The 144,179-nt window shown below is 37.5% G+C and overlaps 1 protein-coding gene across 1 annotated transcript; it reads right to left on the bottom strand.

Annotated features, from left to right (window-relative positions):
• Positions 1-47,150: 47,150 nt before the first annotated feature.
• mindy4 (MINDY lysine 48 deubiquitinase 4) lies at positions 47,151-113,230 on the bottom strand. The gene is made up of 18 exons (XM_039753671.1): positions 113,040-113,230; positions 112,504-112,623; positions 107,191-107,420; positions 99,634-99,916; positions 98,121-98,425; positions 85,906-85,964; positions 78,788-78,894; positions 77,064-77,180; positions 76,171-76,259; positions 73,291-73,392; positions 72,946-73,009; positions 68,693-68,758; positions 66,504-66,571; positions 60,370-60,433; positions 59,703-59,864; positions 56,118-56,298; positions 50,622-50,694; positions 47,151-48,898 (listed from the first exon to the last, which is right to left on the bottom strand). Exons 1-18 carry the CDS (start codon positions 113,106-113,108, stop codon positions 48,850-48,852), a joined length of 2,208 nt encoding a protein of 735 aa, XP_039609605.1. The 5' UTR covers positions 113,109-113,230; the 3' UTR covers positions 47,151-48,849.
• Positions 113,231-144,179: the final 30,949 nt, after the last annotated feature.

Genomic DNA, 144,179 nt, shown 5'->3' with positions numbered 1-144,179 from the left:
GAACCATTTAATTGTGGTGTGTTGAAGGAATGCTTATTGCCTCCAGAATAATAATCAAAGGAAGTATAAAATTTGGAGAACTGCTTGTTCAAACTAGGTACATTCAATTCTACATTCAAAACATGACCACTAAACAGAGACAATTTGTCTGCTACTGCAATAAAAATGTATTGAAAAAGGAATAAAAGCAAATTTCCCTTCTGGAAAGCTGAAGCAGTTAATCTGCAGAATAGAAAAAAAGAAATGTCATCTTTGGACAATGAATTTCTTATTCTAACAACAAATTACTTTTTTGTTTTAGCATATGCACATGTAATATAATAATAATATATTTATATTAATAATAATAATTCTTTACATATATATAGTGCTTTTCTCACTACTCAAAGCATTTTACATAGTAAGTAGGGAGTTACTTCAACCACCTGATGATGTGATGATAGACATTATTAGCTGTTAGGTGGTGAAGAAGCGAGAGAAGATCCAGTTAGAAACAGGGGATGATAAAGGCCAGAATGACCATGCCATAGTTGTCAATTTAGCCAGGATATTGCAGTACACCATACTCTTAATGAAGGATGCCCAGGGATCTTGTTTGACTACTATAACAGAACCTTGATTTCAAAATCTCATCCAAATTATGGTACCATTTTAACAGCACAGTGTCTCAGTTACTGAACTGGGCATTTGAATCCACATTCATATAGTTGGATAAATGCCCCCTGCTGGCCTTGCCAACACATCATCCAGCACCAAACTAAACATTTCCTGGTTGGTCTTCCATCCAAGTACTGGTCGGGCCTGAATATGCTTAGCTTCAGGTGGATGACCTGTTCTGAAGTGCATGTGGTATGGCTGGTTGGCTTTATATGACAATAAAGGTGAACCTGGACAATCCACTACTTTGCCACTACTTGTATTATCCAGTATTCAGTGCCAGGCATGAATTGAGGTGTTATCTATATCTATATCTGTATCTATATATATAAAATCCAACGTCTGTCTGTCTGTATGTCTGGCCGCTTTTCACGAGAGAACTACTTAACGGATTTAGATTGGGTTTTTTACTATAATTTGCTTGAACATTCCAGTTGATTTTGCGACTTCTCCCATTGTGCTAAGTACCATAGTTCGCTTGTGGTACCGATTTTATTTGCATGAATGTGAGAGAGAAGTGGCGGGGAGGGGGCCGGGCCCTTCTCACTCATGTGCCAGCCTCCGTTTGAGTCGGTCTCCCTTACACCATGTGTTGCAGCTTACTTTGCCTCCATTTAGCTAGTGATACCTGTTTGTTCAGCAGACATTTTCATCTACAGATTGTTAAGGAATAACGTTTGACGTTATTGAGAGAGAGAGAGAGAGAGAGATCAGTGCTACGTGTGTTTTAGAGGGTAGCTGCAGATTGCCAGAAATATCATGGCCACCTGCTTTTGTACCCAACACACGAAAAGTTCTCCCGTCAGAGCTGAACATGATCAGATGCAGTGCCAACATTTGATGTTGGAGCGTACCTATCTTCCGCTTGACCAGAATTGCATTTTTTGTTTTTTATTGATCTTTAAAGTTTGTCCTGTTTCATTAATACGTGGGCGGAGCCTGGGGGACAACTAGTATTTATATTAATATGTCTTGATCCTGGAGTAAAGTATTCAAGTGCCTTTAAAAAGTACTCACCATTTTAGATGTTTTCACATTTTATTATTATACATTGAACCACAATGGATTTACTTTGATTTATTTTTTAAGATGGATTAACAGAAAAGGACTATTTAATGTCAAAGTTATAACATATCTCTGCAAAGTGGTCTAAATTAATTACAAATTTAAAACACAAAATAACTGATCACAGTATTTACCCCTTTTTATATGATATACCTAAATCATCACTGGTGCAGCTAATTGGTTTTAGAACTCACAGGATTAGCTAATTGGAGATCAAGTGTTTGTAGTCATGGAGTTTCAGGTGATTCCAGCATAAATGCTTCAGTGTCTGGAAGGTCCAATTTGTGCTGAGTCAGTATGGTGGCCTAACCTACACAATGAAGACAAAAAAAACACTCCATGAAAAGGTGACTGAAAAGCACAGGTAAGGGCATTAATGTCTGTATGCATTTTCTAGTGTACTTCACACTATTGAATTAAAACATGAAAGCTGTCAAAACAAAACAAAACAATGCAATTCCAAATACATCGATATGACTTATTAATTTGTCATTTTGTTCCATGTCACTGTTTCACTTTATTCACATGTCCAGTTGCATGTGTGATGTGTTTTTTAGTTAGTCAGATGACTGGCACTGCATGGAGTCAACAAGAGAGGCAGGTGTCTGGTGGAGTGGAGCCACTTAGGTTCACTCTTATGGAGTCATTTAAATGTTTGTCTGTCAGTCTTGTTCTGAACTTTGATTTCATGACATGGTATGGAGACCCAAACAAAGCAGACATTTTCAGAGCTGCTTGGTGAAGATTCTTATAGTTATCTGGCTCTACTAAGCTCCAGAAATGCTGAAAATGCTGTTGAGATTTTAACTGCACATTATTTTGAAAGTTTACCAATATATATATATATATATATATATATATATATATATATATATATATATATATATATATATATATATATAAAATCCAATGTCTCTCTGTCTGTCTGTATGTCTGTCCACTTTTCACGAGAGAAATACTTAACGGGTTTTTTTTCCTCACTCACCAGCTTCGGGGCATGTGCCTTAACTCCGCTTTGCTAGAGAACAAAAGAATAATTCAATTCAATTTTGTTTGATATTAAAATAAAGTGTTACTTAGGTCTTGACGTGTTTGAGTCTGGATATTCTCTTAAGTGTATGCCACATTAAAAATCTGCAATTCAGATTGTGGATCGTGATATTGTGTTAAAAGGATCGTGATATGATTTTTTGGAAAGATCTCCCACTCCTAATCTGACTAATCAAATTTCAAATTTATGTATGATTCATTAACCCTTTGATGAGCTACATGGAAAGGGGTTGCGAGCTACCGGTAGCTCACGAGCGACATGTTGGAGGCCCCTGACCTAGAGCAAGACATCCACAAAAACTGAAGAAAAAGAAGACAAGTGATGGAGGCCACCATGAGGCATATGATAACTCTGAATAAGTTACAAGTTACAGTGGCTGAGATTGGATACACTGCAGACATTAACTGTTGCCTGGGTGCATCACCACTCACATCTTTATGGGAAAGTGGCAAAGAGATATCCACTGTTAAAAAAAATAAAATACAAAAATACATTGCGTCTTGACTAGAGTTTACCAGAAGGCACATAAGAGAAAGTTCTATGGTCTGATCAGAACAAAATGAAGTTCTTTGGCTATCAGACTAAATTCCATGTTTGCACATTGTCAGAAACACACCATATTCACTATGAAACTTGGTGGTGGCATCATCACGCTGTTGGGAAGCTTCTCTGCTGCAGGCTAAGCCTAAAGCCAAAGCTACACAGATATACAGTAGCTTAAAAACAACAATGTTAATGTCCTGGAGAGGCTGAGGCAGAGTCCAGATCTCAGTCCAATTGAGAATTTGTGGGAGGTCTTGAAAAAGGCTGTTCACTCACATTCCCTGTGCAAATTGTCAGAGCTTGAACAGTTTTTTTAAATATGAATGGGTAAAAATGGCAGTGTCCATATGTGCAAAACTGATAGAGACCTGACCGCAAAACCTTAAGGCTGTCCTGACTGCCAAAAGTCCATTTACTAAGTACTGACTTGAATACTTATGCAATAAACTATATTGTGTTTTATATTTGTAGTTAATTTTACTCATTTTGCAAAGAGCTGCTTTAAGATTAAAAAATGTTTTTTTTTTGTTGGTCAACATCCAAAATCCAAAATAAAATTCAGTGTGATTCAATGTTGTGTATCAATAAAGCTTGAAAACTTCCAAGGAGTTGAATCCTTTTTACAGGCACTGAAATGTCTTCATCCAATTTTACTATTCAGTGGAGCCAAAACAAGAACAGAACACAGTAGAAGTGAAAAGCAACTATGGAGAACAGCCCAGACAAAGACAGGCAGACACCAATGTTTTATCACCCAACACACATTTATTATACATTTTATATTTACAGTGATTCACACAACCCAGTACTCCCATACTCATCACCCTTAAAGTCCTGGCCTCTTTCAACAATACCTCTTTTCACTGCCTCCACTCCTCTCCTCCGAGCTACGTCACCTTCCACCCGACTCCAGCCATCGAATGGAGGGAGGTGGCCCCTTTAAAACCCACCCAGACGAGCTACTGCCGACACTCCCTGGTGTGGCGGAAGTGCCGGCTGTGCATCCAGAAGCACTCCGGGTGTCCCTTGTCTTAATCCCCCCAGCACTTCCCTCCTCAGGCATCTGGGTGCCCCCTGGTGGTGACCACGGGCCCCTATCAGGTTGAGCTTCCATGCACCTTTCCCGCGGTCCTCATCGCCGCCAGGGCGGCTGCCCCGTTATGGTCCAGAGGAGGCGTAATCCCTCCTTCGGTCCTTCCGGGTGTTGTGCTTCCACACAACATAAAATTATATATTGAAACATGCTTAACCAAATTCAGGACTTCAGGGGTAGAGTATAAGCCAGCAGAACTGGGTGCAAGGCAGGGAAAATTCCTGGATTTGATGCCAGCCTGATTTGGAATTATCAAGTAATGCAACAAGCATGTTTTTGGAATGTAGGAGAAAAACTAGAGTTTTCTTCTTCTTCCACTTCATCTTTTCCCACTTTTATGTGGGGTTGAAGTGCTTGATCAGCTTCCTTCAAACAGCTCAGTCCTGCACCTTCCTGGACTATGAGGCAGCAACTCTAACCACTGTTCCAGTATGCTTCCCAGAAGTGAATAGCACATTAAACCACTTTTCCTGTGATTAAAAAAAGTCTTTCCAAGCCACTATTCCTAACCTTATAGCTATATAATAATCCAAATTCATTCTCATATAATCCGTTTGTCTGCCTGAGTGAGCTCAATTTAATAATAACAACAATAATGATATAATAATAATTCTTTACATTTATAAAGAGCTTTTGAACTACTCAAAGCGCTATCAAGGAAGGAGGACCCGGTACATGAACCCATAATATTTTTACTTTAATATATTTCTTTTAATTGAGCATGATCAGATTAAAAAAATGTCCAATGGATCTACCATCAGATTTATTATTATTCTGATGAAAAATATCTGCAACAGGTTAACAGGACATGATTCTGCTGTTTTTGTAAGCTTCTCTTCCTATACACCACTTGATTTTACAATTCATTTCACTACTAGCCTGTAGAATCATATAAAGAAATGGTGGCCAACTGCAAGACAGAGAACAACCATGATGTCAAAAGGTGAAAGCATTACTTCCGTATACATGTCTGAAATCTTGACTGTATATGACAGATGCTGCAATATCATTTCACCTTGTGAGCAATGAACATTTTTTTATTTTGATGATTAAGTAGGTTTGAAAATGTTATATTTTTTATTATCAGTAAAAATGAAACACACACTAAAGATGAGTCAAAATGAATTTAAAAAGTGGCTAAATTATAAAATGCCAGAAAATAAAGACAAACAGTACACTTTTTATGTTCAGGAAACTGGAAACTACATCTGGGCAAACGGATAAAACTGAGGAAGTACTTACTCAGGACACAGAAGTGTCAGACTGTTGTCATCCTCTGGAATTTACTACCATAGCAGTATCAAGGGAGTGGACAAGCTGTATCTTTTTTAAAAATAGAGCAGAGAGACCAAATGGTTTGTGTGCTTATGCTGTTATGCGATATGCACCACCCATCTGACTATAAATCTGACTTGCCGACTAAGACTTTTTAAATAATTTATAAATAGACAAAAAAAGGAAAACTCACAGCAACACAACATCCTGAAACATTAATAAATACATCTATTCCATTCACTAAAAATAATATAATTAAAGTTGAAATGCAGCTATTCACATGGCATACTCAAATAATTTGCAATATAATAATAACATGCCTTAGGCATGCAGAACAGGACCTGAATACCCAAAACCTGAAGAAACCTTAAGACATACTAAAACTAAGAATCAAACTCAGAATTTTGGAAATTATGTTTGTAATAAAGACATTATTTGCTATTTTGTACATGATGGATGAGAAATAGAAAACATAAATCTCATAACTTGTCAAAGTGTATGATCCTGGCTATTTTAAGTGTTGGCAAATTTAAGGTCCAGGACTAGATAACCCGTAACCTATAATACAGTGCCATTTTGGTGAAGGACATCTAGATTTGTTTAACGCATGTCTTAGTCCTTAGTAATCAAAACTGGTGCTTGGTACTTGACAGTTTACTTTACTGTTGAGAAAGTATCTGGAGCTTGAGCTTGTGCAGCGGCTTGAAAAGTACATGCTAGATAATTGGACTCATATCTATAAACAACATTGACACTGGAACTTGACTTCTTTAATGGGTCTGTTTTTCCTGTTCTTGATTCGTCCATGGAAGACCTCACAAGTCACTCACAAACACCTTGTTGGGAGCCATATAGCTGGAAATCATGTCCATGGAGAAAATAACTGCCTTAATTTCACTCTAGGATGTTGGCGAGAAAACCGTTATCTGTTTGCTGCGTGTACTGGGTGTATTTCATATGGTATAGGGTATTATGCCTTCTTAGAAACAGAAATTTTAATGGGCAACAAAGAAACACAAAACAGGGAGTAATTTCATAACAATAAAGGGACTTCTATGGTAAAATGTAATTATATTTCCATGCTAGTCTTGGATTGTCCATTATACTCACCATGTTCAAGTACAGGGAGATTCACTCGAAAGAGGCCCTGAATATTCTGTAATAACTCTCGCTAGGATGAAGCAATCTGAAAGAAATGATGTGCAATGTATATGGAGCTTCAAACAAAGCCAGGATGCACCTGTGTCAGAGCGTTGATGTAGGCGCCGGACAGCTATCGCTACGTTTAACCTCCGTTCGCAACTTCTGGGTGCATACCGCCCATACCCCTTCCCTCAAGTCACTCAACTTCTCATCAGGATGGTGGTGTACAGTATTAAGAAGCACATCTTCATGGTGCAAACCTATTGGGTCACCAATTTGTTTAAGCGATTACAGAATCAACTGGATGATTGTGAGTTAACGTAAGGTTACTTCCAGCAAGATGGAGGAACGTGTTACACATCGGCAAGGAGCACAGTAGGAATTGAGTCCCTCAGCAACCGGGTAATTTCAAAGGGGCTTTGGCCACCACAGTCGCCAGATCTGACACCACCAAACTTCTTCCTTTGGGGTATGCCCAAAGGAAAAGACTATTGGAACAAGCCTTGCACTGTGGAAGATTTGAAGGAAAACATCCAATGTGAAATCGATGCTGTTACCCCCGAGACACTTGCTGATATGTTCAGGAACATGGAGTGCCACGTCAAAACGTGTCCGGCAGAAAACGGAAACTACTTCCAGCATTGCATGTAATGCAATCAATTACACATACGTCAAGATATATAGCATATTGTTTGGATCAGATTGCTTCATCCTAGCGGTAGTTAAAACAGAATAAGCAGGGCCTCTTTCAAGTGAATCTCCCTGTACAAGGCTGCTTGTAAGTGTACTTAATACCTGAGGACATGGACCATAGGTCAGTAATCAACTGTAATTATATCATTTATCCTCAGGTATGTACCAAATAGCAAAGGAAACAGATATTCACTAATCCAGTAAGTTAGTAGACTTAGTCATCAAGACATCGACTGGAAAGGCCCAGAGAATGCAAAACAAATTAGCAACAATGTCCTGAATATGGCTAGAATGTGCATCTGTTTAGGCTGTTACTCTTTTCAAAGAAACTAATAAACATCAAGTCTAAATAAACCATGTCCAAGACATCCGTGGCAGAGGTGGCTGTTAAGAGTAGATCCTCATGTTTCCCCACATATAAAAATACAAAATGGTAAGTAAATGGTAATGTGACTGGATTGTCACAGTGACAGGATGAGTTGACAAAGAAACAGCATGCGATATAAGATTCCTTAAATTAAAATGGACCAAAATGGATGGCTTTATTGTAAAGCTGCACATATTTAACTTGCTAACCCTATCATAAGATTCATGAAAGTCATTCTAAAAAAGCACAAAATACACTACAATGTCATTAGAAGAACGAAAACTAATACTTGCCTCCAAAAAGTGAGAAATGTAACATGCCCAAAACTAATACTGTTAGTAATAACAAAAAATTGTCTAATAAATGTTCAAGGAACAAAAAGGTACTTGTACAGAACCTCTGATGTCATATGGCCATGCACGTGACCATATACTGCAAAGTATGCAGAAAGTTGTTTGTAAAAATGATTATTTGTTAGTATAGCCATTTTTAAAACTGAAGAGAACAGCTGATTGTCAACAATACAAATAGCCAAAGAAAAAAAATAGAGCTATAAGTGTGAAATAATCAGTATGAATATTTAACAGCTATACCTGGATAATGTAATCCTTTATTCCTCCTCTCAATGAAATTTCTAGTGTGCAGCAGAATTAATTAAGGCTAAATAAACTCTGGTGCCACCCATCTAAAAATGCTGTTCAGTAACACTAACCATGCTGTAGTCATGTGATGAGAGTGGTATGGGAAATAAATCAAAGAACACGACTGGACTTAGTAAGGATGACACATGCCTTCCCATGAAAGATATTGTATATCAGACATGATCAACAGAAGACTATGGACACTGAACATGCAGGAATAATTATATCTCTCACCTCTGGTGGATGTGCTAGGGAATTCTCCAAGAATAGTTGTAGGCTGTTGCAGATTGCAGGAACATCTGAATAACTTTAATCAGCCTGTTAAAATGAAGCCCCTTGCAAGGGCAAAGAAATGAAAATAAGACACTGCCAGAAGCCTGCAGTGTCTAAGTGTGTAATGGATTTTCTAGGAATCAAACCAAGATATAATAAATCAAACTAATTGCTGTAGGAGGACAGATGTTATTTTTCAAGCAATAAAGCTGAAAATAAAACTTGGATAACATGAGTTGATACTTTCATATCTTTTTTCTGACTGATTTTGTTATATTGGACAAAGTTTACAATTTTCTCTTTTATCTTGTATAATATTACTGTTTAACTGTTTTACATGGATGTACTACTTGTATTACTCTTTTTGTGTTACTTTTTGAGAATAAATATTACTGGAACAAAAGTTCCTTTCCTGCATTATGTAGAAAGGTAAACAGTATTGATAAAGACCTCGGCCATACGGCATTGAAACATTCTAGAAAATGGTAAAGGACTATCAATATTCGTACCAGTAAATTCAGGGACAGGTTTCATCCTGAGGTCATAAGGATACTTAACAGGTACTTGTACTGACTACTGCATGTGTCTTCTTATTTTTATTTTTAAATATGTATTGTCTGGTGTTATACTTATTGTTTGTTGCCTGTATCATACTACAAAAGCCCACTGACCATTTTGCCAAAAAAACCTGCACTGAACATTAGAACATTAGAAAAATTGTGACAAGAACAGACCATTCAGCCCAACAGCTCATCCATCCTATTCTCCTAGACTGTCCGAAACAACATCAACTCAAGATCTGAGGGTCCCTAAAGTCCTGGGGCCTCATGTATAAACGGTGTGTATGCACAAAAATGTTGCATACACCCGTTTCCACACTCACATCCCGATGTATAAAAATTAAACTTGACGTAAAGCCATGCACATTTTCACGCCAGCTCAATCCCTGGTGTACGCAAGTTCTCCACTCGGTTTTGCAAACTGCCAGCACCCTGCATCAAAGCAGTGCTTTTGTTCCAACGTGGTATCCCTTTCTTTTTTAGATCTACATCCGTGACACAGCTTTATCAAATACATTGAAATTAACCACATATTCTTTATTAGTTTAAGGCATCTGATTGTAATTAACCTGTAGCAATATAATGGTCCACGGAATGGCCAAACTTTTCCAAATACCATAGCTGTTATACTGTTGTTACTCTCAATGCACCGCTCAGAGTATTTATCCCACTGTATGAGTATGGAATCACAGCTCTACAGCAACTGATCGGAAAGAGAATTATCGTTATACAGGATCAAGCACACGCTGCCTCAGCCATGCGCACAGTCTATTTGAACTGCCTCGATACAGCAAATGCTTCAGAGCCTTTCCTGTACGGACCTTGTGGTTCAGAAACAGTTTCATCCCAAGAACTATAAACACACTCAATCAGTCCATTAAGTGCTCCTTGTAGAACTGTTTGTATTAATAAGTACAATTACCTCACTGTAAACTTGCAATACTGTTCTAATATTGCACAACCTGAGCCACTTTATGAAGTGCGTATTTACATATGATGACAATATCATATTTAAGATGAAATGCAGCAAAATATGTTTATTACATTACACAGATAAAATTTTAACATAATTTAAATAATCTAATAGTTAAAAGTTTAATATGTGAAGACAAGGTGTCACAGTGCTTGCGACAAGCTAGCGCTCTGTTCAGGAATTAATCTCAGTTTGATTATAATGAAAAGGTTTAGCTCCATCAATCTTTCCTTATAACATACACCTCTCTGTACAGGAATCTGCCTAGTTGCTCTTCACTGGACTTTTTCTGCTGCTTCTTTTTTGCAGTATTGAGACCAAAACTGAACATAGTATTCCATGTCAGGCTTCACTATTGCAATATATAACTTAAGCATAACCTCCCTTGACTTGTACTCTATACACTGTGATGTATATCCCACAACATCCTATTAGCTTGCTTGATTGCTTCTGTACACTGTCTGGATGTAGACAATTCCTACCGTGCTCCTTGCCGATGTGTCCACTATGACTCCTAGCTATTTTTCATGAGAGGCAGTTGCCAATTTTAGACATCCTATTGTTTATTTAAATTTATCATTTTACTTTCTAATTGTAATACCTTACATTAACTTACCTTAAATTTCATCTGCCACAAATCTGCCAAATCATGTCTACTATTCAAATCCCTCTGTAGCAATTTAGCTGATTTCACATTCTCTGCCCCTCCATCTAGTTTGGTATCATCTGCAAAATTAACTAGCTTATTAATTATATTCTTGTCCATGGTGATTATATATATTTATTCAAATAAAATTAAAATATTGTGGAAGTTGTTCACAACATGTGCTATACAGGTGCCTGTCATAAAATTAGAATATCATGACAAAGTTGATTTATTTCAGTAATTCCATTCAAAAAGTGAAACTTGTATATTAGATTCATTCATTACACACAGACTGATGTATTTCAAATGTTTATTTCTTTTAATTTTGATGATTATAACTGACAACTAATGAAAGTCCCAAATTCAGTATCTCGGAAAATTAGAATATTGTGAAAAGGTTCAATATTGAAGACACCTGGTGCCACACTCTAATCAGCTAATTAACTCAAAACACCTGCAAAAGCCTTTAAATGGTCTCTCAGTCTAGTTCTGTAGGCTACACAATCATGGGGAAGACTGCTGACTTGACAGTTGTCCAAAAGACGACCATTGACACCTTGCACAAGGAGGGCAAGACACAAAAGGTCATTGCTAAAGAGGCTGGCTGTTCACAGAGCTCTGTGTCCAAGCACATTAATAGAGAGGTGAAGGGAAGGACAAGATGTGGTAGAAAAAAGTGTACAAGCAATAGGGATAACCGCACCCTGGAGAGGATTGTGAAACAAAACCCATTCAAAACTGTGGGGGAGATTCACAAAGAGTGGACTGCAGCTGGAGTCAGTGCTTCAAGAACCACCACGCACAGACGTATGCAAGACATGGGTTTCAGCTGTCGCATTCCTTGTATCAAGCCACTCTTGAACAAGATACAGCGTCAGAAGCGTCTCGACTGACTGCTGCTGTGTGGTCCAAAGTTATGTTCTCTGATGAAAGTAAATTTTGCATTTCCTTTGGAAATCAAGGTCCCAGAGTCTGGAGGAAGAGAGGAGAGGCACAGAATCCACGTTGCTTGAGGTCCAGTGTAAAGTTTCCACAGTCAGTGATGGTTTGGGGTGCCATGTCATCTGCTGGTGTTGGTCCATTGTGTTTTCTGAGGTCCAAGGTCAACGCAGCCGTCTACCAGGAAGTTTTAGAGCACTTCATGCTTCCTGCTGCTGACGAACTTTATGGAGATGCAGATTTCATTTTCCAACAGGACCTGGCACCTGCACACAGTGCCAAAGCTACCAGTACCTGGTTTAAGGACCATGGTATCCCTGTTCTTGATTGGCCAGCAAACTCACCTGACCTTAACCCCATAGAAAATCTATGGGGTATTGTGAAGAGGAAGATGCAATACGCCAGACCCAACAATTCAGAAGAGCTGAAGGCCACTATCAGAGCAACATGGGCTCTCATAACACCTGAGCAGTGCCACAGACTGATCGACTCCATGCCACGCCGCATTGCTGCAGTAATCCAGGCCAAAGGAGCCCCAACTAAATATTGAGTGCTGTACATGCTCATACTTTTCATGTTCATACCTTTCAGTTGGCCAACATTTCTAAAAATCCTTTTTTTGCATTGGTCTTAATTGATATTCTAATTTTCAGAGATACTGAATTTGGGACTTTCATTAGTTGTCAGTTATAATCATCAAAATTAAAAGAAATAAACATTTGAAATACATCAGTCTGTGTGTAATGAATGAATCTAATATACAAGTTTCACTTTTTGAATGGAATTACTGAAATAAATCAACTTTGTCATGATATTCTAATTTTATGACCAGCACCTGTAGTAGGGCTGCTATAATACAGGAGTAAGAAATAAAGAAGTAAAGTAAGAAAGAGTTCTGAACCCTTCCTCACGCACATAAAAAGCAGCGGCATGTTTTCCCCTTTAGCTTTTCACTGATTTGAAAGACATTGGCTGTTAGAGATTACAGCTGTCTCTGAGCAACTGCCACCAAGTTTCTGTAAGTTTCAATCACTTGTAATGTCTACAGAGTGTTTCCAAGTACAGTAATCCTTTGCTATATTGCGCTTCAACTTTCGCGGCTTCACTCTGTCGCGGATTTTATATGTAAGCATATCTAAATATATAACGCAGATTTTTTGCTGCTTCACGGGTTTCTGCGGACAATGGGTCTTTTTACTTCTGATACATGCTTCCTCAGTTGGTTTGCCCAATTTATTTCATACAAGGGACGCTATTGGCGGATGGCTAAGAAGCTACCCAATCAGAGCATGCAGTTAAGTTCCTGTGTGCTGATTGGCTCAGTGACGGAGCGCCAAATTCAATTCTGCTGCGTTAACCAGGAAGTCTCATCTCGCTCATTCAGACACACTCAATGTGCTTCGCTGTGTAAAGAGTTAACTTTTCTGCTCTTTTTTATTTATCTTTGTGCACAGTCAAGCCGTTCGTTATGGCTCCAGAATGATCTGCTACTGCTACTGCTTCAGGGGCCGTGCATAAGTGCCAACGGAAGATGCTAACGATTGCCGAAAAGGTAAAAGTTTTGGATATGTTGAAGGAAGGGAACAGCTGCACCACTGCAGGATGCCATTACGGCATCAATAAGTCCACGATTCTTTTTATATAAAAGGAGGAAAAGAATTTAAGATCTACGGCCGCAGTGTCCTTTAACCAGGGAGCAAAACAAGTTATAAGTGGACGTAATAAGGCGGTAGTCCGGATGGAATCTGCTTTAGGGATTTGGATTGAAGACTGCCAGAAGAAGAACAATGGTGGTGCTACACAATTGCCTGAAGAGGCTCCTTTAGAAGAGCTGTAATGCTCTCTTTTGTTGTGCAGTCGTATCATTGTTGGTGAGTAACCATAATTAATTTTCTATGTACTGTACTTATTAGATGTACATAGTTTAGTGTCACTGCACCCAAATTTTACTGTATACAATTTTTCTTGCATTGTACGTATTTATTGCTGGTGGCCTGTCTATCGTAATGGCTATAACATATGTGATATCGGAGATGCTCGATATCTTTAAAATAATATTTAGGTTTTACTGTAAATAAACACTGTGTTTACATACATAATTTCAACAAATTGAACCTACTATCTAAGAGGATACAACTGTGATGATGAGGATAAGCTGTATAACTGTGCGGGGCATGTTTATAATAGTGTGGGAGAGTTTATAAGGGCTTAAAATATATAAAAATAACCATATGAACATATGGTTTTTACTTCACGGATTTTCACCTTTCGCGGGAGGTTCTGGAACGTAACCCCCGCGAACGAGGAGGGATTACTGTAAAACGTTTCAACATATATGAAGTAATTTACCACCTAGGTGAAACAGAAAATGTATTGGGTAAGTGCCTTCCTTTATGCTATGCGAAGAAACTTTCTTTCAGAGCTGACAAAATATTACATTCCTTGGCAATGCTCCAGTGACAATAGGAATTCAACAAACCCTACCTATCTGCTTCACTTTCTGTAACTCATCTGAAGGTTCCTGAAGTCAAGGAGGCTACTCTGAGTAACCTTTTATAGCACTTTCTTGCCAGGCCTGGATGAAATGTACCTCATTGAGAGCTGGCAAAGCAAAAATGGATGACATTGGGGTTCACAGATGAGCTTAACTGGCACTTCATTGGCATCTAGGCTTGAATCACATCAACAACAATTGTTCTAGAGTGTTGATCAGTCAAGACTAGAATTGCAGGATGAAAGTTTTAGTACAGGACAAATGGCACTGGGGGTTAGAGATAAATTAACTGGAGACTCCAAGAGCATTAGAAAGCAGTAAGTGGATTCTCTTCAGTATGCTTGAACTCCTACTCTATATTGTAGAAGACAGACTAATTGGAGATTACCTCCTCATTTCAATAAGAGCTGGAGATCATGATTTTATGAGTTATCTGTATTTCGCCTTTCATGTTCTATCCTGTATGTATTTTTCCACCAGCTCCCTTTTGTTCAAAGCATACATTTTTTTATGTTACATGGATTTTTTCCCATAATTTGTGTTTAGGACTTTAAGATGTAACCTAATTGCCACTTTCCTGTGCTAAAGTATTAGCTAGCTTGTTTTTTGTTGTTTAGCTCTCCGATTTTCCCTTTTTTTGCAAATTTCATTAATCTATAGAAGATTCTTATTGGATTTTCTAGTGTTGACTTTCCTTCTCTGGTTCTGGCTTTTGGCTTAATTTTGACTTGGTTTTATTGATTTTAGGTTTTTTGTTTTTTCTTTTCTTATTCTTGTATATTTAGTTTTTCATTGTGTATTTCACATTTTTGAAATGTACTTTTGTTACTTTTTTTCATGTTCTTTTGATTACTTTTGGATTTTTTTCTTTATTTAATAAATTGCAATATTCTAACTCGTTTACTTGGAGTTTTGGCAATTTCCTTTTCCCTTATTAAGATTTTAGGTCTGTATTGAAGTATTCAGGCCTTTTAACCTTTTAAAGTTCTTTACACTTGATTTAAAATTGAATTGTTATTTCAAAAGGTAGCTCTAGTAGGAAGCCTCCATACCACTTATTATCAAGTTCAGCTTGGAAGTAAAACCTGTTGGGGTTTAGAAACTCTTTCCTAACAGGTCAAAGATTAATTTAGAGGGGCACAGGGCTTGACTGGAGGGAGGAACAGAGTAAAGAATTTGCAGAGAAAGAGAAGGAGGGTAATATTGGGAGTCCTTCTTTTGGAATGGATTCTGGACAGCTGAGCTTACGTAGTGGAGTTTATATTGAGCATTTAAGTTAATAAATATTTTGTATATCTTTAATTATAAACTAGAGGAGCCGAATGTAATATTATTGTTTCAGGAGGTATGTTTTATTTTTCTGATACAGCGGTGCTTTCGTGTTTACCTAACCAACCCACCCCAAGTCTTTAGGACTGACTCAGAATGTTCAATTTATGGAAGGGACAGATAAAGCATTTGTCAAAAAGGCTTAGCAAAGGTGACTATGTTTGGATTTAGATGAACCTATAAGCCATCCCCCACAGGAAGGCCATCAATCCATTCATCCATCCATTATCCAACCCACTATATCCTAACTAAAGGGTCACGGGGGTCTGTTGGAGCCAATCCCTGCCAACACTGGGCGCAAGGCAGGAAAGAAACCCCGGGCAGGGCGCCAGCCAGGAAGGCCATAAACTGCCTAAAGAAAGCAACTGGGGGATGAGTTGTACTTGAGCGCTTTCATTGATAAATGGCCCAGGAAGACATCCATATATGCTTACATATAATTGAGGTCTTGAAACCCGAAAAATTTATCATAAAATCAGACCCCGACTTATACGGCCATTCAAAAATGCAACACTTAATTTTATTTTATTTTTTTATATATTCTTGCTTCCTTCAATCTCACATCAGTTTCTCAGATGCATCGGATTTTGTTGCAGCAGCACAATTACCAATTTCTTTCACTACTTCAACGACATATAATTTAAAACCAGCTTCATATTTTCTTCTGATTGAACGCTCCATCGCAGATAAGGAATGTTCTTACGATAAAGTTGTATGAGCGTGTGAGATACAAAAAACACAAATCAGAGCAAATGTTGTTTTGGAATAGTTTGGGTATTACTGTGCGGTCATGTAGGGACAATAAAGAGCAAGAGTGCGAACAAGAGAGCAAGCGAGAGAGAGAAAGGTTAGGAGAATGTACTGTACTGATACAGCACATTGCCACACCTACATAGAAAAAAAGGCAGTGTGCTCCATGGTTACTATCTCAGGTGGGTGTTAGCATATCGTAATGCCATGTACCAATAACGTCAGTTTTCTGCATTCCAATTATACGAGCGACATTTTAAATTAGCAGAAATTATACAGTAAAATCAACTCACGGCTTACCCGCAAGAGAACTTATCCGCAAGTATATACGTTATATACTATCTATTGGTCTGAAATGTGGCTGTTAATGATTGGTTTTGAATCACACACCATTCTGTACCACAGTGCTCCATTGTTTCATGATTTGTGATGAGAATGCTATAAATTGGTCCCCTTGCCTTCACCTGTCTCGCTATCTGGCCATGAAGAGAAGACCATGATGAATACAACTCTGTCTCAGCAGCCATAATGAGACAGGCATACAGCCTGTTTCAGTACTCCATTCAAAGGCCATGTGTTGGCAACCTAGACTGCCGAAAGCCACCTGTGGACACAAGATGCAGTGTTAAGTACTTAGACTATAATGGTATTGTTTTCCAACTCTGCTTCCTTAATATTTTTGGGCATATTATCAATAATAGGGCGGCACGGTGGTAGTGCTGCTGCCTCACAGTTAGGAGACTTGGGTTCGCTTCCCAAGTCCTACCTGCGTGGAGTTTGCATGTTCTCCCCGTGTCTGCGTGGGTTTCCTCCGGGTGCTCTGGTTTCCTCCCACAGTCCAAAGACATGCAGGTTAGGTGCATTGGCGATCCTAAATTGTGCTTGGTGTCTGTGTGCGCGCCCTGCAGAGGGCTAGTGCCCTGTCTAAGGTTTGTTTCCTGTGTTGGCTGGGATTGGCTCTAGCAGACCCCCGTGACCCTACAATTTAGATATAGTGGGTTGGATAATGGATGGATGGACTATTAATAATACATAATAAAATGTGTAACTTAACTGTCGTTTGCTCCTCTATTCTGTCGGAGGTTAGAGATGTATAGAGGGTTAGTACTAAAGTACCTGATCACAGGATCTTAAGTGTAAGAGACTTTAGACATTTTGTTAAGATCAACACAATAAAGAGTATAAAGGAGGAAAATAAGGTCCCTGTAAGACCTACAAGACAGAGCAGCTTAGAAGGCAGTATGTGCTTATTATCTTGATATAGTTTCACAGTATTGTATTTACTCCCCATTTTCTTTCCTTCTTTTTATTTTTTATTCAGGACAAAGTGGGTAGCGCTGCTGCCTTACAGTTAGGAGATCCGGGTTCACTTCCCGGGTCCTCCCTGCATGGAGTTTGCATGTTCTCCCCATGTCTGTGTGGAGTTTGCATGTTGTCTGCGTGTCTGCGTGGGTTTCCTCCCACAGTCCAAAGACATGCAGTTTAGGTGCATTGGCGATTCTAAATTGTCCCTAGGGTGGGCGCCCTGCAGTGGGCTGGCACCCCACCCGGGGTCTGTTTCCTGCCTTGCGCCCTGTGTTGGCTGGGATTGGCTCCAGCAGGACCCTGTAGCTAGGATATAGCGGGTTGGATAATGGATGGATTTTTAAGTTTATTAAATGTATTTTGCATTGTATTTTTGAGCCAATTTATGAATGCATTTTCAGATAAATAAATAGATAAATATTAATAACCAGCAACAACAAGCAGCAAAATTATTTAGTAAATGTTTTTTATCCAAGATCATTAACTGCCTTCATTATAATTTTCATTTCAAGCAAGCAAATTAATTTGCCAGTAAATGTCTGCGCACACAGTTACCAATGCTTTTATTGGAAACTGTTCACATTAGTGGAATTATTTTCATAATGACCAATGAAAATAAAGTAAATTGAACTCACTTCTCACAAGTTATGAAATTAAAAATAGGTATTTGGCATCTGGAAATGTCAGACTGAAGATTGTTTAGAAATGCAAGCTGAACAGGAATTTATGACTTTTTTTGCCTAACTGTTGTGCCTGTGCTGTTGGCTCTTCTCTCTTTCTCTCGGTGGGTGTTGAATTCAGTTTTGTTTCTTTCCTTTGTTTAGCTTTCTGATATATTTTTTCTTTTCATTTTTGTTTTTCTAGTTATAGCTTTCTTGTATTTGTGCCCTCACTATGAAATCATTTGTTATATCATTTGATTTGATTGTATGCAATGTTATTTTCTTCAAATAAAATAGAAAAAAAAGGAATTGATGATGTATGTGGTTCTGAATAGTCTGTTATTGTGTTATTGTAAAAGTTTGCCTTATGCTCACTTCTCCGTCTCCTTCATTATCCATACCCTCTACAAGAACACGCAAACTCAACAGACACAGACAATCAGCAGACAAGGATATGAATGCAGAGTTGTGGGGCAGCCGTAGCAGTAACCACTATGCCACCATGCTGCCTTCATGCAGCACTTTCTTATTCTTCAGGTTTCACTCATCACTCAAAACTGGCATTTAAGTCTCACACATTAGTGGCCTTAAAAGCTATGAGCTATGATGCAAGCATTAGAGTCCATTAATATGAGGCTGAAGAATGTGTCCACATCAGATAAATGCAAACTATCTGTATCTGCAGACAAAAGATAGATATTAATAAGAACTAGTAGCTCCCAGAAGTACTTCATTGTCATACTGTTAAAATGCATATCAGTATTTTTAGAAATACATTTGTTTTTGAATAGACTTCCTCTGGTCAGTTAAATTAATTAAAACGTATTATTTTGTCCCAAATTCAAAACAGGATATTTGGTGAGAGAAAATTAAATGTTTTGTCTATCTTTTCCTAGCCAGTTTTATTTCTTATCACATTTCCTCTACTTGTAATTAGATTGACTTTCCATAATCTGTCTCGTCAAGCCCTCTATTTTCTTAGTGATAGCGAGAAGTGGTGAAAATATGTCAGAAATATATTTTAACCCTTTTCTTCTGTTTGTGTGAAATGCAGTTTAAGCTCATGATTTATCCTCATGTCAATATCATTATGTATTTAATCACCAACGGTGTTTGTTCTTCAAGAGTTTTCATATCAAACAAACACCGTTGGTGGGTGACTGATAATCCTAAATAGTCCAGTCAGAGCAAGTGCAGAGACTTTTTTTTCCAGTAATGTATGCTGCTTGGATTCCTTGCTCACCTTCAGTGAACTAAGACACTTCAGAACATGAATGAATAATCCCTCCACTTCTTCAACAGTTTAATTCACTTCAGAGTCACGGAACAAAGAAACCTACAGGTGCCTGTCATAAAATTAGAATATCATGACAAAGTTGATTTATTTCAGTAATTCCATTCAAAAAGTGAAACTTGTATATTAGATTTATTCATTACACACAGACTGATGTATTTCAAATGTTTATTTCTTTTCATTTTGATGATTATAACTGACAACTAATGAAAGTCACAAATTCAGTATCTCGGAAAATTAGAATATCAATTAAGACCAATGCAAAAAACGGATTTTTAGAAATGTTGGCCAACTGAAAGGTATGAACATGAAAAGTATGAGCATGTACAGCACTCAATATTTAGTTGGGGCTCCTTTGGCCTGGATTACTGCAGCAATGCGGCATGGCATGGAGTCGATCAGTCTGTGGCACTGCTCAGGTGTTATGAGAGCCCATGTTGCTCTGATAGTGGCCTTCAGCTCTTCTGAATTGTTGGGTCTGGTGTATTTCATCTTCCTCTTCACAATACCCCATAGATTTTCTGGCCAGTCAAGAACAGGGATACCATGGTCCTTAAACCAGGTACTGGTAGCTTTAGCACTTTGTGCAGGTGCCAGGTCCTGTTGGAAAATGAAATCTGCATCTCCATAAAGTTTGTCAGCAGCAGGAAGCATGAAGTGCTCTAAAACTTCCTGGTAGACGGCTGCGTTGACCTTGGACCTCAGAAAACACAATGGACCAACACCAGCAGATGACATGGCACCCCAAACCATCACTGACTGTGGAAACTTTACACTGGACCTCAAGCAACGTGGATTCTGTGCCTCTTCTCTCTTCCTACAGACTCTGGGACCTTGATTTCCAAAGGAAATGCAAAATTTACTTTCATCAGAGAACATAACTTTGGACCACACAGCAGCAGTCCAGTCGAGCCGCCTTTGACGCTGTCTCTTGTTCAAGAGTGGCTTGACACAAGGAATGCGACAGCTGAAACCCATGTCTTGCATACGTCTGTGCGTGGTGGTTCTTGAAGCACTGACTCCAGCTGCAGTCCACCCCCACAGTTTTGAATGAGTTTGTTTCACAATCCTCTCCAGGGTGCGGTTATCCCTATTGCTTGTACACTTTTTTCTACCACATCTTGTCCTTCCCTTCGCCTCTCTATTAATGTGCTTGGACACAGAGCTCTGTGAACAGCCAGCCTCTTGAGCTTTTGTGTCTTGCCCTCCTTGTGCAAGGTGTCAATGGTCGTCTTTTGGACAACTGTCAAGTCAGCAGTCTTCCCCATGATTGTGTAGCCTACAGAACTAGACTGAGAGACCATTTAAAGGCTTTTGCAGGTGTTTTGAGTTAATTAGCTGATTAGAGTGTGGCACCAGGTGTCTTCAATATTGAACCTTTTCACAATATTCTAATTTTCCGAGATACTGAATTTGGGACTTTCATTAGTTGTCAGTTATAATCATCAAAATTAAAAGAAATAAACATTTGAAATACATCAGTCTGTGTGTAATGAATGAATCTAATATACAAGTTTCGCTTTTTGAATGGAATTACTGAAATAAATCAACTTTGTCATGATATTCTAATTTTATGACAGGCACCTGTAACTCTGCAGCTTCTGGTACAAAACATGAACCAACCTATTCACAATTTGCCGATAAAGAGTCAAAATATGCCTATACATCATTTCTGTAGGATGTAGTAAGAAAATCAGAATTCCCAGAGGAAAATCCATATAGATTCAATGTGAAGGTGGAAGCTGTGCTGCCTGGATTCGGTCAATGACTCTTTTGAACTACCTATTGTTATGATTGTTGCTTTTTCATTTCTTTTCTGTGAGATTTCCTAAAGTATTATGAGTACAGTATGCATATATATTGGGGCTTTATTACCTATAGAATTCATTTCTTGCCTTTGTTTTCATCTAGAAGGGTTCTTGAAGAGGTTTATTAGCTTTACCATTATGCTGTGAGGCCATTTTGTGTAGTCACAAGCACAGCAAGTGTTTTGCTTTACTGCTTGCTATGGCAATCTTCTCAGGATGTGACATCATTGGAGCACTGGTGTAAAGGGTGGTCCGTCCATTTTTGGGGCTTTACACTAGGGTTATCTCTGTTTCTGCTGAGACCCTGTCATCAAAAAGAGATAAATTAAAAACTCTTACTTACTATTAGAATGATTGTGAAGGTACTACTTCATACTGGAATGTTCCGGAAACTTCCACTTACTACTTGAATATTGTTGGGAACTCCACCATCATACTAGAATGTTCTCTGTTTCATTTTGTTTTTATTTTATTGATTACTAACCACTTAACCAAGAGTATGTACATAGTAACAATACAAATAAAATGTTTAAAATGGAGCAACCTCTAAATGGTTTACAGTTGGACTGAAATTTCAGAGGTTAGCAAGTTATCCCTAATGAACAAGAATTAGTTGATCGGGTGACTGGAGACCCCCGTGAAGCAATGGGCATTGAAACACAGTCAATGAGCTTTGTCCCCCAATAACACCTGCATTGCAATTCAAAAACAGTTGCATAGCACAGTTAGAATTGCGGTGCTACTGCCAGGACCACCAGCAGGAGAGAAGGGCTGAGAAAAAAGCATTCAATTCAGTCCCCTTGTCAGTCAGACCTCAAAATTAGTAACATTGCACAATCAGGGTTTGCACAGAAATCAATTTTAGACATCACCATTCTCTACGGATCATTGCAAGATCGAAATTCCATTCTCATAAAAAAAAAAAATAGCCTTTACGCATGCGCTGACTGTGAGAATGTACACGTCTGTGGCTCAATCACAGGTGACATAAAGCACGTGCAATGCTGCATTCTTAAGTCATAGATCAGGAGCACAAAGTAATAGATAACCTACAAATGACAGCACACTACAAAATTCCAATTGCAGCAAGATAAAGTTGGACAAAGCACCTCACTCAGTTTTGGTGAACTGCGACACAGCCCTCCTCTTTTGTTGTACCCCCTGAAATACCATCTTGCACCCCTTAGTTGGGAATCTTTCTCCTCATGGCACTCAAAGAAATGTCCACTAGAGCACATCTTCCTTTATTTTATATACATATAAAATGTATATGCAGTATTTATATATAGAAATAAATCCCAGTGCTAAATGAAACAGCTTTAAACAAGGTCATCTTAACATGTAAATAATGGGGATGCATGAAACAGGACAGAGAATAAAAAAGTTTATAACATGTATATTAAATACTTTTTTATTACATTAATTATAGACATTTTTATTGCTAATATTGATTTTTATTCATAAACCATTCATGAAAATCAAAAATATCTGAGTAAATACATCATTTATGATTGTGATGAGGATGGTTCTTCCTCATTTGACACTTTTTGTTTATTTGTGAAGAAGTCATCTAACGTTGTTTTGCCTTTTTTCTCTGTCATTCAGCAAGCAATTGTCGATAGCTAGACATCGCATCAATGACACTTCATCATGCCTTTGAACTTCTAGCAAATTTGGATAATTTTGTATAAACTGATCCATAATTTCTGTAATAGTGGCTAAACCTTTTTAAAAAAATCCATTGAAAGTTACTTTTGTTCCTCATCTTCAGAAATGCTAATTTCGCTAATTTGGCGTCCACCTGCATCTAATCGTCTGAGCACCGGCATTTTAGTTTCCAGCAAAATGCTTTTTCTTGTCACTTTACTTTCTTTTTCTTTGCAACCACTCATTTTAAAACTAAAAAGGGATACAGTAATCCCTCGCTATATCGCGCTTTGACTTTCGCGGTTTCGCTCTATCGCGGATTTTATATGAAAGCATAACTAAATATATAACGCGGATTTTTCACTGCTTTGCGGGTTCTGCAGACAATGTGTCTTTTTACTTCCTGTACATGCTTCCTCAGTTGGTTTTCCCAGTTGATTTCATACAAGGGACGCTATTGGCGGATGACTGAGAAGCTAACCAATCAGAGCACGCAGTTAAGTTCTCCTGACTGAGAAGCTAACCAATCAGAGCACGCAGTTAAGTTCCTGCGTGCTGAATGCAGTGTTAACCAGGAAGTCTCGTCTCGCTCATTCATCATCAACGTGTTTCGCTGTGTAAAGAGTTGTGCTCTTTTGTGTTTATCTTTGTGCATAGTCAAGCCCTTCATTATGGCTCCAAAACGATCTGTTACTGCTTCAGGGGCCGTGCCCAAGCGCAAACGGAAGATGTTAACGATTGCCAAAAAGGTAAACGTTTTGGATTTGTTGAAGGCTACGATTCTTTTTATTTAAAAAGTAGGAAAGGAATATAAGATCTACGGCCGCAGTGTCCTTTTAACCAGGGTGCAAAACAAGTTGTAAGTAGATGTAATAAGGCAGTAGTCTGGATGGAATCTGCTTTAGGGATTTGGATTGAAGACTGCCAGAAGAAGAACAACGGCAGTGCTACACAATTGCCTGAAGTGGCTCCTTTAAGGGCTGTAACGCTCTCCTTTGTTGTGCAGTAAAATTAAACTCATTGTTATCGGACAAGTCATCGTGTCATTGTTGGTGAGTAACCATAATTAATTTTCTACTTACAGTACTTAGTACATGTACGTACGTTTAGTGTCACTGTACACACACATTTACTGTATACTATTTTTGTTGCATTGTACGTATTTATTGCTGGTGGCATGTCTATCGTAATGGCTATAACATATGTGATATCGGAGACACTCAATATCTTTAAAATAATATTTAGGTTTTACTGTATATAAACAGTGTGTTTATATACATAATTTCAATGAATCTTACCTAATATCTAAGAGAATACAAAGGGATTATGCTGTATAACTCTGCGAGGAATATTTATAAACAGTGTGGGAGAGTTTATAAGGGCTTAAAATATATAAAAATAACCATAGAAACATATGGTTTCTACTTCGCGGATTTTCACCTATCGCGGGGGGGTCTGGAACGCAACCCCCGCGATCGAGGAGGGATTACTGTAATTGTTATTTATTACAGTAAAATAAAATGTTATGTTTATATCCTTACACAATAACATTGATGACCAATCATAAATGAACAGTAACGCAGCAGGCATACGTAATGTACTGTACTGCACTGATATCAAATGCTCTGGAAGACTGCATGCAAGTATCTAATCAAGTCACACAATTGTGGTGAAAACCAATATTATGTGACTACAAAGTGAATCAATAAAAAATTAGAATCTGAAAAAAAAGCGTAAAGCTGAAACAGCGTTAAATGGAGCAATGTTAAGCGGGGTCTTACTGTATATATATACTGTATATCCTCATAAAGGGAAGCAGAGGTGTGTATGCCTGATGAGCCCCTAATTAAGGTGAAACAAGTATTGCATAGTCTTTGAATTATTTGGCAGGTGCTGTATCATTCATATATATATATATATATATATATATATATATATATATATATATATATATATATATATATATATATATATACAGTATATATAATGATTCCGGGTCTCTCAAGTCTGTTTCAAAAAAAAGAGTAATTATTTATGTCATAGACATCATTAGACTTTTATAGTTGTGGGTGTTCATGATATAGCAGTCTTAAACTAAAAGTCAAGAAAGTCTTTGTTTCTTTTTTTTCTGAGAAAAAAAGGCCAAATGAGGAAGCAAAGAAGTGAGGTAGATGACTAGTCAGCATGAAAAATTTAATAAGCTGATTAAACACAATGGAAATTGGTTGACAAGCAAAAAGAAATATGGCCAGGAAGTCAAATAACAAATCAGGCAAACACAAGGGTTTAAGAGCTAAAAGAAAATAAATATCATTGTCCAAAAACCAAGATCATATACAGAAAATGAGAGACAGGAAAAGACAACAAACATTTGGAAGGTGTAAACAGCCTGCAAAAACTGCTAGAAGAAAACTCATTGAAGAATTAACCTTGGGTGACAACTGTGTAACTGATGTTGTCTGAAAATGGCAAACCGGAAACATAGAGATTTATGAACGTCAAGTGTTGAGTGTGGCTGAGCTTATGGAAGAGGAAGAGCGTGATACCATCAAAATTAGCAATTAAAAACAAATACTTGTTAGTTGACATACAAAAATATGAAGGAATAGAAATAGAAATTTTCTCTGTCTGTCTCCATTGTCTCTGCCTATATGTTCATTGCCAGGTTGCAGGAAAAAAAAGAAATGAAATAGGATTCAGTCCTGGGGGAATACCAGGGGATAAACAAAGTTGAAAGAAGCTCAGGTGGACCCTGGAAGAACATGAAAGCTGCATATACTATACTGTGGGGAACCTTCAAACTCACAATCTGTTTATCAACAATACTACCTGTTGCTCCAAGAATCATATTTTCTGAAGAGTTTTACATGTGCTAATTTTAAACTCTTAAGCTGGATCCAAGTGGAACCTGAGGGGACAATGAATACAGGCAGAAAACCTTCTCCAGAGTGCATGAGACCTTAGGCTTAGGTGACAGTACAACAATGACCTGCAGCATACTGCCAAGTCAATGCTGAGGTGGCTTTGGGACAAATGTGACTATCCTTGAGTAGCCCAGCCAAAGCCATTTAAACCCATAGAACATCTGTGGAGTGACCTGAAAATGGAAGTTTACAGATATTTCCAATCTAATCTAACGGAGCATGAGAGTTTCAACTGGGATGAATGGAATAAACTGCCCAAATTCAGGTGTGCAAACCTCATAGAGACATAACCAAGACGATCTAAAACTGTAATTTATTCCAAGAAGATTTCTATTAAGTCCAGAATCATGGTTCTGAATAAATACATGAATGAGAAACTTCAGTTGTTGGTTTTTAATAAACCTTTCAGAAAACATGTTTTCCCGTTGTCATTATGGGTTATTGAGTGTTGATTGATGGTCAAAAATGTCACATTTATCCAGTTGAAATAAAATTTACAATATAAAGTGTGCAAAAGGTGAAGTAGTCTGAATACTTTATGAATTCACTGTAGGTCAAAAAACATGTGACTGACAATGGGATTGTAGCTACAGACATAATGGTGATGCCTATGCACCAAATAACAAAATGGCAATGCCCAGGAAGGAAGCATAATACAAATGTCTGATGATAAAACAAGTGCAATGATAAATATAAATAGCACTAACACATGGAAATGATTTATGCAGACACCACACAAGTTCTCAAGACATAGCATCTCTCACGGGTTACTGTTGCTTGAAAACTTAACCCACAGCAGCTGCTTTGAACGGAGAAGAGAACATATATCCTTCCTTCAGGAAGGCTTGTGCCAAACATCTGTGTTAAAAGTTAATTACTTCCAAGTTTGTTTTGTTGTTATAAACATACATCTGAAACATGGAAGAATGTTTTCTGAAGCCGGAATGTTTACCTCTTAGCTAATGGATATACGCGGTAAGTCTTTTGTTTCATGTTTCATCTAATTCCCCATTAGCCATGATCATAAGCCTCTGCAGGTGATGCATTGTTTTAAACAACTGATAAATCTAATTAATTAATCTAACAACATTTCTGGAGCAAATTAATGTACAACATGATTGTCAGAAAAAAAAACACAAAAGCATGACTTGAATGGAAGCATCTCTTATATGGATACAGAAGCTTTTATTCTTGTGCTAAGTACACTTACTTGACAGTGACAAACTGAATTGCAATCTTCTATTAATAGATAATGCTGCTAACCTGTTATGGAATATGCCAATCCCTAATTAAATGCACATGCCAGAAGGAAAAATCATGAGTTATCTTATTAAATATGGATTAATTAAAAAGTTACAACTGCTGCTTCTCTAGAGTTAATTGTTTCTTCATTGTGAATAAAACCAATGGCAATACCTTCAAAACTCTGGGTGGGAATATGAATGAATGAATGAATGAATGAAAATCTTACGAAACCAAAAGTGCATTTGAAGAAGCTAGTAATGGCAAGAGAAATGACAACATTAGCTTCAGCTTCAGTTTGAAACCTTAGAGGAATAGCTACCTTATTTGGGGGGAATGTAGCTTTTTACAGAAAAAAAAATGTATATATATATATATATATACACATATATATATACTAGGGTGTTACGTCCTTCTCGCTTCACTGGCCAACCCCCCCTGGCTTGTGCTACTTGCCATCCACTTCGTGTCTCTGCCTCTCGCATTGTGAAGAGGGGGGCTAAACGCACCCCAAGGAGATGCAGTTGCTCCTCCGAAACCCCCTCTTAAATGGTGATACAATGGGAAACAAATACAGTTTTTTTTTTACCTCCTCTTTGCTCGATCAGCTGCTGGCTTCTCACATGACACTTCGAACATTTAAAAGTCTATACAGCAGCTGTCTTTGTCATCTACCCTTTGTCTTTTATTTCTCCAGATGTGGTTAAATGTTTTGGCACAAAGTCTCGTCTTGCAGGACGCGAGTTCTTGATATTTTATAATTTTAAAACGAAATAATAAATCTGAAAATCTAACAACATCACATTACAGTTTGATAAACTCTGAAAAGAATGTTACCAAACATATATATGTAGGTTTCAAAATAAACCCGATTTAAAGTGTGACAAAAAACATGACATAAAAACATCACATAAAATTGTTGCACAAAATCATTACACTTTTAGGCTTAGGATTTAATATACAGAGAGTAGATACTGTATCTGGTCATCTAAGGTAATGACGGCTTAATAACTACAGTAAATGTTGGGGCGACAACAAAGCTGTCCCCATTTACTTCAAAAATAAAAAGAAAACTGCACTCAATGGCATGATTACACACAGAAATGTTGCCCTCCAGCATTTTAACAGAAAATTGCTGCCTATCAAGCTATGGCTTGATCTCCGTCTCTCCAGCTGTCTCCTCAACAAGTTACATGTCTTTCTGGATGCACTTGGGTTTGTCCTCACTGGATTGTTTCTCAGTACTGTGGAGGCAAAGAAAGACAACACAGTTAGAGGCAGCGCCCCCTCTCAGCCCACGGTGGTATTACATACCTGGAAGAAACCTGACAGATAAACTTCTGACATGCTTGCGTGACAAAATGTTATAACAAGCAATGTAGTCGATTTCTTTGAAAAGCTTATCAGTACACAATAAAAGTGCAGGTTGTGATGATTAGAAATGATTAGTGATGACTGCAGAGATTTGTGCAAAATTTAATTTTCAGCAAAACCGACCAAAAACATTTGGAAAACAAGTTGTGTTTTTCCAGAAGTGAAATTGCTATGGAAGAATATATTATAGTGCAGAACACAGAAAGGGTGATGCAGCTAGAGGAGCACTTACCTGAAAGTACATCTCTGTTGATAAAATCCATTGGTCTGGGGATGTGGCTTCAAGTGAGATTCTGGAAGGCTCATGGCTTACTAACTTGGGGAAAGTGAGTTTAGATAGTGTTACTTGTGACTCCAGAACTGTTGTTTTGAAAGTGAAGGCAGGCAGTGCATGAGGCAGATAAGAGTGCACAGAGTCAATCTGGAAGGAGCAGTAGAAGATTAGTGTGGTGTTTACGGTCAGATGAGTAAAGAAACTGTGGTTCTGTCTGCAGAATAACCTTAAGAGAGCAATACTCACTGATTATAACCCCAGAATATGTTTTGGAATTTTTTAGGGGCAATTTTGTGAAACTGTACATGAAACAAAACACTGTCTTGCTCATTACTGGAAATGATTTACCACAGTTCTAAACTAACAGACTCTAATGAAATTGAGCTCTGCCCAGGTGAATATATTGGGTGCCGAACTTATTCAATGCAATAAAGTAAATTAGAAAGGTTAGGGTTAGGGATAAATCCAGCATTCCAGTGAATGCCCAGTTTTTTTTTTACTTGCACTAGATTATTTTCCCACCAAAAACTAAAAGCCTTCTTTGATAAGATGGAATAAGGTTAAATGATCAGTTCAGGGAATTGCTGCTTTTCATATTGTGATCTTTTGCATTGACTGTGTGTGCACGGCGTGTTAATCTGAGGCATTGAGGGCAGCATTGTATTGGAAGTCACTCAGGTGATTTTCAGGTTTTCTTAGTATTTTGTTTGTGCCCTTAAATTGTGTATAATTATTGCACTGTTCATAGTGTTTGGTCATAAGGTATTCTCATGTGTCTAAGCATAGGTTAATTTACGGAATTAAAGTGCTGTGGAGACCTGAACAAATCAGGAATTTGTAAAGACTTTACACTATTTGGGTTTTGGTGAGGTCTTACAGAGTGTGAAGAAAAGTCTTATTTCTCAAAGTCATTGCGCAGACATTTACTTTTTCTCCTGTTTCTTTAATTTATTGCGAACTTATAAACATATCTAATGACAGTTAAATTAGAAAAGCTATTCTGACATTTTTGCATGGGCTTATCTGTCACTTTGCACTTTTTATGCTTCACTTTTTAAAATTCTTTAGAACAAAAGATTACAAGTATGAGGATCTGTGGCACTACGTCTTGGGGTGACCTCATCATTATCACATCAGCTCAGTCTCATGAACAACTGGTCTTGCAAAGTAAACTTGGAAGAGAAACAAGCAGCAGGAATGAACCCTAACTTCCTTAAAGATTGTAAAAAACAACAAAAGAATAAGCAAAGGAAAAACCTACCCAGTTCCTGAAATCCCAAAGCAAAAATGAATGATGCTTCCGCCTCAGATCATGCTCCAACCAAGAGCAAATAACGGAAAACAATAAAGATCCCCCTATTGCCCTGTAAGCCTCGTCTTTGTCCAATGGTGGTATTTTAGAACACCTTTACATAAGCGGGTTTCTTGATTTCTTTTATTTAAGTTCAGCAGATGTGTTCTGAACAAAAAAATAGTTTACAACTTCCAACTGAAAGAAATTCCTTATTCCTTAATATCGTAGGTGGCAAGAACACCTGTTGAAATGCTAGTCTTAACTGTTCCTATGTAGTTATTTTTATAATGTGTGGAGTTGTGTGACTGGATTTTTTTTACTCTGATGACATTTAACATTGACCTTACATTTTCTGACTTTCCTAATCTAATCCTTGAGTCCATCTAGAGTTTGCAATGTTGGAAGCAAGGCAGGATCCAGCTCCTGGCCAGGGCATTAGTTCATCATAGATTTCATTGACTCACACAATATATAGTTTGCATTTAACCTAATGTGTCTTTGAGATGAATGAAGGGAACCAGAGTACCTGGAGAAAAAATTCATGTAGATATTTGGACAACATGCAAACTCCAACCTTGGATATCCAACCCAGTATGCTGGATTTGTGAGGCAGCAGTGGTAACAATTGTGTCGTGCTGCTGTCTTAATTACATTTTTTTCCATTATGTTATGACTCTTCAGAGACAAGATATCACAGTGAAGCTCAAATATTAGTAACAGGAATTAGATAATAAAAAGTGGCTGGAATGAAAACCTTCAGCCAGTATGGCCTTCCACAAACTGAGTCTGAAAACCCATATTTAAAGGCTAATGTAGTTAGTCAAAAATAGTTAAATGGAATAGTGTTTAGACTACTGAAAGTAATGGTTCACCCATCCACCCCTGAGCTATGCCCTAGCTAGAGTTTCATCCTGGTGGATCTCATGGAAATTGTACAATTATTTGTATTCTACTTTATTGCGACTTTGCTGTTATGCTATTTGATAAACTTTTTGTACTCTAGCTAAGAGTTGTGTTATCTTTTGCCAACTAATATTTAGTCAGTTAATGTACTTCTACTAAAGGTGTGTGGACAAATGACAGATGCAAAAGAGTCCAAAAGTAAGTTGGAGTTCCAGCCGGGCCAATGCAACATGAAAATAAACAAGCACGCAATTTCTGCCAAATCCATCTCAAAAACAAAGAACCCCGGTAGAGCTATTCTGGCTTTGGGAGAGCTCCGTCATACAATGGTTTTAAGTTTTAAATGTGACGCTTCCTTCTGGGGACCTCTGGTTTTATGCCATCCCAACTAGGATAGAGCTTCCCAGGATTAATTTGCCAAAAAGAGGCAATACCATTAACCATAGTGCCCCCTCTCATCGCAGGAGCCGATCCACATGCATGACAGGTATCTGCTAAATAAAGAATCATACAGTAATATAACATTCCTTTGTTGAGTCCTTCTCATTAACCAGAACAGAACACCCCAAAGATTGCAATTTTTAAGCAGATAGTACACATTAAGAGAAGAATAAATGTAACAATAAAAGAAAACGTGTACGTTTGCCACACAGGTCCAGCAGCTCATTGGCTATGTTAAGCATATATATTCTCCTCGGGCTTACAATGATGTGGTTCAGGTACATTGTGGAGTGTTTCATGAGTGTGCCCTACTGCAAACTGGTATCCTCTCCAAGGTTGGTTCTTATCTCATATACTGTATGATGCTGCTGGGATAGGCTTGAGTTTCCCATGACTTAAAATAAAGGTACTTTCAGAAAATGGATGGACTGATAATAATGAGAATACATGCCAGGAACTAGCCTTGGATGGATGCACACTCACATAATAATCAGACAAATTTAGTCTTTCTAATGCATGTGACAACTACTGTGTGCACTGTGGAAGGAAATCAGAGTCTCCAGAGAAAACCTATGTAAACACTTCATAAAAGATTACAACTGCAAAAATGAACCTGGTTCATAGCACTGTGGCGTTCAGCTGTAGTGCAATACAATTTTATAACAGACATCCATGGCCTTCAAGGTTAGTCCTTATTAAAATGAATACATGATCACGAGTGTCATATCCTAAGTTTTTCTTTATTTATTATGAATTTTTCTTTTGGAAAACCAACTAATTCTAATGCACAGTTGTGGAGAGGAAGAGATGGAGATCAATTCAATTCAGCTACTACTATATATCATACTACCCAGTAGCAAGCTCACAATGAAGGAAACGCTGCAAAAATAAACAGTAAATGAAAAACGTGAAAAGAGACTTTGCTGCCTATAGAAAGTTGTTGGTTTCCTTGATGTCTAAATGGGAACATCAGCAAACACCATTTTTTCACCTAACATTAAAGCTATTGAGACAAATTCCTTTAGAAATGAATCAAAGGAAAAATACAGTGGTAGATCTTGATGACTGTAATGTGTTTGGTTTCAAATTATTTTCTTTACTCCAACATTGAGGAAAGCTATTTCTACTAAGGCTAGCATCAGTTTCAGATGTAGAGCATGTCATGTTTAATGACTGAGGTTGCTGGATCTTATTGGGTTCAGGATGTCAAATAATGTGACTAGGAATCACAGGGGATGATGGGTTACACAACTCATAGTTTCAAAATTCCGTGAAGGTGATTAATTTTGACAATACATCTTTTCTCTTTCTCCGTTCTTTCATTGTATGACGAAGAAAAGACATGACCATTTGTGGTACCTTCAAAGTTTCACAGGCCTCACTTCTGTTTTGCAGTCCCGAAAACATGTTTTCCTTTATTTCTTGAAGTCACCTTCTTTGTTCTTCTTCTTGTTCAAAGATGTGCCAAGTAGATTACTTGGCACATCTAAATTTGATCATAAACCTTGCAACTAACTGGTTCCCTATCCACTGTTGATTCCTGCCTTTCACTTGATGTTGCCAGGATAGTCTCTGGCCTACTTTAAACCTGAACTGCATTAAACGTGCTAGAAAATGTTACATCATATTCTGTCAACAAAGAGCACATGTTCAGCTACCAATACCAGAAAATGCTACCTCATTCATGACTATAAACAAAGTAAGTTTGATCTTGATGTTGAAAAATCAATAAAAATGTCAATCTGATTTAAAATATTTGATTAATAAACCGTATCTGTATTTTTAAAATCTAGCTCACATAACTAGTATCTTACCTACTTATAGATAGCAGCACTTCATTCCCCTTCTGTCAGGTCCTGAGAAACACCTTGCCCTCACATGTAACAGCTCTTTACAGCTGCTAGATGGGCCTCCTGCAGCTGGCATGTCAACTTTTTAGTTTACCCAGAATACAGTAGCACCATCATCGACGGCTCTGTGTGTTAGTAGATACAATAATTCATATAAAGGAATACTTTACCAAAAAATGATATCATATGATATGCATGCAGCATGTAGTAATGGATGAAAAAATGTAATCTCATGTTTTTAATGCAGAAGAAATGTAAAAAAGTTTCTGATATAACAGATGTCTATGGTGACCAACACTGAAGAGCAGCAAACAATATCAAAACATCCTTGAAAAAAATTTTACAGCACTCATGTCACATAATCCACATGTCAAGTCATCTAGTCATATGTTCATAATGTACCAAACACATGTGTTTTTACTAAAATATTCTGAAATAAACCAGTTCCTGAAAATGCTCTTGTAAACAAAAATGGAACATTCACAGAATCAAAGAAACATTTGAATGAAAGATTTGCCTCCTTGCCAGATTCATTGGACAATAGTATCATGGGTGGGGGGGACTTGGGGGTCTTTAGCCCTTGATCTTAGGCATCCAGCCCATGATCTCTGAGGGCCCTCCCCCAAACCTGCCTAAAGGACTTAGGCTTTTGGCCCCTGATCTCAGTCCCTCCCAGTCCTTCTTTTTTCAACTCTGCATTCCAAACACTCATCAAGGCACAAAAAAAAACGGTGGACACCCTCCACTCTTTAACCGCCTGAAAACTCCATGCTTTTCAATCCAACACATACTGTATAGTAAAGTGGTGGCATTATCAAAGACGGGGGCTAAACCCCAAATAAGTGCTGAGGCTAATGATGCCCCGATCAGGAGTCCCGCCCAGCTTCTTCATTCGCTAACATTGTGTTTCACATGATATCGACAGTACAAAGTTCACTGAGAAATGCATATAACTAAATATTACATGTTAACGAAGAGAAGCTGAAATCTACCAGGAAGAGATATGGCTCATACTTGTGTATATCCAAGATGCTTCAACAAGCTGAAGGTCAGTTCACATGTGCAGCTTCACAGACCATCACTAAATAATCGCGAGGTAGTCCAGTTGTGGCTATGAATGTACAGTACTGTAAATGCAACAACTTAAGGTAGGTCTAAAATTTAAATGCACATTCGACTCTGTTCAGGAGAGTGTTTTCCAGAAGTCATTTAGTTAAAATTATTTTAAGAACAAAACTACATGTATTTGGGATGTTGTGAGGATATGACTTAACATATGGATTATGCAACCCCGAGTAACACAAGATTTTTATAGAGATTTTTGAAACTGTTTAGCTATTATATCATAACTGTTGTTATCTTCATTCTGCATGGAAACGTGAGGTTTAATTTTTTTTTACCCATCACTACAAACTATATAGTGTACTGTAAGTAACACATAAAAAATATAATTGTTGGGGGGGCGTATTCAATTAATGACTGGGGTTGGGGAGCCCATCTCAGCAGCATTGTGAGCAATGTGAACAATTAACCTTGGAAGGAATGCTAACTCATCAAAGTGCACACTCATGTACAACCAACACTCCTTCACATCTAACCAATCCAAAGTCACAAGATGATCCAACATGCATGTCATTTGGGGTCTGGAGGCAAAAAAAAAAAAATGGAGGACAAAAAAAGAGAGTACAAGATTTGAACCTGTTCTTTTGTATGATTAGAAATACTTTAAAAAATTTAAGATCTGTGCCCGTATTTACCAATTGTCTTAAAGTAGAAAAACAGTCATTAACTTGCTCAAAAATCTCAGAGTGACATAAATTTGGTCCTACTCTTAGGCGTGAGAGTAAAAACATTTTATTAATTATCCTAAGCTAGGAAACTACTCCTAACATCACCAGGATTTAGGAGAGCTCATCAACTGACCTAAGTTGGTAGGCACTGCCAGAAGATGGCATTCAGGAGAAGGGAAAGGTTATTATTTTGGAGATTCTGGTCATCAGTGAACTCATAAAAAGATATTGACTTCTCAGAGATAGAACAGTGTATTAATATGTATATGTCAGCTGAAATGACAGTGTTGGTAACGTTGATAAAGTATCAGTGATTTTCGTATCTACGATCTGCACCACCACCACCCAATCAAAGCACCGTGTAGTCCCTACATTGAAGGATTGAAAGCCAGAGGTCCCACTGACCATCATCGTCTAATTCTTCCATATGGAGTCTGAAAATCATGAGGACTTATTGAGATCATTTATGTTAGGTGGAATGCCTAGAGGAGGCTGGGCGGTCTCATGGCCTGAAACCCCTGCAGATTTAATTTTTTTCTCCAGCTGTCTGGAGTTTTTTTTTTGTTTTTTCTGTCCTCCCTGGTCATCGGATCTTACTTTTATTCTATGTTAATTAGTATTGCCTAATTTTATTTTTATTTTTTGTCTTTTTTCTCTTACTTCATCGTGTAAACCACTTTGAGCTACATCATTTGTATGAAAACGTGCTATATAAATAAATTTTGTTGTTGTTGTATGTCACAACCAACCTTTTCTCAAAGACTGCACCAAACTTTGAACACCCTTACAACACATGAGGTAATAAGGAGATTTATACATTTCTCCACTACTCCATGTGTGGTAATGTTAAGGCAAGCTGCATTCACGCAAATCAGCATTCAACATAAGGGTCATTGCCCCAAGTTTGGATGATCATGTATGTGTAAATCACAAACAGTATCACAGTATCAACACACATGTGGTCATGGGTGCAAACTGTATTGTAGCAACCAGCATATTACCCTGAAGTAATCTGGGCTGGATGGGTGATTGGTAGAAAAATATTGCACAGGCACGCTGAGATTTGTATTCCACAAACCATCTTGTTACACTTTACAAGCCAGGGAAGGTTCAAGAAAGCAGACGAAGACTCTTGGGCATTCGATAAACTGAGCTTCTCAGAAGATAAGGGGGCATCACAGTGATGGCACAGTGGAAGGCAAATGGGACATTGAAAGAATGAACGTGACTGCTGAAACAGTGGTGTGGCTAGTTTTGGTACAACTGTTTCTTTACAATGTGTTTCCCATTGCCTTAACAGCCCAGAAACAGCATCACCTGCCCCAATTATGTGATTGAATCGACAACAAAAATAGACAAGAATAATAACTGGAATAAACAAAAATAAACAACAAGAGAATAGCCAACATAGTGAACATACTTACATACATACACTAGACAACAAAACACAACACAATGCACCACGTAAACTTACTGTAACAAACAATAACAGAAAATATCATTACTAAATAAGAACGTCTCTGGTTATATTGCACATCAAACAGTGAAAGGTGGACACTTTATGGTGAGCAAAATATATATTTTAATTAAATTAGCTATGATGTCTCTTCACATGAAATGCCTGATGCCACGGTGCTCTTAGACATTAGTGCCATCTGTTGTGCATCCATATTAATATACTGTACAAATACCGGAGCGTGATGGTGCATCTAGAAACATTGCTACTGATTAGCACTTTGAATGTTGGTTGATTTCAGGTGGAAAGTTTCAATTTTTTTTTTTCTTGTGTGCTTCCCCCATCAGTGTTGATTCTTACCGTACACCATCTGTGAGTGGGAAAGTCCGAAGACTTCATGCAGCTCTGAATGAATAGGTTGATGAATTTGCATCTGCATTTAAGCCATCTATCCATCAATTTTCTGAATTTATTCCTTTAATTGCATTTCCATAGAGAAAAAGAGCATACCTAGTCAGTATCAAACCATAAACAGGAAACAATTTTGGACAGAAGGACACACACTATCATGGCACACTTACACTCGTACAAGATCCCCAGTCTGAATATCTCAGAAGTGTGGAAGGAAAACCAAAATACCTGAAGAAAATCCCCATGTAGATATGGACATGGCCAGCCTGAGAAAGGTGCTACTGTCTGGCCACCTTGCCCAAGAACATATTATATACATATATAAATCAATACTTGTATTAAGAAGATATCTTTATCTGCTTGTATAAACACACTTTCATAATGAGTCTTATATAAGGCATATGGCCTTTATTTCTCAGCACTGCATATCCTGCTGTAAATACTAGAGAACAAGCTATTTTAACTCTGCTAATCACTTTTCGGATACCCAAAATGTCAACAGCAACAACATATCAACACTATATTTGCACTTCCTGTGTCAACCTTTCCTGGCATGACATGAAATGAATAAAGAAAGGAAGTTTACTATTTAACTGTGTCCTGTGGAACCAATTTTCACGGGGTGTGGGTGTTTGGCACCAGCGCACATCTCGAGTGCACATTGTTCTTTCTAGAAAACAAAATAACTTGCTGAAATACTCCTGTGTATATACCATGTCTAGGGGCTAAACTCCTGGGGTTTTAAGATAATTCTTTTATAGAAATATTCAATTAAAAAAAAAATGGATTGCTTGACCAAAAGAGATTTGGAAAGATACAGCACAAACAATATAAATATTAGTTTGAAAATGAAGTGTACCATAAAGACATTAAAACATACCTGTTCTCATTGTTAGTATTAGTTCCATATTACAATACATTGTTTTGAATACTTCAAATTTTTATTTGGTGATATCACCCTAACATGTTTCACTCATTCCTAAGCCACTTCTGCAACTAAAGGTCATAGGGAGTTGAAGCCTATCCCAGCATCAACAGATGCAATGCAGCAACCAACTCTGCATTGCATGTCAGTCCGCTGAAGGGCACAGACCACCAGCGCTTACTCACGTCAGGCTAGTTTGGAGTCACCAGTTGTGATAAAGGCGCTATATAGTGCCCGACCCGGCACAGACTACGCAGAGGCACGTGTAAAAGTCACACAGGCTTTTATTTTATCTTCAGCCGTGAGGCACGTCATCCCCGTGTCCCACAGGCCCAACACAGTCCCAAAAGCACTTTAACACAACAACAACAACTCTCCACCTTGCACCACCACTCCTCCCAGGCAACCTCGTCCTCCTCCACCCGACTCTGGCCCTTTAGTGGTGGAGGCTGGCCTGTTTTATAGCCCACCCGGGTTCTTGAGTCTCAGCAACACCCCCTAGCGGCCACCGCATCTCCCAACCAGGCTGTGGAGGACTCCATGTCCTATGGAGCCACGCGTTAGACTGGGAAATGAACATCGGCCAGGGAGGCTGCCACCAAGCGTCCCAGGGGAGGAATTGATCTGTCCATGGTGGCTCCCCCGGAACATATGCAGCAGGGGTGTCCCGGCCAGGCATGGGACCTGGCTGTCCATCACACAGTTAACATACAATTTAAATCATTTAGGATGTGGTGGGAAACTAGAAGATCCAGAGAAGATACACATCGGGAAAACAGGTGAATTTGTTTTTAAAATGTCGAGTCATTTCATCTAAGAGTTTGTTATCACAATTTTGTTTATTACATATTTTTGTAACTGTGAGTTATACTTAAAAATAAAAGTGGCAAAAGAATGTAATCACAAGCATTAGTAGTGTAAATAAAATCATTTTATAATATCATGTGCCTGAATAGACAGCAGATTTCAACTCAAGCAATGAAAAGGCTATTAGATTATTAGTTAGTGGTTATTAGATGTGGAGGGTCTGTGGCTAATTGTTCAAATTTCATAAACAACAAACAACAACAAAGAGAGTACAAAATAGAGAGTTAAAATCTGTGCTGAAATCTCAAACTAACAATGTTAGCTGCATCCGAACATGGCAGATAGTGGATCATTGTGGCACTCTGCTGATAAATGACAGTGTTAGTGAAATATTGAACCATTGTAAACTGTGAGTAATGCAGCTGTGAGGATGTATTTAGTGTAACAGAAGTACATGATTGGTTACTGTAGCATAAGTGTCACCGAGACATCTTTCATACATTTTTACATAAGTTACACTATCAGTCAAAGGTTTTAGAACACCTCAGTTTTTCTACACATTTAATCAGCTGAAATGCAGTGAATGACCTAAAACCATGAAAAGGTAAGCAGTAAACTGCCAGAGGTTTAAATTTAAAGTTTAGGTTTGCAAAAACTGAAAAAGGGGAAATATCAGAATGTTACAAATGGGCCTTCTTCAGGGAACAACTAATAGGTTACCACCTAAACATATTCTGCACTAATTAAAGTAAATTAAGCCTTGCAAGTTGAAGCAAACATTTTGCACAGGTGTCCCAACTTCTATTCATTGCTTAAAACACCTCTGTCTGTCTTAAAACAGAGTTGGAACTGACTGTGTCACTACATCCTTTGACTACCATTGGTTTATAACCAAAAGATATGAGCAATTAGAGTATTGATTAATACCGGAATCTATATTAACTTGCTTTTACTATCAGTTTATGCACATATTTGTTCTGCTTGCTCTTAGTTCAGGACCTAAGAGACCCAAGCTGAATTTAGCGTGTTAAACAATAACTAAGCGTATCTCTTACTTACCTTTAGAACAGCATGAAATCATTGAGGAATACCAGTTCAAATCCCCCTACTGCCAGAAGGGATCCTACTTCATTTTGCCCTTGAATTTGGGCCTTAATCTGAAAATTGCTCCACGTGCATTGTACAATGGTTGACTTCACACTCTGACTCCTAAAAATTAAAGTATATCAAATCACAAAAAATCTTATGTAAAATGTCAATATGTATAGTGTATATGTATAGTGTTGCACATGGATACCCACCTATGATGCCTCTCACAGGCTCCATTTCTGTAGCAAATTTGCTGATTCTGGAACTTTATTACTATTTATTCCAACACGGTATCTACACAAGGAGATGGTACAAACTGAGATCTGGTGATTGGAGAGGTTGAATCATTAATCTAAATTCAGTGTTGTATATTATTATCCTGATGAAAAAAGCAATTTGCAGTCTAGAGCACTGACATTCGCATGGATTCTCCTGAATGTCATCAAGTGAGGAAAATTCATGACCTTCAAATGTCAGTCTGAAGCCATTTTCCAAAAAAAAAACTAATATTCCAAACCATACATAGCCTCCATCTTCTGAAAATGTCTGAGTGACATGGACACCCTTCTGTGACCAGTTATAATCTTGTTTCTGATGACAATGTATGGGTAGTCTGGGAGAATAAGTACAGTTTACTCCTCATGAGGGTGCAGATAGGTTTGCTTGGGTGGATAAGCCAAAGGGCCACATTTTGTGTATTCGTGACTACAATTCATGACACTTCAGTGCTTTTAAAAGTAACAATAAAGATTTTCCCCAAATCTGATGAACCCAATATGTAGTCATGTTCCTGACAAGCATATCGTTCCTTAGCACTGTTTTGGGGATTATTTGTTTTAATGCCATTATTATTTGTAGAGCTCTGTCTGGCTGGATGGAGACCATTAGTGAACAATTATTTTTACGTCTCTGCAGAGATGTTTGATTAGGTTCAATTTCTGGCTCTGGTTGGGCAACTCAAGGACATTAGATTAGATTAGGTTAGATTCAACTTTATTGTCATTGTACAGGTACAATGAAATGCAGTTTAGCATCTAACCAGGAAGTGCAAATACTATAGTAGAGTAAGGTGCAATAGACCGTGAGGTGCAATAAGGAAGCATAAAAATGAGAATATATATTTATGTGATATTTGAATTTACAGGTAGTAGTATATACAAAAAAGAGTATATAGATATGAATACTGTATAGATACATGATATGAATAAATATAATTATATGAAATATTTTATGTACAGAATAGAAATATGTAAACAGGTGAAAATATACATAGAGTACATTGAGAAGTTATTGATATTTAGAAAGTTCATCTATTGAGTGGAAAGGGCTGAGAGTTTAGAATGGTGATGGTGTTATGAAAGAAACTGTTCTTGAGCCCTGAAGGTTCCTGTAGCACCTTCCTAATGGGAGGAGGGTAAACAGTCCATGCATTGTGTAGGCTGCAGGTCAGAGATAGTCAGCAGTGGGATGCCGATGATGTGCGAGGCAGTTTTTACCATTCGTTGAGGGGCACTCCTGTCAGCTGCGGAACAGTTGCCATACCACACCATAATGCACTGAGTCAATATGCTCTCAACAGTGCAGCTATAAGAGGTCAACAGAATCTGAGGAGACAGGTGGGCTTTCTTTAGACTCTGCAGAATGTAAAGTCACTGTTGCTCTTTTTTAACCAGATTGGAAGTCTTTAATGACAAAGAAAGATACTCAGAGATGTAGACACCCAGGAACCTGAAGCTGGAAACACTCTCCACCTCAGCCCAATTTATATGTATGGGAGAGTGTCTGTTGCCTTTAGTTTTCCAGTAGTCCACAGTTAACTCCTTGTTCTTCTGGGTGTTGATGGACAGGTTATTGTCAACACACCATGTTGCTAGGTACTGAACCTCCTCTCTGTAGATTGACTCATCATTGTCACTGATCAGTCTTATTACTATGGTGTCATCTGCAAACTTTATGATGGAGTTGGAGCTATATAAAGGGAAGCAATCATTGATGAAGAAGGAGAAGAGGAGTGGGGTGAGCATACACTCCTGCAGAATGTCAGTATTCAGGACCAGGTTAGAGGATGTGTGCCTGTTTAACCTGACAGACTGGGGACTGTTGGTTAAAAAGTCCAGTGTCCAATTTCAAAGAGAGGAGCTGATGCTGAGGTTCCTAATTGTTGTTATCCAGGTGTGTCAGGGCAGGACGAAGAGCCGAAGATATGGCATCCCCTGTTGACCTATTGAGATGATTGACAAACTAGTAAGGATCTAGAGTGGGAGGTAGACTGGATTTGAGGTGGGCCAGAACCAGTCTCTCAAAGCACTTGGTGATGATGGGGGTGAGTGGGCTCCCTGGAGAAGATAGTTTAGGCATCGGTTGTGGACTTAAGGCATGCAGTAACAACAGCCTGGGCCAAAGACAGATTGAAGATATTACTGAAGACCTCAGCACAGGTCTTAAGCACACACCTGGTACTGTATCTCATCAGGACCAGCAGCCCTGCATGCATTCACTTTGCTCAATGTACATTGCATAGCGAATGTGGTAAGTCTGAGGGGCTGGTCATCTGGGGGAGGGTCAGTTTTGGTTTCAAGTGTTTTATTGTCCCATTCAAAACAAACATAAAAGTTGTTTAGCTCATCAGGAAGGGAGACATTACTTGTTGTTGGTGTTGTATTTAAATTCCTGTATTCTGTGATGGTCTGGATGCTTTGCCGCATGTGTCTGGGTCCGGAGTTTTTGAAATGATCCTCAATTTGTTGTTTGTATTTTTGTTTGGATCACCTGATGACCTTCATCAGGTTGGCCCCAGACATGCTGTAGCTCTCAGTGTCAAGGAGTCTAACCTCTCTATTCAATCAAGGCGTCTGGTTGTACGTTGTGATTTCCTTAATGCTTGTATTGCTGTAATCTAGGACAGAAGTGGTGAAACTTTCAATGTCCACATCTGAGTGGCATTGTTGGCAAACAAGCTCCAGTCTGTGTACTGAAACGTCTGCTGTAAAGCAGAGTCTGCCTCTTCAGGCCAGATTTTCAAAATCTTCACTGAAGGTCTCACACATCTGATAAGTGGCATGTATTTAGGAAGGAGTTACAAGGAGAGGTGATCTAAATTGTCCAAGATGGAAGAGTAGAAAAGCCTTTGTAGGCTTTTGTAATGTTTGTATGTTGTGATCTAAAATTCTATCTCCTCGGGCGGGGCAGAAAACTTGGGAAATACAGTTCTAAAGTGGCAACAATTTAAATCGCCCACATTAATGAAAGCCCCATCTGGATGTGCAGTTTGTTGTCTGCTAACAGCAGTATGCAGTTCTTTCATTGCTATCTTAGCATTGACATCTAGTGGTACATACATGGCAGTGATAATAATAGATGTGAATTCCTGAAATAAGTAAAATATCATCAGATCAGATATTCCAGATCAACAGAGCACTGATATTTTGTTACAACAGTGTCCACACACCAAACATTGTTCACAGACTGCCACCATTGATCCTATTGTTCTGTTGGTCCTGAAGATGATGCGCCCCTCCAGCTCAATAATAATGTCCTGGGATACATTTACAGAGTTGTCCCTAAGCCACTTCTGTGTTATTTTTGCTTTGTGCTTTTGGTCATTGACCTGCTAGAAAGTGAACTTTCAGTCCAGTCTGAGATCCATAGCGCTGTGAAGCAAGCTCTCATACTCTGTTCAACTTTCCCTCAACCCTTTCTAGTCTCCCTGTCCCTGGTGTTGAGAATCCACCCAATTACATGATGCTGCCACCACATTTCATCACTGGAATGGTGTTGCACAAGTGATGTGCGGGGGCTGGTTTTCTCCAGACATGATGTTAATCTAGGTTTCATCAGACAAGAGAATCTGATTTCTCACAGTGCAAAAGTTCTTGAGGTGCCTTTTTGCAAACTCCAAGCAGACTTTCATGTGTTGCTTGGCCATTATGTCATAAAGCCCAAATTGGTACAATGTTGCAATGAAGGTGTCTTTCTGGAAGGTTCTGCCATCTCCACACAGGTTCTCTGGAGCTGGACTACTGGGTTCTCGGTCACCTCACCTACCATGTCCCTTACCATGATTGCTCAGTTTGTCCAGGTGGCCAGCTGTAGGAAGAGTCAGAGTTGCTCCAAACTTCCTCTATTTAAGAATTATGGAGGCCACTGTGCTCTTGGAAACCTTCATTATTGCAGAATTATTTTGTAGCCTTCCCCATATATGTGTATGTGTCTGTGCTCTCCTGGAATTTCCTTCGACCTCATGGCTTGGTTTTTGCTCTGATTCACATTGTCAGCTTTGTGACCTTCTATAGACAGACAGTTGTACCTTTCCAAATAATGTGCAATCAATTCAATTCACCACAGGTGGACTCCAAATATGGTGTATAAACAACTCAATGATAATAATAATCGAATAGAATTGGATGTACCTGAGCCAGGTTTCAAGTCTCATAGCAAATGGTCTGAATACTTGTGTCAAGGAAATGTTTCCGTTTTTTTATTGTGAAGAAATTTGTAAAATCCTGTTTTTGCTTTGTCACTCTGGGAAATTGAATGCTGCTTGATGTGTGAAAGAATGAACTGAAATGACTGTACTGACTTTACTACAAGGCTGCAACATAACAAAATGTAAAAAAAAAAAGCAAAGGGGTCAGAATACTTTCTGAATCGACTCTATTTCATATTTTCAGATTCATCAGTTTATTCCATGCACTAGACAGATACAAATGTGCATACAGTAATTATCATATATGGATGAAATCGGTATCAGGGTGCCTACGGAGACATACACCATAAGATTAACAACAATGCGTTATGCATCATTCATATGTTCCATGATTCTTTTATTCTCTGCCATCTGGTTACAGCTGTAGTCCAGGGACAATTTACACCTCTGCACAACAAACATTTAAAATACATAAAGAGGGTCAAGTTTACCAAACACATTTGACAAATATGTCAGATATGACAAAACAATGACAAGTATGAAATCACTATACACTTACATTCTATAAGTGTGCTATATTTACAATACTGGCATAGTGTTTCTGTAAACTTAAAGGAAACTTAAAACATCTGCGTGATCAGACATTTAGCAGGATTACAGAAAAGCTGAAATAAATAGATTTCCTTTAGAGGAAATTGAGTTTCAAGAATAATATTTTAATGGAAAATGTATCATCATTAACATCAGTTCTAACAGTCTACAGCTTCTTTTGTATGACTAATACAGCTACATATACAGCTCTGTTTATTGCAGTTATTTAAAATTAAAAGGCATTTACAATATTATTTTTTACACTAAAAATAATCACAGTTATAGTGTAGTGTGAATTTTAAGAATAAAGCATTTTCTTTTTTAAGACATAAACGTAAAAAGGCACCACTGAAATAATTTTAAAAGCGATTGCAAGCTAATTATAGAAAATATGAGTGCTCACTATCACTGATCAGAAGCAATCAATCTTTATACAGCACCCTTCATGGAAGCCAATGTGCAAAACATTTTAAACAGCAGTTATGACAATTAGAACCATAATTACTGTACTGTAGCTTGGCTTTTGAAAGACACTGCAGTTTTATAAAGCAACATTAAGGCTTGGTGCTTTTTAGGATATTAAATCTGCTGAGATTCATTGGAATAAATAACAAGCTGCATGTCTTTTGAAATGACACCTACAACATAAAGTTTAAATATGCATTTTTACAACTCAAATTGCATCAAATTGCATAATACAACTGTTAGCAACACAAGTATACTTGTGGTTTAAAATGCGGCTACTTGTTAAGCATACACCAAAAAATGTTCAACAGTTGGCTGAAACACACTTTTACACAAGAGGAATTTTACAATTCACATGGCTAAAACAATAAAGCAATGAACTGTCTCAAGTTCAAAGCAAAAGAGCAGATTAATTCTGTATTGTGCTTTGTTTCCTGCCCTTATCTTTTAACCTTGACGTCATAGAGATGCAATAAAAAATTACTTAGAGAATGTGGGAAGGACAAAAAATTAAATAATGATTAAATCCATCAATTTTCAAGTAAAAATATAATCACCGCAATAATGTTGATTAAATCAAAGACTGGGAAAATAAAGCTGTAAAAAGAAAATAACCCATATATACTGTACATTCTTTTATACATATGGTTTAAAATGCCAAGCCATCAAAACACAATAATAGGATTTCAATGCTAAATTCTAGAGTTGCAAATGAGTGTGCGGTTTTCAAAAGTATTTTTTTTTTTTTAATACAAACTTATTTTTTTCCTAAACAATGTTAGTGTATTATATATTAATATTAAGCTTGCTTGGTTTATTGCACTAGTGAGACAGCATATGGAGTATTGTGTGCAGTTTTGGTCACCATGCTACAACAAAGACATACTAACACTTGAAGCTCTGCAAAGTGGAGCAACTTAACATGTCCTACTCCGGCAGACTCACAGAAACGAAACCTGTTTAGTGTCGAGCAGAGGAGACTGCATGGGGAACTAACTGAGGTCTTCAAAATCCTCAAAGGCAACAATAAAACAGATCCAGCGGAATTCTGTCTGCGTAAGGGTGGATCACGTACTTCAGGACACAAGTGGAAATTAAGGGGAAATGCATTAAAGACTGAAGCCAGGGAGCACTTCTTTACACAATCTGGAACAAACTACAGAGACATGCAGTTATAGCATAAACTTTGACAACTTTTAAGGAGTATGTGGATGAGATAGCTTGATCGACTGAATGGTCTCCCCTCACCTGTCAAACTTCTCATGTTCTTATTTTGTTAAAGATTAGTAAGTTATAAGTATCTATTTAATTGCTTTGAATAATAGGTTTTAAAGCAATAAACTAGATGTGAGAAGCCTATAGACATTTTTCCAAAATTTCTAACTTCACGCTGCCTAGACATTTTCTTTGAAAGGGTTTTTTAAAAGCAATATTTATGCCAAAAACATTGCGGATGATCAATAAAGGTGAGCTCCAGCTTTCCTTCACCTTCTATTACAGTGAGATGTAGTAAGGGGGTTATCTCCTAAGGGCTTCTGCACTTCTGTTCCAATCCAATTTTATTTATAAAGCACTTTAAAACAACCAGGACAGGACCAAAGTGCTGTACAATAAATAGTTAATAGGTAAAACAACACAACATTTTTGCACATAAATAAGAATATGGTATAATACATAAATAAAACAGCCCTACGATAAAACAATATAAAATGGAATAAAATCAGCTAAAAACAACAAAAGTAAAATGAGCTAAAACGAACTTCTCACAAGGTATCAAAGGCCAGGGTAAAGAGATGGGTTTTTAAAAGAGATTTAAAAACAGACAGAGAAGAATTCTGTTCAGATGTTGTGGTTGAACACCCTGGTCTGCAAAACAAAAAATAATTCACTCCCATGAAACATTTTAGGTGTTCTTTATGGATTCCACATCTAGCAGCAAAATTGCTCCGTTAAATCCAGATTTTGAGAGATGACGGTTTTATTTTAGAGAAAAAAAACAAATTATTTAAAATGTATTAGACTTTTAAAGATTTATAAATTACACATGTAATTGTTTGAAATATAATTATTACCTACAAAAAGTAATTACTTGGTAGTTTTTTTCCTCTTGTAATCTTCTGAAGGCATTTCACAGTGGAATGACCAACAGATGTCCGCTAACATAGACGTCTCTCCATTTGAGCGATGTCTTGATGGAACCTCTCCCAATCTTTTTTCCAGAGACGAGTGCCATGTACACGGGCAAAAATCCAAATGAGAGTGTAGGAAATAGATTTTTAAAGACATGTCGCATCCAACAGAGCCTCTTTTTTTGCCTTTGTATTCTCCAGAAAATTGTGGGACATGTTATCAAATGCTTCCTAACCTCTTTTTTTCAACTTTGCACAGCTTGGATTTGCAGAGCTCCCAGATTTGTGGTCCAGCAAAGATGCCTTCTTTTATTTTTGCTTTGCTAGTGTAAGGAAACTTCCATCTGAGGTATCTGAATGTTTCCCATATTTCTATTCATTGCCTTCATAATGTTTATGATCAACTCCAGCTTTATGTGAAGTGGGAGTAAAAAAATGTTCTTGTTGTCTACTTTCTCTCTTCTAGATAACAAAAAGCTTCCTCCTAACCTTCAAAATATAAATTCCTTGCTATTTTGGAAGAATAAGAAGAGAGAAAAAGATGACTGAGAGCAAAAATGTGTAGCAAATACTTAGTTGAGATGGAAATAACCCCAAATCAATTTTAACATCATTTTTAGCTCAAAACATACTTCAAATGATATTTTTTTCTGAGCTTGAAAAATACTTATGCTATAAAACAGACATGTAGTGTTTTTCATTGACTCTCATATCTCACATTAACAGTTTGTACGGAGAAATTCCAATATCAGGAATGAATTCAGCACACCTAAATCTATAAGTACACTGATTCTTTAACATGGGAGGACTTTGGTGCAGACCAGTGAAGTAAATATTGTTTAAGCAGATCTTAGGGCTTACATTGGAGTATTTAAAAGAACAAAAGGGAAAGATAATCCTCCCTGAACTATTAACAAGAGAAATTATGGTAGTTGTGGCAACAATCACAGACATGCTTCATCATTCAAAGGCAAAAATGGAGTACTTCTTAGAAGTCCTGGATGGCCTGGATTTATAAATAGTGATTGAATTATAACCTGTTTGGTATGAAATTAAACTCAGACAACTTCAAAAACAAGCTGAAATACACATTAAAAACTGACTTTGAAGTTCTTGAAATCCTTTCTGACGTGTTGTTGTATGCCACTGGCTCACATATTAAAATAATATTCAGGTCTTGTCTGTGAATTTTAAATGAGAGCTGATAATTCAAATTCCCTTATTTTAGTACTTTAAGCTAGAGTAGCTGTTCAGAGAATGGGCTCTGTTCCATTCCAGTCAATCAAAGCTCCTTTCCACCTGAAAAAAAAGTCACATTGACAGAATGTAGTGCTTTTATAGGAAAACTACTTTTAAACAATTTGCTGAATTGCTTTAACACAGTTTTAAGGAATTCAACTGCATTTGATAGAATTTGTGATATATAACATTTTTTATGCATTACACATGCAGTGGATTCTGAAAGTACTCAGGTCCCTTCACTTTCTGCACACTTTATTTTGATGCAGATTGAATTTTAAATGGCTAGTTTTTAATTGTGCCCACCAGTGTACACTTAAAAACTCAAAAACTAAACGAGTGAAACAAGGTTTTCAGAAAGGCCTGCAAATGTATTAAAAATCAAAAACTGAAATCTCTCATCCAGTATTTACACCATTAATTCAGTTCTTTGTAGAAGAACCTTTGACAACAACTACAACTTTCCTTGAGTATTCCTGGGTATCTATAGGCTTTGGACAGCTTATCCTCTTCTTCCTGTTAAATCCTGACAAGCTTGATAAGCAAGATAAGAAGCATCTGCCACGTTCAGGTCTTTGCACAGACGTTCTATGGAATTTAAGTGTGGGCTTTGGCTGGGACACATAAGGACAGTCAGAAACATGTCCCAAAGTTACTGCTGCATTGTCTTGGTTTTATGCTTCGGGTTAATGTCATGCTCAAAGGGGAACTGTTGCCATAGTCTGAGGTTGTGTGCACTCTGGATCAAATATTCTTCAAGAATCTATCTACATTTTCTGCATTCATCCTTTCCTCAGTTCTGACCAGTGGTCCTGTCCCTGTCAAAGAGGAGCACCCCATTGCATGATACTGCCACCATCATGCTTTATCGTAGTTATGGTATTAGGCAGGTAATGTGCAGTACCTGGATTTTGCCAGACAGTGCTTGGTGTTCTGCCCGAAGAGTTGAATTTTTATATCATCAGACCAGAAAAACTTTTCCCTCATGGTTTCAAGAGTGCCTTCTAGTCCCATCTAGCCAATTGACCATAAAAACTGACTGATAAAAATGCTGTTAAAATGGTCATTTTTTTTGACAGGTTCTCTCATCTCAGCAGAAATCTTATGAAGCTCTGTTACAGTGACCATTGGGTTCTTGGTCATCTCCTTGACAAGGCCCTTCTTGCCAAACGGCCAACTCTTGGAAGAATTCTGGTGGTTCACATCTTCATCCATTTTAGAATTATTGAGTCTACCATGCTCCAGGGAACACTCAAACCTTTAGAAATGATCTATTCTTCACCACAATTTTACTGCAGAGGTCTAGAGAGAGTTTCTTGGATTTTATGACCTGGTTTTTATCCTGACATGCAGTATTACTTATGGGACCTTATATGTATAGGTGTGTGCCCTTCTAAATGATGATCAAGCAATTCAGTTTGCTATAGGTGGACTCCAATCAAGTTCTAGGCACATCTTATAGATCATTAAAGCAAACAGGATGCACTTGACCTCATTTTATAGTGTCACAGCAAAGGATCTGAAAGCTTGTATAAATGAAAGATTTCAGTTTTTTGGTTTTTAAAAATCTGAAAACATGATTTCCCTTTGTCATTATGGACTGTTGAGTGGTGACTAATGGATGAAAAATTAAATGTTCAAGTGAAGGGATCTGAATACTTTACAAATCCACTATTGTTTTATTATTTCGGGTGTTCAAAGGAATTTCTCCTTAAAACATAACAAAATTATGTTTCCTTTATTTTACAGTTAGCTATTTAAAACAAAAAAAATGTCAGCTTACTTTGTCCTGATGCAATGTTCAAGAGGAGGAGTGAGCTCACTGTCTGTTTCAGGAATACTGCTTTGAGAAGTATCTGAAGTAAAAACAAAAACACATTATTCATTATATGGTTTAATGCACGGTGGAGCAGCGACTGAGCTGTTGCCTTGCAACAAGGGAACTGGGCGATTCAAACCTAGGGTGCACCCTGCATGGTGTTTGTATGTTCTCCCCACATCTGTGTGGCTTTCCTCTGTTTGCTCCGATTTCCTCCAACAGACCAAAGAAATGTAGGTGTGGTAGATTGGTAATGTTAAATTGGCACCTGATGTGTGTGTGTGTGTGTGTTCGTGTTTACCCTATGATGGACTGGCATCCTATCCAAGGTTTGTTCCTGTCTTGCATCCAGTGATTGCTAGGATAAGTTCCAGCTTCCCTGCAATCTAGGAAAGCAAGTTTGGGAGATGGATAAATGAATGGTTTAATGCAGAGGTCATGTTCTTGAAGTTCTGCAGTGGCTGTTTTCATTTCAGCCAGCTTCATAATTGTAATCCAAATACAGAACATATTTTTTGTGTTGATCTCCGTTCATTCATTTGCTCAAAACTGAAATCCTTAAATGTTTCTTTTACTCTTACTTTTTAATAGCTGCCAGTTAACATTACGATGTTTTGAACTGGGACACTTCTCAGACTGCTTGATGCATTTTGCCCCATGCCATACAGAAAGACCTTATCTCCTCGGCAGTCTAACCTAGATAAAGCAAAATTAGTTGATGGGAAAACCCACTATCTGTTCATCTGTTTTAATAAAATCACTGGACAACAATTTTTTTTTAAAGTTTTTTTTCTTGAAAAAAATGGTGGTATGATAGATAACTTCAGTCTGTACAAAATTGCAATTTCAGATTTACTGCATCACATGGGAATTTGGAGAAACACAAAATTGACTTTTATTGAATTTAACGTCTTTACCACACCATTTTCTAATTGCTTAATAATACTGACACTATTGAATTAGATTAGGCATGGTGGCACAGTGGTAGCACTGCTGCCTCGGAGTAAGGAGACCTGGGTTCGCTTCCCGGGTCCTCCCTGCATGGAGTTTGCATGTTCTCCCCGTGTCTGTGTGGGTTTGCTCCGGTTTCCTCCCAAAGTCCAAAGACATGCAGGTTAGGTGCATTGGCAATCCTAAATTGTCCCTAGTGTGTGCTGTGGGGGTGTGTGCCCTGTGGTGGGCTGGTGCCCTGCCGGGGTTTGTTCCTGCCTTGTGTACTGTGTTGGCTGGGACTGGCTCCAGCAGACCCTTATATTAGGATATAGCGGGCTGGATACTGACTGACTGAATTAGATTAACTAAGCTAAAAATGCTTCACTGCTGATTTCCGTTTGTCCTCAGCAACTGATGCTTGTCATTTCAGTGTGCAACAACAGTCAGCTAGCACTGATGAATTCCAGTTACCCTGATACCACTTTGCCATCATTGCACTGTCCTGGTAAAAGTTTTCACCATGTTTGTCACTGACTACACCGAGATCAGTCCAAGTGTGAATGCAGAAAATGAATCTTTAGTGACATATATCACTTCATGGTTTTGAATGCTTGAAGCATTTTGTCCAATAGCTGAAAGTAGTTTGGTGCTCTACAGATGTCAAGAAAACATCTTCACAAAAACATCTTTGAATTCCTTCAAAGCCATTTCCTCCAATCTCACTAGTAGATCTTTGAACAAATTGTGTGTCTGATTTGTGGACCAAATCCGTCTCAAAAATCAAAATCCTTCACCTTTCTTGTTCATGGCTTTTGTGAAATTATTCCAAGTTTTACATGAAGAAGAGAGAAAAATATTATTATTGGGCCAACAGGTGGTTTATGTGCCACACTTTTCTGTTTCGGGAACCAAATACTTACAGAGCAGCCTGTGCGTTTTAATGTAATGAGACTCTTTAGCATGGCTGTCCCTTTCTCAGATGAAACAGCAGCAATTAGTATATCCAACTTGCATTCCTAATAGCAATGCCAATACTTTCAGATCACCACAGATGCTTCAGTTCTACTTGTTGTAATGTATATGTATACTGTACTTATAATATGCAATTAAATGGTACATGATATGAAAATTTAAAGGTGATTTTTGCGATCAGTAGGTAAAAATCCATGTAATTACCCTAAAGTGTTCAGGAAGCAAAATTTTTATTGTCCAGTAATATCTGTAAAGAAATAAGAGATTGAGGGTTTGTCTTCGGTTTGCAGTAATAATCTGCTATGGTCCACAAAATATTTTGATGTTTTTCTCATTTGGCTGTTCAGGCCTCAATTGACTTTTTTGCGACTTCCAGTACTCTCACAGGGCAGGGGTCAGAGTTAGAACTGATGCAGGTGCCGGTTTTCCTTGACTTAAATAATCATGAAAGTTTCCATCATCATTGTGCATTTCTGTTTTATTTATGTCAAATATAGTTGATTGCATAAGAAAACAAAATGCACAGTTTAAAATAGGACTAATTCTTTAATGCAAACAGATATCCTTACCTATTTTCAATTTTCACAACTGTTTTGACCTGTTCATATGTTAAAACAAAACAGGCTGAACATACCAGAAATGATCAGCACCTCCAGTGCATGTATTACAAAGTTACTAATAACAATGAGTGCAAGCTGTTTCATAGTTCCTTCTAATGTTATTCATAGCCTTGTGGTGGGGTGTGTCTAGCAGGGTGTTTTAATGATCTTAATATATTTGTGTTTTTAGAATTTTTACTGAACCAACTAATTATTCAGCACTGACTCACCTTAATGAGGTAAATGCCATTTAGCAGCAGGACGAGTGCAGGGCTGCAGCTGAGGCTGTCGGTGCATGATATAAAAAAGTACAATTGGACTAAAGAGAGGTATCAACATTGAAAAAGCAAACATAAATTAGAAGAGAAAGTGAAATCAAGGGAAAAGAAAGGGAGCTAAAATGAGCTTAAAAGAAATAAGAACACCTAGGATGGAGTGGGCTCTGCATGGGTCCCGTAGAGTGGAGAAAGAGAGAGTGTGATCCACTGTGAAGAAAGCTTTGGAGTTGCTGAGCAATTTCAGCAAATACTAAAGGCAGGATAACGCTGGCAATCACAAGGAGTAGTCCAGAGGGAAGTGGTCATGGCAGAAAAATGTGTGAAGCCAAGAGGAGATGCTGCTGTGTACAAGGCTTGGAGCAGCAGTGGCTAAGGATAAGTTGCCTGGGGGTCTCACCTTATCTTCTGGGAGGGAGCTGAACGGTGTATGAGTCAGTTTCAATTATGTTTCCGAAAGGAGTGAAGAATCTTTAATTTTTTTATTGCTATTTCAAAGCACTTATTTTATATGAACTCTCTTTATTTGTAACTGACTGATTTTATGAGGATCTCATATTTTAATAAAATATTTTTAACACCATTTCATTTATACATCTGGACACTGTATATTTTTAAATGCACTAGGATTACTTTAATTCTTTGTGGTTTAAATAAACACTTTTTGTGCCATAAATCCTGTCTGTCTCCTTATTTGCTACTGATCCATCCTCGATTTATTAACTAGTAGACGCTCCATCGATGGACAATGCCAAGGATTAGTTGCCTGGGGCATCACAAGTGTTACTTCCATACTTACTGCTGCATGTCCTCTTTCCACAATGAGGGGAAGCCACTTTTCCTTCTAAATTCTTTGGTTAGCTAATAGCTGACTCCAATCTTTATATATAATATTTAAATCACCTTTAGATTGCAAACCATTTGACCTATTGACCTGAAATTTGGTACACATATACTATGTGACGTCTACTATCCACTTTCAGGGTGATGATGGACCTCCAAAGTTATTCCTCTTTTTATTTTTATTTTATTTTACTATAGAATCAACTCTTGGCAGTGGCCAGCAGGGCGGCCATGTGGCGCATACGTATGGGAGTTGTTCTTATCCTTACCACCTTCGCCGTCACGTCCCTTACCTCTTCATATTTTAAATCATTCTTGAGGCAGATTGAAAATAAAGAAAACGTACTAAGTAATTGCAACACAAACACTTACTTAATCAGTTTTAATGCGAAAAGATGCAGACGAAAGAAGAGAAGAAGCGGGCCGCTATGGTGGAGAAAAGAAGAGCTGCTCAGGAAGCAGCAAGCACATCAACCTCTGAGCAAACAAATGCTAAACGTACAGAGAAAGAAGATGAAAACTATTAATGCTCAAGTCAAGTGTATTCACTGCACATTATCATGCAGTGCACCATAACTGGTGATTTTATAATACTGTAAATGTAATAGTTCTTAGCTTTGATAAAGCACGTTAATAGATTTGAAGGCTGGGTCAAATAGACTATACTGCAGTGTTTCCTTTGTCACTGACGTAATTCATTTTGCTGTGTATGATTAAATTTTAGTGACACAGCAGTTACTGCTTATGTCATGGATCTTCCTCCCTTGTCACCGTCTTGGTGGAATTTGTACAATTTCCATGTGCTTCAGCTTTTTCCCACATAACCTACAGATTTGTTGGTGATTGTAAACTGGCCAAGTATGCATGAGTATTTATCACAGTGGACCTGTTCCGAATCCATGGATGGTTCCTGTCCTGCACACAAAGCTGTTGGGACATGCCAGGCCCCCTGACCTACTAAAATAAGATTATGTACAGTGGTACCTCGGTATACATCCTTAATCCATTCCAGATCCTTTGATTTATACCATACGGGACATATACCAAACAAATTTTTCCCATAACAAATAAAAGGGAAATGATTAATCGGTTCCCATGAAAAAAAATCCTATTGTTATTGGCATATTATACATTGATGGGGTTGTATAAAATAATTTAAACACTGCTTAATATTAAAATACATAAATACAAAAGCAATTAGATAAAATAAACGAAAATTTAACCTCACTTTACTTTTTAATAACGTCTTTGTTTTTTTTACAATTGTAGATACCGTCGTTCTCAGCATACAGTATGCAGCAGACATGTCCCGGATACACATGCCACCTTCATACTTTTCAACAGTCAATTCAAATTTACGCGAAAAAACATAACGTCACGTCAAAATTCACATAGAGTTATAGCGCGGGTTGTTCACTAAATGCTAGCAACTGGCGTACTGAAGCTCGTGGGCAGTTGTGGCTTTATCTCGAGAGAGGTAAACAAGGGTGGCACGCGGGTTGTTCACTGAATGCTGGCAACTGGCGTATTGACGCTCGTAGGTAGTCGTGGCTTTGTCTCGAGAGAGGTAAACAAGGGTAGCGCGCAGTGTTCTAGCACACAAGTCATATTCCAAACAAAGGTTGCATTACCAAGCAAAATTTTTCCCGTCAAAACAGGACGTATACCAAGTTTGACTTATTTCCAAAATGGACATATACCGAGGTATCACTGTACTTTCTTAAAACTGAAATGTTATATTAATGGCAAAACTGGTAATTTGATACTTTACAATTCCAGCTGTCAATATCTCTGAAAAAAATACTCCAAAGAAATGCTGTTCTTCAAGCAACACTTACCCACAGTTAGACGAATTTCATCCTCCTGATTAGCTAGTCCGTCGTAGTAATACAAATCGAACCGTCTTTCAATCCTCCAGTCACTAAGTAACTCCTTACGCAAACAGAACAGAACACTGAAATGGCTTTCACTACAAACCACCCATATGGGGTACCTTGGGGTTTTTAAATAGGAGCCAACCTATAAACAACATAAAAATACAACCGTTTTACATTATGTAATGCAAAATTAATGTGTAACATGTGCAGATGATCTAATGTAAATTCAAACAAGGTATGAAGACATTGTGAATAAACTTGGATTTAGTAGATACCACCTGGCCAGATGGAAAGAATGATTAATTTATTGCACCTAACAACACAATTCTGTTTGTCTCTAAGTGTTGCAAAGTCAAGTCTTGTGAAGTGACTAAAGGGCAGCTGATGCCCAAAGTGAGAAATTTAAAAACTTTGAAGTTGTATTTATTAAATAGGTGTCTCTTTCCTTGAGCTGTACTTTATCTGAAGGAGAATGCCAATATTAAGAAAAAGTCAAAACATGACAAAAAAGAAGTAAATACAAATTCTCAGAACTCAGAAATTAGGATATCCCTATATCTCCTAAGCATACCATAACATTAAAACTGATTCAGCTGTTATCTTTTCAGCAGCAATACAAATTTTGTTGGATAGATAAGAAAAGGCTGGTGATGGCGGTGTTATAGTGTGGGGCAAGTTTTCTTGACATACTTTTGGCCTGATTAACACCAATCTCTCACATGAATGCAAATATTGCAACTCCTAGTTGAGTATTATTGCTGACCACACGCACAACATTATGGCCACAATTTATCCATCATGTAATGGCTGCTTCATGCATGAAAATACACCATGTCACAAAGAACAAGTTCTCTCAGTCTGGTCTGATGAACATGACAATGAGTTCAATGTTCTTCAATGGCCTTCCCAGCCACCAGAGCTAAATTCAGTAGTGGGATGTTGTAGAACAGGAGTTTTGCAGCATGAATATGCAACTGACAATCCACACAAACTATATGATGCCATCATGTTAACATGGACCAGAACCTCAAAGGAATATTTTTACCATCTTGTGGAGTCCATGACATGAAGAACTGAGGCAGTTTTGACAGCAAAAGCAGGCATTACCCAATATTAGTATAGTGTTCCTAGTAGTTAGCTCAGTGATTGCAAATTTATATTGTTAATAAATCTGTTTATAGTTATCTGTATATTTGCTCAGCATTAAAAATGAACTTTGCTCAAATTTAAATGAAACCTTGTGAAGTGATTACCTAAATTTCCTGTTTAATCATTGCTGTCTACTAAGAAAGATAAAAGAACCACTAGAAGTTATTTTTAAATTTTTGAAGAAAGATTACATAATATTTTGCACTACTTAAATATCAGTTATGCGAGTCACTATAGCACACATAGATATTTATCTTTATGAATCTATAGTGTACAACAAGAAATGTTCTACTTTTTTTGCATAAAATTATACTTACCTTTCAAAAACTTAGTAAAATAACGTTTTGTATTTAGTGTGCATTAAATAATAGCATTCTAAAAGAATCTAAAGCTGAATAAGTACATAGATTAAAATGAAATAACCTTTATAAATGAACTTTTGAGAAGGACACTTTTCATTTAAAATACATAACCTTTATTTCCCAAGAGGACTTTGGAGCATGGAACGTAGTGTGGAAATCGATTTTAAACTCACTGTGACCATGTTTATTAAATGACTGCTTTGGCCTTAATCAAACCCCTTTCTTAACAACCCCTCCCCTTACCATAAAAAAGTAATGTTAACTTTTCTGTGGACAATCAATTTTCATAATACATTAATAACAACAACTGCCTAGTTAACAATGGTGATTACATATTAACTGCGGGATAAACATAATAAAATGCTACAAAAATTAAATAATCAATACCTTTTATCTTATTCGATGGCTTTTTTCATAACTTACCACTACATAGGATGTTTTAACCAAAACACTTTCATTGTAATCATTTATATGTAAATAACTTAAAACGTAATAAACGTCAGTAATCAAAACTGCATGCAATCTTTTGCTACAGTTTTACACTAATCGACTAAATTTCAGGGATACTGGAGTGCCTTTCAGAATCACACTCATGTTTGTATAAAAACATGCAACACTACTACTACTACTGCAATTTAAGATGAAACAATACTAAAACATCTAAGAGTGGCACCATGGAGTTGTTTTATGTGTGTGTGGTCCTCATTCTGTACATATTTGTAAAATTAAAGGAGATGCTTATTATTTTTTCTTACTGATATTTCAAAGCTTATCTCACAATAAGGAATAAACCAAATCAACATAAATATACTTGATACACTGCCCTCTAGTGGACAATTATTATCATTTTGAACACAATATATTAAAAGACGAATGCTATACCACTATCCTTTAGCTTTGTTTCTTGTTTTAATCATTTTTGCAGGTATTTTTTTCTGAACCCAAGCACCAATGCTTTGACAATGTAGAACAGAAAACCTCAACAAAATCAACAAAGACTTAAGATAATTATTAGAAGTTTATGGATTAGTTGTTTGTTGCAGTAAACACACACAAGGAAAACACAAAACAAACTATGGAACAAATGCAATAATAAGAAATGACCATGATTATTAGAAAAAATGTTAAAAAAGTATTCACATCTTGAATTAAGGAAAAAATACAATCATTTTTTAACTAGCCATTGGAATTCTGCTGATATAGAGGCTTTCTGATTTTTGTCAGAATGTTGATACAAGTTATTTCTGCTATTTAAATTTAATTTTATATTCTATATAACTCATTTTGATTTACTCCCTATCTTCCAAGATGACTTCCCTTCCACTTCTTAAAAAAATACCATAAGGAGCACACCTATGCAGGTAAACTGACTGTGACTAAAATGCACCTGAAAATAGCCATGGAAACAAAAACATCTTTTAATATATATTACTAGCTGTGTAAGCCCGTGCAGTAAAAAGCCCGGGGTCCTAGAAAGTATTGAAATCATCCGAAAAAAAATTGAAATGTAGAGATGTCAGGTAATTGCACTGAACTACTCTTGCCTTGCGCCCTGTGTTGGCTGGGATTGGCTCCTGCGGACCCCTGTGACCCTGTAGTTAGGATATAGTGGGCTGGATAATGGATGGATGGACTACTCTCCTAGGAGGATTTGTTTTGCAGACGTGCTTGCATCGCTTGTGCATTAGCAGCTAAGTGAGTGTCTCTTTCTTTTGAGGTTTCGTTTTGCTGACGTTCTCGCCTCACTTGTGTGTTAGCGGTGGGAGAAAAAGTAAAAGGGATACCGCTTTACCGATGTGCTCGTCTCGCTTGTGTATTAGTGGCTAAGCAAGTGTCTCTTTCTTCAGAGGTTTCGTTTTGCCACCGTGCTGGCCTCGCTTGTGTATTGGCACCTAAGCGAGTTTCTGTTTCCTCGGAAGTGGAGTCCTTACCCCGACTCCACCTCTCACTTCCGGGCCAGACAGACACACATACACTTCCATGCATAGACGTTTATATATAAAACAAAATATAGGGTATTACATGTGGGACATACCTTACATACGTTATAATGTTCAAATAGTGAAAGCAATCCAATATCACTTCTTCCTTTAACTCCTTTTAAAAGAGTGATGTTTCCATTCCCAGAATCTAACTGTATTTCATCATTAAATACATTTGAAACAGCTTTTCCAGTCAGTAGCAGGTTTACTAGTTCCTGCGAATTCAATAAACACAAAACAATAAACCCAAAGGATGATTAATGCACAAACAAATTGACACAACCATTTATTATTCATTCCTCTGATTAGGTAATTACTAATTTACAAAGACTCTAACAAACAAGTCGTAACCTATGTCATCTATAATACAATAAAATATTTTTAATTTTACCTTTATTCAGGGTCATACATTAATTATATTCTTATAAATAGTAACTTTCTGTTAAAAAAATTAAGCATGATGGTGAAAAGTCTAGCCTTTAGGGTGAGGCTAAATTCCTAATATTAACAGCTAAGTCTGTATAAAGCATATCATGTATGGAATGATGCAAGAAGCATATAAACTATAAGAATATGCATATGGGAGAAAGTTTGCATTACTTCCTTCTAGTCAAATTTTCTTCAAGGAAAACTATAACATCATTAAATGTTGCCTTTTTATAGCACTGCTTTTATTCCATTAAGACACTGCTTATCAATAAGAAATATAAGCAAACTAACCTGTGTGCAGTATCCATGGGCTCCAATCAGAGTGTTACTTGGAACATCAAAATCTTTCCTAATTCTGTAAAATTCAGAAAAAAAAACACTTAAAAGCAGATCATTAAAGACTACAGCATGGCCACAGTGTTGGATGCTAGCTATGGAAGTTTTATTTTCTAAGCTTTTCAAGTTGACTAGGTGCATCTAATGGTGACCTTTTACAAGATCATTGTATCTTTAGTAGTGTGAGAGATGGCTGGAAGCCTTGCCTAGTCAGGACGTCGCTCTGATGGATGGACATGCAATACCTCCCCCGGAACACGAGATGGCAAACCCCCTGGATTGCATCGGGGCCACAAGCTTAGAGCTTGGAAGCTCAATCCTGTTGGGGCCCGTGGCCACCGCCAGGGGGCGCCTGGACAGTCCTGGAGCCCTGGAGTGCAGCAGTTCCGCCACACGCATGAGTGCTGCTGGGGGAGAATTCGAGCGCACCTGGAGCACTTCCGAGTGCACTATAAAGGAGGCCGCCTCATTCTGTTTGGGGAGCCAGAGTCGGGTGGAAAGTGGACAGCAGTAGAGGGTGCAGAAGAAAGAGAGAAAGGAGAAAAGAGAAGGACTGAGCTGCATTATTGTGGTATATTGTGCACTCTGTCCTGGAAAGAAAAGGAAGGAAATTAAATTGTGTGTTGTTGGCACTTGTGTGTGTCTCTGTGCCTGTCTGTGTCTGGTTTGGGGAGCTGTACGCACCCCTGGCATATCACAGACGTCTTTTTGATTTTTTTTTTGTTTACAAGATGTGAATCACCCTAAATTGTTTATTTACCTTTATTATTTCTTACTAAGACTTTAATGTTTGCAATATATGATGAGCTTCTATTTTGTATGTTTGTTTTGTTTTTTTATATTTGATGGTTGATGATTTTGGTTGCAGTGATCTGTGAACTATTCTGAGCCACTGCGTTACAAATATCTGTGTAAAATATAATGCAAGTTCTTGCAAAAATTTACTTTGGCAAAACAAACATAATTAAAAAAATGTTTGAGTCAACAAACATAAGTGGATTAATGTGTCATAACACTATTTCAGTTCCCATCTTTGTTGCCCCTATTACTATCCTTTAATATGGAGTTGCTCCTACAGTCTAAAGGTTATGCAATTTGTTATATCCAAAGTGGCCCAGTATGAAGGAGTATGGGCAAGTGCGGGAATGTACCCTGCAATACACAGACACCTCTCATGCAGAGTTAGTTCCTACTTTAGGCCAGTGAGTTCAGAAAATGCATGAATGCAGAAAAGATGACACTCAGCTGCAGAATGCACAAGACTAGAAGGCTTAAACATAAACTATATGGCACTTAATTCAAAAGCAATTTTAAATGTCACTTTGACTTCCTTTCCTCCAGCCACCATGTGACTGCTATGAGGTTATTGTTATGCAACATCTCAATTAAACTGACACGCCCTAGGCAAACAACACATGAAAAAAGAGGAATGAATTTTAATCATGTATTTTTCCAAATAGCTGCAAGAAATCAATATTTTTGATAAAATGGTTTCAACTACTTATCACCATAACATCAGCCTTAATTTTTATATCTGCTATGTAATAGTAAAAATAAAGCTAAATGTACTACAATATAGTATTCATCGATTTCTTAGTAATTAAGATGGTTCACTGTCTTTAAACAAACCAAGTTTTAGTGCTCTTTAAAAATCAGAAAATCCCTTACACATTTTGCGCCAATAATTCTCAATTAAGAGCCAATATTTTAAAAAAGGAATAATATAGATACAGTGGGATGCAAAAGTTTGGGCAACCTTGTTAATAGTCATTATTTTCCTGTATAAATCGTTGGTTGTTACGATAAAAAATGTCAGTTAAATATATCATATAGGAGAGACACACAGTGATATTTGAGAAGTGAAATGAAGTTTATTGGATTTACAGAAAGTGTGCAATAATTGTTCAAACAAAATCAGGCAGGTGCATTAATTTGGGCACCACAAAAAAGAAATGAAATCAATATTTAGTAGATCCGCCTTTTGCAGAGATTACAGCCTCTAAACGCTTCCTGTAGGTTCCAATGAGAGTCTGGATTGTGGTTGAAGGTATTTTGGACCATTCCTCTTTACAAAACATCTCTAGTTCATTCAGGTTTGATGGCTTCCGAGCATGGACAGCTCTCTTTAACTCACACCACAGATTTTCAATTATATTCAGGTCTGGGGACTGAGATGGCCATTCCAGAACGTTGTACTTGTTCCTCTGCATGAATGCCTTAGTGGATTTTGAGCAGTGTTTGGTCGTTGTCTTGTTGAAAGATCCAGCCCGGCGCAGCTTCAGCTTTGTCACTGATTCCTGGACATTGGTCTCCAGAATCTGCTGATACTGAGTGGAATCCATGCGTCCCTCAACTTTGACAAGATTCCCAGTCCCTGCACTGGCCACACAGCCCCACAGCATGATGGAACCACCACCATATTTGACTGTAGGTAGCAGGTGTTTTCTTGGAATGCTGTGTTTTTTTCCTCCATGCATAACGCCCTTGTTATGCCCAAATAACTCAATTTTAGTTTCATCAGTCCACAGCACCTTATTCCAAAATGAAGCTGGCTTGTCCAAATGTGCTTGAGCATACCTCAAGCGGCTCTGTTTGTGCTGTAGGGGGAGAAAAGGCTTCCTCTGCATCACTCTCCCATACAGCATCTCCTTGTGTAAAGTGCACCGAATGGTTGAGCGATGCACAGTGACTCCATCTGCTGCAAGATGATGTTGTAGGTCTTTGGTGCTGGTCTGTGGGTTGACTCTGACTGTTCTCACCATTCGTCGCTTCTGTCTATCCGAAATCTTTCTTGGTCTGCCACTTTGAGCCTTAACTTGAACTGAGCCTGTGGTCTTCCATTTCCTCAATATGTTCCTAACTGTGGAAACAGACAGCTTAAATCTCTGGGACAGCTTTCTGTATCCTTCCCTAAACCATGATGGTGAACAATCTTTGTCTTCAGGTCATTTGAGAGTTGTTTTGTTGCTACTCTTCAGAGAAAATGAAAGGAGGAGGAAACTTACAATTGACCCCCTTAAATACTCTTTCTCATTATAGGATTCACCTGTGTATGTAGGTCAGGGGTCACTGAGCTTACCAAGCCAATTTGAGTTCCAATAATTAGTTCTAAAAGTTTTGGAATCAATAAAATGACAACGGTGCCCAAATTTATGCACCTGCCTGATTTTGTTTGAACAATTATTGCACACTTTCTGTAAATCCAATAAACTTCATTTCACTTCTCAAATATCACTGTGTGTGTCTCCTATATGATATATTTAACTGACATTTTTTATCGTAACAACCAACGATTTATACAGGAAAATAATGACTATTAACAAGGTTGCCCAAACTTTTGCATCCCACTGTATATCCTTATATTACTTGACTTGTGCTCGATATAAACAATGGTTGCCACAACTACTATAACCCTCCACAACAATAGCGAGTGATCCGTGTTCCTGGCAGAGTTTTGGTCTTAGGGTTATCTTCAAGTCTTCAGTTTTTCAATGTAGCCAATTATCGACTGTGGTATTTGACTGTTTATTCGGGGGATACTTTGTTACTGACCAAAACTGCATAATGACACTACCATTTTACACCTCCATTTTCCTTCACTTCAAAGGTAAGCCACTCGATAAAATGAAAAGGCGCATACAGCCTAACTGCGACTAACAAAAACGTTCTCGCCAGCCTACATACTCACACCATCATACAGAAGCAGAAACATCTACATTACACCAGACCAACCAGCACAGGCAAGATGCCTTAGAACAACAAAGACAACGTATGACAAACCACAGAGCGACATTATTCGAAGATCAGCGGCAACAAGTCTTGCACCTAGACAATGAATGAAAAACAAATTAAACACATAACCTTTCTGAAGAACAGCGCAAACTGCCAGACAATAAGAAACATTACGACGGAAAAACTACAGGGATTCCATAACACTGACAACTCAAAACAAGATATTCCCTTTATATTATGGCATTGCAATTCCCCATTCATTTAGCATATTGTATGACTGTCACCAAGTCACAAGGATAAATGTTTAATAACGTTGGAGTTTATTTGCCAGGCCCTGTTTTTACCCATGGCCAGTTGTACACTACATTTTTGGGTTATGCACAGGGGAATACTTTCGCTAACAATAATGTTTATCCAAAAAATATGTGCTTTTTCTGACAATTTTTATAGACATCGGTATACTACATGACCTACCCGACAGCCACACTTCACATATACTGACTTACATGTGCCCAGCATTTCTCTTCTTATCCAATATTTTCTATTAAATTGTTCATGTTACACTTTTGTAAATATTCATGCTGTTGTAACTATAATAACATACCATACTAATCATACGACTATTGAAATACTGAGTCCTCTCACAAGTCACTACTTATTAAAATAAACTGCTTTCTTACTGTAATGTGTAATGTTCTCTCCCTCATCATCATTTCATTAATGCTTTATTCTAGTAAAATTATCGCAAGCACAATTTGCTAGTATCATATTCATATATCTGCGGTGGGCTGGCACCCTGCCTGGGGTTTGTTACTTGCCTTGCGCCCTGTGTTGGCTGGGATTGGCTCCAGCAGACCCCCGTGACCCTGTAGTTAGGATATAGTGGGTTGGATAATGGATGGATGGATATTAATATATTAAACAGAAAAAAGTTTAGTGACAGTACTTCTTCAACACATACTGTATGTCCAAAATTATAAACTGTTAGGAATTATCTGGATGTGAGCCAAGTCCAGAAATGAGGTCTGTGCCACTACTGTAATGTCCACTCAGATTTCTAATGGGTGTTCTATTTAGGGTGTAACAACTGAGCAAATATTCTTTATAATTCATCAGTAGTAATCATCAGAAATTTTTTTGTTTATTTTTTGAAATGTGAGACTTTCGGGAATTCCCAACAATCTTAAACAAGAAGTGTCTCAGAATAATGAATAGAATAGATTTTTTTATAGCACGGACAAATCCCACAACTTTTCTAAGCTTAAAAAATTAACAAAACAGAATATCTCTTACTACAAGCTGTACAACTTATATTTACTACATATGATTTTATTAACAATGCTTAATAAGACCTAATTTAGGGTTGCTTCCTGTTTTGCACCCAATGCTGCCAGGATTTCCATAATTGTGCATGAATGGATGGATTATTCAGACTGATATCTTTAATAATTTATGTCTATATATAGAAAAAAGCCTACTTTTCGCATTGTCTGGAATAGTTTCATTGCCATTATTTTCTTTCATGCTTTATAAAGCTCTTTGAGAAAGGTGCTACATGAAATAATAAATGTTTGATTGATTGATGTATAGCTGAGATGAAACAAAATCGAATGTTAAACATAAATTTCCAATTAGTGTCAAGTTGCTCTTCTTCCTTTGTTGTAATATCATCTATATGAAATCCCATTTTGACACACTCACCTCACCCTTTCCAGATGCTCATTACCAACAGCAAATGTCACCATCATTTATTTTAATCATATGAACTAGACACTGTAAACTAAATAAAATTGTTCTTTAAAACTTGACAAAAAATAGAAAATAGACACCTTATAAACAAGTTAAGTAAGACATTATTACAAATGTAATAACACTGAAGGTAACTTTCATACATTATAAATTGCTAAAAAATTAAAAGAAAATGTTTCAGATTTTTCAAATGATCAAATATATCCATCCATCCATTATCCAACCTGCTATATCCTAACTACGGGGTCACAGGGGTCTACTGGAGCCAATCCCAGCCAGCACAGGGCACAAGGCAGGAAATAAACCCTGGGCAGGGCGCCAGTCCACTGCAGGGCGTGCATGCACACACCAAGCACACACTAGGGATAATTTAGAATTGCCAATGCACCTAACCTGAATGTCTTTAAATTGTATGAGGAAACCGGAGTACCCAGAGGAAACCGATGCAGACACAAGGAAAGCATACAAACTCCACGAAGGGAGGACTCATGAAATGAACCTGGGTCTCCTAACTGCAAGGCAGCAGCACTACCCACTGTGCCACCGTGCCGCCCTGATCAAATATATATCACTGTTTAACTGTTTTAAAATAATAGAAACACACTTACAAGTCCATAGATCTTGAAAAGATTGCAGACAGGGTAAGCAAAATACATCCATATGGGCCGAGTTCAAACTGAAAAAAAAAAAAATATAGGTTATGGTCCTTGTCATCTTTATGTTGCCCCAAGCCCTCATTTCTGCTATTACTGGCTTATTAATATGAGATACATTTGTTACACTTGTTACTACTATTTTTTTTATTATTATCTTTTTAAATTATTACTGTGTATTCACTTACCTATTATGTATTTATTTATAGCATAACACAGTTCTTTACTTGTCTTACACTTGTCTTGTGTTTATGCAGTTTATGTAGTCCTAAGGAAAGTTATTTCGTGCCTTAGTGTGCTTCAGTACTCTGTATGGACGGTATGACAATAAAGCCACTTGTCTTCACTCAACTTGATCTTTGTTTTTTTATGTCAGTTTTATTCCATAACATCCATTCATCCAACCATTTTCCAACCTGCTGAATCCAAACAAACGGTCACGGGGGTATGCTGGAGCCAATCCCAGCCAACACAGGGTGAAAGGCAGGAACCAATCCCGGCCAAGGTACCAACCCACCGCAGGACACACACACACACACACACACAACAAACACACACCAGGGACAATTTAGGATTGCCAAAGCACCTAACCTGCATGTCTTTGGACTTTGGGAGGAAACCGGAGCACCCGGAAGAAACCAAACATGCAAACTCCACACAGGGAGGACCCGGAAGGCAAACCCGGGTCTCCTAACTGCAAGGCAGCAGTGCTACCACTGCTACAGAGTAAGCCAACTGCATGGTTTGAAAGTGTGATCATCTGGTTTTAACATAAAAATATTAGACTGCAATGCCTGCCATCAATAAACTCACATGTGAAGAAGCTAAGTGCGGTGTGCTTTACTTAGCTGCAGACTCTAAATACAATTTTCAGAGCCATTTAAGCATTCACAATGGGACCATTACTATAAGTTTTTATTTGATAAATACCTAAATTTTAAATACAGTATGCATGGTAAAACCAAATCACATAGGTCATATTTAGAGAATTAAATTTTTAATTGCAGAATATGCACATTGTAAGATATCTAATGGTCTTTTACTGACATGCAGTTTTTCTTCATTTGAATTGTTTGTATAAAAAAAATCAAATAAAGGCTAGCATAAAGTTTCTCCTTTTGATAGTTATTTAAGATTAATAGACAATGTAACTCAATTGCAATGAAGGTAAAAAAAATTACAAAATTACCTGTGTACTGCCTAGTAGATCAACTGCATTTGTTTAAAAAAATATTTTGTTTCTTTGACGAAGTCCCTAAAATGCCTACCTTACAAATACTATATTTATTCAAACACATAATCAGTTAACCAATATGAAATGTTTTAGAAAAGCAATGTGATTGCAGGATATTGCAATTAAAGCTGGATTAAATTACGCAATGTAAATATTTTTGAAAAACTGGCTTTGTTATTGATATTTCATCCACCCATCCATCCATTATCCAACCCACTATATCCTAACACAAGGTCATGAGGGTCTGCTGGAGCCAATCCCAGCAAACACAGGGCGCAAGGCAGGAATAAACCTCGGGCAGGACGCCAGCCCACCGCAGGGTATTGATATTTCAATTAAACAATAAACATCCATCCATCCATCCATTTTCTAACCCGCTGAATCCGAATACAGGGTCACGGGGGTCTGCTGGAGCCAATCCCAGCCAACACAGGGCAGGAACCAATCCTGGGCAGGTTGCCAACCCACCGCAGGACACACACAAACACCAAGCACACACTAGGGCCAATTTAGAATCGCCAATCCACCTAACCTGCATGTCTTTGGATTGTGGGAGGAAACCAGAGTGCCCGGAGGAAACCCACACAGACACGGGGAGAACATGCAAACTCCACGCAGGGAGGACCCAGGAAGCGAACCTGGGTCTCTTAACTGCGAGGCAGCAGCGCTACCACTGCGCCACCGTGCCACCTAACAATAAACATATTTTCTCATTACAATTTTAACTAAGCTGCTTTTAAATTAATTTAACAAGATTGTTTATTTCATTTTTGTCAAACAAAAGTAAATCCTTATTTTTGTGCTCACTTTGTATATAGTTTTTCTGAGAGAAATAATGTTTGATGCAATGATAATCTATATGTATTTTCCCCAAATTCCCTATTATAAAGAAAAGTAAATATTGTCTTACCTGCTGAATATTTTGTTCAAGGAACAAAGTTAAATCCTCTAGTGTATTGACTGTATTCAATATCACCTGCAAAAGTGGAAATGTACAGATCTGATATAATAAATGGAGTTGTTTCTTTAATTATCTATTCAAAGAATGTATGCCATTATGAAGATAGTATTGATATAAAAAAGAGCATCTCTTACTATGGACCTTTTGTTATTTTTTCACTTTTGCATTTAATTTTAGCCACAATAATGTGAGGCACAGTGGATAAAAACCACATAAATGTTAAAAATACACCACAAATGTTTGTGGACAGCTAACCATCAAACCTACTATATATGAGCTTGTTGGACAACCCATTCCAAAATCACATGCATTAACAGAGAGTTGGACCCAACTGTGTCGCTATAATAAATCCCACTCTTCTAGGAAGGCTTTGGAGTGTGTCTGTGGGAATTTGGGCCCATTTAGCCAAAAGAGCATGTGCAAGGTCAGGTACTGATGTTGTACAGGAAGACCTGGCTTGTAATCAGCATTCCAATTCATTCAAAGGTGTCCAATAAAGTCAGGTCAGGGTTATGTGCAGGTCACTTGAGTTCCTCCACACAAGACTTGTCAAGAGTTAATAAACAGGGGTATAGTGATACTACAACTGAAATAAGCTTTCCCTAAACTGTTTTCCACAAAGCTGGAAGCACACTATTGTCTAAAATGTCTTTGTATACAAAGTACCCTTCACTGGTGCCAAGAGGCCTATCCCAAACCCTGAAATTCAGCCCCAGCCAATTCCTCCTCCATCAAACTTAACAGTAGGCACTATTCAGTATGGAAGGTTGCATTCTCCTGGCATCTGCAAAGCCCAGATTCATTTATCATACTGCCAGGTAGTGAAACATGATTCATCACTCTACAGAAACCTTTTTGATTGCTGCAGAGTCCAATGCCGATGTGCTTTACACCACACTAGCCAATGATGGCCATTACGCATAGTCATCATAGGGTTGTGTGCAGCTGTGCATAACAAAATGCGCTTTGCATGGCGGTAGAAGAACACCGCATTCTAAGAAAAACACCTACTACCTACTGTCACATTTGGTAGAGGTTCCATCATGCTGTGGGACTGTGTGGCTAGTTCAGGGAACTGGGGCCCTTGTTAAATTCGAGGGTCGGATGAATTCAACCCAATATCAACAAATTCTTCAAGGATAATGTTCAAGCATCAGTCACAAAGTTGAAGTTACGCAGGAGTTGGATATTCCAACAAGGCAATGACCCAAAACACAGTTCGAAATCTACAAAGGCATTCATGTAGAGGGAGAAGTACAATGTTCTGGCATGGGTGTCACAGTCCCCGACTTCAATATCATCGAAAATCTATGGGATGATTTGAAGTAGGCTGTCCATGCTCGGCATCCATCAAATAGAACTGAACTGGAGAGATTTTGTATGGCAGAATCGTCAAAAATACCACCATCCAGAATCCAGACACTCATCAAAAGCTATAAGAGGCGCCAAGAAGCTGTTATATTTGCAAAAGGAAGCTCAACTAAGTATTGATGTAATATCTCTGTTGGGGTGCCCAAATTTATGCACCTGTCTAATTTTGTTATGATGCATACTGCATATTTTCTGTTAATCCAATAAACTTAATGTCACTGCTGAAATACTACTGTTTCCGTAAGGAATGTCATATATTAAAAGGAAGTTTCTACTTTGAAAGCTCAGGTAATGATAAACAAAAATCCAAAGAATTAAGAAGGGTTCCTAAACTTTTTCATATGACTGTATAACAGTGCCACTTTTAAAGTCACTGAGCTTGTCATGATGACCCATTCTACTGCCAATGATTATCAATGGAAATTGCATGGCTATGTGCTTGATTTTATGTACCGTTTAACATTGGAAAAGGCTGAAACACCTGAATTGAGTCATTTGTAAAGGTGTCTTACATTTTTGGCCATTTTGTGTATTTAATAAAATATCAGTTTTACATTCCATTATTTTACTCATCAATAACTTATACCTTTCTGACCACTTCTGGGTATGAGCATGGGATTGTTTAAGGGTTCAGCATGCTCTGTGAAACCCCAAGTGTTATCCATGATGAGTATCATATGACAATCCCAGGTGTCACTGGAGTTAAAAGCCCTTATCCTTAATATAAACATCAGGCAACCCTACAGTCACTTTACAACTCGAAGCAGGAGATAGTGCATAAGGTAATATACAGGGTGGGCCATTTATATGGATACACCTTAATAAAATGGGAATGGTTGGTGATATTAACTTCCTGTTTGTGGCGCATTAGTATATGTGAGGGGGGAAACTTTTCAAGATGGGTGGTGACCATGGTGGCCATTTGGAAGTCGACCATTTTGGATCCAACTTTTGTTTTTTCAATAGGAAGAGGGTCATGTGACACATCAAACTAATTGGGAATTTCACAAGAAAAACAATGGTGTGCTCTTTCATGAGTTATTTACAAGTTTCTGACCACTTATAAAATGTGTTCAATGTGCTGCCCATTGTGTTGGATTGTCAATGCAACCCTCTTCTCCCACTCTTCACACACTGATAGCAACACCACAGGAGAAATGCTAGCACAGGCTTCCAGTATCCGTAGTTTCAGGTGCTGCACATCTCGTATCTTCACAGCATAGACAATTGCCTTCAGATGACCCCAAAGATAAAAGTCTAAGGGGGTCAGATCGGGAGACCTTGGGGGCCATTCAACTGGCCCACAACGACCAATCCACTTTCCAGGAAACTGTTCATCTAGGAATGCTCGGACCTGACACCCATAATGTGGTGGTGCACCATCTTGCTGGAAAAACTCAGGGAACGTGCCAGCTTCAGTGCATAAAGAGGGAAACACATCATCATGTAGCAATTTCACATATCCAGTGGCCTTGAGGTTTCCATTGATGAAGAATGGCCCCACTATCTTTGTACCCCATATACCACACCATCAATTTTTTTGTTCCAACAGTCTTGGAGGGATCTATCCAATGTGGGTTAGTGTCAGACCAATAGCGGTGGTTTTGTTTGTTAACTTCACCATTCACATAAAAGTTTGCCTCATCACTGAACAAAATCTTCTGCGTAAACTGAGGGTCCTGTTCCAATTTTTGTTTTGCCCATTCTGCAAATTCAGTGCAACGATCTGGGTCATCCTCATTGAGATGCTGCAGTAGCTGGAGTTTGTAAGGGTGCCATTTGTGAGTAGCTAATATCCGCGAAGGGATGTTCGACTAATGCCACTCTCCAGTGACATGCGGTGAGTGCTACGCTGTGGGCTCTTGCTGAATGAAGCTAGGACAGCCACTGATGTTTCTTCATTAGTGACAGTTTTCATGCGTCCACATTTTGGCAAATCCAACACTGAACCAGTTTCACGAAACTTAGCAAGCAGTTTGCTAACTGTAGCATGGGAGATGGGTGGTCTCGTAGGGTGTCTTGCATTGAAATCTGCTGCAATGACCCGGTTACTGCGTTCACCAGACATCAACACAATTTCTATCCGCTCCTCATGTGTTAACCTCTGCGACATGTCAATGGCTGTAAACAAAGAGAAACTTGTAAATAACTCATGAAAGAATAAAGTTACGTTAAAACCAAGCACACCATTGTTTTTCTTGTGAAATTCCCAATAAGTTTGATGTGTCAAATGACCTCTTCCTATTGAAAAAACAAAAGTTGGATCCAAAATGGCCGACTTCCAAATGGCCACCATGGTCAACACACATCTTGAAAAGTTTCCCCCCTCACATATACTAATGTGCCACAAACAGGAAGTTAATATCATCAACCATTCCCATTTTATTAAGGTGTATCCATATAAATGGCCCACCCTGTACTTTGCTGCTCCCAACCATTTTTCTGATTCATTCTGGAATCCTTCCTTTTTATGAAAACACAGACAACATTCCCGGTACACTTTTATTCCATCCAGAAGTGTGTCCAAATAATTGTAAAATCAGCTCTGACCATACAACGTTTTACAATGTTATGTTTAGTTGTTTGTCATGTGATTTATATTAGAATACCTTCATTTTTGACATAACTGAAATTTGCATGAATGTTTCTGGAATAAAAATGCTACAAAATATGTTACAGTAGATTTTTTTTCTGGTAGATTTCGATCAATAGAGCTCAGAATATTAAAAAAATATATACAGTATGTTAACTTCATAATTCCTTGCTTGTGTACTGTGTTTATCAATATATATTTGACTGAAGTTTGTACTATTAAAAGAAACATTTCTTACCGTTTCTAGAATTCCATCAGTTTTATACCTTCCAGCTGGAATAAAATGCTTTCTGCCTGAAGAACTGAAACAAAGAAATTTTTTCACAAGCACATGACATATAAAGAGTTTTCACAGAGGAATTTTACATATTGGAAAGAGGTTTTATGTTAAGAATTCCTTAAATTTATATTTTATTTAAAACTGTTTAACAAAGCCAGTTCATTGTTCATTATATTCTAAGCATGCAGAAGAGCAGTGGTAAAGTAATGGTTATATTTCTAATATCATGAGAATAATACAGAACAGAAAAAATATTGAATAATAATAATAATAATAATAAGCAGTATTTTAATAGCAACTTACAGGGCAACAACAGCTTTCTTTTTCTCACCAGCACGCCATAAAATTTCTGCTATGGCCAAAGCAAGGCATTTGCTTAGTTGAGTCTTCAATGGTTTTAACTTACTAAAAAATATAAACGAACACATTAACATCACTTACATTAAAGCAGTAAAGAAGAGCCAAGCAAAATGACACCTTTTATTGGCTAACTAAAAAGATTACAATATGCAAGCTTTCGAGGCAACTCAGGCCCCTTACATTACATCTTGCCTGAAGAATGGGCCTGAGTTGCCTTTTTAGTTAGCCAATAAAAGGTGTCATTTTGCTTGGCTCTTCTCTACATTCGTAATGGCTAACACGGTACAACACCCTAGTATTAAAGCAGTAACAAAGTTTCATTTTATGGAAATTTAAAATAGTATTATAGTAACTTTGTTTCATTATTTATCATATGTTTCCACTGTACATCATTTTAGTACTTTTACAAAGTAAATTAAGCATATTTTTACCCACATCAAAACATAATTTGTATTGTTAATAATTATTTAAAAAACTATTTAATAATGATAATGTTCAAATGATTTCAAAAACAAATGAGTTTGAAGATAAAGTGTACTGTAAATATAATCAATAAATAACTTGTGCATCACTTTGAATTAGGCTTTAATTGGTTAATTATTTGCTATATTTTTTTCCATATTGATTAAGCTTGCATTTACACACATGTATGAAAGTATTCAGGCGTACCGAAAATGCGAGAAAACACAATTTTCAATATTTTTGATTAGAGCAACAGAGAGAGCCATATATTTAAGTTTTATTGTTAAATTATTGTTAATTGAGCTATTGAGCAGATATAGTAAATAATAATAAACTCAATGACATAAAAGAAACCTGTCCATATTCTTTTGTGACAGACACTCTTGTTCTAATGATGATGATGACGATGTCGATGATGATGATATGGTCCTTGCATCTACAGCTGCCTATACTGTATGTTCATTATTAAACCAGTATGAATAGTTATGTTCATGTGTTTTAACCTTCAAGCATTTAAAAATCAGGGGGTTGTTCGGGGAATAGGTTTTTGGGGCTACCTTGGGCTCTGTTTTCATGAAGAGTATTTATTTACGAACTATGGAAGCACTGGTTTTATTGGATTATCTATGTATTGTTGGAGAACTACACTGCACCATAATTAGTTGTTCAACTCTGCCTTGTTTTATATTCGAATAAAAGTGCATGATGCACTAGTCCATCCTGGTCAAAATTATTGATGTGCCATTGTCAAGAAAATATCAAGGCTGTGGGCTTAGCTTTAAATTTTGAACTCAAAAGCAAAAACTATAAAATGCATAAAGGCCTGGGCAATTTAGAATACAGTATGAAGAAGCCCATAGCAATGCTAGGAAAATTATTCTTCTTGGACCCTTAATTAATAAATGCAACAACACAATTAATGCCAATATTACAGATAAATGTTGACACTGGTAATTTCTCATACATTTAACTATTATTAATTTACTTTTCATGCCCACTTACTCTAATACAGAGTGCACAACACTGGAACCTATTCCAGCAGCACTGCACAACACACAAATAAACATAAAAAGGAAACAAAAATAGACAGAGATGATGCCACATATTTAGCAACAAAAACAACATTTATAGAGACTTTCCATGCATTTTAATTAATTCTTCTTGTGATCTAAAACTCCTGTTTTTTGAAATGGTGCATATTTCAAATGCCACTTCAGTTCCAAATGAAGAAATGGATACGATAACACTTTACAATGAAAAGAACAATCACTTAAAAAGGTACAATATATTTCAATGTAATTTTTTTGGCTTGGATTTATTTTAGAGTTGATTACAGATACAAATTTAACACTGAAATTAGGTCAACCAGCATTTTTCTTGCATGAAATACTAACAACATCACTAATATGTATTTTATAGATGTCGATTGTGAGTGACCAATTCTAAGAATACTTTTGATTCATAGTACAACACTTTACAGAGAAAGAGATATTTTGCAAAGATGGTAAAGAGGCAGATTAAGGGAGTTTGGGCAGGACTACAGATATAAAGGGTTTCTATTAAATTTGAACAATCTAATAAATATGATTTACTTGCACTCATTATTCTAGATACAGTGCCGCATTTGAACTATATTGAATTAGCTGTGGCTTTGCATGACATCATTTAATATTTACCCACAATATATTGGACAAGTCAACAATTAAGACTAATGACTATAACACTGACAGTAATGATTATTTTTAGAGCTCAGTGGTGAGCTACAAGATTTCATTCCATTTAGCTCTAGTAATCTGGGATCAGCCCCAGCCCCAGCACTGTTTTTATGGAGTTAACATATTCCATTGTGGGTTTTCTCCAGCTTTCTTCAACACGAATCTCATTCATGCTTGGTTAATTGGTTACTGCATGATAGTCTAGTATAAGTGAGTGCAGGTTTGTATAAAGGTTACCAGCAATCAGGGTCAGTTCCTGCCTTGCACCTTATGCCTCCAGGACTTTAGACTTGTCATGGATAGATCGTGTTCAAATGTGTGACCAGGATGGCTATTGATTTATTTGTTTCAGGAATTATTTATACATACCTTTGACTTTATTATCACTCCATAGTACTATGGTGTTGTACTGTGTTATTCATTATGGATGCAGTGAGAAGTTAAGCAAAATGACACCTTTTATTGGCTAACTAAAAAGATTACAATATGGTAGCTTTCGAGGCAACTCAGGTCCCTTCTTCAGGCAAGATGTAATCACTTCTCACTACATACCAGTCCATATATATTGAACTTAACAGGAAGGGGAAAAAACTTCTAAAAATTTTCTAAAAGTTAATTGTTTTGAGAATGTACACAAATCACTTACTGAGTTCTGCTGTCACTGCTTCCATCTTCAAACAGTAGTTTTTGTAATACGCAGGCTTGAACAGATGCAAGAATCCCACAAGAACCACCCTAGAAATTTAAAATTTTGAAATTTAAAAAAATGTTTTTGCAGTGAATTGATCTTTTTTTTTTTAAATTGCAGCAATACTACTATTATCACCAATGTATTTAAATGGAAAGGATGTTAAGATTTTGTGTTGTATGTTCACTTTTGTAAAATAAATAAAAAGTAAATTCCTGTGTGTCTTCAGCCATTGACTAATTTGCTCATATTACAGAATCCATGATTTCTTCTGATGTCTTAACATTCACCCAGGTTTGTGCTGCAGTGTTTACTTTGACTTTTGCCTTTCTTCTCTTTAAAGAATTTGTCTCAAATTTGAAACAAATTGAGCAATTACCATTATTGTTTTTTATCTGAACCTATCATTAGTAATTAAACAAACATCTGATTGATGCAATGTCAAAAATAAGGAAAGTTTCACAAACTATGCAACGAGAGAATATTTTTTCACACAAAAGTACTAAATAATAGCACACCTGTAATAAAGCCTTAAAAACACCTTTATCGCATTCTTATGCATTTGGGTATGAATCAATATGTTCAAAGTTTGAATTTACTTTCTTCTTTAAGATTATTTGAAATATTTTCCAATAATTAATGTGCACAAATTATCCAATTTGAGAGGTGTGCAAAGCATCAACTATAGTTATTGTAATTTGACTATAATTGAATATATCATGTAGATGTATCTTAACTCACTGAAGTAGTCAAGATTACTGCTTAAAAAAAAACTAAGACTACTATGTATATTTTAATATCACTTTTTAGACTTTTGGTTCATTGAAAACAAAAAAACTGGCTTTACTTGCCTTTTTCTGCACAATACCATATCTTAAATCTGGTAATTCACTAAATACAAAACTTTGAATCTTCCATTCTTCATTAAAGCAGGCATTGCTTGAGCCAAATAAGAGTTTTTTAAGTTCCTAAAAAAAAGATAAAGATGTTGGAAACATAGCAATTTACAAGTAGTGCCTTGGATGATATTGTTAATGATTAACTATCATTAGAAGTTGCAAAGAACGTGACAGACACCATCATATAAGTTTCTTTTTTGAGTTCCTTATTAAACTACTGTAAGTGTTCAATTTTTAGATGATCTACTCATGTGTAAGCAATTTGTAATAGTGGTTGAAGCAGTAAAATTTTAAACTTCATGGCTGCAACAGGAATTCACTGTTGTGACCCAATCAAATTAAATATGGAAACAATGGTAAAGTTCAACTATAGATTAAAAGTCAACTTTGAAAAAAACTTCAACATAGAGTCAAGCTAAGTTTTCCACAAACTAACAAGTTTAAATATTACAGCATATTTATGACCATATTTCTCTATTGGTTTTAAATCTTTCCATTTCTAACTGTTGATCAAAGAGAAAGACATTTAGCAATACATTTTCTCATGCTAAGTTATGCAGATTTTTGGAATTGCTTTAGTAGAATCAATGAGGAATACCACAGCACTTGGTTTTATTGTAAATGAACTTCATAATTTGCCCGTAGAATTTTGACATGTGGTGCATTTTCCACCCAAGTTATGAACTGCTAAGAATTATAGCACCTCTAAAATTATAAAAACGTTTGTCTGTCTTTCCAGTTAGGTCAGCTTTTTGGCACCGATGAGAGAAGATGAAGAATACAATTACTACAATTATAATTGTTACAAATAAGTTTAGCAAGATAGACCATACCATCATTATGTACATCTCTCATTGATCATTAAATATTTAATGTGAATTTGATTTGTTACAGAATTTATCATTAAGGTTTACTGTAAGTGTTATTTAGTGTGTGCAAAAACCTTGAGGTGTTTTATCACACTTCCACCTTAATAAAAGAATAAGTGTCTGTCATTCCAAAAGATGGTGTATCACAAACATTTTTAATAATAAAATGCATTATATTTGTCATTCTAATAGATGGCACAGAACAAACAATAATATTGCTTTTATGAATTTCATACCAAATGGTATATAACAAAGACATGGATTGCATGGTGCAGTGTGAACGTTAAGGCTAAGGTCCGAAATGATTACTTAGATTTTAACCCATTTTAGATGGGTAGCACAGCCAGATAAAAAAAGACACAATTAGCACAAAATCTATCTGAAAAGCCAAAATAGGCAAACGATCTATCAAAGATACAAAAATACGCTGTGATCATCTGACATAATAGCACACCACTGCTGAAGAACATAAAAATCTTATTTTCATTCTTGTTTCACTGCTGTCCAGGAAAGGAATAAATCTAGATGTCTATGTTTAACTGTAAAACTTACTGATCGTTCTGCTGGAAAGTGGAATGTGTTGCACGTTGGTCAAACATCCAAGTAAGATTTTCACAGTACTCAATAAATGTAAAAAAATATTGACCATGAATTTATGAAGCAGTAGCAGATAAATTTTAATGCAATGAGAAAACGGACTTACAAGTAGCAAATACAGTATGGTCTAATATTTAAAAGTGTATGGCATTACCACTATCACATAAACACAGGCAATTGAGAGATATAATAATCTGAAACAATTCTTACAATGGCAAGGTTTAAATCAATAGGAGATGCATCTACATTAATCTTCTTCACACTGGAAAAAACGTGGGGTTTGCCTCCTTCAAACCTCTCATCCTCCTCAATGTCATCTTAAGAAATAAATAGTAAAATGAAAATTAAATGGATTGGCAATAAAAGTATACAATTCAAAAGTGTAAATAAAAGTACAATTATATATTTTAAAATGTTTATATCAATATGTTTGTCATTTATCTTTACATTTTATATTGTATACAAGTTAAATTTAAAGGGAAGGAATAAATTTATTTTCTAATGCATTTTAACATTGTTTTGCAGTAAAATACATTTATTCATGTAAAATTCATTTAGGACTAATTAAAATGCAACAATTAAACTAGAAATTTGTAACTTTGTGACAAGTCCATTCTAGTAAGATAACCACATCGCAGATTTTCATATTCAGCAGGCAAGATCTACAGTAAGCAGTAAGTCGGATTTTTCACTATTGTCTGAATAATAACTGGAGGCACAGAATGATTAGCATACTTGCTATTTCTTATACTATTCTAATTGTTTACACTCTTACACCAATTATAGCAATATACTACAAAACAGTATAGTACATTTGTTTGCAGTGGCAATTCTGCATTTATGCTTAGTGCTCCACAAGATGTTGGGCAACATATGTAATATGCTTTTTTCAGTAATTAAATTCATTATTAAAATGATAACAACTTTCAGCTTTGTCTTTTTAAGCAATTTTTCCAATTATGTATTAAATGCTTAAATTACAGTAATTACTAATCTAGAAAAACATTGTTTCCTGTATTATGTGAATTTGTCTTTGTGTCAGGAGCTGCACGCCTGTTTCTGGCTACGATGCTGGACCAATTGGCCCTGCAGTGTTCTCTATACCATTGGGTGTGGGTGAATTTTCCAGTTTAGCGATCGAGCTTGTGGGTCATCAACTGTATTAAAATGGAGACTGTCTGTTGTTTTTATTTATTTACTGTAATTAATTGCAAGTTTGCATGTTCAGTTTGATCTTTCTCCACCTGAGGTTATGCAACTCAAGCCAAGACATGCAAAATGTCAAATACCATTTGCTCCCTAAAAGGCAGCCACAGTAATTTGACAGAAAAAAGGAGATCAATAGTGCATACATTGTTGATGATAAATCTGTAAAAGCCACCCTACATTTGCTCCTTGCACTTCTTGAAAAAGAAGCCAGAAGTATTATGCTCAGGTTTCAAAGATGTACACGGTCCTGGTACAGAATAAACAGCTCTGTATGTAGAAATCTTTTTTTTTTAATTATTTTTCTGGCCTCACTTTAACCAGCCAACACTTGATGGCATGGCAATTAGCCATTAGTTCCAGCCATGCAGTGTTTGTAGTCTGTGCATTCTTTCTGTTGTTCTGGCTTGTCCTTTTTTCACCTTATAGCCATTTCATTCTACACATGAGGTATTGCCATTCCAATTTAGACAGTTCATAGCCAATATATATTTTCATGAACAGAGGTGGTTTAGAAGCTCGCACTTTTCTTTGTGTTTACATCTGTATGGCTATATTTTCACAGATGATGATGATGTCAGAGAATATGACAATAATCCAAGGCCAGCTGACACAGACCATATGCCAGCAATCCACTGTTTGATTGTTTTTTTTTTGGTGATGTGAGAATTTACCAAAAGAGGGACTGATATTATTTGTGAGATAAGTTAAACTTCATGATGAATAAGTCTGCACACATAAATTAAAATTCTGCTATGGCCCTTTCAGAATTTTCATTCCAAAAATGCCACTGCTTATTTGCAAAACAAGACTGCACTGCCAAGACATGATATGCAGAGGAATATATTATAAGAGGAGCAGGGCTGGAATAACCATTAAGCAAAATAAGCATGTGATTAGGAAATCATTGGAAGGGGGCACCAATGAAATATTCCATTGCTGGATTTACCATGGACCATATGGCTCAACCAGGTTCCACAAAAAGGAGCTCCCACATTAAATGAAAAAATTACATACATATATATGATAATAAAAATAATAATAAAATAGTAACAATAGAGATTAATGCTATTTATTAATATCGGGAATACAACAACATTAGAATCTGGTAACTCCCACACGGTCCATGGAAGCTCACGTGATCGTTCTTGCCTTGGTCATGTCAGCTGTCCCTTTCAGTCATGAGCACAGCTCATATATATGGGGGCACCAAAATCTTAGTGCTTAAGTGCTAAAGGTCTTAATCCAGCCTTGAACAGAAGCCAAAGAAATACCTTATGCATGTTCTTTTGATTTGTATCCTATAGATCAAGTACAAATTTTGCTTTGCCATACAGCATTCGAGTTTAGGCCATAAGATCATTTTTATATACTACCTGTAAACTGTAAGCAAGCTAATCAGTGCCTAAATGAACAGCAATGCTACCTAACTGCCAACTGACTTCAGATTAAGTTTTGGATTGGAGTGTTGATATTTCTGATGGGGATTTTGGTTTACTCTCACTGACAAAAATACAATTTTTAGGTTAACTGATATCTCTTAATTACTCTGGTTGAGTTTGGTTAGGTTTTTGATGGTGTATTTCATGTTATGACTTAAATTCATATCCATTAAAAGTTCCTCATTTATACCTGCTGCTGCCCTCTGAGGTCTCAGCTATCTGTAACCCTGAGAAGGACAGACTGAATGTGATAACAAATGCGGAAATAAGTTGATATAACACTGCACTTGTAACATTTCATTTCTTGTATTTATCCTTTTTCACTTTACAAATTCTCCTTTTGCTTATTGCATGAAAACATGTTTCCTCAGCCATTTAAAATTATAATGTATTTGTAAAATATGTATATACAGGTACTATGAATCATGTTTCTCATGTTGTAATTTAATTAAAAAAAAAAGAGTAATCTTGGCATTCCACAAAGCTTTTTCCATACATAGAATTGTCATCCAGCTGTTAAATACTTGGTGGAGCCAAGTTCCACCTCAGCTCTGGTGTTTCAGTCTAATGCCTGATAACAAAAAGCCTAATGCAGCGATTCCCCAAGCACTATATATATATATATATATATATATATACTAGCAACTGGGTAGCTACAAATTCTACGTTTGTAAAATCCTTACTTTCTCTGCAAAGAATTATTTGTTTTTTTAAGTCCTTGAAATGATTCTGTTATCATGGCACTGATTTGTGCTAAAATAGACCTTTTCGACAATGTAATGAAGAGCTTCCTGTTTAAATGGGGCTGCAAGACGTGAACTCAGGTCTTCGGCGCTCCTCATTTGATTTTTTCTGGAAAACAAATTTTCAAAACAAACAGTATTTTACAACTCTAATCAGAGTCGGAGTAATAATTGTGTTGGCGTGGTCATTTTAGATATGAGATCAGCTAAAATTTAAACAATGACCGTTGTTAATACCCAGCTGTCATTACTCCGTTTGCCAATAGAGGTCAGAAGGACGGATGCCAAAACCGAACTGCCCAAAGATAGATTTCGACGTACCAAGCAAATGACGATACGTTCTAAATTACTTAGGGTTCCAGAGCTGTCAAAGGGTTTAAGTCAATTGACGATGATAGTCCTCGAAAGTACGCCCCACCAAACCAACGTTCCAAAAACCAACCGAACTTACTGTTATCTGCTCGAACCAACACTGATTTACTATACTCGGCCATCCAGCGGCGTCACAGAAGCATTCGAACATTCTTAGCCAATCATGCAATACTGCCTCCGTGTTTGCCACGTTATGTTCTAACTAAAGAGGCAGAGTCCCATTGTATGGTTCTAACTTGTATTGAGTCGAGGTATTGGCGCGAACACCATACATACGGAGTATTGACGTGAACACCATACATATGGGGAATTGACGACACAAACACCATACGTATGGGGTATTGACGCAAACACCATACATACGGATAGTATCAAATTATATATAAGGATATATATATATATATATATATATATATATATATATATATATATATATAGAATAGATCTAGTTAAACTCCATTGACTCTTTATCTAATGAAATGTTACTCCCAAAGTATAGAATTTATATGTTGAATGGCAGGCCGCCAAACACAAAGAACATGCATGATAATCTTTTGAGATAGTAAAGTGATCTTTGTTAAAAATCCATCCATCCATCCATCCATCCTCTTCCGCTTATCCGAGGTCGGGTCGCGGGGGCAGCAGCTTAAGCAGAGAGGCCCAGACTTCCCTCTCCCGCCACTTCTTCCAGCTCTTCCGGGAGAATCCCATGCTCCCAGGCCAGCCGGGAGACATAGTCCCTCCAGCGTGTCCTGGGTCTTCCCCGGGGCCTCCTGCCGGTTGGACGTGCCCGGAACACCTCACCAGGGAGGCGTCCAGGAGGCATCCTGATCAGATGCCCGAGCCACCTTATCAGACTCCTCTCGATGCGGAGGAGCAGCGGCTCTACTCTGAGCCCCTCCCGGATGACTGAGCTTCTCACCCTATCTTTAAGGGAAAGCCCAGACACCCTGCGGAGGAAACTCATTTCAGCCGCTTGTATTCGCGATCTCGTTCTTTCGGTCACTACCCATAGCTCATGACCATAGGTGAGGGTAGGAGCGTAGATCGACTGGTAAATTGAGAGCTCTGCCTTACGGCTCAGCTCCTTTTTTACCACGACAGACCGATGCAGAGCCCGCATCACTGCGGATGCCGCACCGATCCGCCTGTGGATCTCACGCTCCATTCTTCCCTTCGTGAACAAGGGTGTTGAAGGGGTCCGGTTTGGTGGACTCAGGATTAGGTCACTGCTTTTTGCAGATGATGTTGTCCTGTTTGCTTCATCAGGCCGTGATCTTCAGCTCTCTCTGGATCGGTTCGCAGCTGAGTGTGAAGCGGCTGGGATGAGAATCAGCACCTCCAAATCCGAGAGCATGGTCCTCAGCCGGAAAAGGGTGGAGTGCCCTCTCAGGGTTGGGGGAGAGATCCTGCCCCAAGTGGAGGAGTTCAAGTATCTCGGGGTCTTGTTCACGAGTGAGGGAAGAATGGAGCGTGAGATCGACAGGCGGATCGGTGCGGCATCCGCAGTGATGTGGGCTCTGCATCGGTCTGTCATGGTAAAAAAGGAGCTGAGCCGTAAGGCAAAGCTCTCAATTTACCAGTCGATCTACGCTCCTACCCTCACCTATGGTCATGAGCTATGGGTAGTGACCGAAAGAACGAGATCGCAATACAAGCGGCTGAAATGAGTTTCTCCGCAGGGTGTCTGAGCTTTCCTTAAAGATAGGGTGAGAAGCTCAGTCATCCGGGAGGGGCTCAGAGTAGAGCCGCTGCTCCTCCGCATCGAGAGGAGTCAGATGAGGTGGCTCGGGCATCTTGTTAAAAATCAAAATAAATAAAAAAATTAAAATATATAGATATATATTCCATGGCTAAAATAAATAACAGTGAACACACACTTACTGAGCAAATTATTAGTAACACTATACGAATGCTAGATAGGACTCACTTTGTGGCAAAGATGCCACAGGATGTTGGATTCCTTTGAGATTCTGATCCATGTTTACATAATTTCATTATGCAATTTCTGTAGATTTGCCTCTAGAGACTGCTGTGTGTGAAACTTGCAGCAGTTACAGAATACTCAAACTAGCCCATCTGGCATAAACAATCACGCCACAAGTCGTAATCAATGAGATCAGAATTTTTGATGTGAATTTTAACTGAGGCTCCTGACTTGTATTTGCAAGACTTTACGCTTCCACATGATTGGTTAATTAAATAACTGCATGAATAAGCAGGTGTGAAGGTGTTCCTAATAATTTACTCAGTGAGTGTTTGTACTCCTTGGTTTTGTCCAGCTTGGCCTTTTCTGACTGCCTAATCGGTAACATTTTGATTGCTGCTGAAAAAACAGCAGCTGGATCATTGCTCATGTTATGGTATGCTTAGGAGATACAGGGATGTCCTCTTTTCACTGTTTCTTGTTAATATGGACATTCTCCTTAAGAGAAAGAACCACTTAAGAAAAGAAAAGCTTGTTTGATAAATATAACCTCAAAGTATTTATATCTCTCTCTTTATCAATCTGCTTTCCTTTATTCACTTTACACAACAGCTTTACAACAGCTTTGCAACACCTTCCGATCCATAATGGTGTTGTCTTGTACTGGTGCAATAAATAGCCAGACTACTTTCCATTTCACAAGGTGGTATTTACCAAATTTAGGTTTATGCAAGTCTTCATACCACATGTCTGATATCATAGTAGATCATTGGCACTGTTTACATGTAAAAAAAATACATAATGTGAAAAGAAGCTGTATTTATATATTGTTATATTTTGGGTCCTATTAAAAAAAAAAAAAAAACAACAAGGCACCCCATTCTAGTGTTTGATGTGAACATTAACTGAGGCTCCTGACTGCAAGATTTTATGCACTGCACTTCTGTCATATAATTGGCCGATTATATAATTGCTTGCCTAAGCAGGTGTATAGGTGTTCCTGAAATTTTGCTCAGTGAGTATAGATCATGAATAAAAAATTAATAAATAAATGTAGAGACAGACATAAGAGCAAAAAGTGCATTTACGTGCACAAAAAAATTAAAAACAAGTGGATGACTACCAGACATCTACATTGGTCATGAACCAAAACAATACAAATTTTATTAATATCCTGAAAAATAAAAATCAAAAACAAATCACTTACAAATAAAGATTTGTCAGGTATATTCTACGTAGTGGCGCTAATATTAAAAATAAGATAACTACAAATTAAAGTAAACATAAAAATAGGCTAAAATTTATGGAGCCAGAATGAAGCTGAAGTATGGATATACAGGAGTACTGTCACAGCTGAGCCTCAGGCACTCAGTGTTTAAAATAAGCATTTCCAGGAACAAGTGTAATTAATACAATTTTGAATTTATATAATGCACTTTTTGTATTGTTCTAGTCCATGATATGTTCCAATAAAGTAATCATAGAGTGGAATTGTCTATTGATGCATATGAAAGTGTATTAGGCACTTATATAAATATAAGCAACAATACAAAAATGCTAAACAAGTACATATAAACAGAATATGTTGGCTTTCAATTTTATGTTTGAATATAATATAAAGGGAACAAACTACTGTACCTATTTCCATAGCCTTCAGTTGGACGTGATCTGGTTCAAAGTTTTCCGAAGAATCTTTCCTGAAAGAAAAAGAAAACACTTTCAAGTTCAAATATACTCTACATAAACATACTAAAGCATTCTGTAAAAAATATATAAAAAAAGAACAAGACTGCAGGCTCAACTTGACCCTGAATATTGAGTGACTCTTTTGTTCCACCATAATTAAAAGCAATAAAAGAACACAAAAAATGTTATCTTAAAATTTAAGAAACAATTTATAGCTATAGTGTTTAACAAAACAAGACTTTTAAGGTAGCATGAACAATTCAAAATCAATAATACAAAATATATTTGCTACTGTGAAATCAACTACGTAGTGAAAAAAATATCTTTATACTTGATCTATTACACAGTTATTCTAAACACTTTGCCTAAACTTAAGCATCATTTACAATGTGTATTGAGCCATCTAGTCACACCATTTATATTCAAAAACATAATCAGTTGGTTATATTATCCTATTTGTCTCTATTTTCTGGTATTGTTTGAAACATTCATAGCATTCACATATGCAAATGAATACTTCCAGAACAAAGGAAAATTTTACTCCATTTTATTATCTACAATTGAATGTGTTTAATTTACTGGAGTTACATTTTAAAATAAATTCAAACTGCTGCACAATCTCCTCTGGTAATAAAACAATTCTTGTTATTTTGTGTTTGATTTTTATTAATAAAAAATAAATATAACATCACAACACTACTCTTGAAACAGTAACATTTATTCTATTAATGAATTACTGTTTTATGAGTGAACCTGCTATATCCCAACACTTACAAGCATATTTATTTACAGAAGATTCAATATTTGCCTATACAGGAATTCTATGCACTTTAAATTAATATATTTGTCAACACTAACATCGGAAACTGGTACTTAAGCTTTACGAATATGTGTAATTATAGTAACCTTCATGGTTATTGAAGATCTTATTTTAAAACTTCATATGTGAGAATTATTTGACGACTTTGACTTCAGGAAACTGCTGTTCCATCTACCACTTCCTGATGTAAAGCAGTTTACAATAGAGGTCAAGGTAAAAACAACACTATAAATAATACTGATGAGCTTTTTGACTGCTACTAAATTCAGGAAACCAGATGCTTTTGCTTTGTTCTCTTGTAGATTTGGGCTGCTTTCAATAAAACAATGTGGATCATTACTCAGTATAGTGAATCTTCCAGAATGCATTTAAAACAAAAGAAATTAAGGAGTTCTAAGTTTTATTAATCCTTGTTAAATTACATTAGTATGATAAGGTAAGTATAACAATATGAAAAACACCCAGAAAATTGTAAACTCTGCACATGAGCCTTGGATCTTGAGAAACACATCTATTATGGTACATTTTAAAAGGTGCAGAAAGATATGGCATTTACAGAGTAAATTGTGAAAAAGATAACCAGAAAGTACTGCAGAAGTGACAAGCTTGCCAAAAATACTGTGTCTTAAAGCTTTTGAATTGAGCAAGTCATGCTCAGGGCCTATTACAAATGGAAAAAATAAACTATAACAACTGATTACTGGCTCTTTGACATCATTCTGCATTTGTGAATAAGCCACTAGGCAGGACTCATTAGCTATGAATGTCCACCTGCCCAGTTCCTTACGTTCCTTATTCGACAAGGCTGTACCAAAAAAAAAAACCATCAGGAACTAATGCTGAACAACATGTAGGTTTACTCTTATACAGGAAAAGCAATGCTTACAATTGTATGGGTGGAAGTTGTGAATATTTGATGATCTCTTTGTTTGTTGGGATACATCTTTTTGTTGTCGTTGTTCTTGAATTCTGTATTGTGCAGTATGTGTGGCATCTTGATGATCCCTAGTATTAGCCAACTGCTCAAAAGCCCTATATTCAGGCACATCTGCTGTCCTTGTTTGTCACTGAAACACATCCTCTGTATGGCTTAACAACTGATGTCACCACTAGAGTTCTTTGTTGCACCATCACAGTGTGTATAGCACTGCATTTGGCAAGCAATAATGATCAGTTTGGTGTAAGGACAGGAGCACAGGTCAGTTTTCTTAGGCCTTTGTCTATCTATGTCACACGTGCTTCTGTTTCCCATACTTGATGCTCAGCAGATGGCGCTACTGTTATTCTTCTTCTTGCTAGAAGCCACCTCAGCCATGAACTTGACGGTCAGCAGATGTCAAGGCTGTTTTTTTCCTTTCTGTCATGTAAGCCAGTTTGCAGTGAGAAAGACACGGATCCTGATAGCTTTGTGGATTGTTCGCTGCCAACCAACTTTTTTACTTTACTAACACGTATCATGTCATAAGCTTTCAATTAAAGCCAAGATCAAGGTACTGTCCCCTGAGGTTCGCTAGTAATTGTGTGACAAATGGCCAGAACCCCTATATATATAAATGTCTATGCGTGGAATTGTGTGTGTCTGTCTGTGCAGCCCGGAAATACGAGTCTACATCATGAAACTCAAAGAGCTGCCATGGCAGCCCCAAATTAACGAGTCGGAAGAAGAAAGAAGTATGAGGCTACAGCATGAAGCTGAAAGAAAGTGACTTTGTTACAAAAGTGAAACCACTGAGGAAAGACAAACAAGACACTAGCTTAGGAGCTGATAGACAAGACAAGGAGCACGAGCACATCCACAAAATGAAATCGCAGACTCTGCATTTCAATTTTTTTTCTGATGCTTTAAATAGTTTCTAGGAACACAGGCTTTTTACAGCATGGGCTTACACAGCTAGTGTTTATCTATACTAATAAAAGGCAAAGCCCTCGCTGACTGACTGACTGACTGACTCACTCATCACCAATACTCCAACTTCCCGTGTAGGTAGAAGGCTGAAATTTGGCAGGCTCATTCCTTACAGCTTACTTACAGGTTTCATTTCGAAATTCTACGCATAATGATCATAACTGGAACCTATTTTTCTCCATATACTGTAATGGACTTCAGCTCGATGGCCATGGGGGCGGAGTTGCATGTCACATCATCACGCCTCCCACGTAATCACGTGAACTGACTGTGAACGCAGTACGTAGAAAACAAGGAAGGGATCCAAAGAGCGCTGAAGAAAAACGCATACAAGTTTATTCAGAAGTGCAGCAACTGCGGAAACAAAGCACGGTGTAAACCGTAAGTTTAAATTAAGTTTATAGACACGCTACCGCTGCCGTTTGTCATGCCTCTGTCGAATACTTTATTCGCGAGATACAAGTTTAATGAGAAGACACGAGCTATAAACGAGACTTTGGATCACTTTGTAACAGTGTTAAAATTGCTGTAGCGAGAAACTTTTAAGTGCTGGGTCTTAGCTAACATTAAATAAAGCCGTGGACATCGCAACATCACACAAGAGAGCAACTCACGTGAACTGACTGAACGCAGTACGAGTGATCACTTCCATGCATCAAACCTGTTCAAAAAACGCATTACACAATTGACAAGGTAGGAAAAGAATATGCTTCGAGCTGAGCTCCACAGCTAACGCGGTCTTGCGGAAGCAACTTCGTCACGCTGCCACCAAATACTCACAGAAAAATCCACAAGTTAATACACACGCTGTCTCTAGAGTTTCTCCACACTCAATGCATTCCTCGCATCCCCGTTATACCCTCTGATCTCCCATTTCAATTCAAATGCCTCCAATTTCCAGTAAGGCTCTGCTTCGCGATGACAAGTAATAAGTCTCAGGGACAGACCCTACAAAAGGTTGCATTGATTTCAGGGAAGATTGCTTTTCTCCTGGACAACTGTACGTTGCATTCTCAAGAGTGAGCTTGCGCAGCTTCGTCATATTACAACCGGAGTGCTGAACTGACAACGTGCTATATAAAGAGAACTATAACAATCGTAATAAACGAACAATAAAACAGCGGAGAACCCGTGGATTAAATAAAAAGGCAGCTTCCTTGGCGAAGCAAGGAAAAAGGATGGCCTTATATGTCGTTCGTTTATAAAACAGCGGAGAAGCTGTGTAAAGGCTGCTTCACAAAAAGCCAGCGGAGCGCCTTATATTAGTAGGCAGTCAGCTAAAGAAGGGAATCAATAAATATCTATAATCGTAATAAACGAACAAAAAATAGCATACAAGCCGCGGATTAAATAAAGGAAATGGGTAACTGAACAGTAAAGTAAGTCTCAAATAGCTACACAATAACTATAACAATCGTAATGAACGAACAATAAAACAGCACAGAACCGCGAAGCAAGGAGAAACGACGGCCTTATATGGCGTTCGTTTATAAAGCTGCGGAGAAGCTGTGTCAGGCCAGCTACACAAAAAAACAGCAGAGCGCCACACTCTGAATGTATTCCTCGCATTACCGTTATACCCTTTGATCTCCCATTTGAATTCAAATGCCTCAAATTTCCAGTAACGCTCTGCTTCGCGATGACAATTAATAAGTCTCAGGGACAGACCCTACAAAAGATTGCCATTGATTTGTGGCAACATTGCTTTTCTCCTGGACAACTATACGTTGCATTCTCAAGAGTAAGCTCAGTGCACAGCTTGGTCATATTACAACCGGAGTGCTGAACTGACAACGTGGTATACAAAGAGATCCTTAACAGATAGTTATTGGTATATTTTCCCTCAGTTTAAAAACGTTTTCTTTTCTTCTTAATAAAAATTTAAAAGCAGTGCTCCGTCGCTACAAAGCACGGGGATTTTGCTATATACAGCATATATAGATATGTATATATATACAGGTATATATACACAGTATATATATATATATATATATATATATATATATATATATATATATATATGTGCATATATGTAGATATGTATATATATGTAGATCTGTATATATATGTGTCTGTGGGTATATATATATATATATATATATATATATATATATGTATATATGTATGTGTGTGTATGTATGTATGTGTGTGTGTATATGTATGTGTATATGTATATATATGTATATATATATATATATGACAGCAACACTCATAACAGTGACAAAACAATTACATTGACAATCATGTTACGTTATTTTTAAAATGTTTCTTTTTCTTTTTCATAACTTCTTTAACACACTACTTCTCTGCTGGTAGGTATTTTGCTAGTATATATATATATATATATATATATATATATATATATATATATATATATATATATATATGACAGCAACACTCATAACAGTGACAAAACAATTACATTGACAATCATGTTACGTTATTTTTAAAATGTTTCTTTTTCTTTTCATAACTTCTTTAACACACTACTTCTCCGCTGGGCGCAGGTATTTTGCTAGTATATATATATATATATATATATATATAATGTAGATAGATCTGATAGATCTGCGGTGGACTGGTGCCCTGCCCGGGGCTTGTTTCCTGCATTGTTTCCAACCTGTGTTGGCTGGGATTGGCTCCAGCAGACCCCTTTGACCCTGTAGTTTGGATATAGCAGGTTGGATAAATGATGGATGGATGTAGACAGATAGATTAACAAGAACTTAAGAAAGAATTACATCACATAGTACAGTCAGTTTCATAAGTATTTGGACAGTGACACAAGTTTCATAATTTTGGCTATGTATGCCACAACAGTGGATTTGAAATAAAGCAATAATTATGTGATTGAAGTGTAGTCTTTCAGCTTTAATTTAGAGGGTTTACCAAAATATTGTATGAGCCTTTTAGGAATAACAGCCATTTTTATACATGGTCCCCCTATTTCCAGAGGCTCAAAATTACATGGACATTTGACTTACAAACTGTTCCATAGCCAGGTGGAAGCAGTTCCCTCATTATTTCATTAACTACTAAGTAGGTAAAAAGACTGGAATTGATTCCAAGTGTGGAATTTGCATTTGGAAGCTATTACCATGAGGTCCATAGAACTGTCCATGAAAGTAAAAACAGTCTATCATTAGGCTGAGAAAATAAAACAAACCCTCTATAGAGAGCAGAAACACAAGGATAGGTGAAATAAACCATTTGTTACATACTTAAAAAGGAGCACACTGGTGAACTCACCCCTTCACAACATTTAGCCAAACCAAGAACACTCTCTGGGAGGTAAACCAATCATTGCCAAAGTCTACAATCCAGAGAAGACGTCATGAAAGTGAAGACAAAGGGTTTACCACAAGGTTCAACCCACAGTTAAACCTCAGACATAGTAAGGACAGATTAGACTTTGCAAGAAAACATTTTTTAAAAGTCTGTCCAGTTCTGGAACAATTTTCATTGGGCAAAGGATTCCAAGATCAATATACAGTATACCAAATGTTGGAAAGAGAAGAGTATGGAGAAGAAAAGGAATGGTTCAGGATCCAATGAATACCACATCATCTGTGAAACATAGTGGAAGCAGTTTTATGGCATGATCGTGCATGGCTGCAAATGGAAGTTAGTCACTGGTATGTATTGATAATATGACTGCAGGCAGATGTAGCAGGATGAATTTGGAAGTGTATACTGCTATACTATCTGCTATGATTTAGCCAAATGCTACAAAACTGATATGATAACACTTCACAGTATAGATGAACAATACATGCTGTGAAAGCAAATCAAGTGTTTTTCAATGCAAAGTACTGGGAGATTCTTCAATGGCCAAGTCAATCAACTGACCTCCACCCAAGTGGACATGCACTTCACTTACTGAAGGCAAAACTGATGACAGTAAGTCCAACGAACAAGTAGTAGCTGATGATGGCTGCAGTAAAAGTCTGGCAAAGCCACTAGGGAGGAAACATGGCACTTGAAGATGGCCATGGGTTCCACACTTCAGGTGGTCATTGACTGTAAAGGATTTTCAACCAAATATTGAAAATGACCAATATATTTATGATTATGTTAGTTTGTTCAAATATTTTTGAGCCCCTGAAAATAGGGGCACCATGTATAAAAATATCAGTCTTTTTTAAACAGCTCATACAATATTTTTGTTAAACCCCTTGAATTAAAGCTGAAAGTCTATACTTCAATCACATCTTGATTGGTTTGTTTCAAATCCATTGTGGTGGTGTAGAGAGCCAAAATTATGAAAACTGTATCACTGTCCTAATGGTAGTGGACCTGACTGTAAATCAAATATTATTTTTGTAGACTGGTGTGGTAGGTACTGAACAGTATGCTTCCATTTGTCGTATGTACACCTAAACCATTGTTACAAATATAATCAGGTAAGTAGGTAGGTAGAACTTTATTTGTTGTAAGAAGGAAATGTAGCTTTTTACAAAAGTTCACTAAATAAACAGATACATACATTTATATAAACACTCCATAGCCTGAATGCACACCAGAATGAATAAAAAGAAAGAAAATCACGTCTTTTGAGACATGCCGCTGATAAGTGTCTAAAATGTCTCTTCAGAGAAAAAAATATCTTAAAGGACTTGGATTTTTATACCTCTCAATGTCCCTCTGCTACAAATCTTCTGCTAAGTTTGACAACCAGGGAGGTAGCTGGAGCAATTTCCCTTATAAGAGTGTTAGCGAACATGAACAGCCAACAAACATGGGAGGCATGTTCAGTAGGTATTCATAATCTTGATTGTTTATCTCAAGGTGAATTTACTTTTATTCCATTTCCAAAAATATATGGGGACCCAGTTAACTTAGCAATCTATTTCTTAAAATCTGGCTGCATGTGTTTTCCATTTTATATATAAATATAAATTTCAATGTATCTTTGTTATAGTGTGATTGAATATAGAGTTTAAAAGAAGGCACTTTAAATGGATACACCCCTTGCTACAGAGGATCCTTTATGGATTCTCCTGCCTTTTCATGAATAGCTAAGAATGGAATAAACAGGAAATTTCTTGTCATTCTTTAGAGGAAAAGATATCTTTTCTCTTTCTAAAAATACATTATTTGGAAGAACTTATCTTAAAAATCTTAAGAACTTGCTAACAGAAAATTTGATTGTTATAGCATTTACTTAAAATATATTAACATAGTAAAAAGTAAAATTAAAACCAATTACAAAACATGCAATGCCTGTTTATTTAATTAAATGCACTACAATCCAATTTAACATTTCTATTTCATGTAGTAATGTTGGCCATATCTAAAATAATGTACTTTATTAAATACTTCAGCTGCTTGGTCTACAGTTGACCTCTATTTCTGGCCTTAAAGGAGGACCTGGATGGCTTGTGTTGCTATTCCTGTTTAAGCAATCTGATTATGCTGAATTGTTCCTGAAATACATCTGAACAACTACTTTGTCTTGTTAGAGGATGGTGCCCAGTATTAGACCTCTTCCTTATGTGTCCCATCAGAGTTTTCACATGGAAAGCACTAGAACAGTTTGCCAGATTTTTTTGAGCTAATCCGCTGTCCCTTATGTACACATCACACGCTGGAGGTGAAGGAGATGTCACGAAAGTTGCATTGTGCACTTACAAGCACACGACTCCAGAGATTTAAAGACCTCCTTTTTTTCAAGCAAGTAATTCCTGTTGTAAACACAGTGTTTTCAATTGTTCTCTAATGAAAATAATAAAGCTGGATGAAATATAAATTAATTTCAATAGATATTTTCAAGAAATTCCATTTTCAAGAAATTAAATAGCAGAATGAACTATATTTGAAGGTTCTCCTCATACTATTTTTTATATTTTTTTAATTGTTAAGAGAATGTAACAAGAACAGTCCAAATTAAAATTTGAACTATTGTTCATTAAACTATTTACCAATATAAAAATCATATTATTAAACAACACCTGAAACTGCTGACACTTACTTAATCCTCTATGTGGATGTTTGTAATGAATTAGAATATATGAACGATCAAGATTTCCATGGGCCTTACATATGCCAAGAAGCGATCCTTACCCAACAGAGTCTTACAGAAGGAAGACAGCCCTGTCCTACATGGTTGAATGATTCCTAAGAATGATAACATCATTTATTAAACTTCAGTTGCATTCAGTTGTATCCTGCCTGGGCCAGGAGTATACACACAGAGTCAGAAATGCTGCAAATGCCACAGAACAATACTTAATTACAGCTTAGTCACAGATCAATAAGGACTCATTAGAGGATAAAAATCACAGCCCCAATTTTCTATTTTTTTATCAAAGCAAAAAATGAATAATGCTTTATAGTGTGTAAGTATGTACTGTCACACACATGCATCTTGGGGCCAGCTTAAAGGCTCTTGTGGTGGTAATTCAACGGCAGTCCACAAGGTGGCAGTACATAACAACACCTTTTCACTTCCCCCCTCTACAGACTGGATGACTGACAGACCAACCATCAATGATGTCACTTCTGGTGTCAGTCCCTCTGGACGCGCCTCTTCCTGCCTGGCCTGCATTTAGCTGGGAGAGTCGCAATCTTGTACAGTCTTGTCTTGGACTCATGTCATGAGGGGTATTCATTTTTGCTGAAAAGCCTAATAATTTTGCACTTATAATATACGGGGTTCACAGTGTCACCCCAAATCTTCTCAATTTGTTCTATTTTTGCATTACATATCAATCTTATATAACATTAAAGAACATACACCAACAATAGCATAGTTTCTAATAACAACCTTAGTAATTATATTAAATGGCTCCAACCACCAGAAGTGCAGTGTATATGATACATTCATAAGTAGCAAACCACAATACATACATACTAGTTTTACACTGAATGTATAAAACACTGGATGAAGCAGTTATACAGTGGACATAAAAATTCTGCACATGCTTTTTAAAATGGTAGGTTTTTGTAGTTAATCACATCAGAATTTTGTCCACTTTTTTTGTGAAATTGCAACACATACAAAGAAGGTGTAAACAAACCAGAAAGTGTTTTGGGGAAAATCTTTATGGACCATGGCTTTTACAGTAGCATGCAACCAAAAAAGATGTCAGGAAATTCCTACAGCAATCAGAATCACTTTTAATTGGTGGCAGCGGTATACTAACTACTATTTAACATGAGAGTGACACAGCCATATCCTTAATTATAACACAGTGTAACTCTACACACTTATGCAACCGGGTTTTTGTAAGTTCTTGATTTAAAAAAAAAATCAGAATTAATATAAAAAATATCAAGTTCAAAGAATAACACAAGTAACACTGTGTGTGTGTTTAACCAGCCAGTACATAAAAGTACTGTCAGATTAAATGTTTGTCCTTCTAGAAGACATATTGGAAAATGAAGAGAAAAAAAGAACACACAAACACGCGCACAAACTCACTCATACCATGATCTGTAAAGGTCGACATGAATAGAAGCACCCGTGTACCAATCTGTAAGTCTATGCAGCTTGTTTAACTGACCCAGTGCACTTAAATTAAAATAAAATATTACTTAAGTTGTTTGCTTTATTCTATTTATTGTTCATTTTACTTTTCATGTATTGGTATACATAATAAAATAAAGTTAATGTACAATAAACCCTTATGATTTGTGGGAGTCGAGGGTGCAGGACCCTTGCCAATGCAAAAATCTGTGAATACATTTTGTGCCCATGATTACTGTATATTCTTGACTTACTGTACTAACTAAGATGTAAAAAGTTATGAGAAAAGCAAGACAGAAGGATCACTGCACTATCAAATGATGTGTGTGAGGCTGGCTGCCAAGGCAAAGATGAGTGTGTAATTCAGCAGTTCTGAACTGCAACTTTTTATGAAATTTAAAACATATCTGTGTATATTTATGGTAGTAAATGACAAAAATGATTAATATTTCAAATACAAAAGAAATCCAACTACCAGAGATATACTCGCGGATATGTTCTCCCATGTATAAGTTGGGACTTGATTTTACAGTATAATTTCTGGTATTTTATAATGTTGCTCGTATAAGTCGAATGTGGAAAACTCACACTATTAGTCCAAGAGATTATAATATGCTAACGCCCACCTGAGAGAGTAACCAGGGAGCACACTGCCTTTTTTTTCTATATGGGTGTGGCAATGCTCTTTATCGTCGTGTGCTCCTAACCTTTTTCTCTCTATTGTGCCTACGTGACCACACGGTGAAACCCAAACTATTCCGAAGCAACATTTGCACTGATTTGTGTCTTTTGTATCTCACACCCTCATACACCTTTATCATAAGAGCATCCCTTATCTACAATGAAGCGTTGAAGCTGGTTTTAAATTAAACGTTGTTGAAGTAGCGAAAGAAATTGGTAATGTACTGCCGCAACAAAATTCGATGTGTCTGAGAAACTGATGTGAGATTGGAGGCAAGAAGATGTAAAAAATAAAAAAAATGAAGTGTTGCATTTTTGAACAGGTGTACAAGTCGGGGTCTGATTTTATGATTGATTTGTTGTGTTTCAAGACCCAACTTATACGTGAGTATATATAGTAATTAGTAAGCACAAAACGATAAACACTCAAGACACAGTCCAGTTTCTTAGATGCAGATGATGGTGGTGTAGTTATTGAATTAAATCCCCTGTGAACAGCCTCCTGAAAGTTGGGTAAAGTTTTCTCTTACTGTGATGCCGATGTATGCGAAGAAGGGAGTGCTCCCAGTTTGAAGACATTTTCCAACCCAGATGAATTCACAGAAAGAAATGGTCTTAGGACAAGAACATAAATCCAGAGAAAACTGTAATCCGATAGTTGTAATTGTGATCCATTGAGAAGAAGAGGAGAAAAAAAAAAAAAACGGCCACCTCTTTCACTCAGCAGCCCTCGTGGAAACAACTGAAAATACCCAATGATGCCATGTTCCCAGGGTTGCTAGGATTTGCAGTCCATTTAAGTAGCAGGGCTACAGTGTCATCTGCAGTTTTATGCCATGGTCACAGAACTCCTAAAATAATGTCCATTTAATTATGGACGACAAACCCACAAATCAGTGAATACACAAATCGTAAACCCGCAAATTGCAAGGGCCGACTTGTACTTCAATATATATTGCTGTATATATGAGTATTGTATTGCAAAAGTCTTCTGTTGAGTGATTTCCTGTGGTATTATTAAAGTGAAATTTACATGGAAGTTTACACAATATGTGGACCATTCCATATCGATTTTTTTTTCCTTTAGTTCAACTACACAATTCAGCGCAGAAAATAACATAAGTATTGGGTTTTGGTGGTGTTAAGAATTTTCTATTTTTATAGACTTCATATTAAGGGTAGCCTTTTGTCCAGTTACATTCCGTTTTTGCATGTTATTCTTGTTTGAAATTTAAAATACACAATTACTATTCAAATGACATTATATTTTTAAAATCATGAAAAATACTAACCTTCGAATGCTTGGCATTTCCTTGAAAAGAGATTTAACTTCATTTCTCAGTTTCAAAGTATCTTCCTTAAAATCGAGTTTCTGTACTACTTTTTGGGATGCAAGCAATGTCTTTGAGGCAGAATCTGTTTTTTTGTCCTGTGTACTCTGTAACTGTATATCAGTTTCATGAGGAAATAAATTGTTAACAGCAGCAGTATTTGCAGGCTGAAAATGTAATTGTCTGTTGTGCACATCTTCATCTTTTAGAGGAGTAGCCAAATTTGATGCTGAATATCTCCGAAAAATTCGTTTTTTACTGCAGTCCTGGTTAAAAAAGAAGAAATAATTTTATTAATGATCAATCATCTTAATAAACTAATACCAGTTTTCTTATTTTTCTTTCATTTATAAAATAAAAAAACTAAAGAAAAAGAATTAATTCTATTATTTATTTTCTTTAGTTATGTGCTAAATTTGAAAAACATATCAACATATGTTTCACTTAGTATACATTTGAACAGAAATGTTACTGGGCGGCTGATTTAATATGTAAGATTATATTTACTGGACTTAGTAGTAATGCAGTAACTGTATATTGGAAAGATATTGAAATACAGCTTCATTAATGTGATAAACCACACAGTGTGTAGACCATAGGCTTTTAATACAGTGTTTGCGTTTTGGTTTTAGTCACATTTTAATCATATCATCTAAAAAAAAATATTTAGTCAAAACAATTATTAAACTATTTTGTTATTGTCACTCTTGCATTGAATTACAGTTTTTGAAATTACTTGTGTACTCTTTTTTGTAGGAATGACTACATCAAGGAAAATATGCAATTTTTAGAAACAAAACAAAAAAGTTAATATTTTTCTACTGTTAATTCCACCTTTTTTTAGTTTGGGTCAAATTGTTATTATATACATGCAAAGAATCATTAAAGAAAAAAATAATAAAAGAGAAACGGTTACATACATGAGTAAATAACCCTATTTTAGTTTCCAATAAAAAAAAAAACCTTCACAGATAAGATATTTACATGCTAGGTACTTGAGATCTTTAAATGTGTTATTGTGCAGTTAAGGCATTTTGGAAAAAATTGTACTTAACAGATTTAAGTTGCTTCATTCTAGTCTTTAAAGCCATCTGTCAGCTACATACCTCTAATGCAATACTCTACTTTCTCAAGCTAATAGCTTCCATCTGTTTAATAACCTTTCTATTCCATGTACAGTCATGAAGAGACATATACCACTGCACCAGTACATGAACAGCAAGCAGCAGCTTCTAGTTACACATTTCTTATTTGCAGTAAGTTAATATTAGATTAATGGGTCTGAGTAGTGTTTTTGTTTTCTTTTTTTTACATTGTTATAATTTTCTTAAATGAAATTGTGGCAAAACAATATTATTCTAAAAGTTCAGAAAATGAACTAATCAGTTCCAGATGATTTCAAAATCTTTATATACTGTAGTTAAGATAAAAGATCACTTGCAAATTTATAGTAATGTAAATACTGTATACTTACATCTTGGGAACTAGAAATAGGTCCAGCCATCATACCGCGCAGTGGGCGAGTTGATCTTTGCTTCTGAAGTTCTGCAAAAGCATTTTTTACTTCACCAGTACTAAAAACAGACCTGACACCTTCATTGTCATTTGCTGAAGACATAAACTTTGGCAGATTTTCCCGTTCACTTTCTGAAGATGGCTCGCTGCTCCCAGCCTCCAGTATTGCAGCCTTATTGTACACTGGGGAAGTTTTGAAAGGAGCTTTTGTGTAGGAGATGTGTGTTTTATCATCAGCAGACCTAAAACATATATATCAAAAGCAACAAAGCTGGCATTCAGATAACCATTAAAAGAGAGTGCAAACATACATAAAAGAGAACTGCAAATATTTACTTGAATGCACAGTGGCTTTATAACAGTTTAACAAAGGGAAATCAAGAAAAGATTAAATATCATATTGCAAGAGTAAGAGTTAACTCCTTTTAAAAAATAGCACAGTTAGAATAAATACTTGGTTGGGCAGGTAGGATCACACACAATTTAATTTTCACTAAAGAAGTAACTTCTGTAGCGATTACTATAGCACAGTGGGGAAAAGAAATACTGATTTATATAATATGAAGTAAATAAAAAATAACACAATTGTAAGCTTGATAAATTATACTGTGATTGTCTTTTGTAACTGTTTGATACAGAAAAAAAAAAATAAAATTCATATAGTTTAAGGAGGCTGTAACAGAAACAACCAAAGATAGAACACTAGACTTTCACAGGGGACATGCAAACAGCTACTTTAGATTCTCCCTCAACCTTGCTGATATATCTTTGTAATATGGATGGAAAACACAAGTAAAGAGAAAAAGCAATGTGAACTCAATGACTGTGCAAGTATTCAATCCAGTCTCTTGAAGCTGTGACATAGAAGCACTAACCACTGTGCTGCCCACATTCAAAAGACAAGGTTTAAAATTGTAATCTTTAAACAACTTTTTTTTTTGCATTGCCATGTCCAGCATTCTGAAACACCTATGTGTTGCCAGTCTGTGTTCAGTATCAGAAAGAATGGAACACTAGGGTTAATTCATACCTTTGGCACAACTGAACAGGATGCACCAGAAAAATCCTTTACCATTGTGGGATTTTAAACACTACTTTGCAGTGACATCTACTGGTCAAAAAATTAAACACAGCCACAAGCTGTGGTTCTCAAACTCCTGAGGGCCCAAATGGCTGTGTGTACGTTTTTGTTCCAAGCCAACTTGTTTTTGATTGGACTCCTAATTTAAATAAGAAAGCTGTTCTGTCCCATCTTATGTATTTTGGGGTCAATGTATAAATGGCTAAGCTTGTTAACTTTTTAGTAGAATCTACCAAACATTTACAGTGCCTGGGGATTGTGAGAAGTTAAGCAAAATGATACCTTTCATTGGCTAATTACAAAAATTACAATATGCAAGCTTGCAAGGCAACTCAGGCCACTACATCCATAATGGCTAACACGGTACAACACCCTAGTACTACAGTACATGGGGTTAATTTTATACCTTTTTTTTTATACATTTTCATCATCATCCTAATTTTCATGCCTATTTAAGGTGTTCTGCTTATTTATTTCATTATTTAATGACATTTTACTGGGTCTGACATTGAAACAATAGCAGGTTTTCACTATTCAGATGTCTGCTCTACTCCTTTGGTAATTGTCATTATTAGGATACAATTAAGGAAGAAAACTACACAAAAAGGTAAATTAATAAAAAAACTGCAAAATAGAAATCTAATAGTAATTTAAATGATAAATAATCATTTAAATCTATAGCAAAAATACACATTTTTCTAAATGTCTTGTACTGTATAAGTAAAAGAAGAGGAAAAAACAGGCCACCTAATTAAATGAGGTCAGTCTGAGTGAAGATGATGCACAGATAGTGAAACTGCTTGGAGCAAAAATCTGAAGTCACAGGATGGTCCTGAGAGTTTGAGCACTGGTTTAATGTATATGCAGCATTTAGGTTTTTGAAAGAATGGGAATCAGTAACCTGTCAGCTAAAGTTAGTTTATTTCAATAAAAATCATTTAGTAAATACAAACAAGTGGAAATCTACTGAAGATGTAAAACATTTAGATGAAGACCAGTAATGGTGAACTGCTCGAATACATCTGACTTGAGTATTCATAGTTTTCATGCTCTTTCTCTGTACATTTACAATTCGTTTGCTCAGAGGTTGATGCACTTGCTGCTTCCTGAGCAGCTCTTCTTTTATCCACCCTAGCGGCCTGCTTCTTCTCTTCTTTCATCTGCATCTTTTCACGTTAAAACTGATTAAGTCAGTGTTTGTGTTGCAATTACTTAGAATGTTTTCTTTAATTTTTCAGTTAAGCTGGCACTTAAGTCTTCAATCTGCCTCAAGAAAGATTTAAGACATGAAGAGGTAGGAGAAGTGACGGTGAAGGTGGTAGGGATGAGAACAGCATCCGTACGCATGCACCGCCCTGCTGGCCACTGCAGAGATTTGATTCTATAATAAAATAAAATGAAAATAAAAAGAGGAATAACCTTGGAGGTCAATCATCACCCCAAAAGTGGATAGGAGACATCACATAATATATGTGTATCAAATTTCAGGTCAATAGGTCAAACGGTTTGCAAGCTACAAGTGATTTAAAATCCTCGACAAAGAAATGAACAGCCACAGTAGCGTATTATACATAACATATTTAAAGTTTTTTTAGTCTGTTCCTTGCTATTTAAAAGCTTAATCTACACACATTTTCAATCTAATTAATGAGTCCTTCTCTGCAGGTGAGTCGAGTGTATCATGCAGTTAAGTACGCCCTAAGCTATAACAGTGTTAACTGCACACAAAAGCTGAACAATGATTTTATGTTTCCGTTGTTTATTTAATTGTTAATCTCAACTCAAAACTTTCCTCTTCTACGAACTTTTATCCTCTGTGTAATTTTTTTTTTACTCTATGTAAAGTAAACTGGGTTTGTGAAAGGCGTTCTATAAATAAAACTTATTATTATTACTATTATTATTAAAAATTGTAATTGTTCAATTATTCGCTAATTAAACTTTTTAAATTGAATGCAACCCTACTTATTAATTTTGAGCATTGAAAATTGTAAAAAAGCTAGTGTTTGCTAAGTTTTCAAACCATAGCTCCTGGATTGACTGCTAACAAACATTTGTGCAGACCAATTTTAAAATATTAATAAGGGTTATATATCTGGAACATGTAATATTATGACAGAAAACAAACATATTGTATAACTCCAACTTGTCATTAATAATATACAATACCAAGAAAATACAGTTCCCACCGAAACTATTGGAATCACAAGGGCAATTATTTATTTTTCCTATAAACTGAATAGATTTGGGTTTGTGATTGAAAGATAAATACAAGATGACAGTTCAGATTTTCAGCTTGTATTTCCTGGTTTTGACATCTAGATGTCTCAAACAATATAAAAGAGTACCTTTCGTAGGAGACCACCACATTATTTAGGTGTAGTATAGGAAGAGTTAGTCTTAATGTAAATGCAAGTAAATCACACATTATATTTGGTCATGTATCACTTGTTAGAAATAACTGCACCAAGCCTGCGCCTCACTCACATTACCAAATGGTTGTTTTCTTCTTTTGTTCTGCTTTCTCTACTGCAGCCTCTTTCAGATGTTGTTTGTTTCAGTGTTTATTTTCCCTTTAGTCTCCTCTTCATACTCAATTGGGATAAGGTCTACTGATTGACTTGGCCAGTCTAAAACATTCCAGTTTTTCCCTCTCTGATAAAGTCCTTTGTTGATTTGGCAGCATGTTTGGGACCATTGTCTTACTACATGACAAAGTTTCTTTTGATTGGTTTGGTTGCATTTTCTCTTTAAATTGACAGACAAAATTTTCTGTACTCGTAAACTTCTAAAGTCATTTCACTGCTACCATAATGAGTTAAGTCATCAATAAAGATTAATGAGCCAATTCCAGGAGCAGTCAAGCAAGTTTAAGCCATGACACTACCTCCACCGTTTTTAACAGATGAGCTTGTATGTCAGATCCTGTCTTCCTCTATACTTTGGCCTTTCCATCACTTTGGTAGAGGTTAACCTTGGTCTCACTGGTCCATAAAACTTTGTTCCATAACATTTGTACCTCATCTCACTACTTTTTTGCAATCTACGACCTGGCTATCTGATTCTTACTACTGATTGGTTGTCTGCATCTTGTGGTATGGCCTCTGTATTTCTGCACTCAAAGTCTCCTTCAAACAGTGGATTGTGATACCTTCACCACAGCACTGTAGAGGTTGTTGGTGATGTCACTGACTGTTGTATTTGGATATTTCTTCACACACCTCTCACAATTTTTATATATTCTTCTGTTTGATGTGTGCTGCTTAGTATATCAGTGGTTTCTTTCGATTATAAAACATTCCAAATATTTGTACTGGCTATGCCCAATATTTGTGCAATGCCTTTGATTGATTTTCATTCTCTTTTCAGCTTCAAAATGGATACTGCTCCTCATGTTGGTTTATCCTTTTTTAACAATAAATACAGCCTTCAGGGGTGAGAACAAAAGCTAAAACATTGACAGCGACTTGCAGTTTAAACAGTCTAACAGGACAGACCTGGGGAACAAAGAGCACCTGTTTGTAATATGTTCCTATGCATTTGCTTGTCTAAAAATTGTACTCTGTTACAAAAGGTGCTATCTTCAGTATTGTTAAACTATACGTCACTACTGGGTAATATAATCTGAAATTCTGAATGCCTGTCTCAAGTTTTTTTTTTATTTTAAATTCGAATGTCTTCAGTGTATATCAAAAAAAAAAAAAATTGGCCTTGCCATTTCAATTCTTTTGGAGGGGAGTGTAGGTAGATTTTAAACAATAAATCCTGAACTACAAAAAATATTGTGAAACACGTCTAACTGAGTGTAATCCTCCCTAATTTAAGGTGTACATAAGAAATGTAATGGTTTATTTCATGAAGTTGAAGTACATAATAAATAAGATCAGCTACAGTAAATATTTGAAACAATAATATATATGCTTTAATTTAAAAATTTTAGTTAAAAAATTCTCAATTGTAATGGAAATATCATTTTACATCCTCAAAATGAGAGGTCCATAGAGGCCTAGATCTTCAGTACAGGAACCAAAATCAAAATAACATCATAATCTTAATCATTGACCTTCAAATAGTCTAAAATGATACCTTACTTTATGTGTTAAGTTTGTCATTTTAACCTTCTGGGAGTGGCTCTTAAGAATCAAATATCAAATTATTATCATATTCATCATCAGCAACCTCACAATATCATAAAAAGACATAACACATGCCTACAGTGGTGTGAAAAACTATTTGCCCCCTTCCTGATTTCTTATTCTTTTGCATGTTTGTCACACAAAATGTTTCTGATCATCAAACACATTTAACCATTAGTCAAATATAATACAAGTAAACACAAAATGCAGTTTTTAAATGATGGTTTTTATTATTTTGGCCCTGTGTGAAAAAGCAATTGCCCCCTTGTTAAAAAATAACCTAACTGTGGTGTATCACACCTGAGTTCAATTTCCGTAGCCACCCCAGGCCTGATTACTGCCACACCTGTTTCAATCAAGAAATCACTTAAATAGGAGCTGCCTGACACAGAGAAGTAGACCAAAAGCACCTCAAAAGCTAGACAGCATGCCAAGATCCAAAGAAATTCAGGAACAAATGAGAACAGAAGTAATTGAGATCCATCAGTCTGGTAAAGGTTATAAAGCCATTTCTAAAGCTTTGGGACTCCAGCGAACCACAGTGAGAGCCATTATCCACAAATGGCAAAAACATGGAACAGTGGTGAACCTTCCCAGGAGTGGCCGGCTGACCAAAATTACCCCAAGAGTGCAGAGACGACTCATCCGAGAGGTCACAAAAGACCCCAGGACAACGTCTAAAGAACTGCAGGCCTCACTTGCCTCAATTAAGGTCAGTGTTCACGACTCCACCATAAGAAAGAGACTGGGCAAAACGGCCTGCATGGCAGATTTGCAAGACGCAAACCACTGTTAAGCAAAAAGGACATTAGGGCTCGTCTCAATTTTGCTAAGAAACATCTCAATGATTGCCAAGACTTTTGGGAAAATACCTTGTGGACTGATGAGACAAAAGTTGAACATTTTGGAAGGCAAATGTCCCGTTACATCTGGTGTAAAAGGAACACAGCATTTCAGAAAAAGAACATCATACCAACAGTAAAATATGGTGGTGGTAGTGTGATGGTCTGGGGTTGTTTTGCTGCTTCGGGACCTGGAAGGCTTGCTGTGATAGATGGAACCATGAATTCTACTGTCTACCAAAAAATCCTGAAGGACAATGTCCAGCCATCTGTTCGTCAACTCAAGCTGAAGTGATCTTGGGTGCTGCAACAGGACAATGACCCAAAACACACCAGCAAATCCACCTCTGAATGGCTGAAGAAAAACAAAATGAAGACTTTGGAGTGGCCTAGTCAAAGTCCTGACCTGAATCCAATTGAGATGCTATGGGATGACCTTAAAAAGGTGGTTCATGCTAGAAAACCCTCAAATAAAGCTGAATTACAACAATTCTGCAAAGATGAGTGGGCCAAAATTCCTCCAGAGCTCTGTAAAAGACTCATTGCAAGTTATCGCAAATGCTTGATTGCAGTTATTGCTGCTAAGGGTGGCCCAACCAGTTATTAGGTTCAGGGGGCAATTACCTTTTCACACAGGGCCATGTAGGTTTGGATTTTTTTTTCTCCCTAAATAATAAAAACCATCATTTAAAAACTGCATTTTGTGTTTACTTGTGTTATATTTGACTAATGGTTAAATATGTTTGATGATCAGAAACATTTTGTGTGACAAACATGCAAAAGAATAAGAAATCAGGAAGGGGGCAAATAGTTTTTCACACCACTGTATATTATTGATTATCATTTTTTAAAAATTCTATGAAAAGGAGTAACTCTGACCCCACATATCCCATTAGCGGGAGAACCAGTGGGGTTGGATGATGCAGCAAGAACAACTTTAAGTCCTTCTGATCATTTTTGTTGTAGACACATATTGGTTTCTTCTTCATCATATGAGTGCAATTAAAAAATAAAAAACATACAGTTCAAAAATGGCCTAAGATGACTTTTTTCTGAGTCTAGCGGGCCAATACTATGGGAGAACTCCAAAAAGCTTGACATCTTGCATAACTAGACATCAAGATGGAGTTAGCGGTATATCGCTTGTGGGGGCTTTTTGAAACAGAAAAAAATGTGATTTCTAAGTATTAGTAATTCTTAAAAACATAATAATTCCAAACATATTGTGTCAGAGTCATGCTGCATCTTCTGCAGCAATTTTCAGATCTTTGTGGACAACAAAAACTAGCACCCTTTTTTATTGTCTTAAACATATATTTCTTTATCAAGGAGGTCACCAACTGTATTTTGTACTGAACTACTCTTGTGACAGGCTAAGGCTGACCTAAGACTGAAGACAAATAAAATTCTACTCAGTATGAAGCCATAATGACAGACACACATTATTATCTCCATACCTTCCAAAATCTGTTTTACTCTGTTCGGAAACAGCTGTGCTTCCACCCGTCTCATCATCAGCAACATCAGACAACTGCACACTCAATGCCCCTACAGGCTTGGATTTCACCTTTGTTTTTTGTTGAATAAAAAATAAATCAGTCTCTGCTGTTGAAATAGTTTGCTGAGTGGTTTCCATTAAATGTTTCACAATAATTTCCAGCATTGCTTTAAGTTGGACTTTCTGGACCTAAAATATAAACATGAAATAAAAAAGGTATCAAAACTCTGTTTGGTAATATAGGTTTGGGTTTATTCAATCTTTCTTTTGTCATAATAACAGAACTCTTTGTTCATGTTGTTTTACTTAGTAATATGAATTATTAACTCTGTCTAGTACATACAAGTTTAATTTATCAAAGGAAGAAAAATAACACTGTTTTCTTTATAATTCCACAACCTTTAAAATCTGAGTTTTTCATATTTTGCTGTTTCTGTATTTGAATCTGAGGGGCGGCACGGTGGCGCAGTGGTATCGCTGCTGCCTCGCAGTTAGGAGACCCGGCTTCACTTCCCGGGTCCTCCCTGCGTGGAGTTTGCATGTTCTCCCCGTGTCTGCGTGGGTTTCCTCCGGGCGCTCCGGTTTCCTCCCACAATCCAAAGACATGCAGATTAGGTGGATTGGCAATTCTAAATTGGCCCTAGTGTGTGCTTGGTGTGTGGGTGTGTGTTTGTGTGTGTCCTGCGGTAGGTTGGCACCCTGCCCAGGATTGGTTCCTGCCTTGTGCCCTGTGTTGGCTGGGATTGGCTCCAGCAGACCCCCGTGACCCTGTATTCGGGTTCAGTGGGTTAGAAAATGGATGGATGTATTTGAATCTGAAGTAGAAACCAGTTATTATTTTATTCACCTCTTCTAGGATTGTGATCTCAGCATGATCAGCAGGGGGCTTATGTGACTCAATGATCTTTAGTGTTGCCTAGGGATTTCTCCCTCTCGTATGGCTACCCACTGCCAACTAGTCTGGAGAGAGGGGCTAAACAAAAAATGTTATAATTTGCTACTAAGAAATAACTCTACTTAAATCTCTGAGTCTAATATTAACAAGTATACTTTTAGAGTAGGGCCTGGAACTCATGATCACATGCGTGTCTGGTGGCAAGGTAAACCACATAGCTTTGCTCAGACTCAGCCCAAAGAAATTGCACAGAGCTACTATATGGGTTCATTACCCATACAACAAAGGGTGAGGAAAAGTAGCAATATCAGTTAGGAGAAAGGCAAGGGAAAGACAAACCAATCTTTTGTGGCATGGTACTACTTAGCCAGAAAAGGAGCTGTGGGAGGTTAAAAATACTAGAAATAGCAAGACTCATTCCCAACACACAGCATTGGCACTAGAAGCAAACTGAAGTGTGATCTCTTTTTATTTTGGTGGTGCTTCACAGGAGGATGATTATAGACACAAGCCTCAGGCTGTGTATAGTACAGTAGGAAATTGTGTTAATGGACAATTACCCATCATTTAATTTGATTTGAGGCTGTATGTTCATAATGTGCACAGACAGATTCCAGTTCAGGGGACTCAAGACTGGATGTTTGCTGTTTTCAGATACAATGTTCTTTTTGCCCTCTATAGACTGTGATCTCTGGCATGCTCCAGAATAGTTCACAGCTGAGTATTATGCGGCTGGATTAAGAATTAGCAAGAATTACCAAATTTCAGATCATGATCCTTTCATGGAAAAACAGCTGCAGGTTTAGAGTAAGCAGCTAGCACAGTTAGGGAAGTTCAGAGTAAGCAGCTACCACACTTAGGGAGGTTCAGGTGCTTTTTCAACAGTCATGGCAGAGGCAGTTGTGAGACTGACCAACAAATCAATGTAGAGGCTGTAGTTTTGCAAATGTTGGACCATACCACAATGGTGAAGTTAGAGATAAGTCTAAGGACAAACTTGTGACTTACTGGTCAGCCTACATTCTCATCATTACCCATGGTCTTGAGATCTGGTTAGTAAAAGATTGCAAGTACAAGTAGCCAAAATGAGGTTAATGTACAAGGTGTATAGGCTCACTGTCCATGACAGACTGAGGAACTGTGTGCAATATGGCATATGCCGTCCAGACTGCTGAAAGATGTGTTTCCTGTGATTCGATATGATGTCCTAAAGATCATAACTAGTAGTCTATCCTCAGCTATAGTTCCTCATGCTTTCAAACACGCAGTTGTACATCCAATTGTGAAAAAACCTGATCTTGACCCTGCCATTCTTTCCAATCTTCGTCCAATCTCCAAACTACCTTTCTTGTCAAAAATACTAGAAAAAGTAGTTTATGAGCAATTAACTCATCACCTACAGGACCATCAGGTAATGGATCTTTTTCAGTCAGGCTTTAGGCCCCAACACAGCACATAAACCGCGCATTTACGTGTCCTAAATGACGTCCTTTTGGCATTGGACTCAGGATTCCACGTGGTTATGGTTCTTCTCGACTTATCTGCTGCTTTCGACACAATCGACCACGACATCATGATCTCCCGACTCGAATCCTGGGCTGGTGTATCTGGCTTAGCCCTCGACTGGTTCAGGTCATATTTCTGCAACAGGACTCTCAGAGTCATGCTAGACGATTTTTCATCTGAATCAGTCCCACTCCCATGTGGGGTTCCATTTTAGGGCCACTACTTTTTTCAATCTACATCCTGCCTTTAGGTGCAATTTTTAGAAAGCATGCAATTTCATATCACCTATATGCTGACGACTGCCAAATTTATTTCTCCCTCAAGCCAACTGACTCCACCAAACCTCTTCTCGACTGCCTATCTGACATTAAGGACTGGCTGGCTGTAAACTTCCTTCACCTGAACGATTCAAAAACGAGGTCATTGTTTTTAGTCCCGACTGCAAACAGGCTCCACCCCTTGGCCTCGTTTCTCTTCCCATTCCAGTAACTTCGTCTGTCTCCAATCTTGGAATCAAAATGGATACGTTCCTGAAAATGGATGCTCAAGTCAACAGCACAGTAAAATCCTGCTTTTTCCATCTAAGGCGAATCGCCAAACTCAAGCCTATTCTTTCTAACCACCTCCTGGAATCAGTAATTCATGCATTCATTACGTCCCGGCTTGACTACTCTAATTCCTGCCTTTTGGTATCAGTAAAGCCACGCTTTCTAGACTCCAACTGGCTCAAAATGCGGCTGCAAGGCTTCTAACTGGAAGTAGCAGAATCCAACACATTTCACCAATTTTGAAAACCCTTCACTGGCTGCCGGTTAGATTCAGAATCGATTTTAAGATTTTCCTCCTAACCTATAAGGCATTAAACGGTCTAGCCCCTGCCTATTTGAGTGTCTTGCTCCATTGTCACAATCCCCCTCGTGTTCTTAGATCCACAGATCAGCTGCTCCTAACCGTTCCCAAGGCACGTTTTAAAGCTCGTGGTGAAAGGGCTTTCTCCGTCTGTGCACCCAGGCTCTGGAACTCCCTGCCCTTAGTGGTTAGGCAAGCCGCTTCAGTCGCCACATTCAAATCTCGCCTAAAAACGCACTTCTTCACATTGGCTTTTAATTCTTAACCTGTTTCATTTTCCACTTGCCTTTTGCTATTTTCTCTATTTTATTTGGTCCCTTGACCTGTTTTTAGTATCTCTGTTTTAATTCTCTCTTAATGTTTATTTTTAATATTTTGCTTTTAGTCCTGCTTGTTGTAACTGTACAGCGCTTTGGTCAGTTGTAATGCTGTGTTTTTAAGCGCTCAACAAATAAATATGGTATGGTATGGTATGGTATTATCTAGGAACAGAAGTGCTGCTTCTTAAAATTTAGAGGAACCTTACAAGGTTGTTTGGGCATACAGTTAGGATGCCCACTTGGCACCTTCCACTGGAAGTACACAAGGCATGGCCCAATGGGAGAAGACCAACGGACAGACTTAAGATATGCTGGAGGAATAACATCTTGTTTGCCCTGGGATCATCTGGGTGCTTTCCAAGAAAGTCTAGAGAAAGTTGCTGAGGACAGAGGGGACTGGTCAGTCCACCAATATGTTCTGATACTGCATCCTTCACCAAAAAAAAGTGGAAAGAAAATAACGAGAATGTTTTATTCATTGATTCATAAAGCTTTTCACAAAACTCATCATCAATGGACAATGTCATTTTCCTTTATTTACAAATGAAATAGTTAAAAATAAACACCATTTAGCCCTAAATTTACTTGGATACATTAAACTATATTGAAAATGACACAACTTGTTGATGAAGCCCTACTTTATAAAAAAAAATAAGTTAATAATTTCTTTAAACAAGTCAGTTGGGATAAATTCTCTTTGTCTATGTGAGATTTCACTCTGTGGTAGAGAAGTTCAAATCAAAGTTTCAAAATTAAGAGATATGTCATTGTAAACAACAAAAAAATCTGATCTTAGACAAGCACAACAGAAATTATAAAACCATTTCAAAGGCACAAAACACAATTTAGAATCCACAGCAAAGTTGTTGTGACCAGTAGGAATAAAGCAATTTTTTAAAATAGTATTGTTTAAATATTTCCTGTCTTTAGCAAAAGGGTTTGTGAAGAAAATAAGTGACTCACAAATAAAATGAGTTCATGTAATTAATTATATTCATAGAATATGAGACACTTAAATATAAACACAGAAAAGGATTAAATTAATTTTAAGGCTCTCTATGTATTATATTGGAAGGATTCTGAATAAGACAAAATAAGGAAATAAGCTAAAAATCAAAGCACACGGAGTCTAGTATTGGCAGTAAAATATTAAGAAGTGAAGAATGGCAGAAAATCCCCAGGTGTACAATGCTTGTTGCATCACACCCAAGAAGACTCCCATCTGTTATCACTGTCAAAGTACTGAGTAAAGGGTCTGAATGCTTGTCTTGATGTGATATTTCAGTTTTTTACTTTTCATAAATTTACAAACGTGTCTAAAATCCTGTTTACATTTTGTTATGTTTGGGTATTGAGTGTTGTTTCATGAGTGAAAAATTAATTTAAAGGCTGCAACAAAACTAAATGTGGAAAAGTGAAGCGGTCTGCAAATTTTCTGAGGAAGATTAAATAAAATTACTGGTTTAATACTGTCTCTTTATTTCAGTTAAAGAAAGAATAAAGTACTAAAAATATGTTCAGAACAATGCAAAGGTACAAAGTAAATATACAGTAAATAGCCATTAGAACTTCTATACTATTCAAATTATTATAACAAAATGAAAAAACACATGCATAAAAAGGGGTAATGAATAATATTTGAAATTAGGAAGTAGAGGGCAATTCTAGAGCTATACTTTGTTATTACCCTAGTTTATATTACCTTGTTTTTCTTATACAGTGAATCCAGATGTAATATTTTGCGAAGCTCATTTCTGTTATTAATACTTAAATCAGTGCGCGGAAGTTCTTCATCCATGCACATAATAGTTTTCTTCAGTCCCTGAAAAAATAAACAGCATAGGCAAATGTTAAATAGTACCTAGTGAAGACTGATTTTATGTTAAGAGTCTCGTTTAGTCCTGTAACATAAAGTAAATACAACAGCATTGTTATATTCATAACTCCATTATGGTTCAAACACTAATATTCATGTATTCGTTCGTTCATTCATTCACTCAAACAATCAATCAGGTATTATAGTCATGTTTTGCCTGTCCAATTCTAAGGGCTCTATACAAATTAACAGTAACGTTATTAGGCTCCGATGAATCATCTGTATTATTAAATGTAAATTAGGACCATATCATGCGACAAAAGATGATAATAAAAGAAACATCGTACTTATGCATAAAATTATTAAAAATGCCGGCAGCAGCTGTTATAACATACAGTACTAGTATACTGCACAGTTTCTACCTTTCGACTGAGATATTCTCTTACTAACGATGCAGCCACTTCTTCCACAACAGCATTTCCGTTATCCATGTTAACAGCTCATCTGTAAATATTTCCTTTGTAAAAATAAAAACAAACCGAAAATCGCAGCAGTTATTCGTATTTAATTAACGGCACCATATTTCCAACGATCTGCATTTAAATTGCAAGCATACTATTATCACTTCCACCTATTCAAAACCGGCAGTAGCCAGCGGAAGTTCCGCCTTCCAGGTGCCCATTTGACGTCTTGAAAGTCAGTTAGGTGAAATTTGTTTTATTATTGGGTCTTGCACAAGTCCATCGCATTTTAACAGGGGCAGTGCTTCTGTTGCCATGGTGAAGCGTTGTCAGTCGAGTGAGTCAGACAATAATTAGTTTGCCTTTGAGAGGACGTTTAAAAGCGATACAGAAGGAATTAAAAAATAAGGCGCGATTACAATTTAATACAAACAGCATTTTAAAGCATTATTTTAGTTGGTATGATTTATACGAAATGACTCTTTTTATATCTTTCTTTCTAAATAGGGACATTTATGCAAATATACAAATACTTAAAATCATCTATCAGCACTGGGTCAGTGAAGGTAAAACGTTTCTTGCCGACTATAAATATCTGTTCGATATACGGTAGCAATGAGTCTGAAAACAAAGGAAATAAAAGAAAACTAACGTTTAAACTATATGATATAGTAGTTCGCTCCAGCCCGGAGAATTTCTGTTCGCTCATCAGAAATGCGTGCTTATTCTAAACCAATCGCACAAAATTAAGACACAAGTCTAATACACGAAACCCCTGAAAACAAATGTTGGTTCCACAATGCCCACCAGTCAAATATTAACCGTAAACCAAAACACCCAGAACAATACAACAAAGATAACAACCTGGACAAGGAACAGTGCATCTCTTTCACAATATCTCTTAGCCCATCTATTTTTACACACCAGGATCGAAAAGGGATTTGCATATTTCTCCAAAAACTAGTATAAAACAGAAATCCAGATGTGAGTGACGTCAGTTCTTTAAAAAGAACGTCCTTTTCAAGCGAAGCCAACTTACGGTCGCTAAGTCATGTAATACTTACTGGAAACCTGAGCATCCGAAGAAATCCACATGCAACAAATTTTGAAGGTGCAAGTCAATATTCAAGCATGTTGCTATAGTGTATGGCTGATATACGCATTCGGTGTTTATTGTAGTAATTATTTATTTCAGTTTATAATGGTATTCAAATACCTAATACTCAAAGTGAACATTGTTATAGGTTAATTGTCAACAGATACTGCAAAGACAACCAAAAATAACAAATATTTGCACTGACAGTCACTTTGAGTTGCAAGATGTTTTCACTGATTCTTTTTTGAAAACTTTTATTAAAACCATGCCAAAGTCATTGAAGTTTGCTGATGCCAGTTTTTAAGTCCTGCTACAAAATTTTTCATTTGATTTACAATCAAAACTTTGACACTTTATTATATTGTTTTGCCTTTGCTTAGCTAGTTTGTTAATTTATCTTTGTTGTTCTCAAGTGGAAATTTACTTTGATCCAGTCAGCAGCAGAAGGAGCACATCTCTACATACAAGGCATGCAACTTACGTCTCTTTTCCCCAGCGATGATGAGGAGCCTAACAGCCTGCGCTCTTTAGGAGCTTTATGGAATAGTGATGCCTCCAAGGAATCTACCACTAAAAATAACATTGAACAGACAGTAGTAGTTTGGATTTTGCAGTTATACAGCTGTATTGTAGTACATTCCTTAAGCATTTGATTTCTTCCTAGTATTATTCTCTATTTTCTGTGCAGTGACTGGGAAATGTGGCAGGTTTAATTTATTCTCATATAATCACTGCATTTTGTGATCAAACAAAATATTAGCATTATTGTAAAATAAGGTATAGAGAAATACTCTGAATCTAAAAAGGGTCAGAAATAAATCCATGAATGCCCAGCAGAGGTCAGCAAAATATTATAAATGCAGCAAATTCCTTTTTTTTTCTTTCTAGCTGGTAAAATAGTAATTTCATTAGTACACCAGATATAGATAACAGCTTGCAATGATAGTACAGATTTGTATTTTAATACTATTAAGTCTGTATTATTACCTATAGCAAGAAAATGGTACTGATAGATAAGTTTATGGAAACATCAGTTATGATGACAAGAATAACAGTTAAGAAAAAGAAATTAAAAAGGAAACAATGAGCACTCTGACCCAGAATATTAAAAAAATTAAAAAATATATTTTTATGTCTAATATTTAGGAGTTTACTGCATAGTTAATATAACTAAGTGTGCTTCTTAAAGTGAAATTTAAATATTCCACAAATTGCATACCAGAGCTCCTCAATTACATCCTGAAGGGCCGCAGTGACTGCAGGTTATTTGCTTTAACTAATTTCTTAATTCTGGCTTAGAGGATCTGTTCAAATATTTTTTTGAAAAAATATAGCAATATTTAATTAATACAATTGTACGTAGAATAAGCATTTATATCAGGGGTAAAATGACATTTTCCCTTTATTTTCCTCTTTATTTTTCTAACTGTTTTTGCCCATTCCCTTTTGCTCTCCTCTCTTTCTCTTGGGTGAGGGTTGAATTCTGTTTTGCTAGGCTCTGTGTCTTTTTTTTTCCTGCTTTCTTTTTTAATTTTCTAACATTTTTTCTTTTCTTCTTTTTTTTCTAGTTTGACTATGAAGTCATTTGTTGTATATGTTGACTTGATTGTATGCAATGTTATTTTATGCAATGTTATTTTCTTTAAATAAATGAAAATGAAACAAAAAAGTGTATTTACTATTAAAGGAGTGGTATTTTGGCTTAGTTTTAGTTAACTCACTTTACAGGTTTCAGTGGTTGCCTGTTTTCTTTACCAGCCATCAGTTTATTTTAAGGTGTAAATTAGAAAGGAACCACCAACTCTTCAGATAGCATGCTTCAATTTAAGCCTGTATATATGCATCATGACAAATCTATGTTAATAAAATGCTTTGAAATAAATGAGAGAGAAGGGACGGACCACAAGGGACAAATCTGACCATGAAACATTGATAATGTTCACAGAAAGTGAAAAATCCACAACTTGATAAAGATTTGTCTTAGAAAAAATAAAAGCTCTAACAAGCCATATAATTAAATCCCAAGTTGTATTATCTGTTAGGCCTCGCTTCTAATTATGAAACTGGCTGGAATGGCAAGTTGCAGCCACTGAGGCCCTCCAGGACCTTAATTGAGGAGCACTGCAGTATACTGCATTGTTCTTAGATAAACTGCCAAAATGAAGACAGCTACAGTAATACTCGGTCTGACTTTCATCTCTTATGGTGTATTTCTGCCTAGATAAATTTACTTCTATGATTCTAACTTTTTTACTCCATCACCATATTCTTTGTGCCTGTCCAACCATTTAATGCCATAAAAAGATTTAGAGGATTGTATTATGGAAAAGCCTAAATTCTAAGCTATATGCATAGCTTTTAAGATAAAAAAGAGTTTTTACTAGGCATATACAGTATGTAAGGCCCTTCTGCTTCATCACATCATTTTTTTGCAACTAGCTACATCCACATAACTTGTCTATTTATGTCTGTAATTTTGACCCAAGTATTTTAAATGAACAGGGCAGGTGCCCTTCTCACATGTAGTCCAGTTTATGGTCACAGGGTTCTGGCTGGAGCCTAATGTGAAAGCATTGATCCTAAGGCTGACACCAGTCCTATATTGTATGAGGCAGCAGTATTTCTTTTTTTTATTGAATTTATTAAAAGCATATAACATTCCATACAATCAAGTCAAACGTAACAAAACTAAAATCAAATCAACCCTCATCCATGACAAAGAGAGGAAGGCCAACAACCAGAGCAAAACTGTTAAATCTAGTAAAGAGAGAAAGGCTTTTTTCCCCCAGTATGAATGCTTACTCTGATATGTTATTGATTAAGTCCTGCCAGGTTTTAAAAAAGTTTTGAACAGATCCTTTAAGTGAGAATTTGATTTTTTTCCCATTTCAAATGATATATAACATCACTTACCCACTGACTTAAAAGAGGTGGGTTAGGATTCTTCTAGTTGAGAAAGATAAGTCTACAAGCTAATAGTGAAATAAAGACAATTACAGTTTGTTTGTCCTTCTCCAATTTAAGCCCATCTGGGAGTCCACCAAACACAGCTCTTAGTGGATTAGGAGGCATGGTGACACCAAGGCTATCTGATAAGCATTTAAAAGGTTTTGTCTAGAATGATGTTAATTTGGTACACACCCAAAACATGTGGCCCAGTGAAGCTGGAGCTCGATTGCAATGTTCACAGGTTGGATCTTGCCCTGGAAACATCTTGGATAATTTCAAACGAGATAGATGTGCAGCAGTTTTTCTAACAAAGTTAAGTGGCACACACACAAAGCCGCTTTAGACCTGGCAATTAACCAAACGCACACATACACATCTTCAGGATGTGGGAGGAAAATCAGAGAACCTAGAGAATAGACAACACAGACATATGGACACCATGCAGACCTTACATCGTCTATGACTTGGTGTGTATTTGAACATAGGATGTTGGGTTGCCAACCACAGCACTATGGTGTTTCCCCTTTGTACTGTACGTACATTTTATTTTCTTCGTTAATACGATTCAGGACTCATTTTCTTGAATGTGTCCCATTGATATTCTTTTCTCTCTAGTTGAGTCTCTAGCTTGCAATCCTGTCTATTGAAGCAGTTTAATATCTAACTAATAGAAGTATGAGCTAAATTTAATGTCTATCAAATGGCCATATGCAGTAATCTGATCTTTGTCATTCATCCATCCATTATCCAACCCACTATATCCAAACACAGGGTTATAGGGGTCTGCTGGAGCCAATCCCAGCCAATACAGGGTGCAAGGCAGGAAACAAACCCTGGGCAGGGCGCGAGCCCACACACACCCACCAAGCACAATTTAGAATCGTCAATGCACCTAACCAGCATGTCTTTGGACTGTGGGAGGAAACCGGAGTACCCGGAGGAAACCCACGCAGACACGGGGAGAACATGCAAACTCCACACAGGGAAGACCTGGGAAGCGAACCCAGGTCTCCTAACTGCGAGGCAACAGCGCTACCCACTGCGCCACTGCGCCACCGTGCCACCCTCTGTGTCATTCAGACAGGCATTTTATGATATGGTAAGTGTGTTATGTAAATGCAAATTTCATGATACAAACCGCAACCATAATGCATTGATCAAGCTGCCTCTGTGTAAACAAAAAAATTTCTTAATGATGTATGCGCACTTTAAAAAGAATTAACTCAACTACAGCCCATCAAATATTTCATGTCTGATAGAGTGTTCCTCTTCCAGATGTCTTCTAACAAGAGATACCACTGTTCATCAAATTTTGTTTGTTTGCTTCTAAGAGAGTATGGCAGTCTTAACAGGTAGGCAATCCACCATAAGGCTATGTGACATTGCACAACTTTTTCAGCAATTTTGAGTCATAGCTTTCGTTTACATAATCAGTTGGAGGTGTGCTGTTGTGAAACAACCATCTAATGTGACATACCCAATGACTAACTCCTAGAAAATAAAACAGGCTTAACATTGTCTTTACTTGCAGGGGTGGGCTTTGTGTGCATGAGAACTGACAATCAATGAATGCTCATTCGGAAGATCAATTCTTTTAATGTAGTGACGAGGAATAAGGAACACAGGTCTTTTGGATCTCACATGCAAAACAGAAGTCCCAAATGTGCTAGAAGGTCAGCACATTGTCAATAAACGTGACATGGGCTATGATCTTCAGTCATTTAAACTGACATGATGGAGCAGCAAGATCAAAGACTATGGTTCGGCAAATCTGACATACAACACGACTAGATGTCACATAGCATGACATTGGCTTAGGGTGCTTTCACACCTACAGCATTTGGTGCGCACCAATTGTGTTTGGTCCCTTGGTTCGGTTCGTTTGCGTTGATGTGAATGCAATCTCGGTACTTTGGTGCGCACCAAATCAATCGATCCGAGACCTGCCTGAAGGGGTGGTCTCGGACCTCTTTATCCGCTCAACTTTGGTACGGTTCGTCTGGTGTGAAAGCAACCAAACCAAATCTGACGAAATGGTATAGTTTAATGCACTTTGGGTATAAGAGATATGGGGTTGTGGGTAAAATTCTTTTCACTTCCTGTTGACTCCATTAAGTTTTTCAAGCTATCAACTCGTGATGAAATCAAACCGCGGAGAAACGTGAAGTGCCGAAGAAATTAAGTGCCTCATAGATACATGGTCGGATTAGCATATCCAAAAGCAACTGTCCACGACACATAAAAACAGCTGCATTTAGATAATCATTTAAGTAAAAAGTTATAGACTACCTGATTGACAAAGGAATCATTGGTACAGTTATAGACTTTATCTCGCCAAATATTAATTCTCAAAACATTGTTATAGTAGCCTAGGTAATGTCATGCAATGTCACTATGCAATTTGGAGAACTGTATAGATAATGTAGACAATATCACGTTTGAATGTGTATCATGACAAGAATTGCCATTTGTATGACAATTTCATAACAAGCCTATGCCTCTCTGTATTCACATTAAAGATGAAAAATGTGTGGCTGGGCTGTTTTGATAGGCCAACGGATTACCTGATGGATCTGCAGGAAGATCGCCGGCTAATAACAAAATGATCATTTAAGAGGAGGGCACGTCTCTTCTACCTGAAGTGGCGCGCAATGTGCCGTCAGCGAGATGAATAAACCAGGAAGCTGGTTTGGAGTCGCTGCCGCGAATCGTGTTCGAAATTAATTATCTGAAAATAATGATTTGCACGTACAATGTAGTGCGCGAAGACCAGCGCCATGAGCGCAAAGCAAAGCTGTTCCTCCATGATTATTGAAAGTGGCGCGATTTTCTGAAAATAGTCTGTTTCTGGTGCCGATGGGCTTCGCGGTCTATTTTATTTCGTTTAGATCTCGGCATATGTGAAAGCAAACCGTACCCACGTCTGTTTACTACATTGTAACATTTTTCTGACTGGTGCGGACTAAAGCAATCGAACTATAGGTGTGAAAGCACCCTAAATTGGTATATGAATAGATAATGGTGATAATTTACCAATCCTGGCTTTTTACTTCTTGGACCAATGTTTCATTAATTGGGACTGGAGAGTATCTGTTTCTTTTTCTAAAACCTAATGCATTTAAACGCACTGTGTATTGTATCTTCTTATGCTCTTGTGAAATTCTAAAAACAATATTGGTAATAAATGTTTACAAACAATTTTCCACAATGAGAAATCAAATTGCTTAGATTTTATCATCATCCCTTGACTCTAATGGCATTATTTTCAAAAGAATTTGAGAGATTAAAAAGGCATTGCAGTCATTATTTAAGAGAGCACCAGTTTTCAAAGACTAAAAAAATAGTTTTGATAATTTCTATTTCATAATGGGTTTTATTATTGTTAGCTGACCTGTAATCTTGTTGGTTCACTTACGTTTTAAATTTGTTTTATAAGGCACCTTGTAATTATGGTTGCTCTGCTACATGCTATAAAGACTGATACAGTTGATCATGCCTTTCATTATAAAATAATATTTTGTACTCACCCTGGATCTAGATCTGAGGGGGGCATACTCTTTTAGAGGCCATGGACAGTTAGAGGTGGTGGTGATGCACAGAAAAACTGGCAAAATAAACAGACATGTGAAGAGTGACAAGAGGTGTAAATATGGCACACTAAGAAAGCACTATAATGAGTGTCTCCTTGCTACTGAGGACTATCAGCCTGTGTGTGGCTGCTGGTGAGCTTTGGATGTTGACCCTGGCTTTGAGTTCGCTCTGGGAAATGGGGGAAAGTGTGGCAGTTGGGATGTCCCTAAAATTGAGTGAAGGAGGGTGTGCTGGCCGAGGGGATGAAGCAGCTTGCAGTGTGTAGCACCATAGAAGACCAAACAGCATGATGGAGGTGTCTCTGAAAAAGGTACATTTTAGGGCCACACTAGTGGTCTGGCATAAGGTAGCTGAATCCATTCCTCTGTCTCCGACACCAACTAGATCATTACAGTGTTTTCATATTTTACGTAGTTTTTATAGTGTACTCAAATATATAAGAATATACTGTAGCTCAGAAACTCAGCATTACTGACTTAAACCATAAACCAATTTTCATTGTTGTGCTATGCTAGTAAAAATTTAACTTTAACCCAGAATCATTTTAGTCCCAAAATACTTGTCCCCAATCTTTCCACTCCTTTGGCTTTTCCTCTTTTAATTAAGTAAACAAGCCAATAGAAAAATAAAATGCATTTGCGTCTACAGTCTTTTATAGGGGATCCTTTAAAATTTTCGAATGACAAATATCAGATGATAGGCCTGAGTTTGGTCAAACTTTAAAGGATTGCAATATAGTCTAGGAGAGTTGGAACACAAAGCTTTGAATACCAGGGAACTAACCTTGGGCTGGAGATCACTCATCGTACACTGTCGTAGTGACTGTACTGCAAAGTCATCAGACAGCCATCTAGTGTTACTGGCCATTTTCAGCTTAATCTGGAGAATGTTCAGAATACTTTCCCCATTCTCTGTGGCAGCACGATGGCGCAGTGGTAGTGTTGCTGCCTCGCAGTTAGGAGACCCGGGTTTGCTTCCCGGGTCCTCCCTGCGTGGAGTTTGCACGTTCTCCCCGTTTCTGCGTGGGTTTCCTCCCACAGTCCAAAGACATGCAGGTTAGATGGATTGGTGATTCTAAATTGGCCCTAGTGTGTGCTTGGTGTGTCCTGTGGTGAGTTGGCACCCTGCCCAGGATTGGTTCCTGCCCTGTGTTGGCTGGGATTGGCTCCAGCAGACCCCTGTATTCGGATTCAGCAGGTTAGAAAATGGATGGATGTTCATAATATTTTGAATTTCCGTTAAACCAGCCTTCCTAACTGAAGAATTTTGGAAGAAATAGAATAGCTGCCTTAAGATGTTCAGTTTTGGTAAATAAGGTACAGCAGCTGCTGCTTGGGCACTTGAAAGGGCCAACCTGCGGTTTACACAGTGGAAGTTGACCAAGAGTCCAGATGTTTTATTTCTAAGCAGTTTTGCCACACCTTTCTGTTTCCCAATCATGACAGCCGCTCCATCTGACCCTAGTCCAACCAGATTGGCAGTTTTCAAGCCTAGAGTGTCCATAGTCTCTCTCAGTGTGTTGATTATAGTCTCCGCTTTGCCCTCAATCATATTGCGGGTTGATACAAAACTAATTCTGACCTCTTTAGTGACCTGGCTAACATATTTAATTTAAATAATTAATTGTTTTACATCTGAGATATCTGTGGTTTCATCACACAGAGTACTGAAACACTTTTCTGTGTGTATATTTTTTAGTATGTTAAATTTTATTTCTGATGCTAAGACATCCAACAGCTCTTGCATTATTCTTTCAGAGGTGTAATGTGCATTTTTACCAATATTGAGATGTTGTAAAAAGGAACAACCTATTTCTTTACAGTGTTCCAACAGCTTTTCAAACAACATTGTATGTGGCAGCTCATTTTTGCCAAACAATGCATGATTCTTAAAGCTCCCACAAAGGCATCTCTGTGTAAGTTATTTAACACAGATACAGATCTTTCAATTTGACCAATTCCAGTTTGCTCTAGTACACGCTTTCCTAAAAGATCAGCAGAAGACTCAATGTGCGTTTTACCTTTTTCATGGTCCAGCAAGCATTCTTTTCGAATTCTTGTGTATGGCACGTTTATCCAAAGTAACCCCCCCTGTCAAGATTAAAGTGGAAATGTCGAGAATAAAGTCAACATCTCAACTTTATTCTTGACATATACAGTGGTGTGAAAAACTATTTGCCCCCTTCCTGATTTCTTATTCTTTTGCATGTTTGTCACACAAAATGTTTCTGATCATCAAACACATTTAACCATTACTCAAATATAACACAAGTAAACACAAAATGCAGTTTTTAAATGATGGTTTTTATTATTTAGGGAGAAAAAAAAATCCAAACCTATATGGCCCTGTGTGAAAAAGTAATTGCCCCTGAACCTAATAACTGGTTGGGCCACCCTTAGCAGCAATAACTGCAATCAAGCGTTTGCGATAACTTGCAATGAGTCTTTTACAGCGCTCTGGAGGAATTTTGGCCCACTCATCTTTGCAGAATTGCTGTAATTCAGCTTTATTTGAGGGTTTTCTAGCATGAACCGCCTTTTTAAGGTCATGCCATAGCATCTCAATTGGATTCAGATCAGGACTTTGACCAGGCCACTCCAAAGTCTTCATTTTGTTTTTCTTCAGCCATTCAGAGGTGGATTTGCTGGTGTGTTTTGGGTCATTGTCCTGTTGCAGCACCCAAGATCGCTTCAGCTTGAGTTGACGAACAGATAGCCAGACATTCTCCTTCAGGAGTTTTTGGTAGACAGTAGAATTCATGGTTCCATCTATCACAGCAAGCCTTCCAGGTCCTGAAGCAGCAAAACAACCCCAGACCATCACACTACCACCACCATATTTTACTGTTGGTATGATGTTCTTTTCTGAAATGCTGTGTTCCTTTTACGCCAGATGTAACGGGACATTTGCTTTCCAAAAAGTTCAACTTTTGTCTTATCAGTCCACAATGTATTTTCCCAAAAATCTTGGCAATCATTGAGATGTTTCTTAGCAAAATTGAGACGAGCCCTAAAGTTCTTTTTGCTTAACAGTGGTTTGCGTCTTGGAAATCTGCCATGTAGGCCGTTTTTGCCCAGTCTCTTTCTTATGGTGGAGTCGTGAACACTGACCTTAATTGAGGCAAGTGAGGCCTGCAGTTCTTTAGACGTTGTCCTGGGGTCTTTGTGATCTCTCGGATGAGTCGCCTCTGCGCTCTTGGGGTAATTTTGGTCGGCCGGCCACTCCTGGGAAGGTTCACCTTTGTTCCATGTTTTTGCCATTTGTGGATAATGGCTCTCACTGTGGTTCACTGGAGTCCCAAAGCTTTAGAAATGGCTTTATAACCTTTACCAGACTGATAGATCTCAGTTACTTCTGTTCTCATTTGTTCCTGAATTTCTTTGGATCTTGGCATGATGTCTAGCTTTTGAGGTGCTTTTGGTCTACTTCTCTGTGTCAGGCAGCTCCTATTTAAGTGATTTCTTGATTGAAACAGGCGTGGCAGTAATCTGCCTGGGGGTGGCTACGGAAATTGAACTCAGGTGTGATACACCACAGTTAGGTTATTTTTTAACAAGGGGGCAATTACTTTTTCACACAGGGCCATGTAGGTTTGGATTTGTTTTCTCCCTAAATAATAAAAACCATCATTTAAAAACTGCATTTTGTGTTTATTTGTGTTATATTTGACTAATGGTTAAATGTGTTTAATGATCAGAAACATTTTGTGTGACAAACATGCAAAAGAATAAGAAATCAGGAAGGGGGCAAATAGTTTTTCACACCACTGTAGTTTTTTTTCTTCACTTTGTCCGTCTTTTTTTTTTCTTCACCGTGGCCCTAATATGCTTTTGTACAAAACCCTCAGCAATTCAATAACAAAACCTTTGCTCAGGACACAGTTTGTGCTGCAAGGGTTTCTACACACTTTTTTCAATATGGACGCAGGTCCAAATATGAGCAAATATAAGAACGGCAGATGGGGTCACTTGAAACAGGAACCACAGTGAGTGCTACAGGGATTTTTGCACACAGAACACACCTAATGCTGATACAACTGTATATATATATTTATATATATATTGTGGACTTGAACCCGGACACAGACAGGCGGACATCTTAATTTCACCCAACACACTTTTATTTAGTTATATTTACAATGATGACATCAGTGCACTTCCCAGTGCCTCCAGCATCGTTCCCCCAAATGTCCAGGCCTCACAGTCTTTGTGCCTCTCTCTTGGCCGCCTCCCGTCCTCTCACTAGCTCTGTCCTCTTCTACCCAACTTCCACCATCGACTGAAGAGAGGCGGCCTCTTAAATAGGAACCCGGATGGGCTCCATAACCAGGGCGGACGCCCCCTCGCGGTCTGGAGGAGGCACAAGCCCTCCTCCGGTCCTCCTGGCCGGATACCACAATATATATATATAGGTTTGCTATGTACTGTACAAGAAGAGAGCTGCTGTACGCTCTGCTGCACTATACAGACTGCGCTGACACTGAGAACAGAGATATCACTTTCTGATATCTGACAGGCTGGTTCAACTAGACGTTTAATTTTATCAGACCTCCTCTTGCCCGCCCACCTCCACATCCCTTTGATTGTGAACTGCCGCCGCTCACGCTATTAGCATGTACAGCCCCCTTTCGCCCACCCACCTCTCCATACTCCTTGCTACTGTATTAAGCTGCAACACCCCCGCTATTACCATGTACAGCCCGCTCTCGAAACCCCACCTCCCCATACTCTTTGCTTATGAACTCTGTTCCGCCTCGTCCATGCTATTAGCTTCAGCAATATTTGCCCATCTGCCCGCTCGTCCCTTGCCATCTCTGCAGATCATTAGATCTGCCTGTGCCTGCAGATCTGCGGCTGTCATCTGACAATGTCATACAAGATGACAGCCGGGCGCTGAACTAAATTAGCCGGGCAGAGTGCCCGGCTAAAAGACGCTAGGGAGAACACTGATATGTTTTGAGAAACGGTAAAATTTCAGCCTGTCCTTTAGCAGTGATGAGAACCTGCTGCTTTAAAAAAACTGATGCATTTCAAGTAGCCTCATCTCTCTTCCCCAGAATAAGAAACTTTTTGCTATGTTTTTGATTGAGGAGACATATTCTGTATCTACAAAAAGGAGCCATCTGAGAATATTCACACATATTTTGCTGTTGCTATGGGACTGAATGAAGATTTAATCCACTGTTAGGGTAAAATCATAATCCTAGATTCCTCTTGATCCCTTGTTCACTTTGTCAATAATATACAAAGGCCCTTAGAAGTCCAGCAAGTATATAAAAATGTATTTAGCAAAGACATCGAAGAAGCGTACTAAGCAGGATGTTAGTCCTTCACTGTAATCACAGATATGCTAAAAATTCTTTGTCCAGACAAAGCTTTTATAAATATGAATATACAAGAGCATGCAAGTCTTTAGGCAAGCACAATTAATTAAAAGATAAAGCAGGATGATCAAGACATGAATAATTGAATATAGCCACGGTGCTTAGACTCAAGGTCAGAGACAGCTTCCTACAAAAATAAATAATAATAGTAATAATAATGCTGAGAAACAAAACTCAGTGTAAACTATTTTTGTTGTAATGGAAAACATATGGCATCTGTACAAGGATAAGTTCAACACAGTTGCATCTCTTAGAGGAATATTTGGTTATTTAACAACATTAGAAAAGCTTTGTGAGCCTACAAGTCCAAGATGCTAAAGTGTTCTAAAAAGATTCTCTCCAATACCCACCCATAATGTATGATCCTATGCATCACTTTGTACTTGCTGTTACTGATTTTGATGCAAATATATATTGTTTATAGGTGAAAACCTAAAGCAAGTGTCTTTGTCTGACTGCTACTAGCAAGCAGAGAGGTTAGTTTGTTCATTCCTTGTGTAACTGTGGTATCTTAATGGGACAAGGGGATGGATTTATGAAGCCCTATATTGTTGGTAAACTGGGTTAAGATGAGGGGCTACAGGTAACAATTACACAGTTTTGACATTTCTTCCTACACCCCATCTGGAAAAGAATCTAAGAAGCTAGTTGTTATCTTTTGCGTTAGGAGTATTTCACAGGTGATCTGATAACACAATAAAAGAGATGTTAGCACTGAATTTCCGCCATTTATTTATGAGTGTGGCTGTTGCCCAGTACCTCAGAGATGGTTTTGTTTTTACTAAGTTGCTTGGTCCCAGGATCAAACATGTACTTTTGGTAAAGGTATAATCCTGAGGTTTCAAGGTAAGGTCCATGTTTGATTAGTGTCACAAACTCCACAAAGACCCATAGCAAGGTTTTTTGGGCAGCCACCCGCATATTTGGTTTCCTGGCTGCAAATTGCAAGTAAATGATAGCAATGATGTGCACAAAACCGAGTCCAAAATTGAACTGCGGGAGTAAGGAAAAGATGGAGACTTTTAAAGGAAAAGACAGGAAGTGAAGTCAGAGGGGTCGGGCTCAGAACGGTCTTCAGCCATAGGCTCGAGCCCAGACGTGACATCAAATCTGCTGGAGCCGACAAGGTCTTCCTCCATAGGTTCAAGCCCGGAAGTGACGTCAACTGGGCCAGGTGGAATCTCCCATGAATAGTCTGCAGGAAAGCGAGAAAAAGAATCAGTGCACTCTGCCACATCTCGGTCTGACTCGGAATTGCCCTTACTCAAGCCCTTTAGCTGCATCCCATGTGCATGTGTGTGACACTAGTAATACTGGCTGATCATGTGTTAGCCAGTATTACTTGCCAATTTACTGTGTGTTGGTTAGCCATGCAAGTAAAAATTCCACTGTAGTCTGTACTTGTGACAATGAACGTGAAATGTATTTAGACATTTTTTTCTGCTTTGAACCACCTGTAAAAATGTCAAATCTCAAATTCTTTATTTTTGTCACATCCATTACAATATACAGTGGGCAACCATTGCAAACGATAAAGCTGTGTCTTAAAATGAAATTAAGCTCAGTAAAATATAATTCCCAATATATTTTAGCATTTTGGGGAATTGAATAATATGCCAGAAGCAGAGGTCCTAGGCAGGAACGAACCAAGAATGCACTCCACTACAGGACACATACACACACTGGGTCAGAATCACCAATTAATCTAATACACGTTTTTGGGATGTGAAATGAAAACTGGAATACTCAGTGAGAAGCCCATGTAGCCACAGAGACGATAGTCTAGTTTATTGGAGATTTATTGGAGCCCTACTAATCACTGCAGCACAGTGTCTCCCAAACTCAATTTCAATCTAAATATACTTAAATTCCATTTAAACAACACCACTAGAATGTATTACATATGTCTGTCCAGAGAACTGTCCACATTTAGAAATATACAGTAGGTAAAATAAAATGCAAAATAATTTTTCTGGAAACTGGAAAATAGTTGCCTGGTATATTTTTATAATTGTTTTGTTCTGGAGGAGTTCCTTTCCATAAGTTTTAATGGAGAATACCCTGTGCAAAAGATTCTGTTTTTACGAATGTTTCAGTTTTAAAGAGTTACTATCCAACTGAGTACTGTTTTTGTAACACATGAAATATACCCAGTAATACATACACTCACATAGACTCCATACAGAAGGTATCCCCAACAGAAGAATGCTACCCAACAATTAAAAACAGCTTAATTACGACTAAGAGGTTAATCGATATCCGTGGATTTTTGCTTTACAAAGTAGTCCAGGCTTACACAAAATGTCACTCATCCCTTTTAGTCATCTTGCTGAACAGTTCTGTCTAAATCTTTGTAGTCTATTAAGCACTCTGGGCCATGTAATAAGATGAAGGATGCCACATAAAAAAACTATTTGTTGTGGTACAGTGCAATAGACGCTCTTTCTTTTTCTCCCATTCTGTCATTTTTTCACTCACCACATGCATCCACTTCTGACACTTCCTCTTGTTACACTTGCTGTTTCCCACCTTCTGAGCCAGCTTGACTACATTTCAATAATAATGATCTGAAAATTGTATGGTTACCATCTGGGTCTAATGAGTTACTTCTACTTGAGTCTCTCTCTGCTTCATCAGCAGTAACCTAACCCCTTGAATTACATGGCAAATGTCATTGCAGGAATTTACATATCACCGTGTGCTTTTGCATCTTGTCAGCCGTCAGCTTTTCTCTCTTGTTTTGAAGCAGGCAAATAAATATAATAAAAGAGAGAAAACTTTGCTGATTAATGTAGTGAAGAAGAAAAACTATTTTAAACATTTGCTCGGTTTTATTTATTATCATAACTACAGTATAATGTATTAGACTTATTTTAATTATTCTGGTAGAAGTAATAGTAGTAGTAAATATCAGGCATGTGCTTTGTTGGAGAGAATTTTAAACAACAAAAGTAAACAGAGTTTATACTCTGCAAATCTAATCTTTGCAACTTTCCAGAGCAAATTCTGTAAAAATTCATTTCTTTTTTTGTTAGAAGTAGCAGTAGAAAGAAACTCCAACCAGAACAAGTGCTTATTTTAAACAAAAGTCTGTAACATCTGTTGATTGGATTATGTTGATTGACATCACATATTTCTCATGCCTAAGGCGATGGCTTTAATCCATTGGAAATGAAAAATTTTAATTTTCTCACATTCTTCTCATTACTGTATAGGTTCTGCTGCTCATGCACAAAATCCCACAACCAACCAGTCACTGGAAACGGCTATGATCCAAAGTTAAGTGTATAGCCATTGTAGTAGATCTGGCTGCACTGGGTTTCTTTTCTTAGACACTTAAAAAAATAGTTTCTAAATGATCAATGAAGCCAACCTGTGATGGAGAAAATGATTTTAGCATTGTAAATAGCATTGGTTGAATTTTATTTAAAATCAGTAGCTTACTGAGACCCAAGAAGAAGATTATTACGTTAATGATTGCTGAGCCATAGATAGATAAATAACAATGAGCACATAATAAAGAAACAGTAAGCATTTTTGTTCCTATTAAAGCACAATTCTCATATTAAGACTAGTTAAAGAGAAAACAGGAATCAGACATATACTTAATAAAACAATAATTATAATTCCCGAGGCATATCACTGCCAGTATAATTTCTTTGTGCAAGATTTAGTAAAGCTGAGATAAATATACACTTCTTTATAATGGGCAAGGAGTGATGATTTTAAAAATATAGTATAATTGGTCACTCAATACAGTCACTTGACACATGGTGCCAAAATAAGCAATGAAGTAGTCAAAAATAATTAATCTTGTAAATAGTGTTTTTTCAAATGAACTTCACCAAAAATAATACATGCTTCTAAATGAGTTGGCAAACTGTTCTGCATCTTATTTTTGATTTAACAATTCATAACAATATGTATAAAAGTTAAGTTATGTAGCTAAATTATTCAAAACACAACATATATGCTATTTGTCTTGGGTAAGGGCTCCACCTCCGAGGATACACAAGCGAGGCCAGCACATCGACAAAACAAAATCTTCGAAGAAAGAGTCACTTGCTTAGTGGCTAATACAAAAGTGAGGTGAGCACATCGGCAAAACGGTATCCCTTTTACTTTTCCTCCTGCCGCTAATACACAAACAAGGCAAGCATGTCAGCTAAAGGAACCTCCGAAGAAAGACAGTCGCTTAGCCACTAATACACAAGCGATGCGAGCACTTCGGCAAAACGAAACCTCCTAGGAGAGAAATGCCCAGAGTAGTTCCTTTTAATTACCTGACATTTCAATATTTCCATTTTTTTTCTGACAATTTCAATAGTTTCTAGGACCCTGTACTTTTTGCAGCACGGGCTTACACAGCTAGTATTATATAAGGGTAATCGGACAGAAAATTCAGCGAACAGCCCAGTCTGAAATGTTTAATGAAATGGGCTGACATTGAGTTGCATACACAGCTTTACAGAATGTTTCACCTTTTGATGTTAATGTGGTGTTCTTACAGTTTGGTGTGGTTCAACAAATACGTCCTTCACTCTACCAGTAGATTGAATTTTACTGAACCATTTTACAATTACAATAAGGAATGCTTCCTCACCAAGGCACACTAAACTTAACAAAAAACTTCTTTGCATCTCTGATACAGATTTGGACCAAATGATATCATTACAGTAAACCTGTGATGAGGTACTGATCAGTAGTCCACGGCCAATGAAACAGCATTTGGCATGCAACACTGCCACAGAACTATATATGCTTAAAGCCTATTGACTCCCCCACCCCACTCTCCCCATGACACACTGAAAATCCTCACATCCTTGACTTTTACCTGTTATTTTAATTTTGGCATTTAAAGCACCATCCACCTCACAAGGTCATCTGTCATTCCTTTCTCACTCCTGTTTCTTGTATGCGTTTTCACTTATCAATCATCTTAATTTTGATTGTTTCACAGGTTGTGAGAGATGTATCATAGTGTCACACAATGTGATATAGGAGGAGTGTAAAACAATACACTCAACACCCAGCCATACCTGACTATGCCACCTAGTGTGAAAATGGCACCAGGACCAGACTCTACCGAATCCTAAGTTCTATCTGATTGTGCTGGTATGGTAAGATCCCAAACACACAAGACAAGTTTACAAATACACACTGATTTATTTCATTAGGCCCCAGATCAAACTTAAAGAAACCAAGCAACCAAAAAATAAAAATGCATTTCCTCAGAGAAGGATGGCCATGAAGTACTGGAGACTTCTACCATAGTCCCAGACTACTGGTTGGTGCAGCCCCAAACACTCTTCAAGTAGTAATGCCAGTACATATGTGGGCAGCTGGATCCTCTCCCAGTAAAATAGGAATATCACAATTGAAGTGTCAAACCATACAGACCAAATTATTGATTTATATATAGTTAAAACAATACAACCATCTCCCACTCAACTATTCAATAAAATCAAAAGTGAAGAGAAAAAGAACACAAAGAAAAAAAAATGAATACACGCAAATCAAACATGTGCCCAACACAAAGTAATCGAGACAGCTCCACAGAGGTTTTATGATTCTATAAATATATCTTGTAGGAAAGAACACAGACAACTGTGAAGTGTTGGGGCACCCGTAGGTAAACCCCATATGATTCAAAGAAAACGCATGTTATAAATATGTTAAAAGAAAAGAAACACGTTGTTGCAGATACAAGTTTCCAAATAGACTACTCAAGATGGCAGAGGTTCCATTGATAAGGACTTTCGGCAGAAGTGGCGGGTCCAGGCAGGAGGACACTGGAAGTGACATCAAAGGGTGTTAAAGCCATCAATCTTCCAGTCTTGGAGGAAGAGGTAAAGTGTTAGTCAGTGGTGTCCTTTTGTATTCCGATGGAAAATTACCATCATCTGAGCCTATAAGCTGACCCCAATGTTCACATGTGTGACAATCTCTAAACGAGATGTCCATTGTTTGCCCAGTTACTCTCCCCCATTTGCCTTTAAGTCTCCACACATTGGAAAACATGTCTGTTCAACCTGTAAGGATATTGAGTTGTCATCAGTCTCAATGAAACACCACTTTCCTTGTTTCTCGGTTCACATGCTTGTCCACCTTGTCTGTTCTGCTTCAGATTTACTTCCAGCGCATAAAAAGTAAACTTGCTTCTCCATGCTGCTCGTCTAGTTCATGGCAACTACCCCAGAAATCATGCTGCTCCCCACTCTTGTCCTTCTAAAATACCTAATATTAAGCTTCAACACAATCACAGAATGCACAACATACCCACCCTTATTATCCAATGACACCCTGTGTTTCAGATTATAGCACAAATGCCCTCATTGCCCAAAGGCAACTGTCATCAAGAGTAATTAATTAAACAGTCTAAAACAAGTTGAAAGTAATGCTCATAGTTAATATCCATATATTTAAATAAAAGAAATTATTCATTTAACCCCAGTTCTTATTTGTATATGTGACAGTAGTGTCATATATAGTTTAAGAAATGTAAACTACTCCATGCCCCGAAATGAAATCGATTCGATATCAAAAACCATCGTACATACCTTCTTAAAATTTCTGCAACTTTCCATCCATTTACCAGACCTGCTTTATCCAATTCAGGGCTGCAGGGATCCAGAAACTGTTTATGAAGCACTAGAGCTTGTAAATTGAGTGACTTACATGATATCTGGAGGCAACAAATAACTTTAGAAATAAGCAGCGTTAGAGTTAGATTATGTGTTTGTTGTTGTTGTTTTTGTTTGAGCTGCTTCTATTTTTGTGTCTAAATAACAAATAGTAATAAAGTACTTAAACAGAACCGTCAAAAGATATTCAGTTCAGTTTTTTGTGATTACAATTTACAGAACAAGGAAAAAAATATTTGTTGTTAGCCTTACTGAAGCACAAGCATCAATATAGTATACATTGCAACACTGTTTTACAACTGATGTACAATATATCACAAAACATAGCCATAAATAATTTCAATACATGTACAACAGTCTCAAATTAAAAATATAAATAAATGCATTACACAAAAGCAGCAAAAACCAGGAAACTCATGTGACTGAGCTGTAGAATGGTCACTAACATTCAATCGGTACTCCAAACAGAGTGGAAGTGAAGATTCTTACTGATCAAGTCATTTACTGTATATTAGTTAAAATTTTGACAGTCTGTGGATTAAGCAGTTTGAGACTGGTGGTCTAAAAATCAGATGCTACAATATCATTTGCTGAGTACCTCTAGTCCACTTCCCAATCCGATTTAATTCTTAAACCAAGCTTTTACTGATGGTCTAGGGTGGTCTCTTTCCTTGACACACTTGAGTTCAAATTCATATTATCCTGTATCTCAAAAAAAAAAGGTTCAGAAAATGAACGGCTGGATGTATGCATACAAGCATGAACTGAAGAATTGATTTTACAATTTTTAAAGGTGAACAAATTTCAAAGGCACTGTCAGAAGAATTTGTGTGTTCACCGCTTCTGCAGTATGTTAATAATACATGATTTTCTTTTGTGTTTTTGTTCTACTTGTGAATCGCCAAAGCATTGTAGGGCTTATTGACCTTTAGGATTCAATGATATTGATAAGAAGCCTTAGAAACATATATTATGGAATTTCTATGAAGAGAAACATCTATTAATCTTTATTTTCTGAATCCACCTTTTTCCATTATGATTTAAGGAAACAGGATTCTGTTCCAAAAGAACCAAACGTGGAAGGAATACATTCTGCAGCACAAATAATACCTAATTAAATAAAAAATAAAATGTAATAAAGTAAAAGTCAATTAAGAGACACTTCATTTAACCCTTCATGTGTCTTTTGGATGCACTAGAAAGGTGGAGTAAGGCAGGATTATGAAAACTCTTCATAGATACAGTAAGGACTAGAATCACGTACCTTCAGCTATGAGGCAAAATAGACCACTGTGAGAAGATTAGTTTTACCATACTGATTATTGTGTGATTGTGATAGCAGTACTGCTCAGTATGAGAGAAACAGCAGGTTCAGATATTTGGTGTGTGTGTCTGGCTGAGGAGCATGATAATGACTGAAGAACATGATAATATATAAAGTAGTCTTATTTCTATGAGCCAGATATTTACCCAAGACATTTAATGATTAACTATTTTGGGATCTTTGGATGGTACTTGATGACAGAGGGATGTTACTAGAATATACCATTTATCTGTGTGCTGATTGTTGTAATTGAAATGCTTTCCAGACATTATATATAAATTAACCTAAATGATAAAAGAAACAGTTTACTTAAGACTAACCAGTCTTGCCGTGGAGAGTGTAGCTGTTTATATGGTGAGGCTCCACCACTGGTGTAAATAAAGGACGCCCATCTTAGATTCATTGGTAACGATGACTTCAAACTATTCTTTTTCTGTAAAAGGAGGCTCAGGTCAGTTCAGGTTGGGAAGCATGTACTGGTATAGCGTGTTGCCGCACCCATCACACAACAAAATAGCTTGGGATCCTGGTTGGCAACACCCCAGGCAGACACACAGTCCCGTCCCACCCAACAGAAATAACTATCTATCTGCCACAGCCAGGTGTTATGTGGCCATTGACTTGGCCTGGTCCAGCCACTCGGGTCCTCAACAGTGAGGATCCTGCGAGCTGGATCACCCTCGAGGAATCATGTAACATGACCATAGTGCTGTAACTGATGCTCCCTCACAATCCAGATAATGTGCGTCAGCCGGGACTCTGTGAGCAACCGCTCATTTGACACAATGTCAAACCAGCGGTGTGCAAGGATTCTCCAAAGAGACACACTACCAAAGGAATCCGGTGTTTCTCTCAGGTCACTGGATAGTGTCCACGTCTCACAACCATATAGCAAGACAGGCAGCACTAGGACTCTAAAAACCTGGACCCTCATCCTTTTGCATAGATATCAGGAGCACCACACAACCCTTTCCAGCAACCTCATGACATCCCCATGCTCTCCCAATCCATCTACTGATTTCATAGGAGGAGTCACAAGAGGTCACCAGAGACATGAACGTCACTGCTGAGGTAAACAAACCTCTCGACAAAGTCAACACACCTTCTGCAGACAGACACACTGCTGATGGCTGTGCCTAAGAGGTCATTAAAGGCCTGGATCTAGGTTTTCATCCAGGACACTCACAAGCTCAGACACTCAGACTCCTCACTCAGTCTCTCAAGAGCCCTGATTATTGCCTCCATTGACCGGAGGATAAGTAAAAAAATTAACCAATGATAATCTATCAAATTATTAAACTCATAAAAATATTTCAGTACATTGTCCCGTAAATTATTTCCTTCTTCAGCATATTTTTGTGTGGAAATAGTCTTTTACTCTAGCAATTTATTTTTAATTAATTTCTTCTTGAATGGATATTTTTTTCATAGTAATGCTGTATTTCTTTGCAATGTAATAATAGACTGTGAAAATTGGGCTCCACTAGGAATGGTTTATAGCCATTTAAGAATATAAGTCTAACAGTTTGGAAATTTACTTGATGTCCAAGTGTACTTATTTTTTTGTATATTTTTAGTAATAAGTGTAGCAACAGGAATTCATGGTCAAATCATCTCACAATGTGAATTTAAAAACTAATTTCAGCCTGCTGCTCACTGTTTATTTCATTACACTTTCCTCTTACATTACCTGCACACTGAGCAAATTCTATATAGGTATAAAATGAAGCAAGGTAGGAACCTTATCAAAAAGTACTGTAGTACCTGGTCACAAAATGCAGAAATTAAAGCAAAAAATCCATATATTGTAGTGTAATGTTTTTTTCAGCCCTCTGAGTTAAATATGAGAACTTGCCTCCAGCTGTCACAAAGCAGTACATTTAACCACCATAAAATACCAATCATCAGCTGCAGAAAGTACTCAGTAGAGGACAAATTGTTTCCCTTGGGCTGATTCACAATCCAGCTTGAGCGCTGTTTTCATTCACCAGATATATAGGAACAATAAATTAATCATTGGTTAAAGACTTTTGAAGAAAAATGTGTTCAGTATTAATTATTACATATTTTAAGATGAAGTTCAGTTTGAATTTTGATACAAAAATGTTATTATTCAATCCTCAATAAAGTGAAGGTTTTATAAGATGTATCATTATTGCTGTATATATTTTTCTGTTATGATAGACTGGTTCCCCAACAAGTTTTCACTCATCAGCATTTTTTCAGTATGAATTGCTTTTAGTATTTTACATTTTTGACCAGCTGTAGATCTTGTAGCAGTGATAAATAAGTTAATAATGTAGTTTCTTAACCATATTAGCTTAGTTTGTATATTGCACAGTGGTTAGCACTGCTATTTTATGGCTAAAGGTTCCATTGTACAAGTTCACACTTAACAAGAGGTACCTCAAAGTTCAGTTCACACATACTGTATTAAAATGAACTAGTTCATGTTCTATATAAGATTATCACCTGGATGCACTGGGATGCAACATCAGTGATGTATCCTGAGGTCATCAGGCATTTTGGGTCTCACAACATTGTACAGTAATCCCTCGCTATATCGCGCTTTGACTTTCGCGGTTTCACTCTATCGCGGATTTTAAATGTAAGCACATTTAAACATATATCACAGATTTTTCGCTGGTTCGCCGCTTTCTGCGGACAATGGGTCTTTTAATTTAGGTTACATGCTTCCTCAGTTTGATTGCCCAGTTGATTTCATACAAGGGACGCTATTGGCGGATGGCTTAGAAGCTACCCAATCAGAGCATGTATTGCATATTTACTAAAACTCCTCAATGCTATAAGATATGCTTCCCGCGCTGTGCTTGTTTGCTTCTCTCTATCTTTCTCGCTCTCTCTGCCTGACGGAGGGTGTGAGCAGAGGGGCTGTTTGCACAGAGGACACGGACGCTCCTCTACAAAATGCCGCTTTATCGCGGTGCTTCTGTATACTTAAAAGCATGTATTGATTTTTTGATTGTTTGCTTTTCTTTGCGCGCTCTCTGACATTCTCTGCTCCTGACGCGCTCCTTTATGACGCGCTCCTTTGAAGATAAGATATGTTTGCTTTCTTTTAATTGTGAGAAAGAACTGTCATCTCTGTCTTGTCATGGAGCACAGTTTAAACGTTTGACTAAAGGGTGTTATTTCATGTCTAGAGGGCTCTAATAATGTTAACAGGGTGGGAGAGTTTATAAGGGCTTAAAATATATAAAAATAACCACACAAACATATGGTTTCTACTTCGTGGATTTTCACCTATCGCGGGGGGGTCTGGAACGCAACCCCCGCGATCGAGGAGGGATTACTGTACACCCTCACTCAGGTGACCCAGCCGGGGTTAATTAATCCCAAACTTGCATCCCAGTAGCAATCCACGGATCAGCCCTCTTTACCCAAAGCCACCTTGAGGCTTTCTCTGCGGCTTCACATGCGGATTTAATCGCCCTCTTTTTGGCCGCTCCTGTAATGCCCAGCCATGTGAGGAGTCTGCAGAGTGAGCATCCTGCAAATCCTCTGCAGCCAACTTCTATGGGCTCATAGAGTACCCTCCAACCTCTGTCCCTGCCTTCCTCCACCAGCTCCTGGTACTTGGCACGTTTCCTCTCGTTAGCTTCCTCGATACGCTCTTCCCAGGGTACTGTCAGTTCCAGCATGATAAGCTGTTTTGAGGCCTCAGAAGTAATGATCATGTCTGGCCGGAGTGATGTCACAATTTGCTGCGGGAACTTCAGCTGCTTTCCCAAGTCAGCCTGCAGCTGCTAGTCAGAGGCTGTATGAAAGGGGCCTGTTATTACTGCTGCTCTCCCGCTTTAACGAAGGTAACTGCTTTCTTTGAGCCGTGGAGGAGTTTGCTTGTGTTGATGGCTGAAGCCAAGCTTTCGGCAACTGCCTTTAGCACCTTGTCATGGCGCCACTGGTAGCAGCCATCTGCCAGGGCAAAGATTCCTGAGCAAAGCGGACAGGAGGGTGTCTCACTCTTCCCCCAGACATGAATGTTTGCTGGGCTTGGCAGAGCATCATAGACCGCCTGCACCAGGAACCGGACTCGAAAGAAATCTCCCTGCATGATGTCCGACCAGGTGATTCTTCACTGGAGAGTACTGTATTCTCCCATCTTGTCCAAGCACCCTGTTGCCGGAGTTCTACTGCCCTGCTCACTCCTTTTTCCTCCACCCCTGCATCGGACCTCTTCCTGGAGTAGATGGATTCTCTCCTTGACCTGTGCCTTGCCTATCTGGGTCTTTGGGAAGTAGCCCAGACCTGCTCTACTTGTTTCCACGGTGCCCATCAGAGCCTTGTCTCAGGCGTGACTCTGCCACCTCCACAGCGTTCCCGTCCTCTATTTTCTGCCTGGTTTATAATACCGTATTAAATTCACAGTCCCAAAAAGGACACATTAATTTCTTCTTAATTTTTTAGGGCTGAGTGGTGGCACTGAGGCTACGGATCTGCACCGACAATCGGAATTTGGCTAGTTCGAATCCCATAAATGCCAGAAGTGACTCTACTCCATTGGGCCCATGAGCATGGCCCATAACCTGCAATTGCTTCATCCTGGGAATGAAGTGAACCTGCATCCAGCCTTGCAAGCAGGTCCTCTAACTTGCAAGCCACTGTAAAAAAAAAAAACCTCACACTGTTCCAGTGTGGTGCTGAGCCTGTTGCACAGCTGCATTCAGGTCCCAATCCAGGTGGTTTGTTGTGTGGTGGGTGTTGCAACACATTGTAATCAGCACATACTCCAAACCTCTAAGCTATTCTTTTTTTAGTAAAACCTCCTTCAACCCATCCAGCTCCAGACCCTGATCAGCACCACTTCTTAAACTAAATGAATTACTGTATACCATTATAGAATCACAGACAAAGATTACTTTAAAAAGCAAAGAAAAACCTGTGAGTATATATTTTACCACTAAATGCATCATAAAGCAGGACACGTCAAAACAAATCGGTTTACAAATGTAATTTAGCTCTATATACATTTTTACTTATTCAGAAAGTGAATAAATAGGTGCAGTAAAGATATACTGTAGATACAATGGAAAATTCATTTAGCCTGCATGAACAAAGTTTTGACAAATAGTATCATTAGAACAGTAGATCGTTAGAACAATATAGATGAGAATAGGCCATTCAGTCTAACAAGTCCTATCCACTTAATCCTTCCATAATAACATCAAGTCTACTTTTGAAAATCCTGCTGTCTACCACACTGCTTGATAGCTTATTCCATTTGACTATAAGTTCTCTGTGTGAAGAAAAACTTCTTGATGTTTGTATAAAATTTACCATTAACAGGTTTCCAACTGTTTCCCCATGTTCAAAATGAACTCATTTTAAAGTTACAGTCTTAATCCATTGTACTGATTCCCTTCATAATTTTAAACAATTTCAATCAGGTCTCCTCTTATTCTTCTATGGTTAAACTGAAAAGGCTCAGCTATTTTAATTTTTTAATTCATCCCCTGTAGGCCTGGAATCGCTATAGTCGCTCTTCAATGGACTTTACCAGCACTGCTATGTCTTTTTGTAGCCTAGAGACCAAAACTGCACACAGTACTCCAGGTGAGGTCAGCAGTGTGTTATAAAGCTTTAGCATACCCTCCTTGGACTTGTTCTCTACATATTGTGCTATATAACCTAACATTCTGTTAGCCTTCTTAATGGCTTCTGAACACTGACTGGCAGATGATAGTGTCGAGTCTACTGTGACTCCTAAATTCTTCTCATAAGATGTACTTTCAATTTTGAGAAGGATTTAGGAGTCTATAAAATTTTAAATACCAACACAGGCAAAAACTGTAAGTAAAAAGAACCCGGCAGAGGAAATGTAAACTATGGTTGTACCTAGTCTGCTGAGAGTGCATTATTAAGCCATCATATGTTAGTATCCTTTAAAAAGATGTAAAAGTAAAGTAAACATTGAGTAAACAAGCATAAAAAGTAAGTAATTCTCTGTTCTCATTCAGCTACACCTCTGCACGCCAATATATTCATTCCTAATATGTTGTACCACAGCTGCCAAATCAAGATTTTCTGTATACCCACAAAATATTTACCTACACCAGTCAGATGCTTCAACTTGATGTATCATTTCACATTAATTGCAGATGTGGCTGACATTCTGACTTGTTGTTTCCGACCCAGCAAGGCATAATTTGCATAAAAATGTGAGATTTTTATCCATTAGAATCTGTACAGATTTCTTCATAAAAGACCTTAAATGTTTATGTGAACTGGTTTCAGCAGTACCAGTGGCACTGTTGTTTGAATTGCTAGCACTAACCATGCTGTATGCCTGCTGGGTACAATAAATCCTTACATACTGGTATAAAACATAGTAGTTCATCTTTGCCTATAATCCCATTTTTACCTATATGTTCACCAGAGTGAACAATGCTCACATTCACATTTATTGAAAACTGATTTGTTCAAATCACAGATCACCAAAGATATGAGCATATTCAATGAACGTCACTCATGCACAACACTGGCTATACAGACCTTTATTCAAATCCTAGCCCAGGTAATTTCAGTGTTAATTTGTACATTTTTTCCAAGCCTGTACTCTGTTTTCCTCCCAGTAATGCACACAAATAAAAAGGTGGACATTTACAATGTATTGAGAATGTATCCAGGCCACTTCACTTTCTTCATATTTACTGTGTTGTAGATTTAATTTAAAAGTGATATATGTGCCATTTTGCCCATTCATCTACACTCAGTAACCCATAATAGCAATAAAACAAAGTGAAAACATGTTTTCAGAAAGGTTTCCAAATTATTAAAAATCAAGAACTGAAATCATTGATGTAAGTATTCAGACCTCTTGCTGTGGCACTTCCAAATTGTGGTCAAGGAGCATACTGTTTGCTTTAATTATCCTTGAGATGTGTCATGAACTTGATTGTTGTCCACCTGTGGCAACTTGAATTGATTAGACATACTGTAGTTTAGAAAGGCACACACCTGTGCATGTAAAGTCCCACAATTCAGACTGCACATCAGGACAAACATAAACCATAAAGTCCAAGGAACTCTCTGCAGACCTTTGTGAAAACCTGTAGTGAGACACAGATCAGGACAAGAGCATAAACCCATTTTTAAAGCTCCAAGTGTTTCCAGGTCACAGTGACCTCAATAATTGTGAAATGGAAGAAGTTTCCTAGTGTACTGTAGGCCATCTGGCCAAACTGGGTCCCCGGTCAAGAAAGGTTTTGGTCAAGTATGTGACTAAGATCTCAGTGCTCACATTAGCAGAGCTTTAGAAGTTCTCTGCTAAGATGGGAGAACCTGTCATAAATAACACCATTTCAGCAGATCCATCAATCAGGCATTTATGGTAGAGTGATAAAAACATGGGAGACTTTTGAGTAAAGTACTCTGGGAGAATGAGGAAGAAGATTCTTTGGCCTGATGAGGCAAAAAAAAAAAATGTAATTCTTTGGGCAAAACACTATTTTTTTTTCTTTTGGTCCCTAGCTGGAGTCCAGCTAAGGGCATCCTTGGAGCCAGTATGCTACTGTGGGTGCCAATGGATCTGGGATTTCGGACACAAGTCGCTTCCATGCCAGGCTTTCCTTGGCAATGTCTCTGGCTTCCTGTTGAGTTCTTCAGGTCTTCCTTGATTTGTTTGGACCATGTTTTCAGCTCTTGGGAGCTGTATGTTGGATTTTCCAATGGCTGGGTTTTTGCATGGTATGGTAGACGGATGGCACTCATTCAACAAACATGGCCAAACCATCATAAGAGAAGTGGTTGGATTTGCTCTTCAACAGTTGGCTACCATCCACAATTCTACAAAATTACTTTGTTTCAGATGTGATTACGAATTGAGACTTGCAATATTTGAAGTAGGTATCACATCTGGAAGACTTCTAGTTTGACCAGGTCAGCTTTGAGCAGTGTCCACATTTCTGATGCATATAACAGGATCAGTAGGATAAGAGTCCGGAATAGACGACCTTTGGTCTTTGTCAAAATGTTTGTTCGGTTCCACAGGCACCATTTGAGTGATGCAAATGCTGCAGTTGTTTGTCCAATCTGGATATGGATTTCTGCTGTGGAGGCCACCTTCTTTTCTTGAACTAGTGATCCTAGGTACTTGAATTCATTAACCTGTTCAAGTTGGGTTCCATCCAAGTGAACAGTGGCTGGCAACCCGTCCGTTGTGAGTACCTTTGGCTTGTCTGCATTGATTTTCCGGCCATAGATTGGGCTATTTGGGAAATTTGGTAAAGAGTATCATTTGCGGGCGGCACGGTGGCGCAGTGGTAGCGTTGCTGCCTCGCAGTTAGGAGACCCGGGTTCGCTTCCTGGGTCTTTCCTGCGTGGAGTTTGCATGTTCTCCCCGTGTTTGCGTGGGTTTCCTCTGGGTGCTTCGGTTTCCTCCCACAATCCAAAGACATGCAGGTTAGGTGGATAGGTGATTCTATATTGGCCCTAGTGTGTGTCCTGCGGTGGGTTGGCATCCTGCCCAGGATTGGTTCCTGCCTTGTGCCCTGTGTTGGCTGGGATTGGCTCCAGCAGACCCCCGTGACCCTGTATTCGGATTCAGCGGGTTAGAAAATGGTTGGTTGGTTGGTATCATTTGCCTCCACATCGTTGTCGGTGAAAAAGGCGATATCGTCGGCAAACATTTGGTCACTGATAAACTCATTTTCATCAAATTGAACTCCTTGCATGTCTTGGAATAATTTCCGCATGATTGCATGAATGACGATATCGAATAGGAGAGATTACGCAACATCTCCTTGACGGGCTCCAGTCTGATTGGAGAACTCCTCAGATAATTAATTTCAGGTCCTTATTTGGCTAGTGGACCTATTGAAGTGGTATCTGAGGAGTGCGTGAGTGTGTGATTTTTTGGGGGATTTTGTGTTTACTCTCCAGTGAATGCAGTCAAACGCTAATTTGAAGTCAATGAAAACAATAATAGTTTGTTTTCCACAGTGGCTTCTGATTTCCATGAGTTGCTGCAGGGTAAAGATCTGGACACAGCAGCCACAATTCAGTTGGAAACCTGCTTGTTCCTCGCAGCTTGTCTGCTTGCGGTGCCTCTGCAGTCTAGATTGAAGGACTTTCATGAATACTTTGCCGACGATCGAGAGGAGACTGATACCACTGTAGTTCTTGCAGTCTTGATTGTCACCTTTTTTGAGAATTGATACAATGATTGCCCTTTTCCAGGATGTTGGGACTTGCTCTGTGCGCCATATCGTGAAGAGGAGTCGATTTAGTAAGCAGTCTCCACCAGCTTTAATTGATTCCGCAGTAATGTTGTCCACACCGGACGTTTCCCCATTCTTCAAGGCCTTGAAGGCTGCCTTGATCTCATAGAGAGTCGGCTCTGCATCTGACATTGGAATTTCTGGTGGGTCAATTGGTGGCAATTCTGCTGCTGGTACTTGTGGAGATTCGTGATTATATAGGACCTCAAAGAATTCCTTCCATCACTCCAGGTGCTCATTCAATGATCATACAAAGGTTCCATCTCTCTTCCTGATGTTATCATTGGTCATTTTGCTTTTCTCGATGATCATCCTAAGCTTTTTTTAGAGCCTGTGCACTCCAAGTACTATGTCTGGCAAAGACCAGGCACTGCTCATCACAGCTGATTACTTGCCTAATATCATCCCTATAATGAAACATACATCTCAGTGGAAGGGACAGGGGGACTGGTCAAAATTGAGGGAAAGATGAATGCAACCAAATATAGAGAGGTCCTTGAAGAAAACCTGTACACAACTTCTGATGGGGCAACAGTCCACCTTTCAGCACAATTTTGACTTAAAGCATACAGCTAAGACAATGCTGGAGTAGCTTTGGGTGGTCATGTCACTGACTTCAAAATCCCAGGCTTAAATCCCATCGAATATCAGTGGAAAGACTTCAAGATGGCACTTTACAGACATTTTCCATCCAATCTAACAGAGCTTAAGAAGGGTTGCACTAAGTACTGAATTAAGGGTCGAATACTTATATGAATCAAATATTTCAGTTTTTGATTTTTAAGCAATTTCCAAACCTTTATGAAAATATGTTCCACTTTGTCCTAATGAGTTATTTAATGAAGACTAATGGGAAAAAATTGTCATATGTAAAA

Source organism: Polypterus senegalus, chromosome 5 (genome assembly GCF_016835505.1).
Source record: "Polypterus senegalus isolate Bchr_013 chromosome 5, ASM1683550v1, whole genome shotgun sequence".
NCBI lineage: Eukaryota > Metazoa > Chordata > Cladistia > Polypteriformes > Polypteridae > Polypterus > Polypterus senegalus.
This window is presented reverse-complemented; position numbering and strand designations above follow the sequence as displayed.

Coding starts and splice junctions, on each gene's coding strand:
- mindy4 (XM_039753671.1), bottom strand. CDS start 113,108: ATGGATAACGGAAATGCTGTTGTGGAAGAAGTGGCTGCATCGTTAGTA. Junction 85,965..98,120: donor GAAATGCCAAGCATTCGAAG/GTTAGTATTTTT, acceptor TTTTTCTTTCAG/GAAAGATTCTTCGGAAAACT. Junction 76,260..77,063: donor ATGGTATTGTGCAGAAAAAG/GCAAGTAAAGCC, acceptor TTAAATTTCTAG/GGTGGTTCTTGTGGGATTCT.